Consider the following 142,121-nt stretch of genomic DNA (forward strand, 5'->3'; position numbering starts at 1 on the left):
CATATAATCGATACAAAATGTAGCCGACCACAGCTAAGCTTCTACTAAGTGAGCTCACATTACACGTACTTTATACTCTACACTGGCTCTCAATAGATTTTCAAACTCTTGGACTTAGCTTTAGAGCACTAAATGGGCGACGGCCAGACTATTTATCTTAACTTTTCCTTAAACACACTACTGCTTACACTCTTCAATCACATGCTTAGAATTTGTTAGTTGTTCCTCACACAAGATTAAAGACTCTGGGGGACTGAGACTTCTGTTTGGAATAATCTCCTACTCCATCTACACTTAGCGGACTCTGTGGACTCCTTTAAAAAGCAGTTGATGACTTTTTTGCTTAACAAGGTTTTCTGTTGAAATTATTATTTTTTTGTTCATTTATTTTATTTTATTTTGTTTACTTACTATAATTTTCTATTATATTTTTATCATTATCACCCCTACAGTAGTTTTTATTGAATGTATCTTATTACGTATAGTTTTTTGTATAGAGCATTCAGAATGAGAATGAGAATACTTAATACTGACTACAAATTCAAATTGTGACTACATGTCAGTGAAAACAATTTAGAACTTTAATTTCTTACTTTCTTCATAACATCTGCAGCATTCTCAGATTATTCACATGCTGCATCAAACACCTTGTAACATAATTTCCAAACAATATGTATACAGTAAATAAAATCAAAATTTAAGGTGGGGAGAACACATTTAATGTAGATTTATTTTCCTGACTCTCCATTAAATCAGGGTTTACTTTGAGTACATCTTGCTTAATGCTACTTTAAAAACACAAGGAAAAAAAGTACCATCAAAGTGTTCAAGTCATCATGTGTGCGCTTTGTGTGTTTATGACTCCCTCCCAGTAGTGCTGTTCCTCCAGGCTGTTGCTGTAAATGTGGCTGTGTTCATAGCCAACCTGCCTGGATGAAAAACAGAAACGTGAACGCTGCTTAAACTCTTAAGAATGCACTCTTCTACTTTTAGCTAGTATTGTGTATGTTTAAGGGTCTGCTTTAATTACAATTTGGCCAGTACTATGGGTCAAAAAATGTTCTCCTGTGATGCAGATATAGATGGCATTACATACCATCACATCACTAATGACTTTTTTAAAATTGTTTATTCTGAGCATTTCAATTCAATTCAATTCAATTCAATTTTATTTATATAGCGCCAAATCACAACAAAAGTCGCCTCAAGGCGCTTCATATTTTTCTCCCATACTGCCTTCTCTTCATTGGCTCCCTGTTAAATCAAGAATCAAATTGAAAATCTTTCTAATCACCAGTGTAGGGACTAACGCGTTATCAAGTAACACGTTACAGTAACTACGTTATTATTGTGGTAATGAGCACGGTAACTAATTATTACTGGGATTATTTATTCCTTCATGTGGTGGCTATCACGGAGCTTCCACAGATTCAGTAACATTAGCAAGTGGTGGAGGCCAGCAGGTACCCAGCAAGACTGGCACTCTTGCTGGGTATCCAGTTACGGAAGCAACACATTAACAAGAGAATTTTGAGTAAAACCAAAGTTACTTTCCCTAGTAACTTACTTTGAAAGTAATGCGTAAATTGAAGTAACTGAGTTACTTTTGATAGAAGTAACTAGTAATGTAACTAAGTTACTAATTTAAAGTAACTTACCCAACACTGCTAATCACACGCGAGGTCTTGAATAATCAGACCCCACTTCATAGTACCTTATTACACTTATAACAGAGAACTTGTCTCTCAGGCTGCTGGTTTATTTGTGGTTCCTAGAACAATTAAAGGTAAAATGGGAGGTAGAGCCTTCAGCTTTCAGACCCCGGTTTGGATTGGGGAAACAAAAACCCTCTCTACATTTAAGATTAGGCTTAAAACCTTTCTTTTGTCAAAGCATATAGTTAGGGTTGGATCAGGTGAGCCTGAATCTCATTTAGTTATGCTGCAATAGGCCTAGGATGCTAATATAAAGCACCTTGAGGTGACTGTTGTTGTGATTTGATGCTAAACAAATAACACTGATTTGAAATACTTAATTATTCAAAAGTACATTATAACAACAAAAAGTACAAAGTACATATTCAAGTTGACAGATTTTAGCAGCTTTTTGTGCATTACAAACAATCCTAAAAAAATTGATTAGTGTATTAGTCCCAAAAAGACTAAATAAACTTAACAACTTCTTTTCCTCAAGTTGAGGCAAAACAATCAACACCACCTCAGTGAATTGCCTATGGCCAACACAACACAATATATTGTCAAGCCAGGTACTGATTAGTTTAAAGCGGCATATATTTCAAAACAATGTTAGAGCAACAAAATGCTAATCTGAATTTTCCAACTCATGACTCAAAAACGAATTGAACTTATTAAGACTACACTCAACACTACACAATAGGGCTGGGCCATATCATACCGTTCACGGTACGATATGGGCAACTTATCGTTGCCCATAAGGTTGGGCAATGATAAGAAAATGAAATATCGCGATAGAATATGGTTAAAACACGCATGCGCACTGCCTTTGTTTTCATATGCACATGGCGGAGAATAAGAAGGGCGAAAGCGGTTTGTTGAATGAAACAGATGAACCAGAATTGGTTTATAAGAATGCTGCAACTTCAGTGGCGTGGAACTGGTTTAGCTTTCGTCCGTCAGATACACAACAAAGCACTATTTTTGGTAGAGCATGCTAGCGGGCTGTCGTTATTACCGTGTTTTTTATGGGGTTTTTTTTCTGATTTTAGATCAATTGTATTAATACAGTATGTCAAAATGAAAACATAACTGTAAATTCAGACATGCGAGGTTGTGCTGAAAAGGATGATACCAAACAAGGCAAAGTAAATAGTTTTTAAAGGTAAAATGTGGAGGGAAAATCAAAAGTAGTTAAAAATGGCCAATTATACCCTGGACCCCAGAGGGTTAAACTTTTTTTTTTTTAAAGTAGTGACTTTTCAAGTAATTAATTACTTTTAGAATATTGTAACTCAGTTACTAACTCAGTTACTTTTTTGAAGAAGTAACTAGTAACTATAATTAATTACTTTTTCAAAGTAACTTGCCCAACACTGCCCGTATGCCTTATGTATGAATTCTGGTTGTGTTTACTGACCTCGAAATGATTTTATGTGGTACACGGCGCTCGAAAATCTCTCAAATGTTTCAGTATGACTTTGCTAAGCTACGAACCCGCACCGCTTGAAGGATTGTCGGAGCTTTACGGCTATCGTAGTCAGGAGCCTGGCAGAGTGATACGTACTGTGCTTCAACACAATATTACCGTATTGTGTGTGTATAACCTCTTTAAGTTTTGTGGATATTATACATGGTTACGCTGAGGATATGTCGGCCAATTTCCACTGAAAATGCCTTTTAAACTGTCAGCAAGGAATTTGCATTTGTTAAATTTTTATATCACTGTAATGCACATAAAAAACAGCTGCTTGTTTAAGTGAAAATATATTGATGGGGTTTTTTTGCACTAATAAAGTTGTGGAGTTGTAAAGTATTTTGTCTAGTGTCAATTATATCGTCAGTTATATCGTTATCGCAAATTTTCAAATGTATATCGTGATAAATATTTTTGGTCATATCGCCCTGCTCTACTACACACTACTGTGATTGTACCTACATGAAAAAGTGCATGACCATATGATGTAAAAATGATTCACAGTATCTGATAGCTATTTTTTGATGTTTGTTTATGCTTGTTCACAAACTCAAAATTTTTTTTTATATTTTTTAGAAACTTAAAGCTATCCATACAAATCCCAATTCTGCCAAGTGTCTGTTTTTGAAATTATGGTGGGACAAGGATTGCCCGCATGCTGAAATTATTGCTTAGTAGACATACTGAAAAAATATAAAATATAGATACACGTATTACTTGGTATCAAGGAGAACAGATGGACAAAAAATGTTACAGCATATATGGTCATTTCTGATCAATTCTGGTCAATTCTGAAGTCGTTATCTCACACAGAGTTTCATATAACCCTCCTACATCTACTTTCCAGATAAGGAAAAGTATAACAATGTGTATCTAGGCTATCCATGAAGGCCATTATGGAGCCAAAATAATTATGCTCCAAAGGCTTCCATCAGGGTTGACTTTTTTAATGCCTCCCCCAAATGGTGAAACCATCTATCCATCCATTTTCTTCCACTTATCTAATTCAGGGTCGTGGGGAGGCTGGTGCCTATCCTGGCTGTCAAAGAGGAGGGGTACACCCTGGAGTGAGTCTTTCAGAGGGCAAATACAGAGACAGATAATCATTCACATTCACACCTACACCCAATTTAAAATCACGAATTAATCTAACAAGTATGTCTTTAGACTGTGGGAGGAAGACAGAGTACTCAAAGAGAACCCATGCAGGCACAAGGAAAACATGGAAACTCAGCATAAAGAGGCCCCAGTCATAAAGTGGATGCAACCCCAGGACCTGCTTGCTGCGAAGCTGCAGTGATACCAGTACGAATGCATAAACAATACAGTTTATTGTTTCGGCTATAGCTAGTGACTCCTGAAAACATTACAGAGTGAAAAAGGTCTCTCAAGCAGTACATGTAGCATGCAAGAGTTCATAGAGTATTATTATATATTAACTTTTGCAAGTTGGATGCAATTTTGCCCAACTCACAAGAATGAGATATATAGAAATGTCAACTTGTCAACATCAATCCAATTTCTGAGATTGTAATCACTGCAATTATAATGCTTTTTCTACTCAATTTGAGCTCTCAAAGAACTTTCTTACAACAAGCCATATTCACACAATTACTTTTTTCTATGCCTGAGTGCTTTACCTAACATTGACACTCTCATGGATGCCTCAGGGGCAACTTGGGGTTCAGTATCTTGCTCAAGGATACGGGAGCTAGAAATCGAAAGGCAGACTTTCCATTTCATTTTATCTTTCATGAAATATATTTACCCTGTCAGAATAATCATGCACTCCACTTTTACTCATACTATTCTACAAAACCCATGAAGTCATAGCTGCAGGATCACGTTACAATCAGTCACGAGCTGAAACGACAAACAAGAGTACATATCCCAGCGGATTAAACCACCCGTTCTCCCATTTTCACTCTATTCGTGTTCTGTTTACTGCTTATTTGATTCAGATAAATGGAAATAAACAAAACTAGGAAGCAGATTTCTCCACAGTGCAACAGTGTTTCCCTGGTGTGACACCATCTGTTTGCTAGCTCACTGAAAACGATCACTTCACCTGACTGTCAACAAACTGGGAAGATATCTTGCTTCCTCTGCTGAGATACAGCAAGGCTTAAGGAGACCTTGTTATCTCTGGCAATGTAACTTCAGTCTATTCGAACTGTCTCCTGTGTGTCCCTGCACTTATATATATATATATATATATGTGTGTGTGTGTGTGCGTGTTCATGATATTGTTGCTTAAGAGAGACACAGGCCCATTCTCCCTGGGGATTCTGGTGTCTAGATTTGATCCATGTTGTCGGTGGCGTCAGTGCAGCTCTCATTGTTTATCAAGAGAGTATAAGACAAAGAACAGCATGAGCCAGTGTACCCATTCAAAAGATGGGCAAGAAAGTCCGTACCAACTGTGCAATGAATGCCATTATCTGTGGTGTGCATATTGAGAGGCACCAAGGGCATCAACAAGAACGTGTTGTGTGTTTTGCCATGCTGTGAGCTGCCTTTCAACACATTTCCAAGGGCAGCTTTGGAAATGCACTATAGGGGCACGGAGATAGAACAAAATATTCTCAATAGGCCATGAGCTCATGTTCTTTTCTCAGCCATAAGAGAGAGACAAGGGGAGAGAGTAAAACTGCCACGACCTTTAAAATTCACAGAGGACAGGTGCACCCCTCGGGGCTCTCAAGAGCGCTGCAGCCTGAGGGTAATATCATGCAATTCCAGTGTAGTTTAACTGTGTCAAGGGAGGCCTTGAGTGTGTCATTTCTGGTATTACTTCCAATGAACTTGAACAAAGAGATCTTTTCAGTTACAAACAGACACGTTGAACAGACATTTTGCTCTAATCATACAGCCGTTAAGACTAGCGATGTTAGAGCCGCACCAGGTAGCATGATATGAGCGTAACCATTTTTGGAGGATCTTGGGCTTTTGAAGTATCTCGTTTTTGTGCATGTAAACATCATGCTCCAAGTTCAAAGATGTGTATGAGCATTTATCTTTTTAGGTGGAGCACTAGCTGTTACATGAAACAGTCGTTTCTGAATTCTTCTGGCTAACAACAGAAGCATACTGACATGAAAGAAGTTGCAAAAACACTTGCAACTGTCCTGAGGAAGAAGAGCAACAAGTACAGGTTCACCTATCTCTTTAAAAAATAATGTAATTCTTTTGAAACATAAGACATAAGATGACCCTTTGGTTTGACTACATGACAAACCCAGCGGTCTGAAGCCATGTTTTAGTCAAGTATGCCCTGAAATATTAACTGCATATAATCTTTCATGCATGTCTTGGAGCTTATATAAATTTAAAAAAAAAAAAACACTATACGGGCATGTTATTTATTTTTATTTAGATGAAGTGGGAGTAACCCATGGGGAACATGTTTCCTGTTTTCACAAATACTAATAAAAGAAATGCTAAATGAGAGATTGCATGAAGTTAACGTTGTTTAATATATTTAGTTATGATCCATTTCACCCCTCAGCACAGACTGAGATGACTGAATATGAGCAGACTAACAAAACTTAGAAGGCCACGAGCTTAACAGGTTATTTTTGTCACTTTGGGAATGCAGACACTGATGGATTCATAGCGTTCTTTAGAGCAGTATAGTCACACCTGCAGGTTATACTTCTTAAATCAACAGCATAAAATGCCTGCAATATATTTCTGTTTTGTTGTCATTATATAACTTGAATAAATCTGCAGAGCACCTTTTACTGTGAATGAGCCTGTAATATAGTAATATTATTGGGGTTGGTGGTTCCGGGTTCTGTTGAAGCACTCTGTCTCTTCTACTCAGTTTCAGAAAACATTGGCGTCTTATTGTTTTTACAAGCATTTAATATATGTGACATTTGGCTGACAAAGTGATGGATAGCAATAAAAAGTGAAGCGAGTGCTTTTTTATGTTAGTGCCAATCACTTATATTGTAACTCAGCAGTTGTTTCCTCCTTGCACAAGAGGTTGTTAGCTGCCATTCATTCTAGTACAATATGAGAAGAAGCGTCCATAAAATAAGATGATTCATTGCAGGAAACATTAGGCAGTAATTTCATTTAGACAAAGTTTCTGTTGCGATACTTTTTCAGTGAAAACTGAAAAAAATATGATATATATTGCAAATGCAAGTAAAGAAGAAATTGCAAATTGGAGATCTAAACATTAAGGACTGCTTACCATGATTACAATCAAACGCTGGACATGCAGCACAGGTCACCATGGACAGACATGGACAAGGCTAACACAGAGACATACAACCATCCACGCTCACACCATCAGTTTCGAATCACCAAATAACCTACTCCTAAACAGTGGAAGGAAAACTGAACACCTATGGAAAGCTCACACAGGGACAAGGAGTACATGCAAACCTCACACAGAAGAGGCCCCACTCGCAGAGGTGGGAAGTAACGTTCATTAGTGTACTTAAATAAAATGTTCACGTATCTGTACTTTTCTTGGGGATTTATTTTTCTGACAACTTTTTACTTTTACTACCTGCATTTTTAAAACCTACTTTAGTATTAAGCTAGTGCTACTGAATAGGAGCGAGCATAAAGGAAGTAACATTTAACCGTCAGCTCATTTCAAATGCTATATTTCTATTAGTTCAACAAATAACAGCAAACAACCAAACTGTTTGTGTGTATTTTATTGCAGCTGTTAAATCCAGCTGCTGCATTTCCATGGAGAGAAAAAGTTAGCTGCCATACTGCTGTGAGTTTACAGTTATGCTGTGTTGGACTGGTGCACTGGACAGTTACTGTGGTTCTTATGGTGAGCGTTTGGTTACATTGAATGTAGACTAATTTGCATTTATTTGTGATGATACTTAGATGCTAATTCACTGAATTACCAACTGTATACAGTCTAGTATAAAGGCAATATACAATATACTGTTAGTGTAGGAAATGGAAACCAGCCAAGATAGCTCATGAAACATCTGCTTACATGTTGTTGAATTGAGCTGCATAAATCCACAAACAGCAATGGGTCACCTGATCACAGCCTCTACCAGAGCTCACACATCACAGCTATATATTTCAAATAGCTGCAAAACACCATCACCAGAATGTAATAGTATATTAAAGAACATTAAAGTATGGAAAAACACTAGACTTTTGGATGGTGGCTGGAGTTTCTTTTATTCTCTGTGAAGGTGGTTCCACCTTGGCACTTTTTTTATTTTATTTTATTTTTTTTATTTTTTTTACATCAGGCTTATTAGTAGTAAAGTTTAACTGGGCAACTAGTAGTCGATTGAGAGATGGAGAACCAATAGCAGACAGTAAATCAGTAATGTAAGAAGTCTGTGCTGACAGGGGTAATAAAGTTACCCCAGTAAACAAGTTTGCAGGTGCGACCTATGCACATGTATGTTTGCTTCCTTAGAAGAAAAGAAAGAAGGAGCAATCCAGTGTCTTGACAGCTGTGTTAATTTTCCCTACAAATTCAAATGTAGTTTTAGTCTTAGAGTTTTGACTAAAATTTCAGTTAGTTTTAATCTTAATCTAAGTAATTCTTTCATTCCTAGATTAAAGACGACTAAATCTAAAGACTAAAATAGAATATTTACAAGTTTGTCATGTTTTTACCTGTGAGAGTTGCTCCAGACACTTTACATCAAAAATGTTCAAAAATGACATAAAAAATGTGGCTTCCTCTCAAGCACTGACCTGTTGTTATTATTTTGATGAGAAACAGGGAGCATGGGTGCTGGCTCTACCATTTCCCCCAACAAAGCTGTACCATTTACCAGGGGCAGATCAAATCTAACCCAAAACTTTACTTCTTTGGATCTCGTCTCTCCAGAATATCTTCATCGTCATTTTTGTCATTGTGCGTTAGGTTTTGTTTAGTTATCATCAGAAAAAAAAAGATGTTGACAATAACATGACGAAAATTATTGGTCAGCTCACACGTTGCATTTAGAAATTTGGCACATAGATAAAAAAAAATAATAATAATGCTGTAAATGCAAATTGAGTATGAATGGCATGAACTATCATTCAAAAGGGAAACTATTTGATATAGGTACGTTACTGCTAAAATAACAGTTATTTTTTCTAAGAATTTATTCACTCATCTACATGCCTCATAAAGAGAGCTAACCTACTTGTATGTTGACTGTTATATTACTTTGACAAATGATGTGATTCAAACGTTATTGGAAGTACCTGTAACATGGGCATTATTAATCACTTGCAGTAATGTGAGTTTGCATCTAAATTCATTTTATTTATATCTGAGTGTTCTTCGTTTGTCAGTGAGGTCAACCTGCCTTGTATTTTAGCCAAGCTTTGGATATCTAAAAGCAATTACACTACGCAGCGAAGACAAAGAGAATGTATGGTGATGGTCAACATTTACAGCATTAACACTGCCCCCACATCTCATCATTATCCCAGAACAATCTAAGGCTCAATAAAATGCAAATTAAAATCTCTGCAGTTCTCTCTTTGGAAGATTTATACATTAAAGTGCGGCAATAAAAGGAATCTGCTGAGGTTTAAGGTCATGTTGAAAGAGTGTAGAGTAATGGAATATAGAATGAGTAGGAATGCTGATTAAATTAGCTGGGCACTATACTGTGTGGCATCAGGTGTTTTAATCAGTTTAGAGGGCTATGTGTGACTGTGATTTACACAGTTCATATATGTATGATTTACTGCTGTACCGAGCTCATCTTTGCTCATTAGAGAGAGATTTTCATTCCTTTCTGCTCATTTCTCTAAAAGAAACAACAAGGGAAGTGCTGGCTGCTTTTGGAAAGCAATCACTTTCCAGAGAGCTCGTTTAGCAAGCATAAAAATAGGAAATTGTTTTTTTAATATCACTAATCTCCTCTAGTGAGCCAACTTTTTAAAAACGTATCTTTGATCCACCTTCAAAACCTTTTGCAACTGCACACCTCTCTCCCCCCTACCCTGGCCTTTGAGGAGCAATGCTTTCTTACTCTCGCGTTTAATCCAATTCATTATTGCGGCCCCCCTTGGTACACTCAGCTGTCAGGGGAGACAAAAGCCCCCTGCCAAATATGGATGCGTTTTTGTTCCCTTGGATTTGTGCTGCCCTCCCCTGGGGATATTGCACCCCCATTTCCACACTGCACACATACAAAGATACACTCACAGCCCCCTCCACCATCACCCCTCTTTCAGGACGGGTGAAAAAATACCTGCGGCTGTTCATTGTGTCACCTTTTCCATGGGTGGAAATGGCATTCAGGAAGGATGGAACTGAGCACAGTCACAGTGGAGAGCATATTCTTCTGGGGGTCATGCTAATTGAATGTAGAAAAAAATCCACAATGCTCAATTGAGAGTAGAGATCTACAGGGAAGATATTAACTATTGATCAATGATTATTGGATGCAATTGAGTATGGAGGCTGTCTGTTATGCTGGCAGAATGGGGTTTTTTTTTTCATATCTAATTTTGTAAATGTTTGATTTTGTGTGTGAGACATGCACAGCTTCATACACAGACATTTTGAAACAATACTAATAATAAGTATTACTTAAAATGTCTGGATATCAAAAGCCAATCCCATCTACTGAGAAATATACTTATTTATACTGTTCCGTATTTGCTTTACCCAGTACCTTTTAAAAGAAAAATAATTGCATTGTATTATGTTAACTAGCAACATTCACATCACCTGTATTTATTGTTTTATGCTGTTTAAACATGAACAAAGACTTATCTGGAAACATGTTCAGCAAGTCATTGTTGATTGCTTTTATTTGTTTAAACATGACCCTAACCTTCACCTTAAAATGTCCTCATAGGGCTCATTTGCGGGTACATAGTTTAGCACTTCAGATGCATTAATGTTCAAGAAATATGTTTCTGTAATACTGCAGCCTACATAGCTCTGCCACTCTTTTCACTGTGGAAAGCCCCTTTGCTGCAAATGTTTAGCTGTCCCAGTCAATATAAGGCTAAAACACATACTGTAACAGAGTCTATATAGGCATAGCCCTCTAAGAGCTGCCAGCTAGGAACAAAACCCTGAAGTTCAACTGTATAGGTTGAACCAAAATTGGACTAACAATGTAATCACAATGAAGAGGTACTCCTGCAGATGTAACTATGCTACACAATTAACAATGTTTATGTGTGATCCTACCATTTCTGTAATTTGGTGCATCGTGACCATGTATCGTTGATGTGCATCAGCAGTAAAGACTAAAAAATGGCAACTTACCGATTGCATAATAGTACAAAAGGCATCAATAAAAGACAGTAGGCTAACATTTAAAGCTGTTTTATAGAATTAGACTTAGCAGAAGAAACTTATTAAAAATGGTGGACCGCAAACTGCTGCTCATCCTTTGTTTGAGTGTCTTAACTGCTAAACTTGTTGTTTTACATTTTGAGAAGGAGAAACAAAAAATAAGCTTTACTGTTTAAGTTTTATTACGTAAGATATTCAAAATAAGATATATACAAAATCTAATTTAAAAAAACCCTGCATAAATTACATACTCTACATCAGGACTACATCCATCTGTAATTACAAATTATTTGTTTAAATATTCACATCATTACATAGAATACTACTGTGAGTGTCAATTACTTACAGAGTACTGAATCAGAAAACAAGTTGGGGATTTTGAACAAAGCTCATGAAGCTGTCTCTGATGGAGTTGTTTGTTAGAGAGCTTGTGTTTACCTCTTAGGTTTTGATTAATCTCTTTCCCTGTTACAAAAGAGCAGCATCTGAGACTACGGTTTTTAATTTTCATACACCGTGAGAGTTATGTTGTGCATCGAAATGGAGTACTATTTTCTTTAGTACTTTGTGATTTGATGTTGCCTAGTGAAGTTTATAAACAAATACCTTTTCAAAAATGCATCACAAAAGTAGCACCTGGATCCCTTTCTAGTTTTCTTAATGAAACTCCCTCTAAAAGCAACACATCATTTGTCCACAAGAGTCTCTTCAACAATTTGTTGTCAGTCATGGCCCTTGAGTTAGTTCTCTGCTGCTGCTCTGCTACCAATTACCTAGCATGAGTGATAGGCGGTAGTGTGGAGGGCTTGGGCATACACCAGGGTCACTAAGGCTAGGTCTCAATTAACACACTACATATGGGATCTGCCATGGCCCTTATTTCGTATTTATAGCATAACACAGAGACAAACAGAGAGCACTGTCAAGAAGCAAGACCCACAGGGTCAGCTGGTGTTGCTGCTTTATATTTGCAGCTGCTGCTCAGGGATGAAAAAGAAAAAGGAAACTTGACAGAAAAGTTTAAATTGAAAATGAAGCTTTTACAGCATGCACCTGCAGTCCAGTTTCTTTCTGTGTATAGCAGTCGCACAATAAGGTGACTTTCTTGACACAGAAAATATGTTCTTTCAACATCCTTGTGCATGTGTTTTCATCTTCATCTTTCATCTAATAAAGAACTTCAGCTATATCAGATTATCCTTTTTTCTATACTATACCTAGTTGCATACTATACTGAGTTAAATCTATGTAACTCTGTAGTAAACAGCATGTAGCATGCAGCATTTTGATTTACTTATAGTAAACAGCAGATGTGTAGGCTGATATTAAACTAAATATGGCAATATCTCCCCCGAATAATCTTCCTCCTGCACATGAGCTTCAACGTAATGAACTTCAACATATTAAAAATTGCAATCCGTGTGCTAATGGCCATGGCATTTTTGTCTCGCTTCATTATGGAGATTTAATGCAGACAGCAGAGCTTTCAAATCACTTTTTATGACAACCAAAATGCAATCAAAGCTTGCATTAAGACCTTCATTAGGTGAGTCTTAAGACATTGTGGGATACAATTTGCATCTTAAATATAAGCACTAACAGCTAAAAACACACAGCATGCATGCAGATTTGGTATAATTATAATAGATTCTGTCTTACTGAATGTCCACATATTTTAATGGTCCCTGCATTTGACAAGAAGAGCTACGTATCTACATGGCAATGCGAACAGTATGAAAAACAAGGTCAAGCCCTATATTTTACTATGCAGTGATACACTGATCCTAAATACACTGTGAATCACATAGCTCAAGCACATTTTCACAATTTCCTTTCAAGAATTACCGAAGAACAACACATGACATGTGCTGAATGGCCAGTGTGCATTAGCACATAATGTCAAAAAGCAGTGACATTTACAGAAAGGAAAACAGAGACAACGATTCTCTTTTATATGCTGACAGTCTCCTGCAGCTTGCTGCACTCTTCCTAGACATTTTCACCTCTCTGCAGTCCTTCCTAGCTGAAGGATCATAAAAATATTGCTTCTATACTCATCATCTAAATATTTAACTATTACCTGACAATGATGAGTGGTGGAATTTTTTAGAATTATTCTTTAGTAAAGGTAGCAATAAAACATTATGAAAACACCTCACTACACATAAAATCAAAAGTAAAAGTTCTTTTTCTTCAGAAAGATGTTCACAATTGGTGTTTTATGGATTAATGTTACTGCTGTTGATGTTTAAGGTTAAGCTCATTTACTTCATATTGCTATTCTACAATACATCGTGTTCTATAAAATATGTTTGTAGTGTGACTGTCCTCTGAAGATATGTTATCTCTAAAAGCTGTTAATTAGCCCAGAAGCACAAGCCTACAGCCTCTTTTAAAAATGTATATTAAAAACACATATAAAAATGAAAGTGGTATATTAGCAGAACAGCTGGTTACATTGCCTACCACGCTGGTCTTTCATAGGTTTCTTATCAGACAACAAATTTATCCACAATGCCCATGGACAAACAACCAGAAAAAAGCTCATGGACTCCTAGCTTGACAAAAACAAAATAATTTGGCAAGCTAAAGCCATTGTTAAGGTGATACATACATGCTCACCAACTGCTGGCCCAATACAGTTTCCAGTGCCTCATAGCATCAAGCAGAGTTAATTTTGCTTTCAGAGACAATGGCCAGATGCAGCCATAAGACAACTTTATAACAGCTTTATAACATTAACATTTGAGCTTAAAAGAGAGCAATTCTGTTTACTTTGGTATGAATTAATTGCTATCAATTTTTAGAATTTACTAGCCAAGCACTGTTTGTCTTTCTTGCCTTGACAGAACACCACTCCCAGAAAGCTTACACTTGGGGTGGAAAAAGGATATGTGAAAAGCCCAGTCTCTCTCCCTCTTTGGCATACATGCATCTAGTCAAGACATCATCACATTTTAACACACTATATAGCCTTTAGGGTCTCAGACCAAACATGAAATTTAATGTATTAGTTCATGAGAAATTGTCCCCTTTCTTTTATGACAAATTAAAGCTGTGCATTTCATTGGAGGTATGTTTCATACATGTTTTGAGCCATATATAAAGGTTGCTAGCATTTTCACAGAAAAGGACCTACTGAAACACTTTGTAATCACTGTACTTTAACCTATGATCTTTCCAAAAACAAGTTGTTATTGTATCTATTATAACTAAATGGTGAATGACAACCAAAGTAAAACTCAGGTGTGCAGAGTGACCTTGTGTGAGATTCATATTGTAGTCTAATGATATGGTAAGTTTAACGTACTGTAACTTATGACACTGCCACCACCTCCTGCTTCCACGTGTGGCATTTGCTGGACGGGCTAATTGTAATCTATATCATTTATGTCCATGATCATTAATGAAAGGATGATTTCAATTCTTAGTGCAAAGTTATTGATGCATCTTTTTGTGTTTTCTCATCTCTGGCTTCATGTGCAATGTGAGTCTTCTTTGTCACATTCAGTATGCTTTCTTGTTGCTGTTGTTAAGTGTCTGTATTTCTGTCTGTGTCTGTTTCCTTTAGTTACTTCCTGTATTTTACTTTAAAAAGTTAAAATTTTCTTTCATGTCGGATGTATTTTTACTTCCTGTGCCTGCTCTCCCTGATTTTCTGATTGTTTTCAGCTGTTCTCATTACTCACCTGTTTTCTGTTAGCCCATGCGCCACTATATAAATAGCACCAATCCTCTTTGTTCTTCTTTGTCATGTTGTACTTTTGTAGTCTGCTTACTTGTTTCCTCCTTACTCCCTTAGTGACTTCCTTGTATCCCTAGTGTTCTTAGTAATCCTTGTGATCCTCATTCAGCTTTTTGGTCTGCATTTTTTCACTCTCCAAAATATACCACTGTATCTTTTTCCTATCTTCAATGAATGCATTTTGACAAAAGTTTTCATTGCATTCTTTTTAATATATTACAGCTTTAGGGATCTCAGTTTTCCTTCTACAACAATAATATGATCACCGAGGCCTACACATGTAACACATAAAACTTACATTTTATGTGTTACATGTGTACATTATGAGTACGTTTGCCCACACAATTAGTACTTAATCAGTAACACTGATCTATGCATGCTGAAGACATTCATAACAATTTATATTAATTCTAGTAAATTTACATTTGGTGATTTATTACACACAAGAGCTAGGTCATTTAATTTTTTCGTCAAGATACAGGTACAGAAGAAACAGTCAATATTAAGGTCTTCAATAAAATGTATCTCTCTGTCAGTATCAGTTACTAAGTGTAGCATTGTTCATATGGCCTCAAGGTACAGTATATTACAACTTGTATATATACTATAACATCAGAACAATAAAACAGGTTTCAGATAAGGTAAATGGACTGCAATACTTCCATCCCTGTTAGGTGTACTTTCTTATTTTGACTGGTACATGATCTTGAACATAAAACACTACACTTCCACCACATTTATTTCTAACCTGTCTATAGTATACTATACCCTTGTATTGCAATCTCAGTATCATCAACAGCGCTGTGATTCAAAAAGATAAATATTATGTAAAATAATTTCCAAACAGCACAGATTTAATCATTGGCCTTAAAAAGGGCTGCCAAGGTTTTTCTTTGGTCTTAAAATGAGCTAAATTAGGGCTGTTCGATATAATGATATATATCGGATGTTTCATTTTATGCTATCGTTTGTTTCGTGGTGTCGCAAAATAAACTGTTTACGGCAATATTTTTTTCATGGTTTTGATGGTCGCTGTAGTGGCTAGATTAATTTCTTAAAGTTCTCTCTTTCTCTTATATTTAATATAACCACACTACAGACGGACAAGCCCCTGTTTTTACGCGTTGTGGTTAGCAACAACGACGGTAACAGCATCGGGTGTCCGCTTGTTTATGTTCCACATAAACCTTTCACAATAAAGCTCAAGATCCTGTTGAGACTTTTCAAAATAAACTTCTCAGGTAAAAGCTAAACTCTTTTCTTTCTCAGTTGTCCTTATTTATGTACACAGTGGCATTTTTTAGATGGCCTCTCACCTTTTTCATGAATTTGATTAGTTTGTCATCCTTAATTGGTTGCTTCAGTATGGCTCTTTCTGAGTCTCTTCAAAAATTTCCCAAAGGGCTGATGATACTTTTAAAATGTACGCTATGATATACACAATTGTTACATTGCTTAATTGCCCTTTGGGAAACATGGCGGCACTCCTGTCAAGTTAGAAGTGTGGCTCATCAATAACAGGCTACTGAAAACAAGGTAGGAGTTGGTGTTAGTATAGGTCACAGATGCCCCATAGACCTGCCAAGTTGATCTCTGTAAATAAATGTCTGATAAATAAAAATAACAAAAGCCAGTCTGCACCTGTCTCTGCCTGCAATGATTGTAACCTAACTACTCAATAGTCATTTGTCAGAAACTCACAGATATCTTATTTTTGGTGTATCCTGAAATCTTTAAATCATGTTCAGAGCCCCAAGGACACATTAACCCAAACACCCTGGAGAGGACAGAGGAGAAAACAGGTGAGATTTTGCCAAAGCATAAATCCACTTGTACTAAAATCAGCACCCTTATTCACAATTATTGCACAAATACATTTAACCAAACTTTTTCCCCAACCACATGATATTAAGTTACATTTGTAGCTAACACTGTCTTTTTATCTTACAGCATCTGTCCACCATATACTGCTCACGCAGCCAGAAAACAGAATCGTACAAATTGCTGAAATGCTCAATAAGTGTGCCTTTCTCTTGTTTTGTATATATCCCCCTTGATTGTATATATTTCTCATGTTTGTTATTTATTCCTGCTGTCTTGCTATTTATATTTTATTCCTGCACAGTTGGTGTGGAGCACCTAGAATTTCGTTGTACATGTACAGCGACAATAAAGAGCTATTCTATTCTATTCTGTTCTATTCTGCTACTCTAGTTAGTCAAGCGTACTTATTGAGTTTTGAGTTTAAGATCTGCCAATTTATAGTTTGTAATGTTAAAACAGTTTTTTTCTCAAGTGCAGATTACCAACTAAAGTGTGAATATGCTGAGAAAAGTGTTCACTGTTACTTAAAACAAAATACAATTTACTCTGAACCAGTAATAAACCATTTCTTTGTTGCATTGGAGCGTGATGACCTTCTGTCTACCTGAACACAAAGGAAAGGAAAAAGAGGAGGAAAGGTATTCAGTTTTAAACTGGCTCTGACAGATCTGTCTTTTCAGAAAGAAGAAAAAGCACCTATCTGATGAAATGCTGCAAGAGAGAACAGATCAAAGTGTTTATACGTTTTTATGTTTTAGTTAAAATTGTGTTTTACAAAACATAAAAACTCAGCAAGAGGGAAAAAACGACACTGTTATTTTTCTTAAACAACGCCATAGGAAGTGGAAATAACACGACAGAATCTCCCACTTTCTCTTTATCCTGCCAAAATGCAGCCTAAGAGATTTGATGCATTTAGAGTTGAACATTTTCACAGAATCATAGAAGTGCTATTGAGGATGTTGTACCTCTGAAGTATAATAGCTACGGATAGCTTTAATGGCACAAAATGCACCACTATGCAATTACGCAGCAAGTGATATATAGACCTGTCAGGAAAATATCCCAAATCAGGTCAGTTTTGCACTCAAGGCAAATGGACAGCTCTGGCCTAGACAAATTTAATCAGTGTCTGATTTACAACCTCTAACCACTTAATGTCCCAGCGCCACATTCACATCATATAGCCATTTGTTTTTCTATCAAACATCTACAATAAATCTATTGAGAGAAGAGGATGGGGATGCATTTCATTCTTTTCCTTTCTGCTCCCAGGTCAAAAAGACAAAAAGAGAGACAGCCTGACATACAGCATCATGATGTGCTGGTCTAAGGACTTTTTTTTTTTTTACATTTGATACCTGGCAGTTACCTTGTCTTTGAACATTGGCAGCTAATTTACAGGTAGTGAAATTACAAGCTACAGAATACATTACCAAAAAAACTGAAATGTGAAATGATGGATTCTAGTCTTTGTAGCTTTGTCCAAAGGTAATAATCAATTTATTAGCTTCTCTGGGGGTTTTTTTTACTAACTATTTTACCTTACTGGTTAACTTGTGTGTAGCCAGAGGGGAAGGATGCTGCAGTTTTTAATCACACCCCAGATGGCACTGCTACTTTTGGGATACCCCTGTGAGGAACAGTGTAGAGAGAGCACATTATTTTGGTATGAGATTAACATGATGTGCCTTTCAGGGTCCCAGCCTCTCACCCTATGGTAGCTGGAATCGATTTCACCCCCACACATCACTGATAAACATAAGAAGCAGAAGAGAATGGATTAACTTCATGTGATGAATCATGGTTAAATATCCTTTCAAACTGTTGTTTTCAACCAATAAACATTTAGAAAGCTGAATTTGTGCACACTGTAAGGTTATGTTAATGAATGCGACTATATTTGAGTGCTCTACTGCTTACACCTTCAGAGCTCAAGCAATTTCTGATGTGTGGTGACTCTTCTCCACTGAGTCAAGAAAGCAACCCTTGAATTTGAATTTCATTTGATGGAAAAGACAAAAGTCAAAGGGAGACAAATGTGGTGCAGACCTGCAGAGTAGATAGTGAGCAATGATTGTTAGTGCAACAAAGATACTCCTGCCCTGAATGTATTGAAAGCAAGTGCAGGATAGCATAACTGTATGGTCATCTGTATTGAATTCCTCAAACCCTTCAAAACGTTACAGTATAGAGTTTATTAATGACAGGCATAATCTTTGGATCACATTTATGGAGTAAAAATATGTCATAAATGTGAATGTCCAAAATTGAGACAACCATGCTGCTGGTAATATGATGAGCAGCCTTTAGGCTTGTTTACTCCAGGTTCTTCCACTAAAACTGCTTTAGTCTGGAGACCCAGCTCAGTTTGGCACAAAAGCAGATGTTTGCTCTCTGAGGTTTAAGGTCTGTTGTGAAATGCCAGTGGTTTAGAGCTGGACTTCCAGAGAGTCATCCAAATATAGCTGTAAAAATAAATTTCATTACATAACTTTCAGCAGAACAGCATGCTGTTTTTTAAATTTCACTTTTGCTCTAAAATTTGTATTTTGTAATTCTGAACAGAGCCAGCTTAACCTATTGATGATTTACTGTCATCTAAGCTAATGACAGTGACCAATAACCTGTAGCCTTAAATTAACTGGAAAGAGAATGTCATTTGTTCACTGATCCAACCTTCAGCAGTATCTCTTTAAGCTTTGATTACTACAATCACAAAAGTAATTTTTTTATGTGAGTAGGAATTGTTTGAACAACATGCAAAAACTGGGACTAAATGTTGAAAACATGAAAAGAAGATACAAATTGTGCTCTTGTGAATCCTGCATTATTTGCCAAATCACAGATCACACTGCAGCTTATATTCACAGGCAGGGCCACATCAAGCCAGCATTAACATGTGCACACACACACACACACACACACACACACACACACACATACACACACACACACACACACACACACACACCTGGAATCACATCAGTAAACAAAGACCTGGAGCAGAGCCAGCAGCTCCATTGTTTGAGATTTGATCATCTCTGCTGCTGCCGCTGTGACCCAAACCCATTCCGTGTCCTAATGAAAAGTCCATTTGGATGGCAAGTAATGTTGCCTCCTCCTCTTATGTGGCCTTATAAAATGAGGTTCTGCACAAGGGGATTGAGGAACACTTGTCCTCTATTTTCAAATAAAATGCAAAAGACCAAAGTGATGCATCAGATTAGACATTCACTGCAGCCATTAGCAGCTGTATGCAGGGGAATCTCAACAGAAACTACTGGAGCAAATAGGTTAGACAATATTAAAAAAAAAATCCTGGAAGTGAGTTTATTCCATTAGGGATCCACAGAAATAGCCTCAATTCAGGTGTGCCGATCAGGGAAAATAATAATACAATTTAAATTTGATATTATGGTGTGCCGCTACCAAATATCTTTAAAACATGCCTTAGATCACATGGCGCTCTTTCTGCTTCAAGGCTTAATATATCTATGGCTACTACAACAGTTATAGACTCATGGGAAATAAACTCAGCAGTTCCATAACCGTTTCTGCTTCACCCATGGCAGTTTGTTGGAATTACTCTCCATTTTGAAATAGGGTCATTATAGGCTGGGTTTTTCTGGGGCTTGATGGAACATCTGTGGCTTACGTGAGGTTATTTTTTTTACCATTTGCCAGATTTAAGAATTTAACATTCATTTAATTTGGTGATGGCTCATTCTGACTGAATTGCTATTTTAAGATAAAATAGACATTAAGATTATTGAAACATATACTGATGATCATTTCTGGCAACATTCACAGGTTTTTAGCCAGTAGTGTCACTTTCAGGATGCTAATGGCAAGCAATTTTCTCACATGAACTCTGGACGATGTTAAGAGAATCATTCACTCGCTGTGAATTTGCTGGATAATTGCCTTGGCTATTCTCACATGGGGGTAATCAGACATCACACCGATTCTGAATTAAGGATCTGGCAGGTTAAAAGTAGCTTAATGTCTGATCCAACTGCTGAGTAGTGCCTTTGACAGTTCAAGGCTGCAGTGTGTGCATGAAAGCAGCTTCAGGCTGTCCTTTAATCTGCCCTTTGGGCCCATGCTAAAATACTGGTGACTATAAATAAGAATGCATTTTTTTCATCATATTCCAAGGAAGATTATTCCTAATGAGTTTGTTAATTCCCAGATTTCTGACTAATATCACCATAAGGCTGGAGGTTTTCTCCTTTTTTGAAAGAAGAGACAAAAGAAACAAAACAGCAATTCTGTTTTCAACTGATCTGCTAACAAAGTTGCCACAATACAATTAAACTCACCTTGTTAAGCATTTGAGTGTGAAACAAACATCCAGTTGTAAACTGCACACACTTAAAACAGAGCTTGTAATTCTATCTTTGTGTTTCAACACTAACTGACCTCCAGTGCTACAGCATTGGTTTCTTCAGTTAGCCAAGCCAAATAACACTGAAACAATCATACTAGGTTTCACTAATGCAAACAATGTGTGGTTTTAAAAGTAGATCTACCAGATTTTTTTTTTATTGAATATCAAATCTAATATCAAAACACTGTATTAATTTAAATCATTATTTTAGTCTAAAGAGTTGAGCAGATTTTGCAGTATATCCAAGAAATGACATTACTGTGTTCAACAACAGTTTTGTTTTCTATCACTTTTTACTCATTAACTAATTCTTATCATTTTCTGTGAGTTCTAAGTGATGACTTTTTTGATGTGAACTTTGATGTGTAGGATTTCTCATATCAGCTAATCATGTTTCTGTTTCATGAAGTATTTATTACAGCTTTTTGAAATTTGGATAAATTAAGTGTAATTGCTGAAGCCTTGTGCTATTGTTTCAGGTTTGGTGTGGTTGTTGGCCTCGATCGTTTTGCTTTTCATCACGTCATCATGTTTAGGGTTACTCGTCATGTCTCATTTCCTTTTTTACAGTTAAGATTTGTTTTCTTTTGGCTCTTGTTTTGATTTTACTTCCTGCCTTTGTTCCTTTCATTCCTTCGTGATTGGCCAGCCTCACTAGCCTCACTTCACCTGTGTTGGTTTATTTTCACCTGTTCTTTATTTATAAATGTAACGTTGTTCTAGATGAGGGAAAATCTTTTGGTGTTTCATTCTTTCAGCAAATATCCAGAGATTTGAAGAATCAATCCCAAGGTGCATTGAACCTGTCCTGGAGGCATACAGTGGTCTAATACTCTAAGAGAATTCATCTTTTCCTTTAATTTGTCTTCTACAGAGTATGGAGTATGCACTGTCAGTTTTATATAATCCTCCTTTGAGAACTTTTTAGTGCCTATTCATCTCTCATTTCCCCAGTAACTTATAGATGAATGGATTCACATTTTTCCAGCCCACCTTTTTTGTGTGTATTTTTGTGCTGAAATCAATACACCCTTAGTGAGCTTTAAAAGGTTGATGATGCAGAAACACAATTGATCCATTAATAAAACTGTTGAGCTCAATCCATACTGAGCAAGAGAGTGAACACTGCGGCCTACTACATGCATTCAAGGATGTGTGCACACACAAACACACACACACACACAAACACACACTATAGTCACACAAATGATTTCTTGACCCTGGTGGACCAAGCAAATGCTTGAATAATACATAAAAGGTCAATGATAATAAGATGTCCCGCCAATGTACACTTATTGAACTAATTGCACTTGTTCCCTCTCTTCACCAAGAGTATTTCCAATCTACCTCCCTCATCGACCTTCCCTTAATGTCCCATCTCTTCCTTTCTTTTTCCTTTATGGGCTGAGCCACACAAAAATAACTGGCCAAAAGCTTCTCATGTCTTATTCTGATTATATGCTTTTATAATGGTTCATATTCTATAAATGGCATAACAGCATGAAGATTACCAAAGCAAGCTACTAAACATACACAGAAACAAAGCAGTTTTGTCAATTTAAAATCTCCTAATTCAGGCTTATAATAGTGCCAACCTACAATATATGCAACTATAATGATGAATGAGAGTATCTATTTATACCAATCTGATGATTATCTGTTTTGGTGGTGAACGTAGCTGTGCATCTTTCTGCTATGTCTCTGAGAGGTTTAGTTTTAATATCAGCTTCACAAACATCAACATTGGTAAGCATTGAAATCTTTAATGTATAAAGGCTATAATTAAGTTCATTAAAATGAGGAGGCGTTTTATTGTCTTTGTTTGGCAACTGACAGAAACTGTGGGGGAGGGGAGGGTGTTGACACACAACAAAGGCCCTCAGTGACAAACCAAGGGCATTGTGCTACATTATTCAGTTGCTGCTTAATTAGGCAATTTTCCAAGTAATTAGCAAGGCATTAAACAAGGTAACGTATATAGCTAGCAACCATCAAGGAGATAAGCTTGTTATTTTCAATACTGTGTAAAACATTGATTTTCTCCCATCTTAATGTATAAAATCCAGATTTTCATTAATTGTAGTAACACTAAAAAAAGATAAAATCCCAAGCGTAGGAGGTCTTTCAACAGACAAAGTGCATTCTGAGAGGCTTCAGTCCTCTTAAGACACCACACAGTAGGAGGTCTATTTTCTCTCAATCTTCCCTCTCACCACAGGGAAGGTTGAATTCATATGTGTGTGTGTGCATTGTATGTGTGTAGGTTAAAGTCTGGGCCAAAGGCGGGTGGCAGAGTCACTTCACATTATCAGATCCCTCTACAGATTATAAGAGAGAATTCAAGTGTTTTCATTCTTCAATCGCTGACACTTATCGAAATGATAGGAAGTAAAGGAACAGGTAACACAGAACTCCTCTTATTTTGGCTTCGATGATCCAGGTAAAATATTTATCTCAAAGCAAATCTTTCTTTTATTTATTCAGATGAACTTTAAATAAGCATGTTACCTTCTAAAACATCTCTTTGGATAATAGCACAATTGCCAGAGATATTTTAATATTAATAAGTTGAAAAAAATGTGTAATAATTTAGTTCATTTTCAAAAGTAAAGTAACAAACCCTAAGACTGTTGTATTCTCTTACTGTAAACTCACTCTAATATCTCAAAAGAGCAGGACAGTCTAAATTTAAGCTTGTGTCACAGCACCATTTCACAACCCCAAGGTGAAGAGTGAGCAGGCTGGTTTGTGTGTGATGGTGGTGGCCCGTGAGGCTGGATCACGAGCTATCACAGCGTACCAAATATAGAAGTCACTTGGTCTCAGGAGAGACCATCAAGACACTCACTCTTCTTTTGCTCTGCCCACTCCAGTTGATGAACTAAGCACAGAGGGCAAAGCTTTTTTTCCCCTCACTGCCTGAGAAGAAACATGGCGTGAATTTAAAAAGCACCCATGCTGATGTTAAGATGAAAATAATCCTGTGACCATATTGTAGATGTAGGTTATTTTGGTGCAGGTATAAACCACCTTGGTTGTGAAGTAGATGAGCTAGGCCTAATATTACATATATATATATATATATATATATATAACCTTTGTTTACACTGACAACTCAAATCTTTGTTTTGATATTTTATCTAAAATATCATTTCCATTTTGCACTTTTGCCTTTTGTTGTTCACAGTTAGCTGACAATGACCTGTGTGGCAAGTACGACTCCATCAGAGTAAAACAGTGATCTAATGTAATGATGGGCTTAAATTTGAAGCCCTCGGTTGCTCTATGTCTAAATACTTGAGGCTAATACTTTTAGGATATGCTGTACATCTCCTTAGGTCATGATATAATATGTTGATGTTTGCAGCAACTTGTGAAAATACACTGCACACTACTATTTGGTTTGACTTACAGTGTTGTAATCTACATATCATAATAAACTGTGATGTTTAAGGTGCAATCTTACATTCGGTCATGTTTAATAGTGCCGTATAAAATCATAGATGTCACACAGTAGTAGGCAAGCCAGTGCAAAAGATCAGCATAACATCCTCTGAGTAACTTTGACACTCACAGACACTGAACAAGTTTCTGTTTTGAATTTATCCTGGTAAATAGAAGGGCAGAAGTTCCCATCAGTGCAATGTGAAGTGTTTTGCTATGAAGGCTGGGCCTTTGTGCATAGAGCCTGAGGGCAGCAGAACATGGCTCTTTTAGGGTTTGATTTATAATTGAAAGCTGTGTTTACATCCGCTCTCCAGCCACCACAGCACAGAGTGCAGTTCATAGCCTGGTGACAGAGGAGACCAGAAAATTGAACCCATTAAAAAGAGAATTTTGGGGGGAAGTTGGAGGAAGGGGTGTAAGCTGGAGTGGTCATAGAGCCTGGTGTTTACATCTGGCTGTACATCACTATGTACACTAGTGTTACTCTGTAAGCAAGGCAAGGAAATGTTAAATCACTTCTGACAGCTGAGAAATTGACCGCTTCTTGGCTCTTACACTTGTCTTATGGGAAGTAAGGAGGCTTTCTGTGCTGAGAAGTTGCTGGAAGCTAATAAGTGAGCCTTACACATTGTCTATTTTGTGTAGTTACATGCATAAACATGACATTTGAAAACACACCGATATGTTTGTAAGTGACTCAAAAATCCTTCCTAGTATGAAAAAAACCACTATCTCTTTGTGCATTATGGGCTGTTAAGGGAAAAAGAGCCAATGTGCAAATATCAACTTAAAAGACTAAAATGCAAAATACAAATGTAGGTTTGCAAATCCACCAGTTTGTGACTCTATGGTATCTGCATAAGGCCCAAAAGGGTGTTCATGAATTAGGGGGGGGGGGATGACCATTTCATTTGTTTGTTATTATTTACAGTGGAGAAAATAATTATTTGATCCCAGATATATTTGTCAGTTTGCTCACTTGCACAAGTGCCAAATTGGACTTGATCTTATCAAGAAGATAACTTGTTTTATCTAGCAAAGCCCAAATGGGACCGACATCAGGGCAAAACTTGCAGTCAACATCAGCAGGTCGGAGCATTCATGGACGGAGTTTCATTTCAGAATGTAAAACTCACCCTAAGATTGCTGTCTTCTGGCGTAGAGAGGCTAGAGTTAGCTTGAACTAATGAACAGTACAATATATAGCACAGCAAAACACTCGCTTTAGTGGATAAACAACAGGGTCTGATCTGACGGGCAAGTTAGATTATTGGTTTTATATTACTTCAGCCAATAAAATGTCATTTTTTCAATCCACGGTACTTACAAATCGTTTTCATTTGAGCCGTCAATAAATTATTTACTTGTACAAAGTAAGGGTATATACCACTTTCTACAGCCCTAGCCAAGAGCAATGCAAGGCAAAAGGAAATAACCAGATATGTGTAATTTTTGCAGCATTCATCAAATGTTCACCATTGTTGTCAAGTATTTATACTTAAGGTATAAAACATGCCGGCCTCTCAGTCAGTGTTTTGGCTGATGGTGTGCCCGAAGCAACAGGATGCTAAATAATAACAATAGTTGTACCCATGTTAACCAGAGAACATTAAACTGATAAATAATGCACAATAGTAAAGATGAAGAAACATTTATTAATCTGCAAGCTGTTTCCTGAAAATCTGTGTTTTTCCTTAAAGTCTAAATCCGCAAACGCAATCATGACTTTTCCTGTGGTATAAAGAAAAGTATCATCTATGTATGAGGTTATTAAGTATTAATGAGGCTTGCCCCATTACCTGTTTTGCTCTTTCTCGGTATTAAGAGTGAACAGTTAAACTGGATAGAGCTTAGGGCTTTGGTTTCAACCAGTTAGGGTGAGAGGAACACGGGTAGCATAATAGTAGTTTCATTCACTGCTCTTCCCCTGACTCTCATTTTCTGTCGCTCTTTAACTGCAGTAAGCTCTCTTCTTATAATTTTACATATTGCGACATTCATTATTCTCTTGTGCAACAGTTGCGACCTAGAATCTAGACCCTCCCTGAGGCTGTGGGAAATATTGCATTTAATTAAATTGTTATTGCACAAATATTATTTATTTATATCAGGCACTAAATTGTCTCTAAACCATGTAATGGCTTTCCAGCTGCGTTGAAAGCCTCAGTAACATCATTACAGACAAATTCATTAAAGTCCACCTGAGTTCTGCACAGAAGAAAAAACACTGAATCCCCTCATCTAAGATGTTTGGTGGAACAGTTAATCTTGATAGACGTTAGAGTCACTTAGCAGAAAAGGGAGGAAAAGAACAACTGAGTTCATTTTCTTGTTTGTTTTTCCTTAAATTTTCACAGAAATTCAGCTTATCAACGGAGGAAATATGTGTCAAAACGCATGAAACAAAAAAAAACCCCACTAAAGATAAAGTGGATGTATTAATGCCAGGCTTAAATTTCCAATTTAAAGCAAAATAAATATACATGTATTTACAACAAAATGGGTGGCATTCACCTTTAAACGCTTTCCATAACAAACACAGTTCAGGGTCTAGGTTGTTATCTTTTTAAGGCAGGAGTGCCACCAAGTGGTAAGTCTGTGCAGTACATCAGGTAATGTCTTTTCTTTGTTTCTTTTGTTGAGGCGAGGCGATTGTGTCTCAAGAGTTGGGAGTTAGCCTTGTAATCGGAAGGTTGCCGGTTCGAGCCCCGGCTTGGACAGTCTCGGTCGTTGTGTCCTTGGGCAAGACACTTCACCCGTTGCCTACTGGTGGTGGTCAGAGGGCCCGGTGGCGCCAGTGTCCGGCAGCCTCGCCTCTGTCAGTGCGCCCCAGGGTGGCTGTGGCTACAATGTAGCTTGCCATCACCAGTGTGTGAATGTGTGTGTGAATGGGTGGATGACTGGATATGTAAAGCGCTTTGGGGTCCTTAGGGACTAGTAAAGCGCTATATAAATACAGGCCATTTACCATTTAAGAATTTTTTAGGGATGTGCTAAACAATAGGAGGTAGTCATTTGTCTTTTGGGGGCTATGATGTGGAAAAGAAATAAATGCAGAGAAGTAATAAGCTTAAGTAAAGTAGATCATATTTAAAGTATATAATAAATGCTTCTTATTTCTGCCACAAAGGAAACTGTAATATCTTTGGAGACTTTGAAATACTGAGAACAGACAGACTTATAGGATGATTAATATCACTTTTTTATTTATAATAAAATTTTCTCAAAATTGCAGTTCTTTGCCTTATGAGTCATACTAGAGATTATGAAATATTTAACACCCCCAAAATACACCCACATCTTAGCTAAACTTTGCCATTGCAGACTTCCTTTGTACTTCCCTTCCTGTAAAAAATCTCCATCATAAATGGATGCTCTGTTTTGATGCAGTAGGAATCGACTCTTCCTCTGGTGTGATCCAGGACTCCTCTGAGATCATCGGCTCTTTGATTCCTCTATTCAACAACACAGTGCAGCCAGATGGGCAGAGGAGCTCCTCTCTCTCCAAGGCCAACAGATCTAAAAGGTACTGCTGGGAATCATGGTCCATTAGCACCAGATTTATGCCATCACTGGTACCCTCAGACTCAAGGAAAGAATTTAATGTTGGGATGGCCTCAGCTGAGCTGTGTAAAAACCTGGAACTGAGGAGATTTGGAAAAGTGAGTAATAGAGAGTTATCTTTTAGAGATATTTTAATCATATTCTGGGTTAGAGTCCTCACTGTACCTGGGATTGCTTGAAGCTAGTCACCAGGATGATTTCCTCTCCAAGATCTGCTGTGACTGGGTCCAGCACCACTGTGATCAGTCCGCCTCCATGGGGCAGCAGACGAAGCAGACGGCCAGAGCTGTAGCCACAGTGCATTCTAAGCTCCAGCACCCACAAAGGGCGGACACTTTTCACACTTTTCACTACGTCATCCAGTATCTCACCTGAATCCACAGGAACAACAAACTTTATTTCCTTTGCACACACCAGGGAGTATAGTTGACATTTTGGAACATTTTGACATTGTGGAATGTAGAACATATGCACCCAATAAATAAGTTACATTACAATAACTTAGATTAATGAATATAAAATACAAAAAATGTATTACATAATAAATTAAGGGAATGGTTACTAAACCAAAGGTAGGTACCTGCTGCCATTTCAGCCAAACTTGCTTTTTAGAAAAATATAGTAATTGCAGACTAATAATGTTTAGTAAATGAAAGAAAATAAAATAAATGACATGATTTAAAGCAAGTTCACGATTTACCATTGCATTGCTAAATGCTCAGTGTTCAAAGAAAGGTGTTATATTTCTGACTTTTGTGGAAAAAAGCACAAGCAAGTTGGGTAAAATTGCAAGATGTTGTGGTATGAAATGCTCTGCTGTTACGACCCGGCTCAAAGGCCGCAACATAAAAAAAAGAGATTAATACCAGAGTGTTAGTGAGAAGAGGTTTTATCTGAAAATGGAATACCAGGTTGGCTAAAATGGCTGGTGCCACCAAGGCAAAGACAAGTGAGCTCCTAGGGAACTTGCCTCAGTATGCTTTTATCCACACCTGACTAGGTGTGGCCAATTAGCACCAGCTGAAAACATTGAGATGATTAGGGGCTGCAGAGGGACGTAACATCTGCAAAAGCAACATAGTTTGTAGAAACTGAGCTAATGACTGCTACTTTTTATTGTTTTCCTCTGACAGAAGTGGAAAATATCCAAAAGCATGAAAAAAAAAGAAATATTTTTCAGAAGTCTTAAAAGAAAAAGCAAAAAAAAAAGCAAAAAAAAAAGAAAAGAAAAGGCAATGGGCCCCACAGGGTCTTGATGTCATTATCATGAAGTCAATGTGTGACTATCAGAATCAGAATCAGCATACTTTATTCATCCCTAAGGACATTATGTGGGTTGCAGTTGCTCCAGTATAAATAACAGTAACAGAAACAGACTAGACTATTTAACAATACAACATGTTACAGATTTAAGTAATTTAAGAAATATGCACAATATATACGAATCACTCAATAATAAATATCACTGATTGAAAGAGGTGATTATAAATAAATACCAAGAATGTTGACAAGACTATTACAGAGTCGAAAAGAATCTGTGCAAAAGAGCAAAAGAGTGTAACTATTAAAGTGTTTACAGTGTGTAAGATGGCAGAGTTGTCCAGGGAGATGGCCACAGGCAGGAATGATTTCCTGTGTCGTTCAGTGGTGCTTTTTGGTAATCTCAGTCTCTCACTGAATGTGCTCCTGTGGCTAACAAGCATGTCACGGAGTGGGTGGGAGGTATTGTCCAACATTGTGTTAATCTTGAACAACATCCTCCTTTCAGACACCACCTTAAGGGAGTCCAGCTCCATCCCCACAACACTACTGGCTTTATGGATTAGTTTATTGAGTCTGTTGGCGTCTGCAACCCTCAACCTGCTCCCCCAGCATGCAATAGCATAGAGAATAGCACTGGCCACAACAGATTCATGGAAAATCCTGAGCATTACACAATGAGACTGAAAACACAGATAACCTAAATCCACAAAAGGCCTGTCACCAGAAACTTCCAGAAAAAGGGGAACTGTAGCAAAGAGAAAAGTTGCTGCTTTAAAGGGAAATAGTGGCCACACTAAATCTTGATTTGGTTCTTTTCTGTTGAATATATGTAATTATTCAGAATTTTGTACAATCCACACTTGATTATGTCTCTTCATAATTAATTAATAAAGGTTAATAAAGCTTTACCACTTCTATTACAGCACCATGCCCACAACAGATATGTCATGCATTATGTATCCCATGTGCACTAACTGTACAAGTGAGACACTTTCTAATTTAATGCACTATCAAGGTAACTGTTTCTAATGCTTACATACCAATCTGTGGACCAATGCAGAGAGACTGATGTGTCTCAGCATAAAGGTCAAAGGTCTCTAAGACGCTGTCACCTTTGCCATGGGTGCAATTAGAGAACACAAAGACGTGTGTGCTCTTGACACATGCCCCCCCTCCCACCAACCTCAGAGCCCAGGCCAATGCTTGATGGCACAGGATAGAAACTTTACCACAATAAAGGCTGGACACCATGAAGATGGTGGGAAGCAGTGGCACCAAAAGAGCAATCAACCACATGTGGTCAGCTGTTGTAAAAAGCCTTCAAATCTGTGGGTCAAAAAGCTGGGGGTTTTTTCCAAAATGACCTTTGCTTTCAGTTTCGTTGAGTGTAGTTTTGGTAACAATTTTTATTATTATTATTATTATTATTATTATTATTATTATTATCCTCCTTATTAAATCACAGCTCTTACTCCTGCCATATTACTTTATGGGGAAAACAACAACAACTTTTGTCTTGCATTGCTCCTGGCTAGTGATCTAGAAAGCAATCATATACTTTTACATTCTTTCGGCACAGAGTTCTTGTAAATAAATTACACAACCTTTATTATTTTACCATCAAGTCGCAAATGTAATTTTATATCTAAATAAAAGAGACTGCATCTTATTTATTAACGTGAGCATTCACAAACTTTTTTGCAAAAATATCATCTTTATTAGAGGCCTTATTCTCTAATTGTAGCCTACTGCATCATTGCATAAAAATAAACAAATAAATGAGTACAGCCTACATTCTTTATCCATTATATTTAATGATAACCATTATCACATCCATAAACATGTGTTCTTTTTTTTAGTTCAGTTTTTAAAGTCCTTGAAACTATTAACGCAGCTAATTAAAATTGGTTTTGCATTTAATGAAATAAAATCCATTTGTTCATCCAAAATGAGTAAAAAATAGTATTAAATGGTAGACCTATGTCCGTACACTCACCTTGACCGTTCCACTTCAAACCTGCCCACAGGTTGCTTGCATTAAAGCAGGCCGTGAGGATAAGCAGCAGAAATGAGGTTCTTCTGCTGCTGGGTGTCTGGTTGTATGATCTTAGGTAAGGAGCTCATTCAACTCGGAGTAAATAAGTCAGTTGAGATGCTTCGGCTACCTGTATAGGATACCTTGTGGACGCCTCCCAATCCCTGGTCAGGTTTTTCAGGCTTGGGACACAAACAGAGACACGCTGCTGGATACAGTATGTACGTTTGTATTTATATGTATGTATTATACACGCTCCCTGGTTTGTAAAGCCATTCGGGGATAATACCCCCAGGGAAAGCCGAAGACAGGAAGGTCTTGGCACCCCTGCTTACCCTCCTGGATAACGGATAGAAAACTGATGAATGGATGGATGGATAAAGCAGTACTCGCCAAATTTCAATATTGCTCGTCCAGGATCAGAGTCCATCCTGTCAAACACAGGTCATCTTGCCTCTTGTGGAAGTCAAGCAGGTGGTCAGCATAAACGGATCACTTTTTTTTTTTTTTATCTCTTACAGACTCTCTGTATGACTAAAGTCCGAAAGACAACACTGTTTGGTGGCATCCATGAAGCAGGCGTGGTGAGTGCACCTAAACTACAAAAAGAACATACAATCGATGGTGCTGTCTGGGAAACTCCTCCTCCTCTCTGTCTGCACCACTGCTTTTTTCCACAAGAGGTCAGCAGAGATGAAGGTTAAGAATGCCAGCCATCATTTGGAAAAAGAGTCTGTGGGGCTTTGAAAAGTTTCAAGGGTCGTCGTCGAACTTACAAGTCTCAAAGTATACAAGGCATGGGATGCGACTCCAAATGTTTTTGTGCGGAATCTGCCATTTGACGAATAAATAATTTCACGATGGGTATTTCACTCATTGCTGGTTGTTTTGGCTCCAGGTGGACAGCTGGTACTGAGCAGTTACAACTTCCATTTCAAACACTGATATGGCAGAAGTAGAACTGCCTTAAGGAAAACTCTGACAAACAGATAAAATAGGTGAAAAGAGAATACCCCAACAGTTGCAAAAGCGTGGAAACATTGCTGAACTTTCGTTTGCTTATATTTACAAAACTGTTCTTTTTTTTTTTTTTAAAGACTAACACAATTCTCAGAAGTCTGTAACAGAATTAAACTGATAACTATGAATACATTATATCATAGAGCCTGTAGAGTTTTGTTAATGGATGAGCATCTGGAGTTTAATGTTGGCCCTCAGTTTCAGGCGCCTTTGCTCGAAATCTGTGCACTTCCTCTTTTCTAAGTTGCCCCATATAATGAAAGTGGGTGTGAGCTCCCCAGCGGGCTGCTGCCCTCGTTGGCTGCCGGTGAAGCGGCGCTGCTCTGTGTATTTTTGGCCGTTGGAGCTAATCATACTGCAGTGTGCAAGTCCATCAGTCCAGCGGAATCAAGCTGACCTAGAACTGCTGGATTATAACCGGAAGCAAAGCACGGTGCCATCAAAATAAGAGCAAACACAACATATCAGCGTGGATGGAAGCCTGTAACCATGGAGATGACCAGCTCTAGAAAGAAATGAAACATACTTGGCAACATATTGTTGAACCATTAATGCTATCAAAATGAAACATCGTATCATATGATCACATGCATCATATGTATGATGTGTAAATCATACATAAGTAAATAAATATGCACTTTTTGTGTTTGCATTGCCAAAATAATGATAATGAAATAATGTTTACTTCTGATAGTCATTATGTTTCTTAAGAAAGAGGACTGCGACTTTTTTTTTAACTTAATTTAATTTCAAAAGCCGGGTTAGTGTATGGTGAATCAATCTATGTAACTGGATATTTATCTTTGAGAAACACATGCTACCTTACCCTGAATGACTGTAGTGTAGCACTGAACTCTGTCAGCCAAAGGTGGGATGTAGAAATTGTGACTGAACAGTTACAGGACAGGCATAAACAGAGTTCTCCCTTTAAGCCTGGTTAAAAGTGAGATATTTTTCAATCATATCAGTTTGTGATTACTCTCAGAAACAATGTTCATTTTCTTGCAGCATTGAAAAGAAGTAGGCTGGAGTATAAATACATAATTCTAATAGCGATAAATAATGCAATTTGATGGTGGGTTTATACTCAATTTACTGGACTGTATTATTATTTTTGATAAATTTGAATTTCCTGGTCCTCCACTAAAGCTTTTATTCTGAGATCTCCCACCGGAATTCCTGTGTTTGACGACTCTCTCTGGCTTGGAAGCTGGTTGTTTGCCCACATACTCTCAACAGGAGCGATACGGGAGCAGCAACTGGTTCGTCCGTCTTACCGGTGCTGCTGCTGCTACAGCACCTTCTACAATCAGGGGAAAACAGACTGGCCGACGCATTTGACGACCAATTTCGGTGGAATAACGCTGCACCAAGCTGCTTTCATACATATCTGCAGGACACAGCTTCTTCGCCAATGGCAAGTCCGGTTGCAGACATAGGACAGTCTCATCAGCATCACCCCGTGAACGAGTCGGCCGCACAGTCCGCGTTTCTGGAGGCGCAGAAATGGATAGAGGTGAGTCACGGAGTACCAGCAGCGAGCCCAAACGCTGTGTCACCTCTCCACCACTTTCCTTCCCTTTCGCGCAGGTGTTTCGTTGTCATCGCATGGCCCTAGTTACTGGTTTGTACCTGCAGCGTCTGCCCCTTTAAAAGGCAGTTTATTTTATTGCTTCGTCACCTGTTGAAAGGTGACAGTAATTTGACTCAGATCCTAAAAACACATCGTCACTGTGTTCCTGTGAAGTCCCCGGGATGGGTTAGAGTTCCCTTGCAGGTGTGCATATTATGTCAGTATGAGCTGTTTAAATTATTATTTTGTTAACAATTATCAGTACATATGAGTTAAAATAACTGTCCTCAAAATAAAATGAAAAAGATAATTCATTCCTATCTGCAATAATACAGAATTCTTCCAAGTGACACTGGCTATTTATTTTGTGCGCATTTTCACCAGACCTTCCTAAATGTTGAAGAAGGCTTTCTGTTGTTTTTTTGGTGAGGGCCTGTGTACAGTAGCTTTGGTCGCTATGAGGCCTGGTGCGTGTTTGGCTGCAAACAATGAATGCATCATGTGGAATGGATTTTTGCCTCATTGCGAGCCCGGTGAACAATAATCACACAAACGAGGTTTTGTTCTGAGAGCATTTCAATCACGACACTTGCCTGCCCCCATTGCATTTGACTTTGTCATCATGCAGTGAGCTGTCCTCCTGTCAGGCTTCAAAACACTGATGACTGGGTGGTTATAATTTGCATGTTGGTCGAGTGCAGGCGTGACTTTGTGTGTTTCCATAAAGGGATAACAGTTCGGAGTGGCACAGCTCTTTTTCTAAAGTTTGTGATTCAGGGTAGCAGGGGTGTAGACTGGGATTATGGGGCCTCTATACAACATTTTTGTCAGTGCTGATGATATGATTTGTGATTTTTCTTTTCTTTTTTTAAACATTTTTTCTGAAGGGCATCAATGTTTTTGTTGTTTGTTTTTTGGAATGATCACATCAGTTTCTTAAAGCACCTTTGTGTTGGTCCTTAAGGCCAATAATACCAGATTTAAATTTCAGATTAACATTTGAATTAAACAACGAAAAACTACCTGAAACACACAAAACAGCACAAAAGTTAGTGGTAATGTTTCTCATAGTTAATAGGAAGTAATATGAAGTGAAACTTCCTTTTTTACTACTTCTGTGCCCGTTGGTATTTTAATACACTGACTAACCTGCGTATGTCATTGACTTCATTAAAAGTGACAGATCCTCTTTAAGCGTGTCAGGCGCCATTACAGGCCTATTTAGTAGTTCCAAAGTCCTCAGAGGCTCATATCACATCTTTAAAAAGCCACTATTGACCTAGAATTTCCAAGGTGGATTAGGGGCAAAAGCTGAAAAGGTGAGAGTGAAGTGACACCACTCCTGCATTTTCCCTCTTTCACCCTTTCCCCATGGGGACTGATTATCCACATACACCTGTGACAGTCCTTAAGTAACCTCAAGGAACAAGAGACCACTCACTAGATCCAGAGTGAAAACAGCAACACAAAACCTCAGTCCAGATTCTAATAACTGCTCATATTCAACTGCTGTGCCCTATATAATATCGGGGCCTGAGGCTAGAGGTTGTAAAAAAGGTTTTCTGTTTGACATGAATTGTCAGATAGAAATTTAAAAAAAAAAAAAAAAAAGCAAAGGGACTGTTAAGACCTGTGGTTTTTGTTTTGTGCACCTTTGCAACCACTCACCTCTGTTTGGAAACTAAGCATTTGCTTTTGTTATAATTTTTGTATATATGCACTACCAGTCAAAAGGTTGGACAGATCTTTTCATTTAATGGTTTTTATTTATTTTCATGACTATTTACATTGTAGATTCTCACTGAAGGCATCGGAACTATGAATGAACACATATGGAATTATGTAGTAAACAAAAAGTGTGAAATATCTCAAAACATGTTTTATATTTTAGATTCTTCAAAATAGCCACCATTTGCTTTGATTACTGCTTTGTACACTCTTAGCATCCTCTCGATGAGCTTCAAGAGGTAGTCACCTGAAATGGTTTTCTAACAGTCTTGAAGGAGTTACCAGAGATCACAAGTACTTGTTCTGCGATTCCATCTCATCCCAAACCATCTCGCTTAGGTTTAAGTCAGGTGACTGTGGAGGCTAGGCCATCTGGCGTAGTACTTCATCACTTTCCTTGTTGGTCAAATAGCCCTTACACAGCCTGGAGGTGTTTTTGGGGTCACTGTCCTGTTTAAAAAATAAATGCCCGATTCCCACAGTCTCCTCTGAACAGTTGATGTAGACATGTGTCTGCTACTGGAACTCTGTGTGGCATTTATCTGGGCTCTGATCTGAGGTTAACTTGGGGTTTCTGAGGCTGGTGACTCGGATGAATTTGTCTTGGTCTTCCGTTTCTGGGGCTGTCCTCATGTTAGCCAGTTTCGTCATAGCGCTTGATGGCATTCAAAGTTTTTGGAGTTTTCCAGACTGACTGACCTTCAGTTCTTAAAGTAATGATGGACTGTCATTTCTCTTTACTTAGCTGATTGGTTCTTGCAATAATATTAATTCTAACAGGTGTCAAATAGGGACGTCAGCTGTGTCCCAACCTGACCTCTGCACAACACAACCGATAGTCCCATTAAGAAGGCATGAAATTCCACCAGTAAACCCTGTTTAACAATGCCATTCATTGTTAGATCAGATGATAGACTTGTCTTGCAGAGCTCTTAATATCCTCCTTGTACTATTTTAGGTCCAAATATATAGAGAATGATATACTTTTATTTATTTTCTTATGTTGTAGAGCAGCTGTATTCAAGTGTGGTTTGTTTTAGCCAGTGAGATTATTTTAAAATTTTTGCACTAGATAAGCATACAGAGGTCCTTGAAACTGCTGTTGAATTCCAGATTTATGCCTCTGTGTCAGCCTGTTCTGCTGGTCCCACCAAAAATGCATTAACAGTAAACTGATTTATAGCTCAGTGTTGGGTTTAACTCTGTTGATTGCTGATGCAAGCACCATAACCATGTTGTGCATTTATTGTATACTTAAATTAATGTTTCCTGCATGTTGTGACATGGGAGGGCTTGCACTGACAATTACTTTGCTAGATAGAAAACAAAACAGTCTTTTGTAGCAAAAGAAAATGAATCAATTGTGATACATGTAAATATTTAATGAACACATTTGTGTGAGAAAATGTTTTAAGGGAAGATTAATGAATCCTCATGTTGTCACATGTTTTCTTGAGTTCACGCTCAACAATCTCGAACAGCAGTGGCGACATGCCTGAAAAAACACGAGCAGACTCGGCTGAACAATCATATTTGAAGTGTTTTTCACATAGTTTATATATATATATATATAGTGTTAACACATTTTTGAGGATGTGAATTTTAAAATTCAATGTACTGAAGTATATTTTTCAATCACAGTTATGCTCAAAGGCAATGTTTAACTGGGAGGGAGGCATAATTTAGATTTTTTTTCTTTTTTTTTTTTTCAAAGCAGCAAATCTGTATTGTTCAATTTTAGCGCGTCTTCAATGAAGTCCTATCAGATGGCATCCAAGAGTAAAAATCCAACATCTTAAAGAAGCATTCACACCTGCACTTATTGTTTCCTTGAAAGTGGCAGCCTCTCACCATCTGTCAGTAACACCGTTGCCAATAATGGTGTTTAAGCTTCTCTGAACTTCAGAAGACTGACGAGCCCTTTGATGAGGGCGAAAGCTTTCAGTTGGTTAAGTTGATTGATTTCTGTCATGTAGCCACAGGCTGTTTGTGTGAATGGAGCCCCGATGATATTATCTGACTGGGTCTTTTTCTCAGAGGCCTCTTTTTAGTTTGATTAATTTGCTTCCTTGTTAACAGTGTTTGAGGAGTACTTTGCTGCTGGCAAATTCAAAACAAAGTGTAACTATGAGTGAATACCAGAGTTGCGTAATTCCATCACTCTCCCTATGTTTGAAGACAAACATTCAGCTGATAAATGAACATGAAGAGTGTCCACTGGAACAATTTGAGGAAAAAAAAGTTTAAATTATACAGCCAAAAAGTTGCCAAGAAAAGAAAGCTTACTTTGGCAGATTGAGTGTAATAATCCAAGTGCTTTAGATTATCTCACTGATTCTTTTTTGTGGTGGTGGATGGTTTTTCTTGAGGTGTTAGACACAGTAAAAAATTCGTAGTAATCTATGTAAACTGGCAATTACCCCTCATCACCTGAGAGCTTGTCTTGTACTGTTTAGCACAAAACCTGCATAAACTGGAAAGACAGCTGGGTCCACATATTTGCAAAACTTGGAAGGCCAACATGGACTTTACATTGACATTTACTGGGTTGGTATCTCATTTGATTTCAGAACTGCTTTAATTCGGGGCGATCGTGGCTCAAGAGTTGGGAGTTCGCCTTGTAATCGGAAGGTTGCCGGTTCGAGCCCCAGCTTGGACAGTCTCGGTCGTTGTGTCCTTGGGCAAGACACTTCACCCGTTGCCTACTAGTGGTGGTCAGAGGGCCCGGTGGCGCCAGTGTTCGGCAGCCTCGCCTCTGTCAGTGCGCCCCAGGGTGGCTGTGGCTACAATGTAGCTTGCCATCACCAGTGTGTGAATGGGTGGATGACTGGATATGTAAAGCGCTTTGGGGTCCTTAGGGACTAGTAAAGCGCTATATAAATACAGGCCATTTACCATTTAATTCTTCATGGCATAGATTCAACACAGTGCTGGAAACATTCCTGAGAGTTTGTGATCATATTGACATGGTAAAATCATGCATTTTGGATGATTTAAAACTGGTTTCCAATCATCACACCACATAATCCTGGACTCTGGATACACCTATCAGAACATATGTACATTCTCAGGTAGACTGTAGTTTTTAATAAGTGCTCATTGGATAACAGTGGGCGCAAAGTCTGCCAAGAAAATATCTCCCATATATTGATTCAAGGCTGGATGGTTCTATGGTTCCATATTGTTTACACCGAATTCTGAACCTGCCATCCAAATGTCACAGCAGAAATTGAGATTCAACAGACGGGCAACATTTTTCCAATCATTTATTATCCCGTTTTCAGGAGTCCTTATGAATTGTGGCCTCAGTTTTGTATCCACAGTTGACAGGAATGGCCCCTGGTGCTTTCACCCATCTGCTACAGCAGTAGATTTGACATGTTGTTGCTTCACAGATGATCTTCTGCATACCTTAGTTGTAACAAGTGGTTATTTGATTAATGTTGCCTTCCTATTAGCTCAAACAGCTAGGATTTTTCACCCAGAGAACTGCTACTCACTGGATATTTTTCAGCAGGCTGTCTTGACCATGTCTACTTGCCTAAATTCACTAAGTAACTGCCATGTCATTGGCTGATTAGATACATGCATGTGGTGTTACTAATGAAGTGCTTGTTGGGTATTTTTCCAAGCACTTGTCTCAACTTGTTTAGAGTCTCTTCTCTCTTGTCTACTGCCTAAGTCATAACATGTTTAAGCAGTTGAGAATAATAAAATTCCATTGTGAAATGGAATTGGAAAAATGCTTCTGGGTCAGACAAATCAGCAGTCTAATCAATGTCCTCAGAACATCTTTACAGTATAGATATTACACCAGTGGAGATTTAATCCTAACCAACTAGCTGCAGTATGTATCTGCAGTGGTATTTTACCTTGGAACTTGGATGAAAGTGGGGTTTTTTTTTTTTGTTTTTTTTTGTTTTTTAATGCATTCATTGTTATGCTATTCAACAAACCTGCACAAAATTGCAAAATATCATTCAGCTAGAACAAGTATCTATGGTGGTGTTCTTTGAAATGATAACAAAAGATTTTGCAAAGGCATGATAAGTCCTGTGCAAAGGTTCAATGGAAGACATCCAATACAGACTAGACTGCAAACATGTTTACATAGTGACTGATTGACAACGAGAGCCAAACTAATCCTACTGGAATGGGATGCCGTATATCAAGTTAAAATGCCAAACGGGACCAGACTTGATGACAGCTCTTGGTGTTTGCTACGGAAAAGTTGAGTTAAACAGCAAGGAAAACATGAAACAAGACAGCGGAGGGGAAAAAGAACGTTATAATTGTTAAAGAGTTTTAAATACTGATGATCGTGCCCTCTGAGAACAGTCTCTACACACTTCTTAAGATGCCTAACTTGCTATGAGGATCATTCAAATTTGCAGAAGATTATTTTTTAGACTATGATGGTAGTGTTGAATAAAAAAACATTTAGCTTGTAAGACTGTGAACGATTTGAATGAAATTCTGAGTACTCTGTGGAACAAAACAGCCAAAAGGTGTTTTTAAAGTGAACCAAATTAATATTTATCCCATCCAATAAAATGAAAGAGCCTATGGTGTGATAGCATGATATAAGAATGTTTACCAGGGCAGCATAACTTTTTTGTAGACCCAACGAAATGGCTTCTGTTGAGTTATACAATATGTTGATAAAGTAATCAATGGAACATCTTAAATTTGGGAACAGTGTTGCTGCATCTCTTACACCTTTTCCATTGATGCAGTGCTGCTGCAAGTGTCCTGTCTGGAAGTAGTTCAATATATTGCCACCAAAGAAATCTGGTACTGGTGCCAAAGGTGACACCACAAAATTGCTCAGCCCGAAGTTGGAATTTAACCCTTTTTTGCAGATACAGCCAGCCATGATTATTTTGCCACTGAACATCAACATGTGCTTGTAACACTACATAATCAACAGGTTTTAGGACTGATTATTAAATGTGGGCCTGATCTCAAAAGGAACCAAGGCAGAAGCTTAGTTGCAGTGCCAGCACAGGCTGATAGAAGAGAGGCAGTTGAGAGCTATTTAAGACTGATGCATATCGAAGTTCCAGTTGTTATTCATCATTATTTGGATTTCTTTGTAGTTGTCTTTGCAGTCTGGATTAGCCACTTCAGAGTGTTTTGTTTTTTTGCTGCACAAACACTATTGATAGGTACACATGGAGAAGCCATCATTGTCTTTCATAGTGACAAAAAGCTCTTATTAAGTCCCGCTCTCTCTTCTTCTGTCTGAACTATAAGATGGAAATCCTTTGAATCTGGCCTCCCAGAGGCTGTTGGCATTTTTAGGCATTTTGATCCAAGTATCTTCTTTCTGTGGCCCCAGGCTGTTTTGAAAGGCTGCCTGACAAAGGTCTGTACTCTCCTGTATCATTCCATGATGTCATTCCCAGTTTGTGGTCATTGTCATTCTTTCCTGCAAAACAGACTGAGATATGTTTAGTTTTCTTGTCACTTTTTTTGCAGTACCTGCCATGCATTACTATGACTACAAGCTATGCAGGAATGTAATTTTGGAAGGAAGTATTCTGTTAGAGAAGGATTCAGGCTATATTGAGGAAGTACCTTTCATCACTTACCTTAAGGATATGACAGTCTACCACATGACCTGCTAACTGTAAAGCTTAAATGATGAGGTGTTATTTCAGGAGGATAATAAAATTAAAGCAACGGTTTAACTTCTGTCTTATCTATGATTACTGATTATGATTTTCTTAGTACATTTTATCAAATTGGAAAAAACAAACTTTGAGTTATGGCCTTTCAATTAAATGTAAGGAAATTAAAGGCCATTATAGGCCAGCTGTTTTCAAGTGCAAGTATTATTACAGACAGATTCCCAAGTGGAAAGAGTCAAAGCTTATATCCTTTTGACATGGAGTAAAAGGTCCAAGTGAAGCATGCACAAGGCATGCATACATACAGCCTTTTCAAGATGCTAGTTGCTGTCATCACACAGAAGTTTTTACATTTAAAAAAATGTGCTGTTTTGAACAATTTTCATGAAACTATCAGGGCAGAAGAAAACTCAACCAAGTCTTTGTTACATGAAGTAGTTGCATGAACATTTTCAGAATTCTTGTTAAGGAGGTTTTAATAATCATTTAGGGGCATTACCGCTTATGGTTCAATCTCCAGGTCTTCCAGTGCATTTGTTGAAGTGTTGTTGGGCAGAAGAAAATGCTGTACAAATGGGTGAATACTGCTTGTAGTATACAGTGTTTTAAACGGTCAAAGAGACACTGCCTACACTGCTTACAGAGAAGCATTAGAAATGCCACTGATTAAGCTAGTCACAACATAATTAACATGCAGCACTGAGCTATGGCTGTTACTACTCCCATACAAGATTGGATTCTGTAGTGTTGACAGTTTAATGCAGTCGCTTCGGTCACTGACACAAATGAGAAATCCCTGACGGTAAGATGCTAATCGATCTCTAATCCTGTGGTTATGATCTTCTTAACCACAGCCAAAGCCTTCTGAGAACTGGTGTGTTGACATGGTGACATTAGTGAAAGAGGAAGTAGCAGGAATTACACATTTGAAAGCGGTTGACTGATGGCTTTTCCATTCACACTTATGAATGGAAAGGTGTATCTTTTGACTATAGTGTTTTTAGATATAATCACTAGCTTTCATGTGGATTTGTGCAGTATATATCCGTAAGTATGGACTGTTAGCAAAAACATGTATACCTTTTAAACAAAAATCCAGATGGTAATGAAATTATAATGTTCTCAGCAAATGCCTGTCAGTCTGGGTACAGATGGGTCTTTATAAACACATGCACGTTTAGAGTGGGAGGTGATCACATGATGGTTTACTCAACTAGATGACAGATTAACCCCCTTTCCATTTCAGTGTGTCTGAATCCCTGTATATTTGTTCTCATATTGTTGTAAAAGTGGCTACGCATGCTGAGGTTTCAGGTTAGCTGAAAACCAGACACTGCCATATTAATCAAATAAACTTGGGTAGGACATCAAGAATATGTAGGCTGTTTGATATCTACTGAATCAGGGCCAAGATAACTGTTATTCCTCTGCTGTTGGACTCCATGCCACCCCCCCTTGGCTTAGTCATGATAACAGCTGGAGGACACATCATAAAAACATGCTTCTGCAGCCACAACTCAACGAGTTTTTCTTTTTTGTTGGTATAACAATCATTTTCTCTCGCATGTATTATTTCTGTCAATTCAATTTTGTGTGTTCTGTTTTTGTTCTTTTGTTTTTTCCCCCCACAAGTAGATACTACTTTTTTTTTATCATTATTTTAACATTATGGATAATTTTCCATTCTCACATGGACTTCCATAAATTTCCATAGTGGATATTTAAGGCCGTATTTCCCAGAGCAGACTTACACAAGAAACGTGCTGATGTGATGCAGAGAGGTTCAGCTTATCTATTAAAATCTGCAGGTACTTCATTTGCACAGCCAAATATATTCAAATAATGTCAGTCGTTGCACTTGGTGAAAGCAGCATTATCCAGTTTGACCAATAGCAGCTTATATTTACTCAGTGTCTTTATAGGTTCTCAGGCATCAAAGTTATAACGACTGAATGACTTTCTGGTTTGTGAAGATGTTTCACAGGTAAATCTGTGTGTGTTAATGGTAAGAGTGTAATTCTGTTTAATGATGGTTTTTCATGGTGGACACAGACATGTATCGCTCCTCTGTCAAGCCAGCTGTTCCTGTCCCCCTGTTCAAAATTTTAACAGGAGTGTCCTTGAAAGAGGGTATTTTAGGTGCAGATTTACAGCTTAGCATCGCCTTGTTGAGCTGGCTCTGCTCTGTTCAATTCAATTCAGTTCAATTCAATTTTATTTATACAGCGCCAAATCACAACAACAGTCGCCTCAAGGTGCTATTGTTCCATGTATCCATGTAGTGTTTGTTATTTTTTGATATTTTACTTGGTGTACCCTTTGGGAGTTAGTTTAGTCTTTTTTTTTTTTTTTCTTTTTCAAGCGTTAATAGCTAGTGGGTCATCTGAGAAATGACAAGTTAGGTTTAGGAATCAGCTTCTTGGCTCTTAATGGGGGGAAAAAACTAAGGTTGTTTTAGTTCTTAGAATATTTTAATATGCCAAAGTGTTTCAAGGCCTCTTTAACCTTTGTTACATTCACATTTGATGAGACTGTCTTATGACCTGCTCACGTGTCCAACTTAATGCCGGAATTATGTAATGCACTGTCCATCTATCCAGGGTGTGCTCATCTCCTCACTAGATACTGTATACGCTAGCAGAGACATTAGTCCACTGCAACCTATAATGAAGTGCATATTAATTAAAATTGGTTAGAATTATTAAACAGCCATCTAGAATCCAGCAATGAGAATATCTGCTGCTACCTTGGGATGTCTTTGGCTTTCTGTGTATGTTTATTTTGCCTGATGGGGCATGTCTGCCTATGACAAGGTGAACATACTCATCTTGTTCAGCTGTCAGTGCTGTGTGTTCATGCACTGAAAGAGAAAGGAGGAGAGATCAAGGCAGCCTGGCACTTAAACTGCAGTGTGACACACACATACACATTCACAGACAATAAGGACCACTGTGAAGAAGTGACAGCCGGCTGTGTGCCAGGGCTGAACAGCCACCCTCTGCAGGGAAGCTGTTGGTAACTGTTGTTACTTACCACACTCACTCTGACAAGAAACATAACTGACATAATAACAGCATCTTACTGTGAACATCAAGCACTTTAGAGTATACTTAAAGTATCTAGAGTGCCCTAATAGAGACTGACATTAGAAAGCCAGTAATCATAGCTTTCACCATCCCTATAATACGATCATTTCCAGTGTCTTCTTGCATAAGTCCCCATTTTCACTCACATTTCTATTCTATTTTGCAGCATCTGCTGTTGCGTGACCTACCAAGAAAGTTGGCTTGTGGCAAGTACAAAGTCAGACACTCAGCACCCTGATGAAGTGTTAAGTCTGAACTCTCTAAAAACACTTAATGTTCATTGTAGAAGGATTGTGAGTTTTCAGGAGTAACATAAAAGCCAAGCAGGCAGAGAAACTTTCCTTTTTGTTCTTTTCTCTAGTTTCCAGGAGACAGATAGCTGAATGTAAGGATAGACAGCTGCTCGTTCCAAAAAAATGTTCAGTTATCTTTGATAACCAACTCCACAGCCTGGGCGGGCGTGCTTTAATATTCCACATCAGCCTTGCCAATTTTGTTGTTTGGACTGATGAGTCACAGCCCTTTTTTTTTTTTTAAACTTTCTTTTTTCTCTAAGAAAGGCCAAATTCAAAATGAAACTACAAAAGAACATTTTGATCGTTGTTCAGCTCAGTACTTGTGCACGGCTGACATTTAGCATCAACATCAAGTACAGGAACTGTAAAACATTTTTATTAATATTTTTAAAGGAAAAGGAAAACCACTCGAAGGCACTCTTGAAGTAGATACTGTTATGCAGTTGTCTTGTAATTTGCTGTGCTACTTCCTCATGAAACCCACAGCTAGAGTTAATAATTTTCTTTGTAATACCCCATAAAATGAAAACATTTAAAGTTTACTTGAAGGTTTTGCTTTTCTTCTCATTAAATGTGAGATGAAGTTCAAAAATGACAGGGATCTGTGCAGCCGTGCAAAAGTATAGTCTGTCAAATTATTCAGGTTAATTTAAAATATTCAGCACTTGCTTTGTGTAGAAGATAAAGGGAGAACAAAGTTACATGTGAAGTATGGCCTGTACAGACAGTACTGCCATCACTACTGCTCTGAAAGGATCTGCAATATATTGGGAATATTATGAGATATTATCAAAGCTCTCACAGATCAAAGCGTCACAAGCGTGTCCTCTAATCGTTATCTATAATTACAGGCCATACCTCTTTCATGCAATCTCCCATTGCTCTATTGATTGCCCTTATTCAAAGGCAAAGTGGGTCACTTTGCATGCATCCGTTTAACTCGAATTTATTTACTGCTCTGTTGATTTTTGACGTGGCCTTAGACTGGCAAACATTTGCAAATGTTCAACGCTCTCCAAGAGATACTTGTAAAGATCTCTCTTTGGGTCATGTGCTGACCTCTCTCAACATCTTCTGGAACCTACTGAGTGATGTACAAAATGCAGATTTGTTGTGCAATAGGCAGCTTTCAAGGCTATAATTAAACTACAATAAAACATGTTAATTAATATTAAGGCTTTACAAGAATTGTTACCAGGATTTCTTTCTGTATGCAGTAATTGGAACTATTTGATAGATCAGGCAGAATGATGTTTCTGCACTGTCCAGGGATGTTTCTAATTGGGTCATGAGCTGGTTTCCTAGTTTTCTTAGTTGAGGCGCTGGGGAGCTGGACTCTTTCTGACTATCAAGGGAGCAAGTATGACCTGTGCTGCATGGCTGACTGACAGTCACAGTCACATAGCAACAGTTTCAGGCTGCTTTATATAAAAAGACTATGCTCAAGTTCCCTTCCTTTTGCTTTAGGCTTGCTATGTTTTGATGTACATGATTGGCTGAAGATCATGCCTTGGCTCTTGTCACAGCAGTGTTGGTTGGGCATCGGAGTGTTTATCGCAGAGCTGGTGGTTTGATTCCCGGCCTTGTTTTTTTTTCTCTCTTTTTTTTTTCCCTTTTTTTTTTCCCCCTTTTTTTTTTTTTTTTAACCAACCTGCTGGAGCCTAATTCAGGTGACATGGTGAGCGATAAGACGCACTCATAGACTCTGTATGAGGATGATGGCCAAGCGCTTTGAAGCTGCATTCTTTTTTTTGTTGCCGTTTATTGCAGTAAGACATCCACAGGTAACACTCAGCTTGTGGTTTCACAGTTGGACGCCACTAACCAATTGGTTATGGTGGCTGCTTTTGCCTGTGGGCAGACTACAAGTTCATCATCACAGGGCTTACACAGAGAGACAATTTCAAATATAGACATAATTAGCAGTAACCTTACTAGCATGGTGGCTCCAGAGTACAGTGGTTTACGCATTTGCCTGACAAGCGAAAGATTTTTATTCTGGGAGGGGGGGCTTGTGTCAGGAAGGGCACCCAGCATAAAAGTCCCACTGTGGCAATGTCTCATGAATAAGGGACGCTGCTACCTTATACCACAGTGTAAAACAAATAGATACTTAAAATCCTCTCAGTTATTAAGTCACCTAACTTTGACTGGCGACATTTGGATACATTTTCTTTCTATGATTGTTTAATTTAACACATGTTCTTGCTTTTCTATTTATTGATTCATTGATTTTATTTATTTATTTTTGTATAATAATAAGTCTATATTTGCTGATCGGTGCCTTGGCACACAACACTGATTGTGATTAGTGTTTAAGGACCGTAGTTTGAGTTTCACTCTGTGAATAGGTTTTATAGGTTCACTGCAAACAAATCTACTTTATGGGATTAATAAAGTTATCTGGATCTGAAAAAGTTTAAAGTAGTTTTTAATTAACGTTGCTTGCGTGTATTTGGACTACGGGAGGAAACCACAGCACCCAGATGAAACCCACTGAAAGCAACATGGTTGAGAACGTTTTTCATGTTTTAATGACTAAACATCAACATGCTTGCATTGCCCCTTTGTACAACTTACAGCTAAAACCACTAAATGTTAGACAGAGTTGACATTTAAATTTTAACTAGAGTTAATATTTAGTTGTTGTAGGTAGTTGCTGATGGTATTCAGTTTTAATTCAGCATAAATGTTCTGGAATTCTTGAATCAACTAGAATCATCCGCTTCAGTCTCTTATAAAACATCTTTCTGTTGTTTAAAGTGAAAGGTAAAACTGTTAGTCTTGTTTCACTGCAGGGATCAAGATGACTCAGGTTCACCATGAATGGAGGCTTTTAATACTGAGTGGGATGGTTTTCATTGTCTCGCACACAGCGTTGTACACATGACTCCGTTCCCACTCACCCCAACATTCCTAACCCCCTCAGTCCCCATCCCATTCAGACACCAGCACACACACACACACACACACACACACACACACACACACACACACACACACACACACACACTGTTACACACATATTGGTAACCCCCCAACAACAATGCATGCTGTCACCAAACTCTGGAAAGTGACACAATTGTGCCTCAGCTGACTGGCATTTGTCTGAACTAGCCTGCATGATACAGCATGTCAGTGTTTTTCTGCTATATCAGTGAATGTTTGTTTAGTCTATAAAAGATCTTTCCGTGTAGTTACAGTCTACATAAGTTGATTTCGATTTCTCACTTGAAGGGTTAAATGCCTGGTTAGAAATTCTTGCAGCTACATCTGCTAACAACTAATTGCGGAAATTTCTCTTTGCTCAGAGAAACTCACTATTAAATGACTCCTAAACAATATTCCTTTTGTAGTGGGATTTTTTTTTTTCAGTTGTTCTTGTTTTCCCATACTTTCAGGTCCAAGAAGCTGTATGGGAGAGGCAAAACCTTCAGTTTATAACAGAAGAACATAATGCTTGCTAGATAACATCTGTTTGTATCCCTCAGTGCAAACATTAAGTTTATTTGATTGATTATTATTATTTGGTTGATTATTTCATTTTCAGTTCAACCTATTAACTCATATTTGCTTTAGAATAAGTTTCAGAGTCTCTCTTTCTCTTTTTTTATATTTGCTTTTCTTTTGGATTTGAATGAAAAGCTGTGTTTGTCAGCTCCTGAGACAGCAAGAGGGGTCCTGGTGGTGAATTTGAAACATCTATTGATTCACACGTAGTCTTAGAGAAATAAATACAACTGTGGAATATTTGGCTGGCTGTCTGTGTAAATATAGATCCTCACTTCTCAGTTTGTGTTAAGAAATCGGAATTTATTGGAAGATTGAAAACTCTAGGTGGTCCAGCTAATAGTGGCATATTGTGGTGATTTCCTTTCACCCATTTGGATCTCATCACAGAGCATGAAGTTTAATTGGCAAGATGAGAACCAGGGCCACACAAATATACTGTCAGCAGATGTTACTGTAACTAGCTGTAACAAATTATTCTAATAGCATATCTTGCACCTACATTAATAGATGCATAGTCATTCTTCTCTTAAGCAGGGAAGATGAAACTGTGAGCTACTGTGCTATGACTAAGTGCTGTTGAAGTAAACAAATCTTGAAATTAATTATCACATTTTCTAAATTCAAACAATGTTTTACACAAACATGGCAAAACCTATATGCTGATCATGAATTCGTGTACATCTGCTTAATTACAGCAGTTGACTACAAAAAAAAAGAAAACCAATCCTAAACTCTGTCAGTTGCCTGTTGTTAGTATCTTATTGGTGCTGCTACTAGCAGGGTAAAAAGTTCAGATTTCCCCTGGGCCCAGCCATGCTGAAAATACAAGCAGTCACTGTAGTGAAGGGGATAAAAGTTTGCGCTAGATGGCATATGTTTAGCTTGTACAGTAGGAGCCCTGTTTTCTGTGACTGCAGCAGGTCAGCCTCTGTGTAACGACAGCAGCAGGCAGAGGAGCTGGACCAAAGCCAGCCCTTCAATTCAGGGAGCCTGTTTGTTACAAGTTGGCAACAATTTAATTTTGGCAGGGTATTTACTGTACCCAAGATTGGCAAAGGCAAGCTCTGCTAGAAATATTGTATATGAAGCCCTCAATTGACCAGATACTGTATCTCCCTCTATATTGGCCTCCAATCTACCCTTTACTGCAGACTGCAGCTTGTTCAAAATGAGAGGCACACCTCTTAACTGGAATTGGCAGGTTTGACTCTATCACCCCTATCGTCGCTGACCTGCATTGGCTTCCCATCAAATACCGTATTGATTTTAAAATTCTATTGCTTACCTATAAAATTATAAATAACATTGCTCCCAGCTATCTTGTTGAACCTCTCAGCTTGTACACTCCTGGGAGAGCACTGAGATCAACAAGCCAACTGCTCTTTGTGCAACCTAGGTCACGGCTGAAGAGCAGAGGTGATTGCGCTTTTGCCATAGCTGCACCCAAACTCTGGAATAATCTTCCTACTGCTATTCGCATATCTGAATCGGTTCAATCTTTTAAATCGCAGTTGAAAACCCATTTATTCAATCTAGCCTTCCCTAGTTAGTGTCTGTATCCTGCAAATGTTTTTTTATGTAGTTTTAATAATTTTATTCTATTTTATTGCTGAATAATCTCTTAGTCGAGTTGTGTTTGTATTTTCTTTTGCATATTTTCACTGCGCTGCGGCTAATTAGTGCTCTCCACCTGTTGGTGTATTTATACCCTGTTAATGTTTCTTTCTCTAAATTATTGCATTACTGTAAAGCACTTTGGTGTACCGCTGGTTTTAAATGTGCTATACAAATAAAGTTGTATTGTATTGTATTCACATACACACTGATATTAATTAAACTGACTAAATTACTACCAGACTGCTAAAACCTCTCTTGTATAGACTGATGGACTTGTGCGTTCACTGTTGTTCTAAATTGGCATTGTGACATTTAAAAAACAAAATATATTATTCAAAGCCAAATAGCACCCTTACAATAGGTGATACTTTTATACAACTGGTATAAATACTGTTTGTTACTTAAAATCTGCAATATTTTAGAGACCAACATTCAAGAATATGACTGAGTGTATATATATTTTGAATGAGCTACATTAGGAACTAACAGTGATTGTAGGCTGGGGTGTTTTGCTACTCTTTCATGTCATGTCACCTTTTAGAAACCAACTAACACACTGCTCATTTAGTTTGATAGTGCAACAATCATTATGCAGTATCTCTAGTTTTCTTGCTCAGAACAATACTGGCTCCCACCCCGAGTCCGTCTTGGTAACAATGTCAACTTAATACCTGCAGTGGAGTAGCTTAGCTTACAGTACCGGTCTTGAGTGATGTTATCCCCATCAGCTTGCTTGTAACAGAAGATAAACTCTAATCTTGACTAATCTAGCCAGCTGCACCTCCCTTCTTTGGGGGCTAGCTTGACAGCTCCCCCCACTTGGCTTTAGACCAACTTTGACACCATCGTTATATGAAAACAAGAAGCTTATCTGCATGTGGTGCAGTGTGATGTTGTGAACTGAGTTATTAAATGAAATTTTTATCCTGGATTTGTTTTTCTCTGATAGATCTATAGCTCTGAGTACAGGGAATATTGACTCATGATACTCTATGATATAAGCGAACTGTCAAGATCATATGTTACTTGCCTTTGAAACTATTTCCCCCGGGGCAGCACAGGGCAGAGATGCTTTAAACTTAATATTCATTTTCACAGCATGTACTTCAGAGCTCAGTTCCATGTTAATCCTACTGCAGCAGGAGTAGAAACAACCAGATCTGTCACCAGTCCATACAGTATCAGATTGCTGACAGTATGCAGGCTTGTGTATAAACAGTAAGTAATACAAACTCTATGTAATAGAGTGTGGGCTGTCAGTTTACATGATCCTTTCATGGAAAATTCCTTTAAAGAAGTTTTTACTTGTAGGTTATTTGAGCATTTTAAGAGTTTACCTCCTAATTACAAATTAGTTTACAATATGCCACCAGAGTGCTATCGTAGAAATGTCTTTTTCTTTATTTTATTTTTATTGACATTTCACCATGTAGAAGATGTTTGCCCACACAGAATGATAGGTAGGTTCGTAGTTTTCTGCTTAGGGACTCTCGGTTCTTGGTTTGCAATTGTTACACCAGCTTTTGAACAGTTCAAACCTTTGACATTGAAATGATGGCTCCTCTAACTGTTTTCAGCATTTCCACTGGTAGATTGCTCCATTACATCACAACAATTACCTGAAGAGAGCAGCATTTCTACTCCACATTGTGCCCATCAGTTCTGGGAATCTGTCAATGAGTCACACAGCTTCTTCTTTTCTCCAAGCATAATATTTGTCTCTGATCTGGCACAAACATCTACATTTTCTTAAAACAGATGATTTCCATATCTTGTAATATTACAGATACAGTTATAGTCTTTTGTTTTTGTTTGCTACTTTTTTCTTTTTCTTTTGAGGGACTGACCCACCCGCAGCTCAACATGATTAACTTTAGTAATTTACTCAAATGTGGCTGAGCTAGTCATCCAATTCATGGAATGACTATAGTGCCAAAAAGATAAATCTGAGATGTGTTATCTCCAACATTTTGTCTGTCTGTGTTATATCAACAGCAGAATTGACCCATATAAGACTTTTCTTTTTTTTGCTATTTCTTGTTATTTTTGATATTTAAGAGAACATTACAGCCACAATGCTTTCAGCCCTACTGCTTTGAAAAAATAATTTTGGAAGTATAGTCCATTATTTTGCTCTTTGAACGCTACAGTATTGGTCCAGGGATTCTTTCTTAAAAACACCCTGAACCCCTGGGGAGAGGTACAATGGCAGGATTTCTGTGCATTTTGGGAAAGGAAAGCTTGGCTTCAGTGTTTCATTTTCCTAGTGGAAGCTCACTGCTAACTTGGAATGACAAACATCCATGGTTCCCTAGGGTGAAAAAAAGCATTTAGCTTTGGGAATCTGTCAGGGAACAGGGATTCCATTACCTTCCAGTTACCTATTGAAAATTTGATTCCTTGACATGGGAGAGTGGGTGGCATCTGTGAATTTTGTAGTCTTTGATGCTTTGTGTTAAGTGCTCATCTGTGTTTGGGTAGTCTTAGGGGGTGTAGGCATATATTTAGCTGGATATATTTTTTTAAAAGTGTAGTTCAACATTCAAAATGAATTTAAGTTGTATTAAAGGGGCCCTGTTAAAATCATATCATCATATAGATCTGTATTTTTAGATCTGCTAAAAATGGCATTGCACGATTCACAGTTTAAATTCTTATTTGTACAGCCTTTCAGTTAAGACTGTCTGAAACAGCCAGTTTTTAGCTCCCTTCCTTGTAAGACTACTTTCTTTTATTTGGTTGCCCATTATAAACAGAAGGTTTGAACAGCAGATGGGTGGGACTTCAGAGCAGGTGGAAAAAAACCAACTGTCTCAAACAAGTGTGTAGCCTGTGGTTGTGGCTTAGAGCAATTTCTTAACCATATGTTTACATTAATTTTGTAAGCTTTTGGTCATGTTTAACTCAAACATTGTAATGCTTCATCATAATTACACTGTTGAACAAAGCGCGTCTCAAACGTCCAACAGCAGAAGTCACAGTAAACAGGCTGATTATCTCCGACTGTGATCTCGTGTTGATACAGTGTTTCAGTAAAGCTCCCAATTTGTTCAGTCCTTCTGAGGACAGAGCTTAACAATGAGACTAAAGAAGCGCATGTTGAGACACGCAAACAACTTAAACCAGAATCTAGTTCTAAAATAGAAATTTAGAAGTGTTTTGGTTTGCCTTGGCTGTGATACAGGCCCCCTTCTCTTAATATTAAAGCATGAAGATGAATGTAATCATTATCTTCTTACTTGTTTCTAGCAGTAAGATCTGTTGCCTGGATACTGTCTGAAGGATGGTGCTTTTTTTTTAGTTTGACATTTTCTGTCATAATGTCTTTACTTAAAGCTTAAGACCTTTTTTTCATAGGGTTATTATTAGCTTGGACATTAGGTTGTTTAAGATCAGTACAGAATTAAAACTGTACAAGCTCTAAATCATACTCCCAGTAACAAGGTTTTTGTGTTATCTTGTTGTGGTTTCTGTACTTGCTAATAAAAATATAGAGAAAACACAACTAGGAGTTAACTTATAAAACTTGCTAATATAATGAAGGAACTCATTATGTTTGGACTAGTAATGCATCTAAACTATTTTAAAGTGTTTAATCCTTTACCACGCTGTCTTTGTACATTTAACCACTGAGTCAAGTCTTTCAGTAGCTATTGGAGATGTGTTTACTTGGTAGCTTAAATGGCCCTCTGTTTCAATAAAAGCACCTATTTAAACCTGTTCGATCTAACACTGGCGTCAAGATGTCCATCCAGCTAGACCAAGACCGAAGTGGCTGTCTATTTTACTACAGCTTCCAGTGTGGCTACTGGATAGATGTTTCCGTCATTCACAGGAAAACTGTAGCAGGCAGGATATTGGAGACTAGGAGAGGCCCCTGTAAAAACCTGCGCGCTTGCAAAGCTTAGGTCAGACGGCCAGTATAGACACGGAGGTTCTTTGTTTCTGATCCTACAGAGCTGTGGGGAGCAGTCAGTTAAATTCAGCTAGGTATGGTATGCATGGTATGGTAAGGCATGGCTCTGCATGAGATGGTTAATGTTTAACCTCAGTAACCATCATTATTGGGTTGTTTTTTATCTGTATTGTATCCAGAGTACTTGGCCCTAAAAAGGCTAGACTATAGCTCAAAGGTCATATCACTCTTGTCATTCATTGTGAGCAACTTTGTGGGGTCTGTGTCAAACTGGAACGCCATTTCTTCATAATTTTTTTTCCCCTTTACAAAGTTGTCTTTTATAAATGAATTCACCCTTTCGCTTGCTGTGTCTAACTTCACTCAACATGTGTGTAACATGATCTGGGTTAGTAGAATGGGGATTTGTAGCAGCTAAATTGAAGAGCCAGAATCTGTGCCACTGAGAGGAATTCAAAAGCCCCTAGAGTATTTCCTGAGTAGAGGGGGGTTTGAAGGTTTATTCTCACTCATGTTCATCCCATAAAGCCAGTTTGGGGGTGACAGTTAAGGGCTTGTATGCCCCTGTCCTACCCAAAAGGCTAAATGTAAATATAGAAATATATTAAATTCTCAATTGTACTTATAAAAAAAATCAAAAGCAGGTTTCACATTCATAATTTTGTACCTAACAAAGATACATTGTTTTAAGACAAAAAAAGACATATAACCCCCTCTTATCTTAAAAATTTCCATGCGAACAGCCTTGCAAAAGTAGCAAATAGGCCTCTACTGCTGTCAGTGTTTTTTGTTCTCCCAAGCACTTTAACAGCACAGTTGAACAAATATTTGTGAGTCAATATACAGATATCAAATGTCAGTTATAGCACCCACACCTGTGTTGTCCTCTAAGGACCTCGTTTGTGGGACCAGTATTTTGCTGTCATGTGCTATCTCTTTAATAAGTGCATTAAAGTGAGTCTGCTTGCCCTCAGTTGGGACATTTCTCTTTGCAGCAACACTGTAAACTTGTAGGATTGATATTAGAGTTTTACTTTCGCTTAATGGATGTATTGGTAAAGAATTTTGACTGATTTCTTTACAATTCAGCATTAAATTTGGTCTCACATCATTCAGTTGTGTGTGAGGCCTTTAGACAAATCATCCATAAGTGTATACTATATGTTCGTTAAGTGTCAGCTCAAATGGATCACCATAACGTCTTTCATTCAAAAGTGTTGTTGCATTAGTCTGCCTATTGCCCACTAGACTACCGTGAACACAATTAAATATTGATTTAGGAAGTGTCACACAACTGTTTCATCCCTGTTCCTGTGTAAACACACTCGCCACATGCACCTTTCTGAAGCTGGCAACCAACCCAAAAATATAAGCATCACCTTGAAGCTAAAACAGGACATTTTAATCAACTTAAACCTGCCTGTCATCTCATAATATACCTCACCTTGGACTGTACTCCATCGTCCATTTTAGTCCCCTCTTCTTTTTTGTCTTTTACCCTGACAATTGCCAAGTCATTCCCAGGACAAAAATATCTTCCCCTCATGTCGACTCAAAGACCCACCAAGCATAGAAGAGTATTGGAGGAGAAAACACTGGAGGGAGTTGGGGTGGAAGTGAGCATCTTTGGGGGCCAGGACTTCAGTTAATCCACAACCCAAACATTGTTCCATCATCTAATCTGGGTGGAAATGGGATGGACTGGCTGGAATACTAACATTTAGCTCACAGCGCTGCCATTTTACTTGCAGGAAATTTGGCATGTTTAATCAGAGGGGGCTTATCCAGAGTTGAGGCAAAAGGGAGGCATAAAGAAGAGAACTGGGCATTGGAATTCAGACAGTTAAAGCTCTTAGGAAAACATGTTTGGAAGAGAGCTGTCTCCTCTGCTCTGATTCAAGGTGTATAGTTTGAATGTATGTTATACTGCTATAGTCTAAAGGGTTAGCAGAGTAACAAGCTAAATAGAATTTTAGGTATTTTAAACACTGTAGCACTTTGAAAAGCCCCCTTGTTGTTATTCACAGCTAAATATACAATAGCACTGGGCATGCCTGAGTAGAAAAGGAACTGTATTGTGTGTGAATGGTGTGTGGGAGTGTGTGGCACACTTGGTAAGCTGTTTTTTTTCCTCATTGAGTAATAATCACAATGAGAGAGATTAATTTGTAAAAAGAAACCTTTTGATGGTGTAGGTTAGAGTTCAATGAAACAGTTTTTACAAACCTAATTAATACAGGTTGTCCCCCTTGTGGGACAATCAAAGGATTATTCTATTCTATTCTATTCTATTCTATTCTATTCTATAGCATAATTGTTTTCTGCTCTCTTGGTTAGAAATCTTTTCCCAATCCAAATTTCTCCCACTGCGCTCACATGCAGCTTTACAATTTGCTACACAAACAATTTATTCTGCAGTTTCTCCAGTGTTGTGTAATACTTCCGCCCTTACTTTAACATAATACGGTATCTGCAGTTCTTTTTTTCTTTCCTTCCTTCTTTCTTTCTTTGTTTTTTTTTTCATATTAAATGCCAATACTTTATTCTTGAGATGTTTGAAATTTGACCTTCTTGTTTAGTGTCAAGCTTCATCAAAAGATATGTTTATGTGAATGCTGAGCCATCTTTTCATCCAGCATTTCATCTTTGATGTGAAAGGAAATGACAAAGAACGGCTTTTACGGCCAAATTTAAAGAACTAACAAAAACAAAACGGCGAGTTTTCTCCTTGCTCGTGTCCTAATGGGATTAATGGGTTAAAATGCTTAGTTTTATATAATAATGGCTGTTGAATTTAAAAAGATCCATATAAAAAATAGTATAATACTTTTTAATGTCATTGGTTATTAAATGAATAAACCTGTGCTGTTATACACAGTTGTTTACACCATTATGGGGTATTAAATGAACAGCTGCATTGGCATTGCCCACATTTCTATCATGATCCATGGAAAATATTCAAAATTTAAAGGGAAAATCCTACTTAATGTACCTGTTTAAAATGTGATGACAACGTGTTTACTTTGCAAGAGGCCACAGCTTGCATGGTTTCCAGTTGACATTATGAGTTTAACTCCCAATGATATCTATTGACACCATATATTTAAAGATTTATGGATGCAGGAAAGGCTAAGACTGCATCTTTTGCAAGCACCCTTTGAAAAGTAAACTAACTTGGATGACATGTGCAACTAGTAAATTAAAAGTAGTTTTTGAATACTCCCTTAACAAGGTAGTGGCAACAGATTAAATGTTAGTTTAAACTGTTAACTTAACTTTGTTAATATTGTACCATATGTGTCACCTCTCTCATGAGTGGGAGTTGATTCATTGCTCTGTTGAAGAGAGATGCAAAAGTTGAGCCAAGTGTGGAAAACTTGCTACACTCAAAGTTCACCTACTAGTCTTTGGGAATTACTGTCACAGGGTGTTTAGCTGAATGTAACAGATTTGGTGTGTGTGACTATGTTTGTCTGTCTTTTTCCTGCTAATTGAAACCAGGTGACAAGCGGTTGGGCACTTGCACGCTTGTATGCAAGGGTGAAAAGGAGAAGTGGTTACTATTAAAACTGACAGTCGTGTTGACCAGTGTCTCAAGAGTAGAAAATTATTTGTATTACCAGTAACATGTAGCAGCATCACCACCAACATGGGGCACTCAGCACTCAGGTACAGTTAAAAAGAAAAAAGAAAAACATGAAGGTCATAACACGAGAAAACCTTTCAACTTAAAAGCTATTTTACCTTTGAGTGAGAGAGTCACCTTCTACTCACTGAAAACCAAAGAAAAAAATCAGCAAGACAGAAAAAAGCCTGGTTGCATTTGGAAAGAACCAAACAGGACATGTGTTTTATATTCTGACATTTCAATTATGATATCTTAAAACTAGGGCCTCCAGTTAACTGACTTCTGTGTGTCCAGCACTAACGTATCTCCATAAAAATCAGAATAACTGCAGTCTTTAAAGAGCTGCAGTGTTTTTACAGTGATGACTAACAAATGTTAATATCAAAAACCTCTGTCATAATGTAATCAGGATTATAAACCCTTTTTACAATATTACAATTCATAACAATAAGACTTATCAATTACCTTTAAATGAGTCAGCACTTTGCATGTGCAGTTTTAGGAAAGTTATTTAAGGATTCTAAGCAATCCTGTGAAAAACTAAGACACCCTATGATTCAGTAGCAGCAATATTGTGAATTACTTACTTTATCGGTATCTCACATTGTTGGCCCACTTTTCCTTATATCATCACTTATCTTCAGTGAGGTTTGCCAGCAATAATGTATGCACAGCTGTCTTAAGGGCCCACCACAGCTTTTCAGTTAGGTTGAGGTCTGGACTTTGACTGGGCTTTGCGACCCTTTGGCTAACAAAAGGAATGAATCATACTATTTTAGATTTGGTGTTTGTGGTAGGATCGTGCTGTATGACACAGTCTCAGACAAGCTTTAGTTATCAGACATATGGCCTTAAATTTAACTCTAGAGTTCTTATACATAGACGGTCAACTTGGTAACTTCAAGCTGCCCTGGTCCTGTGGCTGAAAAATAAGCCAAAATTATCGCCCCTTCACCACTGTACTTGAAAAGTACAGTATGAGTTGTTTGTGCTAATATGCTGTGTTGGAACTTTCACCAAAGATTGTCCTTTGCATTATGTCCAAGTTCTCCTTTGTCCAAAGGACAGAGAAAGGTTTTATTCAGCTCAGACTACTTTGCAAGCTTAAGCCATGCTGCCATCTTCTTTTTAGAGAGAAGAGGCTTGTTCCACACTTGTTCAGTCTTTTTGTAATTGTACTTATTGTACTCAAGAAATTCAAAATTAAACATGCTAACTGAGATGTGGCTCTTGGGTTTTCTTCAGTACATTTTTGTCAATCCTTGATCTCTATATATTTTTGGTTTCATGTGCAGTTTCAGTCTTTGGTAGTTCATTTTTATTGTTTTGTTTGTCCATTTGTGTTAAAACATAAAAATGCTCCTCATTCATGAATTAAACTTTATTATAACTGTAGCTATAGCTCCACCACAAGAAAATGTCTTTCTCGGATTCAGTGTGACCTTTCATTTTACTGTTTCCGATTTAGCATGAGATTGACCACATTTTTATTTTTATTTTTAACCAACTAGATTTGTAGTTAAATATTTATCTGGACCACGATTGCTCTTCGAGTGTCAGTTGACAGCTCCAGTCTAACATGTTAATGTGATGAAACTTCTTCTCAAAGAAAACCAGTGTGTCTTGCTGAGTAGGAGCAGTACATGACTAAGCATTGGTTTTGTAGGTTTCCCACGCCAGATGACTCTCACAGGATCCACCATGTGCCTGGAAACATTTGTGCTCTTTGGACTGAAATGTGACAGTACTGCTGAGAGTGTTTGTGTTTTAAAAGGAAATCTATTGCATACTGGGGGTGGGGTGGGGGGGTGGTGGAAAAAATGTATCCATACAGGGACACCAAATATTTAATATTTCCACCCATCCATCCGTCCATCCATCCTCTTCCACTTATCCAATTCAGGGTATTGATATTTAGATAAATAAATCTGAAATTGAACTGACTCAACTGAAAAAAACATCCAACAGTGTACACACTTAGCTTGACAAAGCTATCTTCCAATTCAGACCAATCTAAAGGCACATTCGCATTGAGTAAAAATAGGACCGCAACCTCTTTGCGTTTATAAACTCTATCTTATAACAATATTTATGACAAGTTTTAGTGCCAGTGTTGGTATTCTTAACAATATAATTTTGCAGCAAAAAATAAATAAATAACTGAAGTGATATGACTTTCTTATTGGATACAAACAATACTGACAAAGTTTAACTTTTAAGGACAGAATTTGAAAAAAGGTGATAACTCAGCAAATTGTTTTTATGTCATATTATGGATGAAGTATTGTGATATTATCATATTGTGGTGTGTCTGGTGATTCCTACCACTTTTGAAACTATTCTGTTTAACTAGTCTGTTTCAGTGTTTTTTTCCTTTCCTTCTCTTGAACTGCACACTTTATTTATTCCTTCCTTTCCCTCTTTATTGTGCTCTGCATGACTATAAATCAACATAATTCATTGCTGCTGCCTACGGCGTGTGGTACAAAGGTCTTGCATAACATGCTGTCCCACACATATTTTTTTCTATTTTATCTTTGAGATTGAAAATTAAATGATGTTTTGTACCTAAATGCTTTCCTTCTGACAGCAGTCTTTATTGCATTTTTTCAGTTCAGCCTTTCACAAGTTTTACTCTATAAAACTCACTCATCTATCAGATAAACTGAGCATTCCTGCTCTGTGATTGGACTATTGCACTCCAGTGCTGATTCTACTATTTCCTATAATAACATGCCAATTAGTTTCTATTAACTGTCATTGCTTGCTTAATACCTGTTTCATAATACTCTTTTGTTCATTGTCTCCAGGCTGGGCAACAGCACTACTGCCGTTCCAACTTTGCTCAATTGACTTAAAAACTTTAGCCACTTCCTCAAAGCCATTTGTCTTAACTCCTGCCAAAAAGAAGGAAAAAGAACTTTGGTGTTTGCATCCTGTAAACACATGCTGACATCAAATACATATACTGATGGGTTTGTAGAAGCCTGGGTCACTGAATGCTTTTTGATGTGTTGTCCAATAGGGGTCTCTGTGTTTGTGTCGGTTGATAAACTGTTGTTAGTCACTGGCATTTAGGGCTAGATTGTGCGAACATGCTTGTTTGATCATCCCTCTGGCTGTTTTTGCTCTGCAAACTGGATCTGGTGATGCTGTCTCCAGATCAGTCTAACATGAAGAAAGGCTGGATGTGCTGATGATTGTTGTGATTTAATGGGGAGCTGCCATGTCAACTTCAGAGGCAAGATCCAATATTATCCCAAATCTTATAAAACCTCTGCCAACTCATAGAAACCTCATGATGTATGCTAAAGATTAGGCATGGGGCTCAAAGATGGACACGGTATTCCGTTTTCCAGATTCACATGGGCCCCAAATACCTTAAGTACCTCAGTTTGCTAACTGGAAATTACTTTGTTACAGGATTTGGAGCTCATTCTTACACTGAAAAATGGTGGTTTCTAGCAAATCCCTAATGATATGTTGATAAATAGATTTTCTTTCCATACTTCGTCACATAAAACTTGAACTTCATTCTCTTAAATACAACAGATGGTTTTTCTAGATAATACTTTATGTAGTTATAATCTCTTGTCTTAGAAGCTAGTCCAAAATGTCTTTTATGTGGGATAAAATATGTTCCAACTGTCAGCTAACTGTTGGCTCAATGCTAAAGACATGTTTTGTTTTTTGTTTGAAAGTATGAAGTTCAGAGTTCATTCAACATAATTTTCACAATTTAAAAAAACTCACATATTGTGCTCCATTGGATAAACAGTGCACAAAAATATACACAAATGCTGACTCATCTCATTTGACATAAGTAAAAGTGCTTATTGAGAAATTAACCTAGCTTGCTCAGATCAACCCGACCCCAGATCAACTTCCCAGTTCCTTTTCTTTCCCATTTATACAAACGCCAACACACTGTGCACAGAGCGAAGGCTCTGTAGTCACAATGAAGGATCCCTGTGATGGTGGCAGTGGCGGCAGGCACTGAAAAGGTCTGGATGACTAATCATAGTTAGATACCACTCCTTATATTTGGGTGAACTTCTTGAGGCTCCATAAGACTGGGTACCTCCGGCCAGAGAGTCTCCTCTTATGAACAGTCATTTGTTCGTAATTTCACTCCTTTTTAATGTATTTATTTATTTATTGTCTTTGGAAATCTCCCTTTTTATCAAGTCCTTTATTTTCAAAAAAGCCAAAGGCAAGATTTTATCTTTTTATGATACTAAAAACTTGGCAGTTTACGCTCCATTTCTGTGCCAAGATGGTGTTTTGTCTTGAACTGGAAAGTTGATTTACTGTAGATTCTCCAGTACTGAACACATTGAGTGGTTTTATTGTGTCGCTTGCTTTGAAAAGACACTCGACTTCACAAATCACGCAGCAGCATTATTGTTTATTTCTGTTCCTCCTGCACTTCTTAGTGAATTGCTAGGTTACATACTCTTGCCTTTGTTCTGTTAATCAGAAGCATTTACAGATTAGGATAGATTCCTGCCCAGTTGAATTAACAAGATTACCGGCCCTAGGCCAGAAGACGTATTTACATGTGTTCTTGGACCTGAACACACAATGTTGGATTCCACCAGGATTATGCAACACACTTAAGGCAACATCCTGTGAAGCAGAATGTGTTTGACTACAAAGGAGGCATGTGGTTATAAAGCAGTCTGTGGGTTGGAAGCACGTCTCTGTTTATGTTCACCAGCCCCTGAGCTAGCAGCTTTCAGCTCTTTAACAGGCCAATAACACTTTGCCCAAGGGTCCTGATGTAAGTAATGTTTTACTTTTACAAGTCACAAAAAACAGCTTCTCTGTAAATCTTGAGCTATTACTTGATAATTTGGGACAGGTAGTGGTCCAAAGCAAGGCCTCTGAGATTACTGCAATGGCTTTGTTTTCATTGGATGTCAGTCACAGTGGAAGGATTGCAGTTATCTGGTTCAGACAGGGAGCCAACACTGATAGTCTTAGACTCAATGGTTTGATGGAAGGCTCTTTGATATAGCTGTTGTTATGACTGCCGTTCCTAGTTTTTCATTTTTCTTGGCGATATTTTTTTAGTAAATTGTTTTGAAATTGTGGTCCACCGTCAGATATGATTTAACTGTGGAGGAGACTCCTAACTTCACATGTTTTATCTCTCAGAACATGAAAGCAAAGTCTCTTTGGAGTTTCCATGCTAGCCTTTTATTGGGTATTCGTTTTCAGAAATCGTTTCATTAAAGTAAAAAATAGATTCACACACACCAATGCTCCCTCAGGGATACTTGATTTGGCAAAAGTTTGACTCTGCAAGCTTCATTCATGCATTTCCAAACCAACGGGGACTTCTTTTATTTGTTGATGTAAGAATAATAGTAATGGCTGCTCTAGACATGAATCCATGAGAATTAGTTTGGTCTGGACACATGAAGGGCTTCTGAAGGAAAAGGAAGCGAAAAGAAGGAAAGTAAAGCCAATCAACAACGTTCAATTGTGTGTGAAACAATGTGGGCAACATTCCACTGAAAACAACAAAGGCAACAAATTCCTCTTTTTAATTGAATACCCTCACATGACCCTGAAGGGGTTAGAAAACACATTCATATCCAGAAGCTTCCAGGTCTTTACAGCTTTATCTTTGCGTTGACAGCTTTTAAATTTGAAATGTTCTCATCGGAATATTTGTTTTTGTGATCAGGAAATAGTTTTTGTGGTATTAGTCTTTCCATTATAGCTGCTGTAAGTAATGTTTTTGTTGAAATCTTTATTGCCCACTTGAAATTTTCTTTTGTAGATTTCTGTGTCTTTATATTTAACCTGCAGGTAATAACATTTTAATAGCTGATGCAACAGAGATGCAAGGCCACGCAGGTAGCTAGCCTCTTATTATAAATAATGATTCTTATTTTTAATGTCACCACTGGTATGCCCATTATCAACAAGTATTTTACCTAATATGTCCATTTGATTTTGTATTTTGCTCAAATGGTATAGTCAAACTAAGAATTCCCTTGGGTCACAGAGGAGTTAGGAGTGTCTTCTAACAGATGTGCCACAGATGTGCATGAATCAAAGTCCTTGGCTTGTGTGCAGACACTGCCAAACTGAAAAGCAGGATAATGAGGATACCAAACCCTTTACATTTTCTACAGTTCGGAACTTTCTGTAGTAAGAAGTCAAACATGTAATTGATATTAATGTGCATGAACCCCAAAAGGCAATATATTAATTGATTTACCCTTGGAGACACTGGTTTCCACCGAGGATTTTTGACCTACTGAAGGCCAATAAAATGAAATATGGGATTTATTGGATTTGGCAAAAAAGCTTAATATTCACGTACAGTTCTAAACATTTTTTTCATTGTTTCTTTTTTCATGAAATTATGATAGTTTATGTGTATTCCACTGAAATCATAAAATACCACCTGTAAGGACATTATAAGTCGGCATAGAAAGTTTTTTTTAAAATTTTATTTTAAAGAATAATGGCCTGTGTTGTTTTTGTCTGTCTAGTCCACTGACCATAAAATGTTGCTGTCTTGAAACAAACCAGGGAATGCTATTTTTAATGTGCTGAAACCTGGGATTGCTATTCAGTAACGCTAATCCCCTGGGAAGGATAATCTCTCATGCACAACACTACAGTATGTTACAAAGTATTGTAAGACCTGGAAATTTCATTCTCAACTGTAAAAAGGATGAAAATGCCATTAGCTAATAGTGGGATCATTTAGCTGTCCTCTAGTTGTAAAATCTCTCACAAAAGAATCTTTTGTGTTATAAAATATTTATTTGGTGTGGTTTTGGAATAGATTTAATCTTACTGTTTAAGTTAAGCATGAGCACGAAGAGCCAAGACAATTTTCTGGCAAGGTAACTTTACCCTGAATCAAAGTGACTCCAACTACTACTGGCAGTCAATGAAGAAAATGTACATCGATAGTCGTCTGCTTGACTAAACCAATTAACATTTGGGGAATTATTTGATTTATTCCTGAGTTAGATGTGACCATTCTAAACACTCTAATTTCTGTAAATTTTATAACAGATGATAATAAATATTGGAAACAGGGAGGGTTCCCTCTATATACAGCCTGGCTGTATATAGAGGGAACAAAATGCATGTAGGAGGATCACAGAACCTCATTCTATAACATGTTGTATCTTGTTTCCAACTGCAAGACCATTTATGGGATTGTTATCGCAGTGTGCGTGTGTGCGGGCATGTCATTATGACACAGTGTGGTCCTAGACACATCTATGCACACTGGTGCATAAACACACAGGTGCACACTGGCTGCTCTTTTTGTCTGTATGTCCATAAACTATACAGCAGTGCAAATTAAGTTTAAAGATAATGACATCCAACCCATGAACACTATTGTGGGGTGCCATTTTCCCACAATTTTTTTTATTTGTTAGGTATTTGTAAGAAAAATAATGCAAATACAAGTCTGCATAGTGCACATCAGCTATTGTGCAGGTTAATCAAATAAAATATAACAAACTGGCTCTATTCCCTGCTTGCAGATTAAGTTTAAGATTGAGTTTCCCTGTGTCTCACTTACACAACTTGCACAAGAGGAATTACGCTTTTAAAGGAACATGTTGTCATTTTTTTCTAAACCTTACCAAGTAGATGTTAGTGACTAATCCTAACCTGCGAGTAAAAACGACATCAAACAGTGAGTGGGGGAGAAAAAGTAAAACCAAGGTCCAAATTTTGGTCTCCTGGCACATAATCCTGCATTTTATGCATCCCTGCATTGTATGTCTGTAAAGAGGGTCTAGGCACAACACATGTTTTAGAAAAAAACTTTTAACTCTTAGAATAGACCTTTGTCCGATTCATGTTTAATTCAAGAAATATTAGTTCTTTGTGCAGAGCAGGTCCGTTGCAGTGTGGGTTTGTGAACCATCTGTTTGCACTGTAAGGCAGACTTTTAGGCCTCACACTCAGGCTTCACTCATTGCTTTTGTGCTGTCAACACCAGACACACAATGGCCTGTTCATAAGTGCTGCTGCAGTATGGAATAGTGGCAGTGAATAGCTAAATGTCAGCAAAGTGATAAATTCTCTGCCACTTTCCTTTCACTGCTTATCTCTTTATCTGCCTCTCCTGAACACCAAACATCACGCCTCTCGTAGAAATGAGGCCTACTGTCGGCCCACTCATTGACACACAGCAGTCCATTTCTTTTGTAAGAGGTCCAGGTTCCCAAACTAGCCAAGAAGCTGACAGAAAGATCCAGCCAGGCCAGATACTCTACATCTCCACGCTTTTTCTTTTCCCCACAGCTGTGCAAACAAATGTGAAAGAAATTCTCAGGAAATTTAATCTTGTAATTGTTTTGGCTTTTAAAAGAGCATTCTAAAGAGGTCTCCTCATTTTACACCAACTGTCTGCCAGCGTTTGTGGGAATAAATAGATTTTAAGTAGGCTTGGTCCTAAAAGTCTCGCAACAGCAGATTTTTGGAGGTAATTATTTCAACACTGGAGTTGCACTAAAGATTGCTTGTATTTTATCTATCTGTCTATTTGTCTGTCTGTGCAAAATGCACGCATGTGTTTGTCATTGACCAGTTTTACACATAAAAGTAGCTCAAAAAGCTTAAGAGCTTTAAAATAGAATCCAGAATCTCTTGCAGTAAGGAACAACCATCACTTCTCACAGTAACTGAAACTAAATGTCACATCTGAGATTCATACATATCTGGTGCAATATTTGTCCAAGTAAATGCATGTTTTATGATGTACAGTAGTTGTTCACATGCAAGCTGGCAGCTTTTTTTTCCTCAGAGGGTCTGACCAACTATTACCCGATAAATCCCCTGTCCCACCACATTAGCCTGCCAGAGCCACTTGGCTGGGATGACTGCAGCTTATGTCAAGCTTGTTAGCATTTAGCGTTGTTGACTTGAGAGGGACTTGATATATATCCGAGAAGTCTTTGTGCACCTCTCCACACAATCTATCCAGTTCAAAGAAAGATTTAAAAGGTGTGCTGATAAATGTTGCTTTTTGGTTTTCAGCAGTGAATGCCACTAAACACAATTTTTGGTGCACTTTTTTTTTTCATTCTTAATTTTTCTTTTAACCTGAAGCCCTCTTTACATGTTATATGTTGCTAACTCAATCCTTTTACTCCCATCTGCAGGCTGTGACAGGAAGATGTTTTGGTGAGAAGGATTTCCGAGGAGGTTTGGAGAATGGAATACTACTGTGCGAGTAAGTTGTGACTATATTTGTTATTGTTGTTGTTGTTTTGTTTTTTTCTTGTAATCTAGTAGCAGAATGTTACACATCTCTGGTTTGTACGTTTATTATTCTTGAATAGTTTTCAATGATTAGTCATCTTACCAATTCATTGTAATGTTTTTGTAATTTAATTGTACATATGCTGTTTGGTTTAATACTTATAGTGGTACTGTATTTGTTTCAGTATCATAATGCTCTGGTTGGTAAACGTAAAATAATCACACACTATTTAAAGTGAATAGAAAGAACTTTAGCAGTCAAGCAGGTTTTTGTTTCAAGTACTTTGAAGTGTGGTCCAGTGATCAAAACGACTGGCGTCCGGTTCAATTGTCGTCTAGTTTGACTCTTGAACTGGTATACCCACTCATATTGAGTCGAGGTGCTGAAACGAGACTGAAAACACTCACATGCACTTGCGCTTTCCTCTTCCACGTTCCAGTTGCTGCCGGTGTTGCACAAACCCAGCGTTTGTGCTGTCTTTATTGTGAATACAGATATCAGAGCCAATTTACCAGTGTGCCCACTGGTTTGGGGATTTCTGGGAAATCATGGAATATTTAGACGTGCAGTAGTACTGTAAGTCTCAAAAATAAAAGCCTGACATTGCTTTCTAAGTGACTGACAAAAGGGGGGAAAATTACAACCAAGTAAATAAAGACTAATTTAGCCATTTGTGCTGGATTAAAAGTGGCAATGCAAGTATTGCTATGGCATCATAAGATTTCCCTATTAAGTCCTGAGATAAAGTGACAGATGCTGTCGGAGAAATGGAAAGTCGTGCAATGTCCGGGATAATCTTGAGAGTAAATGGCTACAGATTGACTGTAGCCACTGTAGCAGATTGATTACAGACTGGGGATCATTGAAACAGTGCATTTATAGAGGTCATTGGCAAGAGCTGTGATCAAAATTGTGAGTCCTTGGTTACTGGATCACATGACATCCTCTTGGCCCCAAAACTGCACAACCAGTCAAGTAATTCATTTACATATAATTCAGGTAGAGAAGAGACCTGATTGAATCAGTTTAAATGCTCTCCAACCTCTTCCTCATGTTCCTGATATTCAAAGAATTAGGAAATGTCCCTGTACACACTCATAAGATTATTTGTTTATGCGTCTAGATTTCTTTTGACTGTGCCTTTGTTTTGATAATAAATGACATGTCTCTCACAGTTCAACCATGTTAATGGCTGAAAGTGAAATTTTCAGGAGACACTAGTGGGCCTCTTTTCCCAGCATATAAGTTTGTTTATAAACATGTTTTGGGGGAAATGGTTTTCAAATCCCACTGTGGCTTTGATGGAATTATTCAAAGTCTTACATTTTAAAAAAGCAGACAAACATTCACATTCCAGGCAATTTTCAGAGTGAAAATATTGTCTTCTCTGATGCCATTACTCATTCTCCCCACCTACACATCTTAATATATTGGCATGTAGGTAGGATTAAGAACTGCCTTCTCCTGGGGTTGTTCAGAATTATTCTTGGAAATATACAGTGTAGCAGGAAATCTTCAACTTAACGTAGGAGTACATGAGGCATGCTGAGGGAAAGAGAGTTCACTGAAAAGGTAAATTACAGCACTTCATCTCAAAATACCTGCTGAAATACTATGAACACCATAAGACTGTTGATATCTAATACCTCGTATCCAAGGGCGGATTTTTCCTTTTTAGAGGAGAATCATTACAGCGCTTCCTCTGATGAAAACACGCACAAAAGATGAAACTGGAGACAGAGAGGAAGGGAGAGAGAGGCGGGAATGCTGAAACTGCTTGTTCATGGCTGATAAGCGGGCAGAGTTTGAGGAATGCAATGTACTGTATACTTCCCGCCAAAAAGTTTTTGCATCGCCGTGGGTCTGATGAGAGATGACAGCACCAAGACAAACCTACTCATGTGTGCTTCCCTGTGATATAACATTTACTGGAACTAGTTAACAGGTCCCAGTGGGTGAAAGGAGCACAAACGATTCTCCACTGTGATTTAGGATGCGTCGTCGTTATAGATGTTCCAGACGCCACAGGGGAGTTTTAGAAATGTTTCTTTATCCCTTTAGATTCCCCTTTCTTTTCTCTGTAGAGACACCCACAGTTTAAACCTATTCATGTATTTTGCCTGCAGTTATTTCATTCTTCTCTAGCAACGTTTCAACTTTGAAATGCATGCTTTGAAGTATTGAAGTCAACTTGTCATTAAAAGAAGTTTTAAAGCCACAACTCTTCTTTTTTATGCGTCTTTTGTCAGGTTGCTGAGCTCAATTAGACCTGGACTGGTGAAGAAAATCAATAGACTTCCAACACCGATTGCTGGCCTAGTAAGTGTTTTGGAATCATTCTTTAGACTGCTTTGCAGCATTTTAACCAAAACTGAAGATGAGAAGATGTTATTCTTGAATATTTTAACCATTTTATAGTTTGCTCCTTTTTCTTTCATTGTCACACTGTCATACTATGATTCAAAGCTGTCTAATATCAAAACTTGCTGTCATATTCAAAGTCTTTAGACTACAGGCCACATTTAATTATACATTCATACATCACTTTTTTCCATATGTTTCAAGAGGAAGCTGGGGTAGGCCACAGTTACCACTAAACACTCTGCCACCCACTTTGCTGATTAAAGTAAAGATATGAAACACATTTTCCGTAAAATAACAGCTTGTAAGAAAATGGCTTTTCTTCCATTCATCACCCCAAGTACTGTTGTGTCATTGTGGAATTTGGGTGAGCTGATACAATCTCTCAGGGAAAAACGTGTTGTTAAGTCTGCTTTTCAAAAGTTGCTGAGTAGCAGTAGTAGTAGAATTCAGTATCCTAAAGTTATGGATGTGAATTAGATGAAGTTTATGTTACATTAAGTTGTTTCTTTGGTTTGTATTAAGATGGTGATTATGTTTGTTGCTGTGGTGCACAACAGGCAAAGTGTGCATTAGCAGTCGCGTGTAACACTCAGCACTTAAAAGCTTACTTATTGTACAGTTCTGCAGTGAACCAGATAATCTTGAGAGCCCTTGGCTATGAAATATACTGGATCACTGCAGGAACACAAAAAATCCACTTGAGGATTTTATATGTCCCAAAGTCATTTACTGCCTCAACATTATTATTGGTGAGGTGCATCAAAACCAAAAGGATTTTTCAAAGATGTAGATGATAGAAACCTATTCCTGCTCCCAAAACCTCACATGGAAGTTCATCATTGTTGTCTGTGGGTTTACTGAAGAATCCCAAGTTTGGGTCTTGCTTTGAATGAGATTCTGTGAATTGAAGTTGATCCGGACACTGATACTTTCCAGCTGAGTACAGTGCAATACAGTAGAGTTCTTTCATAACGACCTTAGACCTTAATCTGGATGAAGTGGCCTTTCAGGACCAGCACTCACATGTAAACATAGTCACAGTGAAAGTTGATAGCATGTACTTCCATCTCTCTTCCCTTCATGAATAGCTTGTCAGTGTATAACCTCAGGCTGTCTTTGTAATTTTTTTCATATTCACGTTTAATTTAACACCTTTTTTTGTAAACATAGAACACCAAGAAGTAAAAGTTTTAAAAAAGTGACAATTAAAACTATATTTTATTAGTCAGTCTGAAAATGCATATGACTTATTTTGATCCTTTGGCAAATATCACTGTATTTAAGAAATAGGCAGTCTATTCTTGTATTGATAAGAAAACAACTGATGCTTTGCCCTGTTTTGTGTCATTGTGAAAGCTTTGCATCATCAGTTATTTAACTGTACTTTACACTGATGTGTTTTAGCAAAGAAAACTACTCTGGCAGAACGTTTCCTTAATAAAATGGAATTTCTGAATTAAATGTAATGATTGTCTATGATAGCAGTTTAGAGCAGAAGTTCTGGTACTTCAGCAACAAAAAATATGTAATTATTTAGATCACAACATCACAGATGAGGCATGGAGGCCGTGGTTGGGGCAGAATGGCTGCTCTTGTCTCACTGTGCCACTAATAGCCGCCATTGAGTGCTCTGACTTTTAAAGAGCGTTGGATAATTACGCTGTCTTCACTATATGTTTTCTACCATAAAGTAATAGACTTTTCAAACCTTTGTACTTGGATCATTGTTGCATTACTTCAGCAGAGTAGATATATTTTATCCACTCAGCTCATGGTTGTTTTTTTCAGGGTCCAAAGATGCATTTCTGCTGAGCATCAAACCAACAGTATCTGATGATGGAGTTTTTACTTTTCATTTCCTGTCTTATTTTTCTCAACAGTGAACAGGAAAAAAAGCTGTAACACAAGGGATATTATAAATGAGCATTTTTAAGCTTATTTGACGCCTTTTGATGATATAAACCACAATCTGTAATCTGAAGATTTTTTGGTTATTAATCTATTTATGACCGTTTACACGGTTCATTATAAATACCAGGACACTCACATAAAACACCCGCAGAAGCTGCTCACTTCATGGCTGAGTTTCTGTGGTTCCTAAAACACTTCCACTTTGCAATAACAGAACTCGTAGTTTATTGTGGAATACTTAGAAGAAGGAGTTTCAATAGCAGGCTCTAATTGAGACTGTTGTACAAACAGCTAAAGAGGTGTTGCCCATTACTTTTGTCCACATAGTGTATCTCTGGTGGCATGGTGATGCTATAGCTAGAACTGTTGCATCACTGTGTCCACTAGTGGCTACTCCATGTCCCAAAGTTATAAATAAAAAGAAATCTAATTAGCCTCAGGTGTAGACACTTAAAGGTCAAAAAACACAGCACAACCATTACTAATTAGCTCAAAGGGACAATCAGTAACCCATTGACTGCCTGTTTCTAAACTAGTAGCTAGAGGATAATATATAATAAAAGTTGAAACAAGAAAACAAAAACAGCGGCTGGATGTTCTGAATAAAGTGACTCGTTATACTTACAAAGTTTCATAGCTTTTAAGTTTCTGTGGCCTTGCAGGGATTTTTCTTCCTCTTGGCTTTGATTAGTGAGGTGAGAAATACATAAACAAGGGGTCTGCTGTTATCTGGACCATCGTAATAAAACATAGCCTACTCCCCCTTCCTCTTCCTGTTTGGAGGCTAATGCGAAAACGAGTCTCTGTGGCGTTTAGGCTGTTTTATAATCACAGCAGCTACCTCAGTGTTTTGGCAGGTCGAGCTGTATAGGTCAGTGTTCGCTGGTTGTGGCAGATTCTTATCCCAGGCATCTCTGGGTTGACTGGCATGCTCATGTCTTATAGTGTGTTAATAGACATGCAACGGTGATCTCCTGGCAAGACGAGTAGTGGTAATTAATTAATATGAATAGTAGTAATTAATCTGCTTGAATAGGTGTTTCATTAGACATGACATTTATTAGATCAAGTGTTTTATATTATTTTTAATAATAAACACTGGTATGTTACATAAATGCCTTCCAATTTGAACTTTACATATTTTGCATATCAATTTTAAAAATTCTATGACTCATTTTTGAAAAAAATATAAAAGTGTTTGCTGTCAACTCAAAATTTCATCTTGATCAAGTTGAAGACTTTCTTTTTTCAGTTTGAAGCAAAATTAATTATCCTGTTGTCATTAGAATATCTGTAAACCTGATTCACCACTGCAGTAAAAATTGAGCCATATTAAACTTTGCACCGTTAGAATAATTTATAGGACTGATAGCTCTGAAAAATCCATTTCATATTTGGATATCTGAGGTGATCTGTGGGTGGCTTACCAAGTCTTTTGCAGTGTTTTTCTTGAAAGGGACAAAAACAATTGTCCAACATCAGGCCTTAAACTCTGACCTGCTTCCCTGAGAAAGTTGTTGTTCTAATTAGGACATTAATCAAATTCCAGTGAAGGTTAAGTCTGAAGAAATCCAAACATATAAAACTAATTTGACCTTTACATCTCGGAATATGTGACCAATGTGTTAGCTAAAGAACATATGTTCTGATGTTTGTAAAATTTATTTACATTCCATTCTAATTCATGCTAATTTCACCACAATGCTGAGATTTTGAGAATGGACAGAGTGGACAGGGGCTTTATTTCTGAGTCTACCTCCAGACATCAAGTCCTCCTCCAAACACATTCAGCTGTCAGTCATTTCTTTGTGGTAGACACCCAGTTTCCTGTGGCAAGGACCTGCATATCAGAACAAAGTTATACTCCCTTCCTTAAAAACGCGCACACACACACACTCTTTCCAAATACCCACTAAATTACCCCTTTATCTATCATGTTAGTTGCTAACAAATGAGCCAGATAAATCCCCTTTTGTTATTGTTATTTATTCTGGTTCCAGACTACATGATATTAGAACTAAAAAGAGAAAATGTGGGATGAAACTGCTTAATTGGAAACAAGATTAAGTTCCTCTTTCACACTACCATATCCCCTGCCGCCCCTGACTATAGATGGATGGACTATAGATAGATAGATTATTGACAAGATGAGACACTGTTTATAGAAATACTGTGTATGTATGTGTCTGTATTTACCAACCAAGTTAAATCATTAATTACATTATTCTGTAACCAAAACATTTCACCTGCAGCAGAAATGTGTGTTACTTTGTGTTATGCACAACATTGAAGTCACAAATCTACAGTTTACTTGCCAAGTGGGAGTACCATAAGCAGTGCTTGCAGCAGCCATTATCTTTGCTTATAGGTTAACACACACCTGTGAAAAATGTGATTATGCATTCCTCTAGTCAAAGGGTCATTCAGCAGGTTAGGGTGATACAGCCTACAAAAATAATGCATAACTGCTGTGATTTTTCTGAGCTGTCTTTTTTCCATCTTGTTTGTGAGCAAGTGAGCTCTCTGCTATGGCTGCAGCTCTATGAAAACATTGCAGAACCAACTGTCAACCTGAAAGTACATGGGTAAAATGTTGATAATTATTTTAGCCAGTTACTTTCTATGCTGCCAACTTGCAAGCACAGCAACATCTAGTCAAGTAGTTGTACACTTCCTTTGTTTGCAATGCTTTTTGTGTCTATGCAACAGTTTATCTTGTGATTTACTTGAGTTGGATAATGCAATCATTGTTTATTCAGCTCAGCTTATCATATCTAAATCTAGCAAAGGATATTACAATGTTTGTCATTGTTAATTATTGTAAAGGTGATAATTAATCATATCTACGTATGCTTCTTGGTTCTTTTTTTTTTTTTTTTAAGATCTGTATTGTATTTGGTCTCATATTCAACTTTCTGCAATTTCAGGCAACAGCTCAAAGTAGACTCATTATGTCTGCTTAAAGATATTATTTGATCCAAGTTTTTGTGTGGGAAAAATAAACCATGTTGCCTTCCCTGTGTTACATCAGTATGATGATCATATTCTTAGAGTATGCTTCACAAAAATTCTAATCCTCCTCCTTTGTGAGTTGGATGATTCCTTGTTCCAAGTGTTAACTCATTTCTACTATCTGGAAAATAAATACTAGTATTAATCGAATGCAGCTGATGTGAAAACCCTTTGTTTTGAAGTTTAATATGACCATGATCGGCTTAATCCTGCGGCAGGTGTGTCATTTCAGAAGTAAAATTTCTCAAAAAGACCTTGCTGGTCCTGTTAGAGAGATATCCTAGCATAAGTGTGTATATCTTTGGGTGGGGTTGCCTCACCAGGAGAGCAGAGATGGCACTGTCCCAAAAACACAGGAAGCTGCAGGGTGGATTTGGAGGGGTAGTTTGCTACAGTTGGAAAAGGATCGTGAGAACAAGTGTGCATGTTTGTCATTGTACCCATGCATGTTTTTTTTTGTTTTGTTTTTTATACTTGGAGTGTTATTTATATGTACACACTACCAAGTTTTATGTGTCTGAATATGCCAAAAAGAGTTTATTTAAAGCAGCATTTTGTGCAAGCGCATGTATACAAGCACAGTGTGTTTGTGTTTGGCATGTGAGAGGGAGAGAGTGTGTTTGGGACAATTGGGGTGGAGAGGAAATGGTGACACCCTGAGAGAGAAAGGGAGAAAAGGGTTTAGGTTGTGGCCCTCTGAAAGACTGAGAGACATAGAAACAAAGAGAGCGGGAGAACCTGGGAACTGGAGAGGAGAGCCTGGCTCAGGTTGCGTCCAACAAAGAGTTTGTCAGAGAGCAAAGGAGAGCGAGGGAGAAGGACTAAGACGATGGGCAGAGTAAAACATTGAGGAGAGAAGGAAGGAAGGATTCGAGAAGAAGCCGATAAACAAGAAGCAGGAAATATTTGAACAGAGGAACCCGTCAAGAGCGAAAGCTGGAGTAATCTGAGAGATGAGATGTACGAAAGCTGGGCACAAAACCTGATGGTGTCACATTTCTGTTGAGCAGGTATCCTGATTTTTATGGCGAGACTCCTTGTTTGTGTGTGTTTCTGTGCAGGAAAGAAAGTATCTGGTCATTTCAGTTTGTTTGGCTGACAGAGACCTTGGAAATGTTTGTGGGACATGGTTCATGTGGGATAATTTAAGAGAATGTTGACATTTTCTCTCTTTAGCTGTTAGTGTGCAAAGATGTTTCTACCAGGAGTTCAGTCTATTTAATCGAAAAGAAAATATAAAATTGGGGTGGGGGGGAAGATTACTACGCCAATGAAAATAAATGAAGTAGACATACTCAGAAGGGCTAGATTTGTGTCAACAGAATCACTTTTAGCAGTTAATATTGGTTTGTATATTCATTCCCTTTATTTTTTTAGATGAACTTTGATTTGATGAAATAATGAGCCAGGCAACATGTTGATTTAAATGTTTAAGTCAATAAGTGATGTGTCTCATCTGTGTGACTCGCATGTTTCGAGTAGTTCAGTGTATAGTCATGTTAAATGATATGGTCCTTCTTGCAGAGTTTGCATTTAGAATAGAATAATAGAATAATAAAATTCTGTAATTATAATAGAAAGTGTATATTAGTTGAGGTCTTGCATGGTTTATCTGATGTAGCTTTTCTTTCTGTCTCCTAGTATTTATCCCAATGAAATTGTGCTTTCGCTCTACAGGACAACCTCAGTGTGTTTTTGCGTGGCTGTGAGGAGTTAGGACTGAAGGGCTCCCAGCTCTTTGACCCTGGAGACCTGCAGGACACATCAACACGCCCCACGGCCAAGTAAGACTCGACCACTTGAGTTATGTTCCACAGATAATATCTACCATTTGAACAAGTTGAGTCCTGCAGAGTTGACTGTGTAGATTTGACCATATATACTGTATGTAGAAAAGTCTAATGTGATGCTTTCCAGTTGGTAAAACATAGATACATGGATGACAAAAAAGAGCCTAAAAGTTAGTTGATGAATTTTAATCAGTTTGCTTAGTTTGTGAATGTCTTAGAATTTACTGTTTTTTGCACTCTGTTTGTTGACACTGTTACTGTGGCACTAACTAAAGGTGACAGTTTTAAAATAAAACTTACTAATGTGAGCTTTAAATTATTTATAGCTTTGACATTTATTTACACAAGACTCTAACTTTTATCTCTCTACAAAACAGTGAGGGTGCTGTTCTTTCATAGTAAAGTGAAGCTTTGGTGAATGGAATTTTCCTAAATGTTTCTCTGCTTCAAAAAGTAAATATCTCCACATTTACCTTTGGAGATATTTTTCTCTGTTGTTATAGGACAGTTGTTTAAACTTTTTTTTTAATTATTCTTATCACATTTAAATTGAGGTTTAAATTTTCAAACAAAAGAGACAAAAAAAACTGTATTTCCTAAAATTCTTTGTGGGAAATGCTCTATATCACTAGATGGTGATGGTGAACACTTTTAGCCTGCTTGTCTCAAACACTGGTTGTGCATTTCTTTGTCTCACTTTGTCAGTAACCCGTCTGTCATTCTCTGCATCAGACAATCAAGCAGTTCACTGAAACACAAATAAGTAGACGGGAGTCAATGGAAGTTTGCATGAGCCTGTGCCAGTGAAGCAACAATGACATATCTGTGAGACACAATTGGTCTCTGTCCAAATAAAACACAAGGGTGTGCATCACACACTGAACCATGACTCCTACTTTGTTGCTTGGTAACAAAGCCAACTGCATCTAGCTTTTCATACTGTATATGTGTTTGTGTGAATATGTGGGTGTTTCACTGTCTTTGGCATGCACTGTCTGCTGGCTGTGTATTACCAAGGTTTCATTCACAGAAGGGTTTTAAAGGTGCTTTTGGAGATGGGGCAATGCATCTCTATTTTGTTTGCGTCTCTGTTTATTTATTCTTGATTCAGCATGTGCACATATCTACAAGTATAATAATTTAGTTAATGTAAGAAAGGTCTAATATTGCCAATCAAGATTGTTAGATGAAGAGGGACATATAATTGTGTCATTTTCATAACACTGTTTACAACTGGTTTTGAGTGATGTGGTAAAAAAGAAAAATGTAGGTATATATCGAAACAAAGAACAGGGGCCCAGGATAGAGCCTTGGGTAACAACACAATTAAGTTGGGCGACTCATTAGCATTCATAGTGAGCCTGTACCTAATATGCCACAGGGTGATTTTTTTTCTCTTTCTGTCATTGATTGTTTAATAGCATCTCCAAAAACATGCAGGCAGTAGTATATTAAAAATGATGCAATCTGGATTCATATTTACTCAATACACCATTGCTTCTATTGACATGTTAAAATTGAACTTTGCTTTCATTGTTCAAGTAGCCCTGCACTTCATCTGGTGCTTATGTAACTCTCTCACATATAGAAGGTTATTTCCTACACCTTTACTCTTCTAGAAAACTTTGGACAGCTAGGGCTCAGACAAACAGATTGTAGTGCACTGTGAGCTGAGGAATAGAATATCTACTGTTCCTGTTGATGGTCATGGCTCATTTTCCAGGATAAGCAATGGTTTGCCAGGTAGTGGAGATGAGAGGAGATGACACCTGTGTTTCTGTTCAGCAGTCTAGTGGATTTCACAGAAAATTTTGAAATGCTGTAAAATATAAAACACAGGTTAAATCTTTACCTCAGTTGCATTATCCGTAAATATACTGATTATGGCTAAGTTAATGCCACTGGCAGTATTATGGAAACCATTTAATGCTTTCATCAAAAATAAATAAACATTAACTCATAAGCAGAAAGAATAATGTTACTATCATCACATAACAGAGCTAATAGAGGGAAATGTCTTGGTAGTTATGTTTAACAAAAAAATATAGTGTAAATAATAAATTATGACTTTCAAAGCCAGATTATAAAATCTAATCACGTGAGAGAATTTTTTCAGAAATAACTAGCTAGCTAATTTGTAAAGGCGTTTTCAAATGTGTTTGTTTTTTCAGCCATAAGTTACTTTATATCAGTTTTTACAAATTTGATATTAAACTACTGTATATACCCATGCTTAATATACATTTGACATATGTAAGAGAAAAGAATAAGCAGCAATATCATTACTAGTTTATCTGTTTTTAGCCTTTATATTAAATACATTTTATCATTTAAACGATAAAGACAAACATGCAGGAAAAAAATGTAAGAATATGAGAGCTGTTTACATTAGCTTGGGCCTCTTAATATGATCTAATACCTTGTGGAATGTGTATTTGTCCTTTGATTGTGAACTTACTAGCTAACAGCAGAGAAAAGGTACTTGGTCTCCATGTTTATTTAGTCAACTGACAGAATGAGAGGATGATGAGGGAGGGGTTGCTGTTCATGCTCTCAAGCTCATTTCACCTTCTCCACCTTTATTTGTTTCTCATGTGCCTGCTGCCATTCAAAGCCCAACTTTGAGTGTCACTTGCATGTTGAATGAGTTGGCCTAAGTTACGTTTTTTTTTTGTTTTGTTTTGTTTTGTTTTTTTGGCCATTCATCAGGCTTCACGTGTCTTTCACAGCTTAAGAAAAGGCAGATTGTGGATTTTATGTGATTGAGACTATTTAAGAAAACAAAGTCTCACACTTCCTGTATGTGTCTGTGTTTTAGCCTTTGTTTTCTCTGTCTTTGTTTTTCACCTCTCAGCCTAGAAATTTGTATTTCTACAACATGAGTGCATTTTAGTCAGGTTTACAATTGCTTCATTCCACTTCCCATTTATAGCTCACATGGTAATCCGCAAGATTCACATCATTTCATTTTGGCAGCGTCTGTGGTGCTAAGTGGCCTCCGCTGTGGTGTTCTCTTAGAGACGCTCCACCTCCCAGAGATCAGTTGGCAGTCAACTCACTAGGCTACCACTATAGCACGTGTCTCTTCTATCTACTACAAAAGTATTTCTCTTTGTGAATTCTGGACTTACCATTTTAAATTTCAGTGTTTCTTTCCTTTCTATTTCAGCAGTTATTCAGTTGCTAAGACTGTTAACGAAAGGTTTTGCCAAAATGTTAGCTTTCTGTGCGTGGGCTACAGTCACTGCAGATTCTTATATTTCACAAAGTTTAGTTTTTTCTGCTGTTTCACATAGATATGTGGGAGATGGCACATCTTGAAGTTGTCTGCTGTTATCTTTATGTAAGGCACTTCACTGAATAGAACCAGAAGTCTCACTACCTCCTCTGTCTGTCTCTCTCTGTGTTTCATTCTCCAGGGGAAGTGACGGCAGTCGAAAGCTCAAGAATGTAAGTGATACTGTCAGGTTACAGTGGGATAATTTGTTTGTGTGCTAAATACATGTTTGGAAAGAAAGTGTTATTCTGGTGCTGTGTTTCTCTTTTTGCTTTCACTATCCATGATTTCAATGGCTCTTACTAATCCGTGATCCACCTCTGTGTTTTCCTGTTAAAAAGTTGTTCCTCTTTTCTACGTTCTTGTCCCTGGGCCTGGATCACTGGGGTTCTTTCTCTATATTGTGGGGCATTTACCTTTACATAAAGTACCTTGACACAACTCTTACTATGAAATGGTGTTAAATATCTAGTTTCTATTCTGTCTGTATTATCCTTTATTACCTTTCCACTTTACCCTATTTATGTGCATCTGTTCATGCATCTTACTTTGTTTGTTTTAGATGGTATGTTGGTTTTTCATATTTTTTGCTTAGTGTTTTCTTGCACCTTCGAAGTCAACTATTTCTACATATTCTGTGAGTCTAGATTGATTTCAGGCGTCTTTATTCTTGCCTCTCTTACAGCCTTTTAATTATTTAGAAGCCCGTTATAGTCACTGTCTGCTCAAATCAGCACCTTCCTATCCTTTTTCTAATAATGCCGCTTTAAGAAGTAGAACACACAATGCTGGCCCTGCCTACTCTGCAGTCAAAGCAGTTCTACTCGCGCTCTCTCTCTCTCTCGCTATGTCTCTGTCCTCCCCTCCTCTCTCTGTGATGCTGCTGTGCACTGTACAAGTTAATGTGTCGAACTGCAGCACTGGTCAGGCCTGTTAGCTCATTTAGCTGACTAAACATGGGGGACTCCAGCATTTGCAGCGGTGGCAAATGGCTAACATATTCCCAGCAGCCAACACTTTTGCAAGGAACCTTCTGCTGTGATGTTCTGTAGATTCAGGACTAAGGACTAGGATTTGACAGCAGCTGTCTCTGCAACACATCAAATATTGAGTGGTGACGAAACTGCATCGAGAGGAATTTGCTGATGTGATGACAAAGGTGATGTTTAGCAAACAGCAGATGGGACGTTACCATTTTTAAAAGAGGTATGCCTGGATAAGATACTGCTGAATCTGCTGTGTTCATGAGACTGTTATTTAGCAGGTAAAGGTGTGAAGAAGAAGGCCTGATTATGCATAGTGATGACTGTGAGGTAACAAAACAAAATCTGTATCTGTATGCATGTCTGCATGCACTGGATAGTGCTGAGGTCCTGACATAATAGGTGGAATTTTGGCTTCGTTCATGACCCTGCAGTGTGTGACTTTAAGTGTGTTTGCACATGAACCAAAAAGGTGAATGTTGTTTTCCAGTGGAACTTCCTTGACAGGTCTGTCCACGTGTGCACTGACAGGCAGCTGCTGAAATTGACAAGGCAAAGCATGTGTGACGCTATGCATTATTCTGCTGTCACGTCGTTTATTTTCATTCCTGACTGTCGAAACTCCGCTGACATGTACTTAAAGTTTGCCTTTGAAATTCTTTAAAAATGCTCTTCGTTAAGTATTGGTTGGTTTAGTGCTGCATGTGTAAATCATACAGACAGAGTTTTGGAATGTGATTGTGGAGTTTGGGATTGATAAGGGTGTGTTTACAGCACAATAGTAAGCAAGTGAAACACATTTGGTGCTGACCCAGTTCCAGTGGGAGTTGGCATGAATCTGCTATTGTGGTGACACAGAAACTCCATATTCTGCTGCTGAGAGAGCTGCAGTATGCAGCTAATGAAGCTAAACCTCAGCAGCTGTGTTGTCACAGCTTCACCTCTGTAGTGTCAGGATATTAGATAAAAAATCTCATGTGGTTCTGAAAATATGGCTTATGAAACTAAAATTGTATAATAGTTAGAGTCAATGATTGATCGATGGAACTGTCCCCAGTTGCAGCTCAATGATGTTTCACCCTTTAATAAGGCTAAAAGTTTAACTTATCTTCATCGTGCAACACAGCTTCACATAAAAGGTCTCATTTAGCTTTGTGCTTATTCTGATCAGCAGACTGGTTCTTTTGCACTCCCTCCAACTGCGCTTGAATGGCAGAAGTTGTTTACACTGACAGTATGACTGAAATAAACACATTAAGCCTTGCTGAGCTTTCTTATCAAAGCGCTCCCTGTGGACAGCTCGTTGACATGGACACAGTAAATATAGCTGGGAGCTCTTTGCCAACAGTGTTAAAGGTGCAGCTCTGTGTGATTTCCCTTTGGCCGGAGTCGGTGTGTAAATTTTACATTTTAGACATTTAGCTGACAAAAGAACTTCAGTTCGTTGGTTCCTCAACCACAGTCAGTTACGTTGGGGCATTTGTTACAACCAGTGGTGCCAAAACAAAAGTAGAGGCTCTTTCAGCTGCTCATTCAGCTGCTGTTAATGTGTTTCAGAGAGTTAAGAATGACCGGGTAACTGATATACTCAGCACTAAGCTAGCTAACAGGCAATTATAAATCACTGTGACCACAGAAAGGTGGCTATATGTCAGCAAGAGAAGTGCCTGTGACCAGTTTCGGTGTCTGAACAGTGCCTCAGTGTTGTTGTGTTTCTTCCAGCTGCGTTTGCTAACTTATCACTTCTTTGGAAGAGGCTGGGCTGCAATTACCAGGAAACTAGCTGGCACTGTTTTACAAAAAAGGGAAAAGTGAAAGCAAGAGAGTGGGTGTTTTGTTGTAGTTTTTTCTTTTTCCTTCAATGCATCCAATATTATTTATAGCTATATGACTGCTTTGCTGCATGAACATACCAGAGATACACCCGTGTAGCATATTTTGAGTTGACAGGCTAATGAACAGTGTGAATCCAAGTTATCATTTTGAAGACTTGGGATGCCAGTGGCCTGTGAGGCTACTGCCCAGACTGCTTTTTCTCTGCTAGTGACGATTAGGATTTGAAAACTAATTTTTAATGTTATTTTTCTAAATTAATAAGTTTAATATTGTTGGACTGTACAATTTGTTTAAGGTGATGTAAGGCTGACTGGAATTAAGACAGAGTGCTTTGAGTTGGTATTGAAATGTGATCAAGTAGCTCTTTAGTTTTAAAAGGTTAATTTGTTTCATGCTTTTCTTTTATTGGAAAGATCAGCTGATATTTTTTCATGATTTTTGTCTGCATTTCTTCTTTTCTTCAGGTTTTAATTACTATCTACTGGTTGGGTCGTGCTGCCAATAGCTGTACATCCTACAACGGGCCCACGTTGGACCTGAAAGAGTTTGAGGGCCTGCTGTCACAGATGCGAAAGGTTGGATAGCTCATGTTTATGCCAGCGATAAAAATATAATGGAAATCTCAAGTACATGGATAATATAGTCAGCACTTGCTTTTTCCCCCCCATTATGTCTCTCTTAGTAACCAGAGCTATCAAGTGTAATAGGTAGGGAGACCATATGCTATATTAAATATTTGATCCCTGCAGTAATTCATTTCTACAGCCAAAGTGACCTGAGGCATGACACACAGCTTCTGCAGAATCACTTATTTTGGAACTGAGATTCAGAAAATGTGTGTTTGTTCGCTGTACTAACATTTCTGAGAAAACACCTTTCACCCGAGTTCCAGTCAAGAAAATTGAATTTAACCTACCTTTTACCTTTTTAATGACCCAAGAAAAAGGAGAAAAGTTAGAAATGGCAAACCCTCAAGACACATACATGCATACACCCTCTGTGACCATCATTCGTAGCCATGATGTCAGTTCTGTGCAATTTATTCCACTATGTGACGTCCTTTTGCTATTCTGTAAAACTGGGAAATTGCTGCCAATTCAGCAAAAATACTTTCCCAGATGTTCACACGTTGCAGACGGACAACACAAAGCCATAATTCCACAAAGCAAAAAAAACTTTGATAAAATGAAGGAAAGCTCATCATGTGCAGGTGCATGAAATTCCAGAGTGACTATTCACTTCCCGCCACACTTCCAAAAGTTACTAAATGGAAGCTGGACCTTACCAAAACTGATGATTGAAAAGCACTAAGCAGGTAAATGTGAGCTCAGCTGCACTCTTATTTACTTTTTGTAAAAAGCTTAGTTTAAGTGCTTGTGTTAAAGGGTGAGTTACGAGGGAGATGCATATTTTCTTACTTAACTGGTATAGTGGTATATAAGTTATAATATATTGGTTTAAATTGTGTAAAAGTGAAAGAAACAAATCACACATGACTTCTGCTGCTGTAGAGCCTGTTTTATAAGCATAACAAAGACATTTAGGAGAGTTTGGGAGTTGCATAACAGATGGTAGAGGGGTCATGGGCAGGAAGTCTTTTGGTAGACAGGAAAGGCCTTTCCCCACCTTCCATTAGCTGCAACAACACATTAAAGCTGTGGACAGAGAAAGGGAGGGGTCACTAAGGTGAAGAGAAAATGATGAAGAGTGATGTAGGTAGAAGAAGAGAGAGGTTATTGGAAAAATAGATGTGGGCAGAGTGGAGACTTGCAGCATGACAGCTGTAGCGGACACAAAGGCCAAACAACACAAGTTTGGGGGACTTCAGTGACGACTTATGGAATATGCAGCGAAAATTCCTAATTCATTTTAGGGTGTTTGATTACTTTCATTACTCTCCACCATTTGTTATCACTCTTTTTTTTGTGCTCATGCATTTTGTAAAATGTGTGTATGCATTCTCAGGAGACAGAAGAGGCAGAGAGCCCTAAACGCAGCATCCGGGACAGTGGCTACATTGACTGCTGGGACTCTGAGCGCAGCGACTCTCTCTCTCCGCCACGCCACGGGCGCGAGGATTCATTCGACAGCCTGGACTCCTTCGGATCACGCTCAAGACAAACCCCGTCACCAGACGTCCTGGTCGCCCGCGGCAGCAGTGATGGTAGGAAAAAAATTGAGTCTATAGACTCTTCGATTCACACTGAACTGCTAGTTTTAGTTGACTGTGAAAGACTGGTTACAATGGCCACCAAATCACAATTTGCAGGTTAAATATGTTCAGTAGCCATTGTGTTGTTTTAGCAATAGCTGTTTTTCCTGCTAGTGAGAAGTAAGTCTTTGTGCAGGTTGGGCAAGGTGCACAGATGCAACATATAGATAAATGAGGTTTATTGTGCTTTGAATGCTACTGTATGAAGGCTTGTTGTTCTGGCTGTGTTTTTGCAGGACAACGCCCAGTTCAAGTCAAAGGCTGTTTGAGAGAATAACATGAATAATCTCTGTACTGTTTTGAAGTCAATTTATGGCTCTTGTTATATTTAAGCCACGGTAATGTACATTGTAAAAGGAATTCAGTAGTGGCTGGGCTCAGTTCCAGTGTCTGTTACCTCTCTTAGACCAAGGGCTACAATCGCACCGCATTAAAGCTCTCTGTATTCTTCACCTTATCTGACGTCAATCTGCAGTGTCAGAAAACATCCTAGAGTCTAGTTTCAATAACAAATCTGTCCACATTTGTTTTTGTTTCAAACACATTTCAGTGATGTAATATTAGCATATGCTCCAACAAGCAGGTGATGTAACACCAAAGGCATTTCATTTATTCATCTTTTTGGAAGGGAAAATTCAAAATTTATGAAAAGATGAAGTTGGCAAGGCAGCAACAGCCACACAGCTTCTGTTTTGTCCTTTCTTTTTGTTTAGAAATTTTGAAAAGTACTTCTTCTTACAGTACAAATTAGAGCCTGTCCTTATGAAGAAGGAAGCAGGGAGACTTTAAGCTGTAGTTTAAACAGTGAAACACTTAAACCCTGCTTATTCAGGGAAAGCTCTATGAAATCTTAGTCCTTAATTCCCCTAAAAATGCACAATGCAGTAGATTTATTTTATAACTCTATTTCTTTATTAACTCTGTTGCTTATCTAGTTAAATCTAGTATGAATGAAAATAGTCTCAGCTATCATACTTGTCCCAGCTCGCAGTCTTAAGGTGTTTGTACCATTCCTCATACCATTGCCATCTGCACAAAAGTATCTCTGTGCTTGATGTTTGAACCTTTTGTCCTTAGTTACGGCTTTTTGATGCGTTTCTTTAAGTGTGCACTCAGATGAGTGACAGCACCAAAGATTAAGGAAGGTATGACATATCTCTATACAGTATGTGAGACAAAGAAGAGGAAGAGTTGTGGTTTCATGAAGGAACTTTCAGTGGTTTTGATCTGACACTTGACTGGTATGTCAAGGATTATGAAACTAACAGCTCTTGGTTTTGAGAACAGAAGATATTGTTACATATAATGTATGTATATATGTAAAAATATGGTCTTTGTAATTATTTGGAAGGCATCAAATAGAGATTAAATATGTATACTTTTAAATTTGTCACATTAATTTCTGTCTTTGTCTCTAGATTTCCCTCAACATGTTTACATCGCTTTGTTGTTTATTACGAAAAATGCTTACTACTGTATATGTGCAGTTTAAGACATCCGACATGGTAGCATGGCACTTGCAAGACCAGCATAAGCTGCAAAACCTTTGAAGTGGCTTTGTGCTGATGTCAGAAATTGAGTTAAAAATACATTTTGGTCTCACATGAGTATTTTATAATGCCAAACTGGCCACATGCTTTCATTGAAAGCTGCTAATTGCTAGACTGTTTGTGGATTTGAAGGTATAAAATTTTAATGGTAGACTATAAAAAAAGATTACTGCGTTCGTCACACAGTGTAATGTACTTCTCATTGCTGAGCTGAATGTGGGAAAAACTGAGGAAAAGCATCCTGTCTGATTATGTTTTTGTTTTGAGGGAAGTGCAAAAGGAAACTGTTGTCCCTTGTTGTCATCAACAGTCAAACTATAGTGCTTTAGGGAAAAATCCGCAATGTATCCTGTGTTTTGTTTTTTTTAAGTGTTTACTTTATTGTTGTAGATAAGTAGCTTTCATTTTTGGTTGTAGAAGCAATATTCGCTATTTTAAAAAAAAACAGTGCTAGGATGATGGTATCCAAAACATCCTAAATATGGGCCAATAAACAAGTTTTAGCCAGTCTACTGAAAGTTGACCCCTTACCATGTTTCTCTTTATTTTTTTAAACCTTTTTTCAAGTTTAACGTAGGTTGTACTGCCTGCTGTCATTTTGTCTATTAAAAAATATGGACTGTGTAGGCTTGGTGGGGTGCCAGGCGGGTGGAAAACCTTTTATTAGCAATCTTGTTAACCACATGCACACACATGCCCCTTGCAGCTTGAAAGAGTTAAGAGAACCAGGCAAATGTTTATTGTTGTTGTCTGTCTACTCATGTTTGCTAATAAAGGTAGGCAAGATATCGCTATACAGGGTGTCCCACAAGTCACTATATACTTTTAATAGATCCCTAAAAGTTCCACAAGAAACTGCTACGTTCTCTTCAAGCTTGAAGTGGGAATTAAACATACAATAAGCAACACCAGCCTGACGACCCCCAAATCTGACAATAACTCAAGTTTTTCCGGCAGTGACCCAAAATTAGCTTTTCAAGGGTATTCCACTATTACGCAAAAAGAAACTTGATGGAATAAATGGGCTCTGTTTTCTTAAAAATAGCCTCGAAAAAAGCTGCCACAAACATTCTTTCAACCTCTCTTGTTTATACTACAGAAGCATTACCTAATCAATTTTTCCACCGACACATGTAACTCACAGCTGATTAGTCACACTGTCAAACTGCTGACACCTACATATCATCCAAAGATTGAAAAGAACGAAGAGAGTTGATAGCTGATGAACTGAGGAGGCAGATTGGAGTTTAGCATACCACTACCTGTGGTGGAATTTCCTTTTAAGTTTTGATAAGTTTATTTTATTTCAGATGCACTTTGTGATTCATACATGCTTTCAAAAGCTACATATTTAACATCACAATCTTGTGATATTTATTATTCCTGGTTATCTAAATATCAGTGATCAAATGAGACCCACAGGTACAAACTAGATATTTTTAACCCAGGGGGCTTTGAGTACATCTAGCCCCCTGGGTTAAAAAAGAATCCTTTTGTTAACATCCATACAAACTTGACTCCAGCAGGTTTTCCCTGCCCTGACCTTTAGACAAAGCCCTTTCTCTGTTCAGCACTGAAAACTGACTTCACCCTGACAGAAATTAGGAAGTTTGGTTCAATCGAGAAATTCAATATTGGCAATGCCCTTTTGTTTGGGCTATGTGTGGAGATGGATACGGTTTGGATAAATGAGGCACTTTTGTGGGCTTCTATAGTAAAATTGTCCTTCTCACTTTCTCTGTTTACAGGGCAGCGCCCACTGCCAGTCAAAAGCCGTTTGAAAGAATGATTGAATGATGTAATTGAGATAGTTTTAAAGGTCTTGTAGAAAATATCTCTCCAAAGTGTCTGAAAACTATGTTTTCAGACTCCTGGCTTCATACATAATCAATGAAAAATCATCAGAAACTGAAAGCATAGCTTTTTTCTCGTACTGCCACATAAACAGTTTACGATTGTAAGAATGATATTGTCTGTATTCAAACTTGGAATCTTTTTTTAATTTGTTTTAATTTTAGTTTGCATAGAAGTGAAAATGGACATCTTATATAAAGGCAACAACTGTTAATTTTGTAAACTAAAATGTAGAGTGTAACTAACGCTTGTACGGACACGTATAGCTGGGGACCCGGCAGCTCAGTAGTCATTCCTGTTGTTCTTCTTTGAAGTTCCCTTGAAGGCTTGTGCCTCGGATGTCTGGATAGTTGGTGCATTATAATGTAAAGTCTCAGCAGTGTACGGTGTATGTGGTCAGTGTTTCTGATCACATTCGAGTGGTCAGAAAAACAAGCACGTGCACAGACACCCACATGGACACTCGCACTCACCATCTGATGATAAAAATCACTCAGACAATAGCGGACTCACAGATGAATATAACAAAGCTGACGTTTGTTCACATTCATTGGATGTCTTTGTATGGACCAGAAGTTCTTCAGAACCTGTAATAATGATGCACTTTCATCAGCAACTGATGTGCTTCCATGCACTGGAAATAATACATACTACGTATTAGTTACTTATTTACTACTATTGGTATTAATAGTAGTACATTTGTGTTATTTCTTCTAGTTTTTCTTTTTGCATTGTACAGTTATAATAAATGCTACGTATTTCTAGTTAGCAACACATTGTTGAATTAATTATTTCTCACATTGTTCTTACATTTTGTCTTTTCATACTTGGTGTTTTGGACATTCGTTACAACTTTTCAGTTACTGCGATCGTTATTGAACTAGACTTTGTAACTTTTTCTTTCGTAATGCAGTATAACTAGATGATGATGATGATGATGATGATGATGATGACTATTGATGTCACTGTATTTTTCTAAAATCTTGGTACACTATGGACCTGACCCATGATACATTTTCTCTCAAGCTTCACTATTACCATATGTGCAGAGGGAGCACATCATCCTGTAAAAAACATATGTTGTTCCTTAAAGATGGATCGACTTGGATGGCAGAGTCCCTCATGTTTCCATTGCATGGGTTAAGAGCCATAATTGAACCCTTCGTTGTTAGAAGTGCAGATTTCTCGAAGTCTTTTTTTGGACCTTGATCTGTCAATCTTTGAAACCACATAAAAAGCCTTTTGAAAGAAAAAGAAGCTTTTCACAAGTTCAAATGTGACAGCTGCTTCCATGTGTATGTCCACAAAACTAAGGGAAGATTTTATGACTTAGATCTGGTTAAAATTCTGGGTTTGTACTCTGAATATATACATTGAGTCATAAATTTATAGGTCATAGTCTGAGTACACATGCACTCAAAGGGAGGGGACAGTAGCACATGTGCTGAACATCTTTGAGAGGAATTTTTAGCGACCTTGAATAAAGCAAGGCTGCAGTTATCTGTTTGCTGCGGGTTTTAACATATCTAGGCTATGGTTTGCAAAAAATTGCCAAGTAATCGTGGATGTGACTGGTATATCTTCAGTAAATCACTGGAACTGTAAACATGTGACCTGCTGAATGAGACGGAGTTTCATTTCTTTCTTCTTCTTAGAGGATCACAGTGGGCCATCGCACAGAGGAATTTAGGACCCCAAGTAGGGAAAGTCCTTAAGCAATGAACTTCTGCAAAGCCAGGTGTTACCACTGATATTACAAAGCTAACATTATGTTTAAAACCTGATTCACACAGGAAGAATTTACTCCGTGTCTAACTGCGTGCTAATATTTAGTCAGCACAAGCTGCACAATGCAAATTTAGTGATGATTTATGTCACCTGCTTTGTTTCATAAAAACAGGCTTGCATCTGATTTATGCTCTGTGGCAAAAATGCACTGCATATAATAACACTATTAGACCACTGTAATTTTGTTATGCGTATATGAAGGTTTAAAGAAATAAATCTGGGCTTTCTGCCACAAGACTCCTCAATCAACAGTTTTTCCTCTGATCTTATTTTTGGGTTTAATCTCTTATGTCTCCCTCTTGTTCTCCCTCTGTCTCTCTTTTGCAATGACTCAGCCAGATACAGTTTTCTTGCTGTGTAGGATACTTAAAATGAAGTCGTTTTTTATCGTTTTTTGAACACATTGCGATTGAAAAGGGGCTTTAATATAACACATACTTGTGTTTACATGATTTGTCACAAGTGTAAATGGGCTGAGAACTGGGTGCTTTGTAGAGTATATCTGAGTCTCTGATTACTTCTACCACACTTTGAGTTTTGTTGTTTTTAGCTTATTTTTTCTTAGCATTAAGGTAAAGGAAATCAGTGTGAGCAGGTAGCATTGTTCCTGCCATTTTGCTTAATTTCAGAACTTTTAATCAGCGTTTCTGTCATATCATATCAAGATGTACAGCATCATACCATGACCAATGCAAAAAAAGTGGTTATGTTTTTCTCATGCAAAATACTTTTTGAGAGACATCGCTGTGTAGTCTCTAAAGACACACAGTGCATGTATATATATAACATGTAGTATGGTCTGTTTCTTCCATATAGGTTAAAAAATACCATTTTGATGAAAAATGTGTCCTCTGGTGCCAGTGAACACTTCTTCTGTTCGTCTTTGTTCGTCTCATTAGGCCGTGGCAGCGACTCGGAGTCTGACGGCGCTCCTCACCGGAAGATGCCAGATGTTCGTAAGGATGACATGTTGGCACGACGGACGTCTGTCAGCGAGCCACGAACCGCCGTACCCTTTAACCAGTACCTGCCCAACAAGAGCAACCAGAGTGGATATCTGCCAACGCCACTACGCAAAAAGAGCAACGACAAAGAGGAGGGAGGACGCAAGAGCTGGAGTACCGCCACTTCACCTGTAGGGGGTGACAGACCTCTTAGGTAGGTGTAACACTAGAGAGTGCTTTTGTGACTTGGCTATCAAAAAGACATTTAGTTTAGCCTAACTGAAAATATCATATAATATTATATGTATGGAATACTAAAAGGTGTCTGTTCTTTGTGTGTCGATATATACAATTGTTGTTAAGTTGGGCACAATCCAAAATAAGAAACAAAGAAGTTTAATAGCTTAATGAACAGATTATCAGGGGTACATGTTACACCACTGTGGCTTGACACTGATTGGTGCAGATAAACCCTTTTAAAGCTTGTTTAAAAAGTTCTGGCTGAAAGCGTACAGTTCAGGGTGCGGATGGAAGAAATCCTGTTAAAACAGTTGTTTTTTTTTTTTTAAATAAGCCTGAAGATGATGGCTGAGATTAGTAGATATGGATGTAGACCATGAAATAATTTAAAGTAATTACTTTAATACAGAACTGATAAAACTGACCAGTGTGAAAGACAGATATTAAAACAAATCAGCTGTTGGAGATTTTTCACTGTTTTAAAATGTTTTGTGTGTGAGTGATGTTTAGGGGGGGTTTGTTTGTTTGGTTGTTTTTGGGTTTTTTTGTTTTTTTGTTTTTTTTTTACAGTAACTGGCAAGATTAGGTGTTATGTGAAATTGCATATGTCTGTAATAAAACCTCTCAGCTTTTGATTATTTTTCTAGTATTGTACAGATGTGAGTGGCTAATAGAGGCCAGATGTGGGTTTTCATTGGCTCTAATTCTGACTGAAGCAAATGTCTGAAGCAGATTTAAAACAAAAGGTCTTTTTGAAATAGTCTGGCATGACACCATGCAAATTTCATCACAAGTTTCAGATTTCCGCTTGCTCAGCGGATTCCTTGATGTGCTTTGATTGTCTCTTGTAGCATCGGACGTTGCTTGTTTGCTATTGACTAGATTGAGTTTGGTGTTTAGGGACGTATACCAGGGGTGCAACAATACACAAAATTCACGGTTCGGTTCGATACTTTGGTGTCACAGTTCGATATTTTTTTCGATACAAAAAAAATGTTCATGCCTTTTTAATTTGTCATTTATTAAAATTATAAATATATATTTTAACTCAAAAGTACAGTTTTTAAATATAATGTTGCTGAAAAACAAAATAATTTAAAAAAAAATCTATCTGCTCGAGAAATCACTCATCTTTGGAAAAGAGAGTTTATTTTTTTATTTATTTGTATTTATTTATTTTTTCAGTTGTTGGAAAAGAGAGTTTATTACAGGGGTATATTCTCAGCAGCATATTAAACATATCAGGTCCCCATAAGGAGAATCATGTGCTAACAGCTGTCTAAATGACTCGGGTAAAGTTTGTAGCATGTGTGCTTGTTGTTTTTGTCTGCTTCCACTTGTCTTTGCACTAGGATGATGTCGGCGTAAATGTGCAGTCATATTCGTTGTGTTCCCACTAGTGCTGTCAGCGTTAATATCGTTAAAATGACGTTAACGCCACAACACGGCAAATCTCCGTTAACGGGTTACCGCGGATCGCCCCGTTTATGGGGCTGGATGGCGTCAACACATTAACGAGCTAACTGCGCTAACGCACTAGTTCCCACCAATGAAATTGAGCATTGCGTGGCACATCCGACATACTGTTTTACTTTTGTCCATGACTCGCTTACCATCAGGGTCATACTTCACATGAAAACCAAATTAGTTCCAAACGCCAAATCTGAATGAGGGTGGGGGAGGCTCAATTTCGGGTAGCGTTGAGGCAGTTGCCATGTTGCAACGAGCTTAGCTTCTTTTTCGCTAGCTTGTGCTGCGCTCAGTGGATCTGCGCTCGACAGTGCAGCCTAGGCGGAGTAGTCGAACGCAGATCCACTGAGCTCTCAACACAGACAGCATAGTCAGAAGAAAAGTTGATGAAATAAATTACAAATTTTGTATTGTTCGATACATATGCGTACCGAACCGAAAGCACTGTATCGAACGGTTCAATATCGATACGAATGTTGTTGCACCCCTAACGTATACTTGTGGCAAAAATAACAATCGCAATTATTTTGGTCAGTATTTGGATTACTTAACATGATAATGACTTCGTAGAAGAAAAATAATCTTTTTTTGTTGTTCCTTGTTGGACTCCTGGAAAGTACATTTCTTCCAAACAGCTGAATTGGTTTAATTTTTCTCGCAAATCAAAGTTTTCGTTTCTGTTATCTTGGCTCAACTGAAATGAACCTGCCACAGCTTGCTTGGATTCAGAGAAGGACCCAAATGTGCTGCTGCAAAGGAAAGAGGATTTATAGCAATGTATAAGAGTGTTTCATATATTTCTATATTTAATTTGGCTTCAATGACAGGAATCTCCAGGAGATTATACGTTTTTAATTAACATTTTGCCCAACAATGTTTGCATTTTTACAGCAGCTCCTTCACTTGTTAGATATACTCTTGGGAAGTGTTTTGAGCTTGTGTGTATCACCCAATTGGTTATTTCCCTAAATTTCATCCATCAAAGCTCACATATTGATTTTGCATTTATTCTTTTCCTCTTTCCCTCCTTCTCCATCTCTTTACTTCACCTCTTATTATTTTATGTCATGGTGTGTCCTTCACTCTTTCTTTCCCCAACCCTCCCTACATCTGTTTGTGCTTCATGTCTTATGACCATCATGTTGTGATTATCCTCATGTGACTAATTTTACTCCCAATGTGATTACGTATTCCTCTCCTGTGTGTGTGTTGCATGAATGGGTGATGCCTCAGTCTAAATGAGGTCTGTAGCTTAGAAATCCCTCCTGGAGAATCCCCTAGTCCATCCCCCGCCCTGCCCCTTAAACCCTGTGCACAGATTCAAAAGGAGAACCACATTAAAAAGGACAAGCACGAAGGGAGGCAGTCTGCATCTCCGCCTTGCATTGAGATCCATACAGCAGGCAAAAGAAGGAGAAGTGAGCCTCTGCCCAGTAGTCTCCCCCAGCCCCAAGCAGAGCCCCCAAGAGAGACTGTAATTCATCTGATGGTCACCTCTGAGCAAAGGTCTTAACCTTCACTCATATTTTCTCAATACCAGATATCAACATCCCCATTCCTTTTTGTAATTACTATTTTTTTATGTTTGTTTTTTTAAAATTTAACCCGTCAAGTTTATTTTTGTGCTTTTACACATTGTTTCTCTGATTTTTAAGCAAAAATTTATTTTATATGTGTAAAGTTTTTAGGTGGCTGCAGAGAGCTCTGTGCAGTGTCACAGCTAAGGTGGGGGGGAGGTCAGAAAAGTAAATAAAGTAAAATTACCACACCACTATCCATATCTGCTTTAAGCTAACAGCTCCAAGGTAAATGAAAAACTAATAGCATGTTGTTATTCTACACTCCAGTTTGATAATAATATATAAACAGTATTTGGAGTTGTTTGGGGTTAGAATAGGCATTTTGGGTGGTAGTGCAATAACGTTATGGATGGTATGGATTTTCTGACAGATTTGATAGAAATGTATACGTTTTCTGTAAAAATCTGACCATTTGATTGACAGTTATTCCTGCTATGTTTGGAAAATCAATCACCAAATGAGCAAAATTGAAATTGTTTTTTCAATACTGATGATTTTTCTTTTGGCTCTGCCTAAAACCTCCTGGTGAATGCCAACAATTGGTTTTTGCAGGAAGAAACTTTGCAAGTCCATGATAGAAGAGTTTAGTGCTCAATGTGTAGAGATCTTTATTATTGTTGGTCATGAGTAGAGTCAGCAGTAATATTTCAGCTGAACTTTTGTTTTTTAAAAGGTTAACTTATTCTACATCAAGTGGTATTTTGCCGTGTTTCATGTGCAAGTTTTGATATATTTGACTCTAATCCTCTTGAATGCCACAGAAAACACTGAACAATTGATCTTGCTTATTTCAGCTGTAGCGTACCTGTCCAAAACCAATGTTTGTGATAGTCACGATACTCAACAAACATCTCTAAGAACTGTTTTCTTCAAGACAGTTTCCATGGTAGAAAACTTTTCCAGCTGGTGTTTAATTTTGCTTTTTGGCATTGCTTTTATCAGATCATCTTTTCCACTGCTCCTTTTATCCAGTCTTGGGTAACAGTAAGTTAGCAAGAGGGTCACATCTTATTTAAACCAGTTTCAGACACACTGTAATGCACTTGCAGCCTTTTGCTTATATATTTCAGAAAGTCTGTACGCAGCAGGACAACCCAAAGTCTCAAATTATACATTTGGTGTCAGGAAACAAGGTGAGGATTATGAGCTGTCAAAGAACAATGCCATTGTATATTTTACAGCTCACACAAATCCAATGTGATTGCAGTGCTCCTTGAAAAATGTCAGTTTAGGTCTCTTATGTAATTTCGCAGTCCGGCCTTATCCGGTGTTATTTCCTAGTCAAACCGACGTTTCGTTCACAGTGCTGTTGGAGAGTCATGCCTCCAGTTTCCAGCATTGTCTTCTGGCACAGATGTTGTGACATTGATTGAATATTGAGAATGTTAAGGGAGTGAATCCTCAATAGAAATCGGATGGTTGTCCGAGACAAAGGGGATTTGTAGGATATTTTATATGGAGTTCCCCATCTTGCATATTTCCTGAATAAAGCCAAGGCTAGAATTTTTTTTCAATTTCAGCTAATTGGTTTTTGCAATGTTGACACATCCTTTTTAAGAGCTTTTGCTGTTTAACTCAATTAGTTGAGTAGAGCAGATACCCAGTGCCATGTTTTTTTAGCTGTTTTTGTAGTTGCAATAATGATCAAATCGGTTTGACATCTAAAGTATCAGAAATCTGTTGTTCTCTAGATTTTTTTCAATCAAACATAAATTTTGATCAAGTGAAAGGGAGAACAAAAGAACCAAGTGGTTGCTTTGCAGTTATATCACAATATATTTCCATCAAATCTGCAATCATATGCTAGGAGCAAAGCTGCATGCACAACTGAAACATGGACACACATAAATATACATATATATGTATATATAATATGGATGCACACAAGAATGTACTGTATGTGTCCACACACAAACAAACATTCACAGAGAACATGAACATTCGACCCACCCTCAGGATGTAAGGAAATGAGGCCTTCTTCCTTCCCTGACCCTGAGCAGGCTGGGACTGAAGCCTGGCCTTTTCACTGCCGGCAGCTGGCCAGTCTCTCCCTCCCTACCATGTATTCTGGGAATTTACAGTCCAATAATAAGCCTCCCAGAAAGTAGCTGTTCATCACAGGATAACAAACAGCAGACTGTTTTGTGAATTTTGGTTTGACTTTGTCTGCTCTGAAGGAATTTGTGACCATGCGCTATTTTCATAGATTTATGTCTTTTAAAAAAAACTAGGCTTCTCCAGAGGAATGCTGTCTTATGATGTAGGATAATAACCAGGCAGCAAAACGGTTTAGTTTGCTTTGCTTTCTGCAGTACTCCAGCTCGCTCGTGCTCAGAGGAATTCTTCCACCATTCGTCGACCCTAGCAGCAAATGCCACGGCCGCCTCCGTGTTTCAAACGAGCCCCATCAACACAGCTGGGAAGCATTCACCTGTGACACACCAGGAGGATGTCGCAATAAGGAAAGGAGTTCCTGGTTCTCTGGTAGCTGCAGATGCAAAAGGAGATGATAAACAGGCTTGTCAAATACCGACCTCACCCAAATGTATCGTCACCCTGAGTCCGTCTAGCTTCCTTCCTGTGCCCACTGCCATGGCAACCGCATCAACAGAAACGACTGATACGTGCCGGCAGAAGGGAAAGCCACAGACTGAAATGGATGAAGGCACGTCTTGGGTGGACAGCAGTCTTCCAGCAAAGTGAGCTCACTCCAACAGCTACACTGTTATTTAATGAAACTTTGCTGCATTAAGCTAAAACGGCTTAATTCACTTCAAAGTGAAGGGATCTTCTATTTCCATGATCCCTTTGAATTTTCTATATCAGCATGTGATCTTGACGTGAGACTGCAGTGCTTCTCTGTGGATGATGAATGTCACTATCTGAAGACTGCATGACCTTTTTTACCTGTTTTACATGAAGGCAAATTGATAGTGCCAGCTAAAATCTGTTGTTGAAAAGGGCTGCATGGAAAGTCTGAAAAGTTGACTTTTTCTCTTATCCTTGCTTTTTTGTTACTGATTAATTTGGGAAAGTAGAAACATTTGAGAATGTGCTTTTTGATTAACTGTGCATGACTTTAGTTGGCAGCTTTTGAGCTGTTCAGGGATTTCAAATTAGGAAACAACTTCAGTGCATTCTGAAGTAAATTTGATCCAGTTTGAACCAAAATCGATGAGTAATTCTTCAGTCTATATCTTTGAATCCAAATCTAGATTGGCAATCACACAGTGATAGTTCAAAGTGTGCCAATGAAATTCTATAGTAAAGCTGGCTTTAAAGCATATTCCCAGCCACACATCTATCTACCCCAAAACATATGGCAAATAGATGTTTTACTAGGACATACCATATGACAAATACCATTTTTAGCAAACAATCTGTCTGGTCTTGATTTAGTCTTTTTTTTTCCCTATCTTGTGAGATTCAAACCACAGGCCACACTGTCTCTCACACCCCTCCAACATCACAGAGACAGCTCTGTATGAAGACCTTTGTGGTTAAGGCCAAACCTACAAGTGGTGGTCACAGACACAAAGACAGCTGCATCCTTGATGTTACCCTTGTGCTGTCTAATAAAACATGCATTTCCTTTTTTTTTCTTTCTTTTTTCAATAGTTTAGTGTCAACTGCATTCTAAGATCATGGCCATATAATGTGTGTTTTGTTTTTTTTTTTAATTATTTTTATTTTATGCCAGCAGTGCTTTTAGTGCTGCAGTAAATTTGTGTTCTGGATAAGACTGCCCCCTTGTGTCTGGCTTGAGGGTTGTCATTTAACCTAGGAGCTAACACAACCAAAGATCACCACACATATTTGTTTCAAGCATTAGTAATTAAATTAAGCTGGTGCGTAGTCACAAACTAACTCATTATCAGCTGCAAACATGGCTTTTTAATATTTGCACGCGTGAATGAGATGTTTCTCTCTTCAGAGTGTTGTGTTCATTTGTGATTGTGTTTTCCCTCCATGCTTTCTGACTTCTGTAGATTCAGCCACACAGATTGTGTGTCAGATGATCCGCAGTAAGTTGTCTTTTTACCCCTCACAGGCTCAGCTGCCTGGCATTGCTCTGCAGTACAAAATACAGCTGGCTCAATAAGTCATTAAATCATTTGTTCATTATTGGAAATAGGTCAGGGAAGTGGGGAAATCTGCCAGAAATTGAAGGAATTTAGAAAAATGTCGCCACTGACAGCAATTTATATTAATAAAAGTTCTATTTTTTCCCTTATTAATTTCATATTGACAATCTTGTGTTAAAAAAATGCTGCATTATGCTGTCATTTAACCATAATATGCTCTTACCAGGGTACGGATCATGTGAAGTGGCCCATAGAACCTCAAACTTTACTGGAATCGATACCCTAATGTCATAAATCATTCCTTTAATTCATCTTTTGGGGCAATTTTGACATGACATGCTAAACACCACATAGTCTAAACAAATGCGGAATGGAACCAAAATGTTTTCTGCAATGACAGTAATTTATCTGATTTCTGTTTTCGTAGAGGTATTAGTGGGAATCAGTGCAGCCAGTCGGTGCTGATGTATGACAGCATTTGTTACAAGGCGACCTTATGTGACGACTTTTTTCTGCATGGAAAACATAAATGTCTCACAAATAAGCAGATTTTCCTGCTTGCAGTTAAATGATTTGTGGTGGACATTTTTGGCTGTGTGCTTCAACAGTGTCAAACAGTGTCCCTGGCTCTTAGGCTTATCATGGAAAATATGGCTTCAATAAACTTAGTGCTTTTTTGCCTTTGCCTGGCAACAATCCATTTCTCTCAAATTTATTCAACGTGCCTGCTGCCAAGGATGTGGAGAGGACTTGCTAAACTCATCCTCAGTGCTTCTGCGAGCCAGCTGCATGTGTCATGTAAAGCAGCCATTTCTACCAGCCTGCCAACAACCAGTCCCTTTAATCCCATACACAACAGCTAAAAGTGCAGCATGATGACAGGGGATTGCTTAAGTGCAGTTGCCCCTTGGTGTGAAAATACTCTACTGCTGCAATGTTCTTTAATGCACACACTGCTCAGTGAGAACCAAAAAGCATTTGTGAGTGAGTACCATCTAAGTGCCACTCTTTTGTAACTTATGACTGTAAGCCAAGCGATACCTTTGAAAATTACCTGTTGCCAGCACATAAAAGTACTAAAAATAGACAGGTGCTATATTCGCATAGTTAAGACAGTTGTCATTGCTCTTAGGCTTTCTAATTCTGTGATCAACATGCATTGTTGCTGCATGCCTCTAACAATAAAGCTGTACTTTCTGTCTCATCTGTAATGTAAAACTGTTTCGCCATTGCAGAACAAATGTAAAGAGAAATGTAAACTGCCTTTGATGAGTCAATGATTGTATGAAGATCATACTGATTGTTGCATCTGATAAACGCAGATTGAAACTGATATTAAATGTATTTAAATGTGTTTTGAAACATATCGAATCCATCAAAAGAGCAAAGACGCAGAAATCTTTGTTTGATCTTCCGAAGGAACAATGGGCTGGATAAAATCTTAGTTGTGCTTACTAAGCGAGCATGAAGTTTCCTTTAAAAACATGTTTCCATGGAACAATGATTTTATTTTTGGTATCTCTCTGAGACACTGGGACCAGTTTATTTACCTTTTCCTCATTATGATAAATTTTAAGTTTTTGAACGATGTGGTTTGTTTGATACATTTGTTTGGACTGTTCCATGGTATACATGGTAAAGCTAATTTGCTGTGTTTATTTGACATTAACCATTTCAGTGGCTCCGGTAGTATAGTGGATTACACACTCGCCTTATAAGCAAAGAAAAATCCCAGTTTTACGGGAAGAGAGAGAAATCCCTTTTGGGTTGCTTCAGGAAGGGCATCTGGTGTAAAAAGAAATCTGCCAGATCAAACATGTAGGCCTACTTGCTATGGTGACCTCTTATGATTAAGTGAGCAGTCAAAAGTAGCTTTTATTCAACATTAAACATGTTACTTCTTCAAAGTTGCATTGAAAGTATAGAATATGTTAAAGCAGTTTTTTTTATATTGTGTTCCAGTGACAAAATGAAAACACCATTACAGTAGTAGTACATCATGTACTATAGAATCACTAGTAGTATAGCTAATAAGCCCAGTTTGATTTAAATAATTACTGCTTGTTTTTTCCCCTTGCCTGCAGGAGTGTGAGTATGATCGACATGCGTGGTGAGGAAGAAGCCACGTTACAGCCGCACAGTCAGGTGCGTCATGAGCGGATGCATAACCAGTACAACAAAATGAAGGAAGAGGAGGACCACTGGCAGGATGTGAGTTTCTCAGACATTAGGTCGCTCACTCTGTATCTTTCGGTCTTTGTTTTATGGGACTGACATTTATTTGTATGCAGTTTGTTACATCTTTGCATTACTTTCATTATTCCTTTTTAACTGCTATGGTTTTACTGCCTGTGGCCTGTTATACAAGCGTCTTCTAAAGTCATTTTAGCTGTGCCCCAGTAAAATAACAGGGAGCTCAAAGTGCTGCTGAACCAGGACATACTTTGAATCTGTCTGTATGGGTGTCAGGACCTGGCCCGATGGAAAAGTCGGAGGAGGAGTATTTCCCAGGATCTGATCAAAAAGGAGGAGGAAAGGAAGATGATGGAGCGCCTGATGTCAGGAGACACCTATACCTCTCAGAGGAGAAGAAGCATCAAGACCTATAGGGAGATAGTAGAGGACAAGTAAGTTACATCCACGACAACCTACTGAGAACTGCTTTAATGAGTATACCACAGGAAAGCCAATAGCTCTTTGCTCAGTATGATATCAGAAGTAAAGAAAAACTGGGTCATTCTCAGAGACGAGAATTATATGTCCCCTGTCATTGCTGTCAGCGGGCACAAAGGTGAATGCAGCTCCTCCTGGAGTTCACTTTAAATAGGTCTCCTTCAGAAATTAAAAGGAAGAGCAGATTGTGTGAGTGATTGTGAAATGACTAGAAGAAACTGATCTTTTGCAGTGAAGAAAAAAAAAAGGTCTCTCGAGTTTGACAGCAGCCAATCAGCCTTTGGTAGCAATTACAACTGATTTCTGTATCTGTCTTTTTAGACAAAGCTTGGCTAAAGCAAGAGTAGGTTCAAATAATTGTTATATCAACTGCTTTACCTCTGCTATGCTTTCTCTTCTTTCTAAGGGAGCGTCGTGAGGAGGATCTACGGCAGGCATACAAGAAAGCCAAAACTCCTGAGGAGGCGACTGCCATTCTCCAACGTTACGCCCAGCGTTTCTCCATAAGCGAAACAGTCCTCGAACGCCTGCAGCTGCCAAAGTTGTTGGACCGCAGCATATCCGCTGACCCCTCCTTCCCCACCTCACCTTTCCCACTCTCCCTCTCCCTGTCAGCCTCTCCCACGACACCAGACCCTTTCGATTCTGACTTCAATGGGCCCATGAGGTATCTGCGCCAGCAGTCTGCCCCGACTCCAAAGTTTACTTCTACATTTGAGGCGCGAATTGAGGAGTTTCCCAAAGAACCGTCCTCACACCAGCGGTCTCAGATACGCTCTCGCTCCTCTGAACCGCCATCAACCCGAGCCCTGTCACCCAAACCGGTGCCTTTGCTGATGCCCAAGCCTTATTTCCAGGTCCGACCTGCAGGAGGTGAAACTTGGAACAACAAGGTATGATTGACTCAGGCGAAGGAGGTCAGATATTGACTTACCTAGATATATCTGAATGTGAGAACACAGATGTCAGTATATTTTTGTCATTGCACTACAATTCACACGTGGAAACATTTAAGATTAAGGTGACAACAATTAAAATGTTCATAGTTGTCTACTCCAAATACTGAGTCCTGTTTTTAGCTGTTTTTGCACATGAACAATATCAGGAGGATCAGTCCAAAACATTGGCAGATGTTACCCTCTCTCACACGTGGGACACAGCAGGAAATAATCCCATTCATGTGTGATCTGTTCTCACTATTAGATATACCCAGTTTGGTTTAGGCTAGGATGCTGCCTGGGTATAGAAGGAAGTGCATGTGACTCCCACTTTCTTAGTGTCTGTTCATCGAACATCTACATGAACATATTGGACTATGCACTAAGCAGCTGACAATCCAGCTGCTTTCAACATTTGCACTGCCTACAGGTATTGTCACAGGAAGCTTCAGGGCTGCTGTGGATATACAGTATGGTGCTTCTTGTTCAGGTTGTGTACACAGTGATTCTAAAGCTTTATTCCTATATACAAAAAAGAAGATAAGATCTTGTTAGTCTAACGGTGATTAAGGCCTTGACCATTTCAAATGTGGTTACTTGCAAGTGTCGGTTTCCCTCCTTGTGGGTAAATTCCTCTCCGGGTCTCTTGGCATTTACATTAGAATACCACAGAACTGCCATGGTGATGAGCCGGCTGGTTTGTAGGAAAATGTAAGACATCCCCTCCCTGAAGAAGCATGTAATGTTTCAATTTAGCTCGAAGTACTCTCAACGGGATCCATTTCCTTTTCTTCTAGAAAAAAAATTACAAAATGGGAATTTTCATGATGAGATCTTATGTTTTGGTGTGGAAAAGAGGGAGGGTAAGATTATTATCAGACCAAATGGAACAAAGCACTCTTCTGGAATTCCTTGTCAGGAGTCTGAGCAAAGCCTGGGTTTCAATGGAGCCCTCTGTTCCCTATTGACTTAAGAAGTTGACAAGTAGGACCCTCTCAATGTGAAGTGGGCTCCCGATGGACAAAGAGAGCCCACACAGGCTGCAAGGAGAGGGATGAGAAGGTGGAGGCAGAGAGGGGGAGACTGAGCCTGCATTCACCCATCTTTACCACCGTGTCTTGAGTTACCGCTCACTAGGAGCTCTTCGCACATATATTAGTGCCTCTTGTTCATAGAGGGCAGTGTGGTCTTGTGAGCTGGATGAATAGCTAATTACTAACTGAGAAGAGAGGTTCATAATGACCACAAATGAGGCCACTGGGTTTTTTGGCGTGGTTTATTTTACATTTTTATTCGCAGTCAGTGTTGTTCAGGATTTCTATATTTATCCATGTAATGAATGAAGAATAAATTGGACAATAAGCGCCTTCTTATCTAGAAATGAGTGGTTCAATACTGTAATCTTACCTTGAAATTGCATATGTTATGATTTAGAGCAAATTAAATAAAATTGAATGGTATAGCCATATCGTTCAGCTTGCTTTCTTAACATTAATGCATGTTGAAGCCATTTATTGAAAAGCGAAGGGTATAAACACTACACACAGAAAATTAAACATTAAACTTTTTCTCTTTTTACCTAGGTGGATGGTTTGCTGCGAGTAAATGGTAACGTTGGAAGTGACGATGTTCCCACCACACCTGAGAGTCAAGGGAGGGACTCGCCTCCCCATTTTCAGGCATCCCCTTCCCAAAGCAAAAACAGCACTGTAGATGGTGCTGTAGATGTTCCCTTGTCAGAAACCTCACTCCCTCACAGTACCCACACCTCTTCTAGGGAAGGAAGTCCAGTGTCAACAAAGGCAAAGGAGACACAAGATGTTACAGAGATAGCTTCTGAGGACACTCAGGAGGTCCAGGAGGAGAAAGTCACTGAGTCAACACCACCCAGCCGGCCCACCTCACTCCCATCAGTGAGAATTCCGATGTTTTATAGTTATTTACATTTTTTTGTCTTTTAAAGAAGCATGGTTAGTGGGTATTTTACTTCAAGCCCAGTTTTCTGGGTGCAGAGTATTTTGCCTCTCTCAATAATGCCGTATATTGAATACTTGCCCTGTAATCTGTTCCTTGCCATGCATTATATCATGCATCTTGCAATGATTTTGCCCAAATTTAGTTGAGATTGAACTCTTCAAGTCTGAAATATCATGTTTCGTTTGTACTTCTTACACAACATAGGCCCTTTGATCTGCAGAATTTAGTTTAGCATTCAGAAAGAAATCCATATGTGACCCCTACAGGAGCTGCAGAAGCCACAGGAAAGCTTTGGAAAGACTGGAAACCAGACAGCAGCTGCTTCAGAGGAAGAAAAGCCAAATGCTGTAGCTCATCAAAACCCACCTGCAGGTAGTAGTATGCTGACACCTTGTGGTTACTTTTAGAACAAACACGTGTTACTGAAGTTCATGCAACGCTGTGCAACTATATTAGTAGATTTTAAACTTCTTGTATGTCTTTTTTCAGAAGCCAAACAAGAACAAGAAATGTCCAAACCATCTAGTGAAGACCTCTCTAATCTTGTCCAGTCTGGGGTTGATATACAGTCATATCAGCCAGTAGGTGATATCAAAACTCAAATTATGAGCCATCTGTCTAGTAGATGTCTAGTGGATAACATGCACTCATAACACAGTTCCACCCCCCAATCCAAGGACTTCCCTCTATACACAGACTACACAACTACCATCACCACGGTGCAATCCTTAATTTGTAAATTTATAACAATATTTATTTATTTATTTTTCCCGATTTGTATATTTGTACATTTTAAATTTTGAATACTGTTCGTATGTATATAGTGCTGCAGACCTGTGCACCTCACCCCCCTTTCTTTTCCTACATATCTGCACTGTGTAGGAGATGCTCTGTATCTCATTGTACATGTCTATACCGACAATAAAAGGCGTTCTATTCTATAATCTTAAATCTACCTGCAGGCCAATGATCCCTGCTCCCAGGAGCTCTTACAGAGGTCAGAGATGTCATCAAGCTCGGCTCCACCAGGATCATCTGGTTATCACCAGCAATGGGGAACAAAAGCAGGTATGTACATGTTTAACACCCAGACATCTGGCTTATTTACCATACTTATTGTTTCCGATGCTTGATCAGCAAATCCCTCCCTATTAGTGCCTGTTTTTCTTTTTGCCTTTCAATATGTCACTTTGCTTTGCTGCTATGATTAAAGGGGCATTCAAAGGTTTGCGATCATGATGAGACTTGTTTTAGCAAAGCCTCGACTCACTTATCATATCGCTGTAGTACATCCCATTTTATTTCATAAGGGAGATGGACATGCAATCCAACAAAACATCAATCAAAAAATCTGCCTTGCTTTATTGTTTTTTTTTTCTTATTTGTTTTTATTCATAAATTGTATAGCCAAACTGGAATTAATTTTTATGTGGGGAAAAAGTGTTGCTCTTTAAGGGTTTTTTTTATTTATTTTTATTTTAATTTTAGTTTTTTTTTTTTTTATACCAGTTTTCCAGTTTCCACTTACAGTATCACAGGAGGAATGCTGCAATCTGCACCCTCTCCACCTCCTGGTTTTGACATCTATCCCTTATTCTTTCCTCCTTTCTTTCCCTTTCTCCCCTAATTCCCTCTTTTCCTTCCACCTGCACATTTTTATTTTATTTCGCTATAGAGCTTGCAAACAGTGTCAGGTCTTCGTTGGCAACCAGCAGCCCTAAATTACGCTGGGAGTTCTTCGCTCCTCAAGGTAAACTCCCTCCACTCGTGGCAATCACATTTCCGCCCTTGAGTGCTGGTGCACAGGGCTTCCCTGCCGTTTCTCCAAGGGCTAGACCCCAGACCCATCTCTTGTTTATTCCTTCATTTCCAATGTTTTTGTGAACGAACAGTGACGTTTTCTGTGTTTTAAATGTGCTTTGAAGTTTCTCATTCTTAGTATTACTGGCTCATCAGTGTCTTGTTGTTGTAAAAGATGTTCTCATCATGTTTACAGAAGCTCTTAATGAGAAGAAGTGCCCTTTGACAATGTATTAAAAGAAGATTATACACATTTTTGACCTGCTTAACTTTTACTTTCATGCTTGCCTCAGTGTGCTTCACATTATGGGGGCTTTTCCACCAAAAGCTCTAACATCTGGTGTGTATTAGAGCTCTATTAAAGTTGTGATCAGCATTAATCAGTACCCACTGCAGTGGGAAAGCCAGATGTTGGGTAGGGGAGAAATATATTCTCACAGAACTGTAGTTACAGCCGTAACTAACAGAAATTTATTTAATTGTGTAAGGTTTATCTGTTGTTTGGATCATTCGAACATTTGACTGTTATTTATAAGTTGTTGTGGACTCCTTTTGCGTAGCAGTCTTTCTGCATGCAAGTGTGAATTTCAAAAAAATAATCTCCAAAAGTTGATTCTGTTCATCTGGACGTAGCGTTTTGTGGGAGAAACGTTTCGTCACTCATCCAAGTGACGTCTTCAGTCTCAGCTGACTGTAGGTTTCCCCAAATCTTATAAACAGTATATTTGCATAATGACTGAAACCAGCCCACTATAGGAACAAAGGGCTGGGAGGTCAGTTCCTTCATCATAATTATGCAAATTCTCATGACCATTGATCAAAGACCACCGATCAATGGCCATGAGTTCCATTCACAAAGAGTTGGGGAATGACTGCAATCACAGCATTGTAAGATGCTGAAAGATGTACCCTTAGGCCCCCTCCTCGATTCAGAGGTTGTTCCCTTTTCACGTAAATGGTCTCCTTGACTCCGCACTCAAACCAGCGTTCCTCCCTGTCCAGGATGTGTACATCCTCATCCTTGAAAGAGTGTCCACTGGCCTGTAGGTGTAAATAGACTGCAGAGTCCTGGCCAGACGAAGTCAAAAAAGATAATGTTCAGCTGTTTTCCACACACTGGTTAAACCTACAAAACCTGACCTAGTAAGAGGCAAAGTTTCAATTTATATCAACATTTTTCTAACTAGAAAGACAAAATAAAACCTTTGAACCTTTGACAAATTATTAATTTACTGACTATGATTGTTGCTCTTGGTGGACTCAGCTCTGTCTTTGTTTTCTTTCATCCCCATTTTACTCCTCAGGAAATCAGCACTTGGCGTGTTGTCTTTTTCCTCAATATCCGAGTGACTTAGTTTGATCCCCTGTGTCCAAATATCTCATTTGCTTTAACCGCTGTTTCCTTTCTCTGTAGAAGAGGCGGAAAAGGATCACCGTGGAAATGTGAGTAAATTCACAAAAACCCTTTTTACTGCTTATCCCCTCCTGCAGTACCATGGGTACACCAGTAGTTTAGCTTAATGTTGTAAAAGTAAAATTATGCGGAAGGGAGGGAATACACAAAATACAACAGGTAAGAGTGAAAAAGGTGTTTTAGACTTTAACAGAAACGCAAAGCAAGAAAACCATTAATATGACTGCATGTGAATCTTTCAGTATTATTATTCAGTGCTCACATACTGTCATATTTTAGGCGCCTCAGCTAATTATTATAGGACACACAAAGCTGTTTATGTAGCATGCCAGATGAGGATGCTGTAGTCGATGGCTGAGACTGCTTTTATTTTATTTTCATTTAAGCTCATCTCTCTCTTTCTCTGTCTCTTCTCTCCTTAGTAGGAGTCCTTTGGCTAGCATTGGAGTAGTGCTGTTGTGGTAGACCAACTATTTCTGTCTCCTCCCTTCTCTTCTTCTACTTTTTTTTTTGTGGTGGATGTGTGTGCACTTTGGTGTTGATCTGTGCGTGAATGGGTTGTGGTTGGATGTGAATGTGTGCATGGATATTTGTATATGGTAATATGTGTGTGTGGGTGTGTGTGTTGGGGTCTATCAGGTGTCAGTTCCGGTGTTACCCCAGGCCAAGCGGGGAGACCGCTGGTCTTGGGACCCGGATGAGGAGCGAAAGCGTCAGGAAAGGTGGCAGCAAGAGCAGGAGCGCATGCTGCAGGTACACAGTATACCTAAAAGAGTCAAGCATGGTGCATGAGGCTGCAAAGTTAGGGGTTAGCTTTCTTATAGAGAACAACATACCTACAGTGTGCTATAATGATATATTGTGTTTTAGCAGCACAAACCAGTTTTGTGGAAAGACATGACAGGTTGTGGTCAGTCTCGGCCCCTGAGGTTTTAATGACATTTAATTGTGAGACCTCAGACTCATTTCTACAAATGAGGTGATTTAACAAAAATAATAATAAATTGCAGCCGGTGTGGAAAGCAGGTGTTGTTACTGAATTTTGCTGTTAAAGATTATTTCTAACATGAATCCAGACCACACTGCTGCACAGCTGCACAGTCACTGACTTGCTCCGCTTACAGTCAGATGTATTAACCACATTTCATTGCTGCTCTCAAAGCTTGCCTCCATATTTGTTTTGTATTGAACACATCCTCCTGTAAAGGCAAACTCACCCCCATCCCCCCCAAGCTGCGTCTGTGCACACTTTAACCATTAGGTGGCGATTTTGTGCAGTGGAAGAACCTCTGTTTTGGTTTTATTCCCTCACTGTCTCCATCTCAAGCCACAGACAGAGGCAAGGACTCTGTCCAAAGCTGCTGCTGTTGCTGCTGCCCAAGTCACCCTCTCTCTCCTCGATTTATAACAGGTGCATCTCAAGTCCACACACTTGTCAACATTTAATTAAGTTGCAGTGTCCATTATTTATCAAGCTCATCTACAGTGTTATCTTGAAAAAAGAAGAAGCAGTGATGAAAGCCGATTTCCCTTCTTTCCAGTTGTTGCAGGATGGTTTGAGATGAGATGCGCTGAAATGGATGAATGTCTGGTGCATCAGTGTACTCATTACTTCCTTTTAGCCTCCCTGCGTCTGTGTTGTCTATGTGTTGTCTGTAAATGGCGCCTTCTTTTTGGGGTTCTTACACAAGTCTAAAAGGTTAAAAAGGTAATCTGAGAAAATATGTTTGTGTTTTTTCTGCTTTTATTGGATATAGGCAGTTATAAACCATAAACCATACTCCAAACCAAAGAACATTTAAATGGAGGTTTGAAAATTGTGTAGGAACCCACTGTTTGAGAGCTTCTGCATGATACGCTTTCTGCTTTTGTCTGCACTGCCTGCTTTTGGTCTCCTTTGTTTGCTTTTTGTTCCTAACAAGCAGACATAAAATCTGTTTTTAGGCATAGCAGTGGATAGGAAGCTAAATTTGCCTTCACATATGTCTGTACATCAAGTTTCACATAGTTAAAGTGCATAATGAGGGTATTCTGCATGGAAATGTTGTAGCGTGTGCCTGTTATTGCAGCTCTCTGTCTTCTTGGACCAAGTTAAAACATTATCACAAGCAGAGAATTTTTAGCATTTGGTTGGCCTTTTGAAAAGTCTCTCAGTACTCTGTTGATGTCGGATATGTCTGCGCATTGCCTTTGTTTTCCAACTGCAGACAGTTTAGTTTTCCTCTCTGCTGTGCTGCATGTCATGTGTTGTGTTACCATGGTAACAGGAGAAGTACCAGCGTGAGCAGGAGAAACTGAAGGAGGAGTGGGAGAAAGCACAGAAGGAGGTGGCAGAGGAGGAGAGGAAGTACCACGAGGAGGTGTGTGGGTGTGTTTTTTGCTTGACAGCACCTGTGATGGGTTTTTCTGCTTAACAATATCAACTGAATTACATGTAATATGTGTGTGTGAATTTGAAGTTTAAACGTAGTATTTCAGCTAACCTTCGCCCAGCTGACCACTAAATTATGGTTTAAAATTCATCTATGTTCATATTAAAACAGGAGCGTCGGATACTGGAGGAAACCGTGACGCCTCTGACGCCCCGCTCCTCCGCCCTGCCCTCCCCCAGTCGAGGTGAACTCTCCTCCATCCCAACTGATCCTCAGGACACTATCGTTCGTTCTCTTGCTGACTGGGAACGTAAACAGGAACTGCTGGAGAGGCAGTCGGTGAATAGCGCATTGATCATAATATGAGCTGTGTACCGTCACAATGTATAAATTCACCCTCATATGAACAGTGGCCAGAACACCTGCATGTGACATGTTTTTTGTTTTGTTTTGTTAATAAAGTATTTTCGTTTGCTACCTCGTTTAGCTGAGTTCAAGTTAAAAAAAAAAAAAAAACAGGTGCAATTTACAATTTACAATATAGTGTATACATGAATATGTTTATGATGCTCCTTGATGCATGCACAAAATTACATTATTTAATTTGGTCTTGACAATATGTGGCTGTAAACAAGCCACAACCACATATAGAGCACTTCATTGGATTTTAATAGCATATTTGATAAGTATGATAAGTATAAGTTATTGCTAAATTCATTACTTTTTAACTGGCTCAAGTTACTTTTGAAAGTCACTTAAGAGGACATCGAGGCTGGTCAGCTAACAGTTTGCTGTTTCTTACCTGCTGCCACAGAGGGAGAGCACAGAGAGCGTGGATCTGAAACGGAGAGAAAATGACCGGACTAGTGACATCAGCACCGCTGATGACAGCATGAAAACAGCCAGAAGGTTAGTTAAGGTGTCTCCATTAAGTAAATGTTCCGATGTTTTTTCAAATAATAAGTTCTTAATCCACAGTAGCACTTAATGAGGCTTAAATGTTAGAATACTGCTCTATATTTGGTCATAAATAGGAGGGCTTTCTTTGTTTTGTTTTTTTGCAAATGAGTTAAAAGGTTCAGTTTTAAATTGAGAGCCACTTTTGATTTTGATACTTTAGGTAAAGGTAAATCAGCTTAGAAGAGAACTGCTCTCAGGTTAAAATGATGAACTACTAAATGATAAAATGAGATCAGTGAGACTGATCCGCCTGTTTCTGTGTGATGAAACAAATCCTGCAGGCTATGGCCATGACAGTATTTTGTTTTGTGTCTTTGTCTGAATTCTGTGTATTTTTGACAGTTGACCGATCATTTCAGCACATTTCTCTCTCTGCTGTCATCAGCTCAATGAGTCAGAGCAGCAGTCAGGTGGAGAAATTTGGTCACAGCCTACAGAATGGCCAAAAGGTTCCTCCGGTGCTGGCCAAGTCTTCAACTCCAGTCAAGAAACAACAAGAACTCCCAGCAGACGGCAGCAAACCTCCAGGAGGACGAAGGTGTGTGAGAGAGAACAAGGCTTCAGTGTAGCTTCTGCCACAGTTCCTGAATATTATTCTCTAATAGCTTCCATTTGTTTTCCTCTTCTAAATAGAGGTGGGTTAAAAGCATGCACATTAATGCAGTTTCTTGTCCTGACACATATAATCTCCAAATATTCCATGTGTTCATGTTGCAGTGTGATTCTTTAACATTATTTTATCCTCTCATGTCCATTGTCTTTAGTTTTAAAAAAAATTCTGCTTTTTAAAAATATATATATATTTTATCTGTGTTATAAATGCATATTTTAAATAATCACACCAGAAACCAGCAGGTTTCTATTGTGTTGGAGTAAAAGCTCCTGTTATGCTGTTTGGCCACCAGGTGGCATCTTATACCTGCATTTTGCTTCATAGTCTTCCAGTACTTAAAGCAGCATTATTGTTTGCCATGACCGAAGTGTTATAAACCTTATCAGGAGAATCATATACTATAGTAACACATAACAATACATTTTAATGGATGAAGTAATGCTGGATCTATCCAAACATCACTGAGCAGATTTGACTGTTGTTCTGTCTTGGATTGGCTCGTGTCTGACTCTGACAGCCAATAGTGTCGCTGTAACTGCGAGTCATCGTCATGTTGCATGTTGCTGTCCATTTCCAGGAGTGGCCCTATTGATAATAACATGGGCCGCAGCTCATCAAAAACCCCTGCAGCATGCCCACCACCCTCTGACGCACTGCCTCCAGCACCCAACAGGTATTGCATCACAAATGGCCCACATGGAGGAAAGGGAGCTTGTGATTCACTTCTGCATTGTCATTTTCTGCTTTGCTGCTTCCATTTCTCCACCCAGCTCATAACATGTACCAGCAGCATTTACCGTCTAACCTGTATGGTATTTGAATAGAACCAAAGAATGGTGGAGTCGAGAAGTAGCAGTGTATTCATTCATTTTATGTAGTTTTGTTTTTTATGTTTCATCGTCGTACAATGAGCACATTCACATAAACTGCTCCAAATGATCCATTATCCAGCTTTAAGAAATTTTATGTTTTCTTTCAGTTAACATGTTTTTAAAATGCAGTTAACAGCACGCAGAGGAGACCAAAAACATACATGTACACCATGATGTCAGCAAACAGCCTCTGCTGAACATCAGTGAAAGCACAAGACAGCACGTACATGAATCTCTGCCACAGATAACTGCCTGCAGAATCTATAGGGAATGAATAAGACTTCTGGCTTTCTGGTTTCTGTTTGCAGTTTTATTGGCAAATCGTGTTTGAGCAGGCTTAAGTTACACACAGGTGAGCAGTCCTTGTAGAGATCAAAAGAGGGGATGCATTTGCTGAAAACACATCTACTGTCTGATGATAATGTTGTTTTTTCAAATGTGTTTCCATTCAAAGACAGTGACTGATAGAAGGAACAGAGAGTCTGGATCTCTTGGCTACACCAAAAACCCCTGAAATATTAGCTTTTCCCCAGGAGCTAAGTCAGCATACTAGTCAATGAATTTTCAATATTTTAAATATACAGACTCACAAGTTAGCAGGGGTCAAAAAGAGCACCACAAAACATAAGAGTGGAAAACCAGATTCTATCTTAATATTGGTGATTTTCCTTCTATGTGTCTTCCTACTTCTCTCTCTCTCTCTTCTATAGGTCTGTCAGTGGGAAGAAGCTGTGTTCCAGCTGTGGTCAGCCATTAGGGAAAGGGGCTGCCATGATCATAGAGACCCTCAGCCTCTATTTCCACATCCACTGCTTTAAGGTTGATGAAAGAGAGAGTGCTCATCTTTGTCATTCTCTGTTTTGTGTATTATCCAGATTAGATTAGATAAAATGAGTAGCAGTGTTAAAAGATAAGAGTGGTTAAATTATTGTTGTTTTTCTTCATTTTTTACTTCAGACAATAGTCTACAAATATTTCAGGTCAAGTCAAGTGCAAACAATTTTTAAATCATCAAACACGTGTAAGAGTATCAGTTGAATCGATGAGGCTCTACAAGGCTTTGCTTCAAAGACTGCCTGGTTACCTCTGCTCTTTGATTAAATTTATGTACAGCACTTACAATAACAGGTCACAGGACATTTTAAAATTAGCTGTGTTCCGTATTCTTCCTGAACTTGGAAAAGGACAGCCTGTATAAATAAAGGATTTAATAATAATCAGTCACCCATCTGTATGTGATCTGTCTTTAAAAATGTCCACCTTTTAGTAGAAATAATTGGTTTGAGTCTCAGTACCACAGAAAGTGAAGGTTTGAAAGCCAAAAAGATTTAATGAAGTCTTTCATTGGATTTGTTGACACTTAGAAACACTTAGGGGAACACCAGGCTTCTCCTTTAGGATACAACAGTTGGTAACAACATTTGCAATTTCCCTCTGTCCCTCTCTCTTCAGTGTGGCGTGTGTAAAGGACAGTTAGGCGATACAACCACAGGGACGGATGTCCGAATAAAAAACGGCCTCCTCAACTGCCACCAGTGCTACATCCGCTCCCGCTGTGAGTCCTCCTGAACCCTCTCCTATGTCTTCCTCCTCTGTCTCCCCCTACATTATATCTATGTCTCCCAGGGAGAATGGAACGTTCCCTAGGAATGTTTATATCTGTGGTCAGGGTGTACGGAATTAAAAAAAAAACACCACCATAAATAACTAAAAATAACCAGAAATAAATAACTATCTTTTTACATCATCCTCACAAAACAAAAAGTTTAATCTTTGTATAAAATTAGAAAAAAAAAGGAAAGGTATTCTTCTCCCTTATTGTTTGCTAATGTTGGCCATATGTCTTATTTTCAATGATGAATAAATGCAGATTTTAATAATGTGAGCAGCAGCAGTAAATACGGCTCTCATGAACCAGGTAGAAAAACAAACCAAATTTATTTTGATTTATTGTTTTCAAAGTAAACTTGACACTATTTTATGCTAAAACTTTTCAGTGTGTTTCAAAACTTAGACTCTTTATTGCAGCGTAACTGTGAGGCTGATAGGACAAGTGTATTTTAATATGAAAATCCTCGCCAGCGCAGCTTAATACAGGTGCACCAGATGCAGTGAAGCTGAAACGGGCAGAAGGAGGAAATGGGGGTGTTGCACTCAGAAGAGGAAGACAGTAACTTTCTGTCCCTTTCACCTTTACTGCACAACAGCAAAACTTTTTCAAACAACACAGCTCGTGTTTCAGTAACCTCTCAACAGCCGTTATCATTCGGGGATCAGTAAACCGCAAAATCAAATCAGGGCCTCTATCAGAAAACTCCTGAGTCTTTATCTCACATTAAGAAGGTCTTCTTTCATTAAAGCTCCATGTCCTTGAACATGAAGTCCCAGAAAAACAATTGTGGTTTATAAAAATTGCCAATTTGATTCTCTTTCCCCTCTTTTCCTTTCCTGTCAAGCTGCCGGACAGCCAACCACATTGTGACGCTCGACTGACAAGCACAAGGTTCAAAGGAAGAACCCCCCCATCCCTGTTTTAACCTGATTATCTGCAAATCACGTCCTTCGCAGCGTGTCAGAATCTTTGCATCTTCTGCAGTTCGATAACCATTCAAGATTCATTATGTGGCCCAAATGTGGGGGAAAAAAAAAATCTTCATATGTGTGTCATCTGATGCATGAGTGAAATCTGGATTTGATTGGTCCTCATGCCACCACAGACTGTGTTTCATCACGCAGCAGCGAGAAAAAGACTGCTCTGAGGCGGCAGCCATGTTGAAAAGAAAACACATCTGCAGATGCTTCAAACACAGGTAGACTATGTTGATGCCCTGTACTGTCTGAATGAACACACAAAAACAAACAAGGTGTTCAAAAATGTGAATTATTGCCAGTATATTACATCACTTTTTATCGTTTAAGAGAGATTTTCTTAATTTGGAGGGATAAGCATCCAAAAACTGGAAAGAATATAGATTATGTGGTAAGGCAGCTAGGCAGACAGAGAGCCTAAACAGGTTTAATCCAAAACACATTAATAAATGTATCCTCCTTCAGTTAAGTGATAAATTACAGCAAACAGATATAGAAAGTGCAATAAAGGTGACTATTTAGACTCAAATACAATATAGAGCAAGCCACTATTTTTATCCTTTGGCCCTTGCAGTGACCTCCAGTGTCTCTTTTTCTTTACAGAATAAAATTAGCTTCGAGTATAAAGACATAGTATGGATGTAGGTTCATCATTAGGGCAATAACAGAACTTAAAAGCTGGTTTTGTGCTTTTGGGTCACAGCAGGTTGTTCCTCTTCCAATCTATCAGCTTGGAAAGTCAAGACTTCAATGTGCCTTAGGAAAGCAAGGTGATGCAGGAAAAAACACCAGCTGTATGATGGTGTTTTATTTCTCCTTTATTTTATGTTGTTTTATTTTATTTTGTTGGAGGGATCTGGCCAAATTTTAAACTGCAGACAAGAAGGCTGCAGCTCTCCCTCACATCACGCTTTATTTTAGTTGATAAGTACTGTTTATTTTCACTCAAATTTGATTTCATAATTCCCCCGCCTCCCTTCCTCTGTGGTTTGCAGTGCTATAAAAAATGCAAAGACTGGAATAAAATGAAATAAAGCGTGTGATGTCTACTTGGTAAAAGACAGATTATGTATACTGCAGGGGGAAATTTCATTTAATTTGGATGTTTTATTCTAGAGTGATATAGACTTCTCTATGCTTTTAATTGAGGTAATTTTGATAATGGCTCAATGATAGAATTCATTTATACCTTGAAAATTAAAAAAAAAAAAATCACTAATACACGTTATTACTAGGTAAAGAGCAAAAATACTATAAACATATACCAGCAGCAGCTGCACCTGTGCAATATTTGGTTGGATGAAAACTAAAGATTTGTGGCGCTGGCTGCACATTTTCAGTCACTTGCTTCTTTTTTAAGGTGTATGAGAAGAGCTCTTCCTGTTATGTGTTGTGGATGTAATGAAAAAAAGTGCACGTTTAAGCCTAAAACCAAATGATTTGCTGTATGAAAGCAAACTAGCAAACAGCCTCCTTTTTCTCCTCCTGAACTGTGTCCTATAGCCAAGCTTCCCCTCTGGGGTCATCTCTTGATCTACAGTATTTTTAAACTTCTGTTATGATTGTGTATTTTTTTTTCTCAATTTAGTTAACGAATAATTGTCAAGCCCAGTCTCTTATAGCGGGATCTTTGAGACGGAGCTCTATATTCAGACGGTCATCTTATCGCAGGATAGTTGGGGAATGAAACCTTTTACGTCTGTTCTGTATTTATTGTAATATTCACCTGAGCACTATGCGAAATATAGATTAATTTGATGTTTAAATGCATTTGCATTTATAGCATACTGTATGTTTATAAATAAAATGTTATACATTAACGCCCTGCTTCTGTCTGGTCATTTTGCAATAAAATTACAGAAGAAAAGTAAATAAATGCTTTAAAATGTACATTTAGTAAGATGCCTGTTTGTTAAAAGTGTCACAAAGCGAAACTCTTCAGGTCTGGAATCATGAGTAAACGGACAAATATTATGCTCAGTCATTTCACCTGTAATCACAGCGTATTTGTTTTTGTCCTTTTTATGTGTCATGTGACTCCAAGAACAAAAAGGCTGACCGTAACCAATTTTCGAGTGTTATTTAAAGATTTACATAGAAATTGTTTAAAATGTGTCTTCCTATTGATAAACTATCAAATAATATAATAGCTCATTCTAACCCAGTGAGAATAGAAACCTCTTTTTTTTTTCCATGTGCGTTTTTATGACAGCACCATAAATTTCTAATGATAAAACACAAAAAACCCGTCTGTAGCCTAATGATGTTTTCAGGTGATACTAAAATAATACTCAAGTTGGGTCAGAATAAACCGAGAATAACGACTCCGAACATTTATTTGGCCTTAAATTCAAAGAGGTGCCTATTAAGGTCCTGAGTTTTTTATTAGAGTGCCTTTTTAAAATGTGACTTCATAAAATTAAAAACTTTACCTCGATGGACTCTCTGGCTTATACATGAAACGAATTCTGTGTTCAACTAACGGATTTCCCTATTTTTGATCTCACCTAAAATCTGGTAGCGATTATTCCCAAATTGTGCCTTGAGTCAAAAAACTGGATTCCACGGATGTTTTTTAATAAAAGAAAAAGTGTCAGCCAGTTTGTTTAACTCCTTATTTACCATTTTAAAAATAAACCTGATTGAGTTTCATTTCTTGAAAAATAATTAATTTGTGTATTTTAGTGTAGTTTAATTTCAAGTTCGTATACAATATTTCCCCCGAATTTAAACATTGCCTTTTAATAAGAGTTAGTTTCTTGAAGAAAGATTGACTGACTGTTTGTTTGTTTGTCTGTTTGTTTGTTTTTAAAGAAACATCCTAGTTTCATAAATTAAACTAAAGGCCGGATTACCTTCTCCCATTCTTTTTCTTTTTCCCAAAAGTCAATCGGAAAGAACGAATTGTGAAACGTCGCGGTGCTGTCCGAGGTGCTGAAATCTTCGCCCTTTTCAAACCACCGTGACAAAATTTGTTTTTTCAAAATTGTTCAAGAATCGTATACTACAAAAAGAATAATAACCGATCATTTCCACGATTTCTTTCCCAAAGAAAAACATGACAAAACAATATGGACTATTATTTTTTTTTTATCATCAACAATCATTTCAATGGTACACCTGGAAAACTATGTGCACATGTAGAAATATTTCCTTCTTAAATATAAGCATTCATTACCTACATATAAATAACTTTCAGATCCTGGACAAAACATGTTACATAATGCTCACAAAATGGGAGGGAAATCATTGTAAAATCAGACAAAGAGACAACATGCAAATTATATAGAAATAAATACAATGTTTGCATCCATTCCCCTTTTTTACCCAAAATAAATTCTTCCGAGGGAATTTTGTAAAACATCAAAAAGACTTGTATGATCGATCTACGAGGGAGTATGGCCTATGGTTCAACTATAGGAGACAATAATACGTATTAACACTATACAATTTTGAGCCACAAAAACATTGCCGTAGAAAGACACACAAAACATACAGATTTCCTGTCAGAGGTGAACATTGCAGTAAGTTTGTGCCTTTTTTCTTGAGGAAATAATTGTGTTTATATCGATAATTTAAAGAAACTAAACTCTCAGCAGCCTTAGAAACCAAAACACAGCTGTAAGAGGCCACTTCCACACAGCAGGTTGTGTCTGCAGAGAACAAAACAGCAAAATGCGTCAGCGTCTTGTTGGATATTGGTTGTTTCATACCATGTTTGTGGAAAGCATCCTCAGTCGTGGAAATTCAACGTCTCTGAACGAAACAAAGCATCTGATGAACACTGACATTTAATGTGACTAAACGAGGCTCCTTTGCTCACTGATGGCACTACGCCTTTCCAGCGCGGCGACGTTTGTTTATGCTCCAAATCTGAACAAAATATATTCATCTTAACAAGTCAATTGATCCGATTTTAAGTATTTATTTCAAGCTTAATGTGTTTTTAATTAATGCATGAATAATGGCTGTTTATTGGTGCACGTAGAAAAAGACCTTTTCTGTCTTATTTCTCAGTGTATTTCGTCCCGAGACATGCTTGAAAAGATTTTACACAACTTGCACTTGTTTGTAGAAAATAACTTTTTTTTTTTATTATTATTATTATTATAAGACGATCTGACTTGTCAAGATGGATATGTTTGCCGCAAACTGCCAACTGGCCACAAGAAACGACGCAAGGCGTAAAAATAAAAGATAACAGTAGTAATCTTTTTTTCCTAACTGCTTTTTGTTGTCCTTAAGTCAGTCTTGGGCGATTGCTTTTCAGTCTCCAGAGAAGGAGGAAACGTATCTCTCTTCCCCTGCTCTGCTTCTCTTTCCCCGATGTGAAGCTTCATTAGAACATGCTGGTCTTTACTAACGTAGCTTTGGCTCCGTTCTGTCTTTGCAAAGACGACAGTACGCTGGCGAAGGGCCCGCCCAATGAGTCCGGGATAGAGGTGATGGTCCCCGGTGCGGTGGCCCAGCCTTGGCTTGGTGCTGTCACTCCCATGCCGGTGGACACGGAGGTCTTCACTTGGTCCGCTTGTCCGTTCCCGGTGGTGTTGACTTGGCCTGCAGTAGGGCTCGGCCCGCCGCAGTTGGAGGTGGGCACGGGGTTCGGGCCCGGTCCTCCTGTGCTGTCAGGGTCGGTGGTTTTGGTCTCTTTGCTGTCTTCATCTCTCGAATCGGACTTTTTTCCAGAACTGGACTTGGCTGCAGCAGCGGCTGCAGCTGCAGCCCGCTCCTGCTTGCGGAATTTGGCACGTCGGTTTTGGAACCATACCTGTTTAGTTGTGAAAAGGTGGAAGTAGAAACGTTTAACGACCGTGACTTAAATTTCTAGAAGACTGACAAAGCAAAGGGCGACAGAAAAGTTGAGTTCTCTAAATAATTTAGTCATATAAAGACGTTTTAATATCTGAAAGCCTCAGAAGAAAGACGTTGTCTATTTTGCCAATGTGTACTCAGCCCTTCACATTGTGAAAGCAGTTCAACTTTTGCTTAAAATCTAGTGATAATGATTGATTAGACCCAGTATTTTGAAATAGTTCTCATTTGCATCCACCAGTGCGTAACTGTGAGTAAAAGGAGTCGGTAGTTATGTACCTGCACTCTGGCTTCAGTCAGATCGATTTTGAGTGCCAGCTCCTCTCTAGTGTAGATGTCCGGGTAGTGTGTTTCAGCAAAAACCCGCTCCAGCTCCTTCAGCTGTGCGCTGGTGAAAGTGGTCCGGATGCGCCTCTGCTTTCTCTTCTCGTTCAGTCCCCCGTGATCCGTGAAGAGTTTGTATGGAACTGTAAATGAAATGTCATGGTTACACGTGCAGTGGTCTTATCGGTGCAGTAATGGGGAGATATGAGGGTGTGTAAATGTGATGTTGTCAAATGGAAGTAAATTCAATATTTTGTTTAAAATCCGGTTAAGGACGCTGGGCTAAAGCTTCCAATTGTATTATGCCTTTGATTACCTTTGAATTAGTTCAGAACTGATAACGTTGCAGACCTGTGATGGGGTTAATTGTAATGTTAAACTAATTGTTCTTCTCAGATTGAGGCTCAAGTTTGAAAACTTGTCATAATGTTCCCATCCGCCCCGCTTGTTGCTACTGTAACTCCAATTCGGTGTCAATAATGAGCTTTAGTCTTTGGTTATCTAATTATTTTCGAAGCTTTATGTCTCATCGCAAAGTAAATAAATTATGCCTATCATTTTGGCAGCTTAAGATAATTCTGTTGGCGGTTTTGGGTGTGACTGGGATAGTATAACCCCGTAACCGAATTACCGCTTGCCTGCAATCGCTTCTAACGTGATAAATTCTTTCATTTGTGTAAGCAAATTTCGTTTCGTAAATACTAAACACATTTCCATTTTCAAATGCAATCAAGGCGTCCTATAATACACCGGGTTGAGGCTCTGGAGCCGCTGCTTACCTGCGGCGTACGGGCTGCTCTGGTGGTCCCGCAGGGTCCCCAGACTGCAGGACCCCGGCGTGAGAGACGGACAGCCGGAGGTGGCCCCAAAAGTGGTCCTGATGGGATTGTACTGAAACCCACTGGCTTGACTGCACGAACTGAAGTCCGCATAGGCCGATGCCAAGCTCGAAGTGTCCATCCCGGCCATACATGACTCGTAGGCAGAGGAATTTAGGTAAGAATACTCCATTTTATACATTTGAGAAGGCTCGGTAGAGTTAGAAAGCTGCACTTCCCTGGAAAAAATGGCAAACAAAACACCCAAAAAATGGGTTTGAAAGAAAAAAATAATAAAAACAAAAATGAGGAGGACGCGCGGTCTGAGTTTGGGGGGAAAGATTACTTGTTTGGTTTGAACTGATTGGAAAAAAAAAGGCTGGACGGTGGGTAGATGTTCACTGCTCAGCGCCTGCTCCAAAACTGGCCTCCTTTATAGGAACCTAGCCCTGTTTTATGAAAAGCCCCCTAAGAGCCGCCTAGCCCGAGGTCTCTAGAGCATATAGTCCTCATAATAAACTTGGCTCTTTCCGCTTGGACAATAGCAAAGCGTTTGGTCTTATTGCTAGCGCTTTTTTACATGACAATAACTCATCAGTCTATTGGGCTGGCACTGGGGGCCCGGGCTGTCCAACCTCCCTATCATTGATCCCCTGCATCTCTAATTAGAATTTAATACCTCGCCATTACGCACCCCTCCACCACCACCGCCGCCGCCGCCCACCCCTCTACCCATCCACCCCACTCCTCTCCAACCACCATCTTGCCCTTTAATTCAATCACACCACTTGGAAATAATGAAAGTTGGGTGACGATTCTCCCTGATCCAATTTTCTCCAAGCTTTTAAGCCTTTTAAGCGACCGTATACCTTGGGCAGGATTTCACATAGTATTCCCCCTCTACCTCTTCTTTCTGCCCGTCTGCTCCGACTATTTTCACTGATCCTGACTCTGGTCTTCTGCAGTGAAGCCAAACGTGTCGGCTTTTATCTCTTATAACCATCTATATTTTTATTGGGGGTAAACAATTTGTTACAAAAGCACCTGGTTTAATTTTTTTTAATTACCTGTTTGTATCAACTTTAGAGAAAAAGAAACGAGATATGCATTCACGTATATGATTTTTAAACTGAATGTGTGCTACCTTCACGCAGTATCGCCTGTCTGGATTTCTTCGGGTTTTATTTAACACGAAACTCTTAGACACAGCTCGATTTTAAATCCGGACAGTATCATTTGTGGTTCACGACTTTGTTGCTGTTATTAAGGGGGAGGTAGAAAGAAAGGTAGAAATTGTCTTCATGGGCTCAAAGCCCAACGTGTTGGAATTTATGCGCGGTAATAAACGTATTTTCCGGCTTCGATTTCATACTAAATTTAGCCTTTTCTGCCAACATTTTTCCAAATCTTTTCCTGCTCAGCTGCAGTATAATCTCCCCGAAACTTCCGGGTGTATTTTTATGATTCAAATGAGTTTGTAATTGTCTTTATTACTTTCATTATTCCGTTTATTTGGCAAATAACATCTTTCTAATGAAAGTAACGAACTGGCGAGGCAGTCATCGGACCTCTTAGGCTCACAATATTGGCTGAGTGGTTAATTTGGTTTGCGTAATAAGGTGAACCATTTTGTATGGCGCTTACACTCTCGATGCGTTTCTTCTTCCTCTTTTTTTCCACTGGACCGAGTTCAAGTCCTCTGTTGAAGCAGCGAGTTTTCCCTTTCAAATGATCGAAACACAAAAAGAAGAAAAAGCAATTACGGTGCATTTATTAAATTTAGCACATAAGTGTTTGATTATTGAATTTATTATTCTGTTCATGTTTGGGTGATTGATATGAGTAGTGGCCCTACATCGAAGTGTTACAACAATATTCTTATAATAATCTGAGGATAAAATGATGAATAGAGTATGTTAGTATTTTCTATTATTATTATTATTATTATTATTATATTGAGGCTATCAGCTTGGACATTACATATTACAAAATTTTGTCTTAAAACCTATAAAACGTCATCATAAGATTTTTATGGATCTTTGTTTCTTGTAACTGTAGTACCTCGGAGATATTTGATTTTGTCATAATATTGAGTTTTATATACAATATTTTTTATAGGCTGATATAAAAACAATGTAGACGTTTACTGGAAAAATGCTAGCAGACATAAAGATTTCATATTCTAAATAGCGGCACTAAATAAAATAAGATATATTACCTATATATTCTATAGCTATATATAGACTGTGCACCATTTATACTCCCATGACATAAAATATACGATTTTGTTTTTTTAATTGTTGCCTTTTAGTAAAAATATTGACTTGCTTTGTTATTTAAACTGAAACAGGGGAGAATATGAGGCTGAATGTGGCACCGAACACAACAAGGTGCAGCTCCCGCTAAATAAAAAAAAAATAAATAGGAAACCTGCTTGCATTCTGCCATCAATTATTTTTCTCCACAATTGCTGACGTGTTGCAGTGTGTTTCTCCCTTTTCTTCCTTGTGTACATTGTCTTCCCAGGGATCAATGAGAACAGAAAAAAGTTAATTCTTTCTTGACACAACCGTCCCTATTATGTAAATGTTTTCTTTTTTTATTTTCTCTTTCTACACACGAGCTGGGACCCAAAAGTTGTACCAAATGGTTAATTTGATTATTGAAACCAAAGAGCCAAATGGTTCACCGTCCTCCCTCCACGCGTCTGGCAGCGAGAAAAGAAACCATCTCTGGGAATTAATCTAATAACGCTCAAAGGAACGAGAAGTCTTTTCTGATATTTCGCCGAGGCAAATACAATTATAGCTTTTAGCCATCGGTTTCTTTCACTGAAGCTGCTCTTTATTCTTGTGGTCTATAGTCCCTCCGCCATAGACCAGCTATTGAAACGCCTCCTTTTTTATAGTTTCAACATCTTTTAATTCTTTCAGCTGGTTCGGCTGGCACCCAAAGCCGCAGTTTGATTTTGTTTTGATGTGAGAATATAAAATCTGAAAGGAGAAAATCTGCAATGTGAGTTGACTTCAATGACTTTTGAAAAGATTTTGCACGATGCAAGACGTGCAGTCAGCTTTTATGTGGATGCACAGGGTCTGTTGGCTGCAGGTTGAAACACTCTCCATACAAAGCACCTTTTCCAAACACCATGAGTGAGGAAGAAACAGTGATTTACACTAACATAATTGTCCTTTAATTCGTAATTGCGGTGCAAATAAAGGGCCTCAACCATATGTATTCACTTAAATAAATCAGGAAAACGCGATGTGTGCAAGACCTTAAATTCCCTTGGCAAGTGCCGGACAATAGAAGGGATATGGGAGGAACTCCTCTCCATTTAGTGCACACTATCGTTGCTCAGCAATATAGGAATGCGGGTCGACAGGAGGGACAAAAAGTGGAACAAAATGCCATTGTCTCTGGATGGATTGGATGGATCCACTCCCCTGAAAAGGCAAAGTAACAGAGGAGGATAAAGAGAGAGAGAGAGAGAAAGATGGGAGGATCCCGCTGTCACATTTCACCTACAATGTCTCACTCCTCCGCCCGAGGAAATCCTACGCTTATCAAAACGGTTATTAATAAGGCCGCGTGTTGCAGGGGAGGGGCTCTGGAGCAGATAAAAAATTCATTTTGGGGACGATTTCTCATGGCAATTTAGTCTGATGTCTCAATTTGACGGGATGGATAGAAGGTCTCCCTCTAGTTGCAAAATGCGTGAAAAATATCTGAGAAAAACGATTACAAGATGAGAAAGGAGGCTTTGCTACATCTTTACACTAATAATTCGGGTTATTATTAATGGGCGGCAATTATTCTGTAATAAATCACATTCGTGTTGGATATTTTGTCTAGGTGTACTTTCTTTTCACCATGTAAAACTGAACATCGCAAAATATGTTAACTCAAAAGGATGGGTTGGGGTGGGGGGAGTGGGGGGATCAAACATCAGACTTTAAGGTGTTCCAGGCTGGTGCGTAAAAGGCGCATCGCGTTTCCAAGCGCACAGATGGAAAGTGACATCTGGGAAAGAGGCAAAATTCAATTAGAAGCTGGTGTCTTTCTCCATGTCTGCAGAAAAAAACGTTCAGCCAGCACAAAAGACGCCAGGGATACAGCCTGCTGCGAGCAGGCTCAGTCTCGTGTTGTTGTTTGTGTATTTTGTATTTTTATGGAGAAAATATTATGTGCATTTACAGCTTGTTAAAATCTATGAAATAAAATCACCAGAGGTCACGGTGATCGTCAGATACAGTAAAGGAGAAGAAGGGAGGGGGAAAAATCAACTTAGCGCCATTTCATCTCGCCTTTATGGGTTTATAATGATCACGTAATAAATTGTGAATGTAACTGTTTTGAATTCGTGGACTACAGGTTGTGTTGTGTGTAATTTTTCCCTCTTATCTTACGTTAACTGTCTTCCAGATGCTGCAGCCAGCTCCAGCAGAGCACAGCTCGTCTCCTCTGGCCTCTCTGGCCCCTCTGAGCCTTTATCTGCTCTTCCCAAGTGACCAAGAGACCAGCCAGTGGATTAACATAAAAATCTTATTCCAGTGGATAAGATTAGGAAACATATTACCCTCAAACGCGGCCTTGGCACGGGCGAGAGCCAGGCAAGGAATCAATTACTAAATTACTCCAACCTCTAAGTCGACATTAACGCAGAGAAATGCCATCGACCGGTCCTGAAATAAGATTTCGCAAAGATGTGATCATTAAATCTCTTGCCAGTGTTCAAGAATTTGATTCATAAAATCGTCTGAAATGAGATGGAATTAAATTCTTATCGGAGCTCTTGTCATCGTTTCATCCCGCGCTGTTTAACGTTGGTCAATGGCCTTCATGAGATTTTCCCTGTAAATAAACTTGGTAATTGAATCCGCCTCTCCACGACACATTGTTTGGTTGTTATTAATTTATTGCAGCCATGCAGGCGGACGGATGGGGTATGCAGGCCGGAGTCAGGCTTAGAGTCAGAGTCAGGTCCCAGATAAATGTTTTAAGTCACAGACGCCGAACCACGTTGTGATTTAGACTCAGTTAAATTGCAACAAGCTTTTTTGGGGAGGGGGGCAATCTGAAAAATCATCTGTCATTTTTTTTTCTGGCCTCCTGCTTTTCCCCCCAGTGGGGTCAAAGCATATTTTATTTAGCATAGTCTACTGGCATTAACCCCCTTCCAACCCCCGCATTAGCAATTGACAATTATTAGCCTGAGCCTCATAAATCAGCTGCGTGACCCGTTATTATTGTTGAATTGAATAGCTGTTGGGGAAGTGAGGGTCAGTGTCATTAACTTGCCTCCCCTCTCACCCTCCGCACCCACCCCTCCTCTATCCTACACCACCCTCGGGCCCCCTGAAGGCATTTGGCTCTCTATACAAGGACCTGCTTGCTAATAATGCCGTGTGGTCGGCCTAAAAGCTTAATCACACATGCATTAAGCAGCAGACAGGGGCCTTTTGTGCGCACGTAGGTTTACTGGAATTAAGCGATTAATGGTCATCTGAGCGGCAGGCGACAAGGCGGCGCATCGAGGATGATGGAGCGGTTTTTAATGTCAAAAAAGGGAAGAGAGAAGGAGCGGAGGCGGCAGGGTGAAAGGAAGGAAAGAGGGAGGGAGGGCTGGGCAGCAATTACAGTAGGCCGTGTCTCCCAATCCATCATAAAACGTCAAGGTCATTGTGAGTTATATTGATTATTAGACTATACAACGCTTTGTAATGTTTATTACACACCCCTGCTTCGACATTACAATATGCAAAAATGCCGCATGTAAACACCTGCTATCAATTTCTAAAGCTGCTCATTTGTTTAGCCTCGTGCCCCGTTCTCAATTTCATATTCTTTTGATGCGCTCAGACTAAACACGTGGCCCCAGTTGTACATTAGACTCTTTATTTTGCCCCCAGACTCCATCTGCATAAATCACCAGGCAGCTCATATGAATTATTATTTCCATATAGTCAAAAGAGTCCCAACAAGAGACAATAACCCTGCATGCACAAAAACAGGTCTTCTCAAATCTATTGTTTCTTGTACATCTGGTATAAATGGTACAAATGGTAATGAACTTATCAATATCACAAGCTGTCAGGGTGCTATATTGTTACTGCTGTAACAAAACTGCTGTAACAAAACTTCAAACAGTGTCTCTCACAAACATTTTGTAAGACAGATTAATAAATAACCATTTATTTAAGCTGATGTACAGCAGTGTTGGTCAAGTTACTTGAAAAAAGTAATCAGTAACTAATTACTGATTACTTCCCCAAAAAGTAATCCCGTTACTTTACTGATTACTTATTTTCAAAAGTAATTAATTACTTAGTTACTTAGTTACTTTTTAAAAACACGATTTACAACCTGAATAGGTGATAAAGCGATAGATCTTTCAGCCCAATTCTACTTTTTCTGCATAATCCATCATACAAAATGTAATCAAATGGAAAAGTATCTTTTTTTAAACTTGTTTTATCAGTTTTAATCTTTTAACTTTATGCATCAAGCAAAAATTTAATTATATTCAACATTCTCTGACTTGAATAAATTAGTTTAACATTTAAACCTATTTTCTGCACATTCCAGCTCATAAAATAAAATATTTTTTGTGTTTACACTCACTCTTTCAAATAGATGCAAGTAAAACACAGCAGAAAATAAAGAAAGTCAAAGACACTGGGTCCTTTTGCTCTATTTTCACCTGTAAAGCAGGACTGAGGTAGGCGGAGGTTTACCCTGGTGCAGGTGTGCCGCGGTCAGTTGAAGAATCCGCGAGTGCACTCGGTGCTTGTTTAGGGGTTTTTTTCGCTGTAAAAAGAAGTTTTCTTCCCACGCACAACGGACACTAATGTTTTTGGCACTTTTTATGGAATCAAACTCAAAGTAAGGTCAGTACTTCCACGCTTTAAACGCTGCACGCTCATACTCTCTCCCACAATCGATATATGATCCATTGTTGATCTGCACACAGCTGATGTCACGAACAGCACACTAGCTTACGTCACTGACATGAGACACTCTACCAAAAAAATCACGGTTTTAGTGACGCAGTAACGCAGAGTTCCTACGGGAAAGTAACGGTAATCTAATTACCGTTTTTGCAATAGTAATCCCTTACTTTCTTTACTTTTTTCCAAGTAACGAGTAATCAGATTACAATAACGCATTACAAGTAACGCATTACTGCCCATCTCTGATGTACAGCCATCACCTGATCATGCAGATGATTTGAGGTAGTTTATTGTGCAGGTGTGTTTGACTGAAATCTGAACAGCTTCAGTCAACCCTTATTAACAACTAATGGACACCATACTTATAAACCCCCACAGTCATGTAGGTTAAATTATAATGGCTACTTTAAAATTCATTCATACACAAATAGTGTTTGAAGTTTATTACTGCAAAGTAAAAAGTCTAAATCTACCATGGCTGGTGTTTTTAAGCAAGTTTCTCTCCACTTTTTCCACTGAGATGAGGTACTATATAGTTTTAATTTTACAAAGTCCTTTTTTTCAGTTTTAAAACAAAAGCTTTGAAATAACAATAAAACAAATAGATCTAAACTTATATGCAAAGAAAGCTAAACATAACAGCAGAAATATTGAAGAAGCTGTGCTCAATGGTTTGTTTCCACATTTTTTTATAATTACTCAGTTGAAGAAGTTTACCACATGGGGTGGACATTACAGTAGCTCCCATTAGTATCACCCACAATAAAGATGGTATCACGATATAGCAGTTTTATAATTCTCAATACATGAAAATCTATTATGATAAATAAGGAGTAGGATCATATCACTTTAGTTAATTAGCGCTCTAATTTATTTTCCATTGTCATGCCCACCATCATTCCTCCTGTGAGCTACTTCTTCACTAGAAGTTACTTAACTTCAGTTCACTTTAGATTTAGATTAGATAACCACACTATCTATTTTCCACTAAAGCAGTTCCAGAGCCCAATCTAAAACTGGTTCCATGCTTTTCCATTGACACGCAGTGGCGAAAAGCTTGCACTGGCATGGCTAGCACAAAATTGCCAGGCCCAAAATTGAAGTCACTGTTTTCAGTGGCTTTAGAAGCTGAAACAACAAGAAACTCACCAATGGAGATGCATTCTGCAGCACATAGTATACCGCTTGTGCTTCATAATGCTAGGTAGTAGAACAGTACAGTACAGTCGTGACTGATAAGTTAAACTGCCTCTGTTTAGAGCTTTTGGCTACAGCTTATTGATAAGATATTTAGAGAAGTGAATAAAATCTATTTTAATTGACCATGCCACCATTTTAACTGATTTGCTTGTTCATTTTTTGTTGATTTGACATGTTTCAGTCTAGCACTTACTACTCCAACTGCTGTTTGTGCATTACTTTGAATATTTTAGTGGTATTGAGTCCCACATCCAATTTGTGAAGCTCTATTTGGCAATGTTTCCTCATTAAAAAAAAAAGTTGTTAGTGAATTAATTGTTGAATACCAGATGGATGCTAAATTGAACAAACCTTGGTTTCTTCCCAAACAAAATGTATAGCTGTGTTTCTTGTACGTGTATCTTGGTAAGTGCATAGTATTTGAAATTTTATAATCAGTTAATAAGTAATGATTAGCGCACTCATTTGCATGCTAGAAAATCATTTTATAAGATAACTGTGATGAGTTTTTCATGCGTAAATCCAGAGTTCATGTTGAATCACATCCATCTTTGAACAGCAAGATCCTGATACCATCATCTCTCTTCTCCCCAGCAGCAACCTCAAATTTACTAAACTGTACAAGAGGAAGTCAACTTCCTCGAAATTCATGCACACTTTGTCACCACTGCTCATCTTCAATGAAGCCATCCGTATTGATGGGAGAGGGTGATTTATATTGCCATGACTACCATCCAATGGCAGCACTTGTTGATCAATCAAAGCTAATTTGATTGGATGGAATCCTTAAAGAACAGCCAGATGGGAGCCATCAGAGTCAGTCTGTCCACTGCAGACTCTGATTCACTTCCTGTTCCCAGAAGGCCACTGTCTGGGCTCTGAAGGATGATGCTGCACTACAGAACTGGAAGACAAAGATTCGGCATTCTGGCTGAAATCAATAGATGCGGATGGCAAATTGGTCGGTAAACAAAAAGGGTGCTTTGATTTATAATGTTTTCTAATGTTTTCACAGAGGCTCTTGTTAGTGGGCTTCATCATTAGAGCCCATATCAAGTCACTAGAAGATACAGGCATAATTTCTTATGTATTTTTCATAATATGAACAAATCAAAAGAACACAACGATTTGATCATTATGATATGTTCTCTGTAGCCAAAATCTTGTTCATTTGTTTTGTCAAATTAAAAATATTGCAAAGCCACCCTGTTGCTTCATTAGGATGGATAGATACGGTGTTTAGAGTCCATCCAACATTCCCGCTTCTGGAAATAGTAAAGCACAAAATGTGTATTGATCAGCATTTGAAAATAGTCCATAGCAAATGCACTATTTACTCCAGCTTGACTAATAATGATGCCTGATCATTTTAAGAAATGCTTCAGCCTTTTTAAAAACACATTTTTCACCCATTTACTGTTGATGCTTTTGCAATTTTCATGAAATTTTCTCAGAGAAAAAACAAAACAAAACACATAACACCAGCTTTATTTTTTAAATGACTTTTCAGCAGCAGTTTTGTTGTAGTTTGTTTGTTTGTTGGTAAAGAACTTTAAAAAAAAACACATGCACACCAAACTAATCACTACATGAAGCGGGTAAGAAAAATATAAAGGGGCCTCATGAAAAAATGATCAAATATATGACTTTGTATGGAACAACAAGTCTGCCAAATAAGCCTGCCTGAGACAATCCATAGATTGTCCAGAAATAACATGCTATAATACACTCAACAGCCACTTTGTGAGTTTGGCTACACCTGTTCAATAAGCCATGGCATTATCTTAGACAAATAACCTACTGAAGTTCAGAGCATCAGAATGGGGATAATTTTAGTGGCTTTGAATGTTGTTGTCAGATAAGTTTGTCTGAGTCTTTCAGAAACTGCTGACCTACTGGGGCTGTCCTATACAACCATCTCCAGGGTTTACAGAGAATGATTAAAAGATAAGAACAGGAAACTAAGGCTAATTCACATGTGCTCATCACAATTGGACAACAGAAGACTGGAAAAAACCTTGCCTGGTCTGATGAGTGATGCTGTAACATCTGAATAGTGGAGTCCAAATTTGGTGTAAACAACATGAAACAGTTCAGGCTGAGGGTGGTGTAATGGCATTGGGGAAAATCTTTGCGGCAGATTTTGGACTCCTTAGTACCAACTGAGCATGCACTAACCCTTTAACACAAACTGTATTATATATGATACATATTCTTGTGGATTTATAAGAACATGTGCATCATCACTGTGATTTGTTTTTAATTTTATTTACCCAAAGCTTTAAAAAATGGCACAATGCATTTTACGCAATCAACTGCACAAAAATGCCAGATATAGTAAAATTTACACAAATGAAAACTGCTAATTGATCATATTCTTTCTTTTTCCTTCTTTTTTTGTAATTTAAGGCACCATATTATGATGGTTTCATAGAGATAGAGAAGTCTAGGCTCTCTGTGAGACTACTGCAGCACTGCTTTTGGAAAATGATTACATTGTCATGTTTAGCAAAAACTGGGACCTCAATGTTCATAGTGCCTGTATTTAGCAGTAGGAGTCATGTCAAAGCCCACTATAGGATAAGTGAGAGTTATTCTGAATGGGTAATGATGCAAAGCTGCACCAGTTCAAGAATAAACACAGGGAGCTAGAAGTGAGCTGGAAATCATCCACTTTACTCTTAGAGTGACAAAGTTCATGTTAAGAGGCAGGTAGCATGTCAGAATTTGACCAGATGGCTGGAATTTGAATATTTTGTTACTGTCGTTAGCTTTTCTTTCATTTGCATTTTGATTTAAGGCACCAAAACCCAAACATTACTGGTTTGAAAGAGACACCTTGCAACACAAGACACATCTCAGAAAGCTCATTTTTAACATTAGGGTGATGACAACAGCTCTCATTTTACATGAACTTAGTAACACAGCCCCCTGCTGTTTGCTTTACTTTAATGCATAACCAGACTGTAATAATAGCTTTCCCAGGTGATCTTTGGGGCCATATTATGAAGGTATGATAGAGATAGAGAAGTCTAGGCTCTCTGTGAGACTACTGCAGCACTGCTTTTGGAAAATGATTACATTGTCATGTTTAGCAAAAACTGGGACCTCAATGTTCATAATGCCTGCTAAATACAGGTACTGTGATTTTACTTTTTTTTTTATATAACCAAGTACTGAAAAAATAAATCATATAGTCAAATGTCAATGTTACTTATTTAAAAGCATGCTGAGAATGTGTGAATATATTTGTACCCAATTTCATATCAAATATTCAATAGATGCAAAGAAATCCCTACCCCAGTCACAGACAATCTAGTGACATATGAGTATACATTACAAAATGATAATAATTTGTAGGGAATATCCATTATTTTTGGAGCCAGTTGTGAGTAAAGACCTCCTGTGATGTGCAAGAGAGGGAACACAGTTTCCAAAATGAAATCTTGAAACCACTGGCTATTGTCATACGGTGATGTATTATTATTATTATTATTATTATTAGATTTAAAAATGTATCTACATTTGTAAACAATGCCCAACACAGACGAGAATGTTTTGAATGAGGTATCCTGTATAATAAGTAATTTGACCTATAGTCTCAACTATAGTTGAAAGGCATCATGTAAAGGGATCACTAATGTCAGTAGGCATGTAAAACATTTCAGACAATCTACCGTTTTTATTTTAGACTAAAGTGTTAGATCAGCCCAAACTACAAGGCTAAAAATGCATATGTTAGCTGAGTATAAACAGAGTGCCGTGATACACCTTTGAGCTTCCTTTCCTTCTGCAGTATATTATTTCTGTGCAGTGCATCTTCCCTCCTCTGCCTCCCCTTTGGTAGCTTGACGTGACAAATAGCTGGATCTGCACTTTTCTGCAGCAAAACCAACATGCCCCTCATCATCGCTGGGTGCAAATTTGATCAGAACACACCCAGAATCCCCTGGCTGCCTGATGATGAATTGGCATATTAGGAACGATGTTTATGCATCAGCCCAGCGCTCTCTGGCAAATGACAGTAAATTGCCTCTCAGACAAATCTCTGGTCTGGGATTCCACTGACTGGCGATGAATTGAGCCTTCTTCCTGGATCCCATGGGTTCCTGGAAACCTTGTCAAAGAGAGCAAATGATGACTCCTCTTTAATCAGCTGGGGTTTGTAGATAGTTTACAGAGAAATTAGAGCTTTTCAGCTCATTTGGTAAAAACAAAGGTGAGATTAGACACAAATAAACTGCACAGTAGCTCTGAGATAAATAAAGATCGATGCAGAGCATCACTGAAAACAACCATCTTTTTTCTACATGGTATTGTGATCAGATTTTTTGTATGTTTTGGCATTTTATAGAAATGAATATGACATCAAGCAAACCTTAATATAAAAAAGTACCAGAGGAAGAACATCAATTTACCCTTATTGCTTTGAGGGATTTGAGAAAAGCTACATTCATCAACAAATTACTATTACTGTATATTTACCTTTTAATGTACTCTGTCAGTTGTAATGCCCCATTGATGGAGTGAGCTTGGGAAGTCAGGAGTTGAACTTGGCTGTTCATATAGCTTTTATATGAATTAACGTCACTGTAAGCTGGTCTAGCTTGGCCTGGTCCAGGTCCAGATTGAAGCCACAGAATGAAAACCAATAGCCCTGGGCTGATATAGAGTAGCAGTGAGAAGACAGAGGGAACCATAAGAAGAGCAATAAAGCTAATGTGATCAAAGAAAATGGCTCTCTGAATAGAGGTGGAATGAAAGCCATACCCCTGAAATCTGGGTTTGCAGGCCCTGGTAGAGGTGACAGCATGATGAAGTTTCTATTGGATTTTCTGAGAGCAGAAGCAAAGTAGCCCTAAACCACTACTACTCATGTGTTGGATATGAAATTGATAGGCAATATGTGTTCATGAGGTAAATTGCATTGGCAGACTTGCTGAGATAGGTTTATATATGAATAACATCCCAGACACTAGCAAAGTTGACACAAACTTTAACTGAATTTCTTAATGGTTGGTTGACGCATTTGAAGTGAATTCAGTTAAAAAGCAGGTTTCACTAGTTTCAGCTGAGGGTTGTTAATGTTGTTTTTCATGCTCTGTTATAAACGTTGAAAGAAAATCTGTGGACATGTTCTCCGTGGTTCTCAGAGGAGAATAACCAGGCTGCTGTGAGCTGATAGGAAGGTAATAAGAACAAAAATAGCCACTTGTTTTAACCAAAGTATGCAAAAGAGCATCTCTGATTGCGCAACCTTGAAGCAGAAGAGCTACAGCATCAGAAGACCACTCTGGGTCCCACTCCTGTGGGGTAATAACAGGAAATTTAGGCCACAAATTGGATGGGCTCTACAAAATTTGACAATAGAGGACTGGAAAAATGTTCCTTATTCTTTTTAGGTTCAATCCAGTGCTAGCAAGGACTAACTAATCAAGTTCAGATGGATTTTAACTTTCTCCCTTTAATTCCAGTCTTTACTTTAAGCTAATCTTAATATTCTGCATGAATTCTCAGGTAGAATTCAGAAAACAGCTGTAAATCTTAACAAGTAAAACAATCCTGGTTGGGGTTTTATGGAGGTTTAAGTTTACGTCTTGCATCAATAAAAATAACTTTTTTAGGAAAGCTATGGAGTCTATTCATTCTTTTTTGGCAGTTATATATTAGGTGGGGTGGAAAAGGTTCGAACTTGTGATTAAAAACGTATCATGGTGGATTTTAGCCACAACCTACACTGTCTTTTTCTAAACCTAACCAAGCAGTTTAAATGTAAAAACCTACACTTTAAATATAATGGTCACCCACTGGATACAAACGTCAGTCTCCTAGATGAAAGTTCTCTTCGGACTGTATCGGTCCCTCAACACTTTTGCTTGCTTTAAACGAGGACTTAGCTGCTTCTTATTCTACCTCAACTGACTGTCCATCCTAATGAGGCATGAGCAAATCTGCAAACTAATATTAGCTGTTCTGGGCACCACTGGCAATCAACCAACTCTGCTGTGTAGGTGAAAGGACTTCCTGATTCCAATTCCAAATTCTCATGAAAATATCTGGCCCTATTTGCTCAGTACTGTCAACATTATAGCCATAAATGTGTTTACCATGTCTTCAGCAAAGCCAATCAGTCAGCAAACCAAGGCCACTCCTACAGGCATTTATTAGCATGACTGAAGTGTCTTTGCTGGTTGTGTTTGCATTGATGTACAATTTGATGGGGAATTAAATCAAGTAACCAAGTTGATGCATGTTGTGATTTGGTTAGGGTAACTCCGCTAATCTCATATTCTTATTATGACACACCCAGTTCATACAGCTGGTTTATTATGGTAACACACTTTATTTTCAGAGTAAAACAAGACTCAATTATATGAAAGAAGTGACAGACAGAAGCATTTAAAGTACCAGCCTCAATTTATTTTGCTACAAATGAAATGCTGCTCAGTTAAAGACAGAAATATATCGCTTTATTATATTTAACAAACTATTTTAGATGGTATATATTGTAATTGAATAAAGTCTCTTGTTAAGTGGTTTACTGCAGAGGTATGTCCATATAAGCAAATTAACCTGAATATTACATTTATCTGAATCGTTGACACCTTTTGATTACTGCTTTTAATACTTTATGATTAAGAGAGCTAATTGGTATTTCCTATCCAATCCTATCCTGTCAGCCAGAGAGTTTTGAGGTCTGTTTAAAAGCAATCACAAAATGCCCACCCGTTTGATACCAGCGTTTGTCCGCCCTCTCCTTCCCTTGCCTGCGTTTGCAGGTTTGCATTTGAATCAGTGGGCTGGTGGGGGCCCGAGCGCTCGGCCACGTGGACCAGATTGATGTCATTGTCTCGGCACACTGACCTTTGCTGTAATACCCACGGCAGACATCACAAACTCTCACATCAATTTAGCCCAATTGGATGTGGCATGTCTTGGCTAACTCAATTTGTGGAGAAATGCACCTGTCTCTGCCTTCCCTCCCTATAGATTTCCTCAAGGGGAGGGGGTGGTATTGCAGGGAAGAGAAAGGGAGAGTGAGGGGAGGGTTTTGGAGTGGAGTTGGCCGCTGATCCGCTGCACCCCTCCACCCTCATCCGACCCTCACCCTCCAAAACATTCACCCACATGCATATAAACACCATACACCAACTTCTCCCTTCTTCTCTTTCTCTCAGCTCTTTTCCCTCTGCCATACTTTGCAGATGTAGTGCCTCTGCACACACCCTGAACAGTTTGTGTGTGTGGTTGTGTGTGTGTGTGTTTGTGTGTGTGTGTATTTTCCAAGGTCTGGGCAGAGTGTCTGGGAGGAGCAGAAGGAGAGCCATTAGCCCAGTGGTAATCAGATTAGAACGATGTTAAAGGGGGATGTGAATTTAAACAGCCAGCAGAGAGAAGAAGAGGAAAAGTTGGAGGTGTTATTAAGGTTGTTCATTACTCATATGCTCTCAGTGTGTGTGTGTGTGTGTGTGTGTGTGTGTGTGTGGCATACGTTTACGTTTGGTCTGCAAGGTCACTTTTATATGCATATGTGGATTTGAGCAGCTGTGCATTATGTCTGTGTTCAGCAAAGCATGCTAGTTTTTCTTTCGTGTGTGTTTAAGAGGACACGTTTTTTTGAGTTAATGATGCCTTTAGAGTAAAATTTTGGGAAATGCACATCCTATAAAACTGTTTCAAGGTCAAAACTTCAGAATCAGGTTTAAGTTATGGTTAGGATAGTGGTTAGGAATTTATTTGGGATGGGTACGGTTAGAGCGAGGGGCTCAGAAAGGCATTCTAATCGGTGAGGGTCCTCAGAAAGATAGATGTACAAACATGTGTGTATCTGTGTGATTATGAGTGTGTGTTTGTTTTATGCAAAGTGCGCAAGCTGTCAGCGATGAATAATACGTGTTGGGATCTGAGCATTAGGTAATGAGCTCCATGCTGTGAGGTGAGGCATGAACCCTCCATCTGCACTGATAGTGCTTACTTGTAAACATGTAACAACACACGTTTGTTTTACTATTCTTGTAAGGACATGTAGTCTTGTACTTTCCGTGATCCTCAGCAAAACTGAAGTCCTAAGTAATATTTTACTTTCCTTAAAAAATAAACAGATTGTGCATGGAAAGATACAGACTAGTGGAAAGACACAGAGCAGCAGACAGCTTCTGCTGTCATTTGTTTGAGTTTGAGGCTATTATTCAAGTAGACTTTGGGATTATGTTGGTAAAAATGTGAAGAGCAAAAAAAGGGTACAAATTAGATTAAACCTCAAAAATACCAGCTATCATCTGATGAGGATTTAGCAAGTTAGCATTTTATTTTCCAAACAATATTTAGTCCAGTCAGTCCAGTTTTTAGGCTCTTGATGTGGTTACATAACAAATTTTACTATATAACTGAGCCTCTTATTAAACCCATTTTCATAAACAGCAAAAAGAACCCCCAAAAAACCAAATGGTTATTTCTTATTATTATAACAAGAAGAAGAAGAAATAACCATTTGCTCAACGTATCCTGCAGTTTATTCTTTGGTGTCCAATGTTCCAGTCAAGAAAGCTCTGCTATTTGATGATGTACAAAGTGAACGACTTTAGATCAGGGTGATGGATGTGTATCATTTTAGACTTTCATTCATAAGACTGAGACCTGCACCACAGTCTGCATTTTTATTTACTGTGACCACAATTTTTCTTCAAACTTTATCAAACTGTAATTCGCATTTTAGATACTGCCGTTACCAATATTTGTAAAATTTTTGTCCCTTAACAGTTTTCATTATATTGCACAATCCTCCACTATCGCTTTTCATGCCTAGTTATAAGTTTATGAGAGCTGCACGACTGTCACCTTGTTTTAAAAATCTAATGTCACCAAAGGGCAAAGTTTAATTCTTACAGTTTTATGAAAGGTCTTGTTGTTTTGTTAAAATCTATACATATTTCTGCTCTCATGGAAACATTCTTCCCATCATTCAATGACAAAGTACATTTACACCGTACACTAACAACATTTCTCCAAAACAGTCAATTTAAAGCACATTCTGCTAAAATATTTTGCAACACCATTAAACCCCAGCATGCATGAGTGAACCAACACACCCACAAATGGATGTTGAGATAACATTCTTAGGCTTTATAGATTTTCCCTGCAGTGGCATTGACAGGTGAGTCAATAAGCCAGCAGGGTAAAGACGAGCCTAACCTTACTATTCACTTAACATTGACTTACGTGGAATCTCCTGGAAAACACAGCGAAAAGAGCACTGAGTTTCACAATAGCAAAATACCCCAGCATATTATACTGTTAGTGGTTTTCAAGTGATGAGTGTCAAAGTATTTACCGTTTCACCATGATTAATAGTGCTCCTATTACATCAATAGTTAATTTGTATAAAGGGTTTGCATACATGTGTTGGAATAAATGGATCCACGCCAAAAAATGTAAATCTTTCATAATAAGTGGTAACAAACTATACAGAAAACCGATGTTGAAAATGATGGCGGATATAGAGTCACTATGCAGTTTATACTTAGTTATCCTTCATGTTTTCTATAATGCTCTTTAGTACTTTGGCTGGTAATTAAATGATAAAACAAAACTGTGTCCCGGTAATTAAAGACTTTATGAGGGAACTGCTTCTTTCATAAGTTAAAATGCACAGTCAAGTCTTTTTTAGTATTTCTTTTTTGTCTAATAGAGTATCGTGATTATGGTGTTAACTCTTTAAAACCCGAACCATGAAATAACTGCCAGAAATCTTTAATTTTTTGATAATGGAGTGTTCCTATTTTCTTTAGACAAAAAATATAAAAATATATAAAATTTTAATCTGCGTATATGAGTTTTAATTTGTTTCACATTTGCCACATTAGCCGTATTTTAGCAATTTACTAATTGCAAATGTGTCATGCAATTTATATCATTTCTTGATGGTAAAAAAGTCATGCCGATGATGTAGAAGTCTCACAACTCACAAAACTCACAAAAACACATGTATCAAATATGATACACTTAGCTTTAAAATGTTAAGTGTGACTCCCACCAATTTCACACAGTGATTGTCCTAGAACCCATTTGACGTAATAATACATTAACCAGCCAAAAAGGTCCTTTAGCTGCTCAATTAATTAGGGATCAAGACCATTTATCAATTTATTACTAATTAAAATTACAAATCTTGCAAAATGCAAATCTCTATAAATTTATAATACGTTTATTGCATTTACTGCATTATTACTGAGTATTATTAAATTCTTTTATATAAACAGACTACAATTACTGACATAATTGTAGCTTTCATCAAAAAAGAATAAGGAAACTTCATGCTTTGTAATAAAATAAACACATTTGAAAGCAGCAACATCATTTACTATATTAATTTCTTTATGACATTAAAGTGACAGTGGTTAAGATGACCACTTTAGTTGTAATACAGTTGGTGGGACTGTCCAAAAATGGTGTTGTGCTGGATGGCATCACTTCTGTTTTCCTCATAACCTATCAACTGCACTCAAGACAGCACATGGAGAAAGAAAACAAGAAATAACCTTCTTCACTGAAGAGGTAAAGTAAAATTATCATGTGGGTTTTATGTATAATTACAGTTTCTAAAATTTTGTTTCCTCCAAACAAGTGGTTACAGCTACTACCATATCACAGTGGAAAGGGGAAAATGTACATAAAGAAAGCACACATTCCTGTAGTCTTAAAGGAAGACATTGCATCAGAATTATTTAGTATGTGAGGAAATGTCTGTCTAAATGATTGTATTACTAAAATCTAATATATTCCAATAGTGTTCATATATCCGCCATGCCAGCTAAGGATAACCACTGATATCAATCAAGATAAATCACTAGCGCTATCCACTAGGCTGGTGGCAGGAATAAAAGAAACATTAATAGGTCATCGATCTAAGCTGTTAAATGCAAATAAAATTTCTTCAAAAATTTGAGAAATACAAACAAAACTCAGTTGCTAACTGCAGGTTTACCAGACACATCCTAGCCAATCAGAAACTGATATTTTTGTGTTATGTTTTATTTCTCAGATGTGAGCTCAAAGAGGCTTTGAATTGCCGGTCATTACAGAGCAGGTGAAATTACAATATAAATCCTGTGTAACACTTGTTCACTCATGTCCTGTGTTGAAGTGGAAACTATTGCAACATGTGCACTTAAATTGAAGCACATTTTTAAAGTAAGTAAAATAAAATGTCAGAAGAAACTTACATCACTTACACAATTCCTGAGTGATCTGTTTCCTTTTCTTTGAAACTTTGATCTGATGAGTAGATGTGCATATTTTTGTGTAGGCAATGAGTAAGAGTTTCCTCTCACTTCACATAAGCTGTCCTTGAAATTTTTTTACATTTTTTTCTTGCCGCAACACAAACAGTTTCATGCTGTGGTGCAAAAAAAGAATCACTCTCCAACACAATAACGGGACAAAAAAGGACTAATAATCTGATTCTGTTGACTAAAACTTCTTACAGCTGTTTCAAGCCTGCAGGGGAGGTGTTTAATGCTTGAATCCATCACTTAATGCAGCAGGTTTATCCTTCGTCCAACATTCTTTAAAGGATGACAAGAAAGGCATTCTGGGAAATGTAGGAAATTGCTACCTAAAGCAGAATGACCCAAAACAGGGCATGAAAAAGTAAATTATAAAAATTTTTAAAAATGCCTGAACGTGACAGATTTATAACATCTTATAAACAGTCTCAGCACACCTTAGTTTTGTTTTTGTTTTTTTATTTGTTGAAGCACATGATTAGTTAACTTTCACACAAAGTCACCTAATCACAAAACAAACATGTCTTTTCCCTCCTGTTCCCAGCCAAAGGTCCAGTCAGTGACCTACTCCAGCCAGGCTGCACAGAGTGACCCCCACTGCCCCCTCACACCAACACCACGACCTGTCCCTTTGCCCTGCTCCCCACCCAAATGCTGAGGCATCACTGCTCCTGAACACACAGTCCTGTAGCACCCCCTGACCCCGCGCTGTCCCCCATTATAGAGCAGTCAGAAAGCTTTTAGGGGCTCCGGTAACGCTGAAAGATTGATGGCGTAAAATGAGGTGGAGGAGGGGGGAAGAGCAGGTGGTTAAGAAGAGAATGTCCTGCTTAATGGGTTGCCAGGAATGTAATTCAATAATTATGAAAAGTGACTCAGGAGAGCTGGCTAGATGGATGGATGGCTGGATGGCTACTGAGGGAAACAGGGAGGCCGCCAGCCCTCTGCACATGCCTCAGCATCCTCAGCCTCCTGGTCCAGCGTAAAACAGGTGAGGTTTATTTGTCGGCCACATAGCTTTGACTTAAAGGAAACACAAATTCACCCAGTGCAGCCCCCATTATCCCAAAGACATGTTGTATTTTGTGAATATCAATTAAACTATTCCACTTGGATCATCAGAGAGAAAGACAAACACCTGCATTTAAAATATCAGGCTTAATTTGAAAAAACAGAGCTATGTATATTGAGTATGAATTAATTACAACTTTGAAGTTACATTTCACCCAGAAGCATCCAGTAATGGATGCTACAAAGGGTGGGTACAATCTAAATATTATGCTAGCTGATGATACAGCCTGCAGACTAGAGGATTTTGCCTTTTGTGTGTTCAAAATTAGATTTAAATACATCAAAATATGTGTAGGTAAATTCCCTCATTCTGAAAACAATTCATTTTCCAAATATTTTCCAAATATTTTACTATATTATTTGATCATATTAATTGATACTAATGTATAAAATTGCTTCAGTTAGTAAAGCATGCTTTTGTTACCCTTTAATAAAAAGCACTTTTTTTGTTTATTATATTTTTAATTAACTTTAATTTGCATTTTACCCAAAACCAAGAAAGAAATCAATGGAGTCAAAACATAAGGACAACATTCAAAGGTATTCAGGTAAGCTCCATTAAACCCCCAAACTGCAGCCATGGTACTGCAGTTTGTTTCTTTACCCTAGTGCAATTCAGTTTTAGATTATCCATCTGTTTAATGTGTTTTATTGTTCCCATTTTCAAATATTATGTTTCTGTTTGCTTTTACTTTGCATATAACTACTTGAAAAGCATTTTCTAATTGCAGAATACAAACTAAAACCATTAGCTGATGATATACTAACTGAGTGATTGTCCAAGTGAAGTCTGGAGACCTCCAGTGGTCTATAACTATAGCCAAAAGGTTCACAAAATAATTTGCTATAATTCAAGAAAATGTTCCGAATCATTAAAAAGTGATTATATGTCAGTGAGGACTATTTGTGCCACCAAAACAAGCAAATTGTATCCATTAACCCCTCTCCTGTTGTGTCTGTGCCATTACAAACACTGATATGACTGTAACACATCATCATGCCTGTCTGTCCTTACACTTTTTTCAGGATGCAACAAACTGTCCCTGCTACTATGTGACTTAACTTAAACAGTTAGCTAGCTCGTGAGCATGTAGAAATATTTGGGTCATATCACATGATATCATCAAGCGATACTGTGACCAGTCTAGATAAATGGGTGTTAGAACTGTGAGAGTATCCTTATAAAATTGTTCCCTAGTCTAAGGAGTCCCATTGAAAAATTTCATGGTAACATTGCATCATCACACTCATATTTTGCAAACTAGTCCACCTGATTTGCAAGCTTGTGGTATAGCAGAGGAGCACGACGCCACAATGAGTCACTGTTGAAGTGTTGCTCTAATGCCAGTTAACATCTCCCTGGGCTTGCATGGCTCTGTAAACATGGAAGCATTTGATTGGCTGGCGATTCACCACATCATTTGATTTGTCACTGGCTGTCACTTTGGAGCTTCATATCACTGCCTTTCACTGAAAATGACAGCAGCAGTGCCTCACAGCAGAAATGTCCGGGGTCAGAGTCAGTGTGAGGTTCTTGTAATGGCATTGGCTTGCATTTATAAACGGCTTTACTCGTC

The 142,121-nt window shown here is 38.3% G+C and overlaps 3 protein-coding genes across 13 annotated transcripts; 1 reads left to right on the forward strand and 2 right to left on the reverse strand.

Annotated features, from left to right (window-relative positions):
- Positions 1–27,813: 27,813 nt before the first annotated feature.
- On the reverse strand, positions 27,814–33,816 carry LOC121814689 (catechol O-methyltransferase-like). Of its 2 annotated transcripts, none has more exons than XR_006054511.1 (3): positions 31,670–33,816; positions 28,576–28,781; positions 27,814–28,490 (listed from the first exon to the last, which is right to left on the reverse strand). XR_006054511.1 is itself a non-coding variant. In XM_042221757.1 (3 exons), exons 1-3 carry the CDS (start codon positions 30,967–30,969, stop codon positions 28,208–28,210), a joined length of 744 nt encoding a protein of 247 aa, XP_042077691.1. In that variant the 5' UTR covers positions 30,970–31,063; the 3' UTR covers positions 27,814–28,207. The 2 variants fall into 2 exon arrangements, 1 of the variants encoding a protein (XP_042077691.1); XM_042221757.1 differs by lacking the exon at positions 31,670–33,816 and adding an exon at positions 30,714–31,063 and having other exon boundaries at positions 27,814–28,484; positions 28,571–28,781.
- A 135-nt stretch (positions 33,817–33,951) lies between these two features.
- LOC102311877 (LIM and calponin homology domains-containing protein 1) lies at positions 33,952–115,901 on the forward strand. 10 transcript variants are annotated; one of them, XM_042221749.1, is made up of 27 exons: positions 33,952–34,244; positions 66,877–66,947; positions 69,227–69,296; positions 75,942–76,048; positions 79,474–79,504; positions 82,615–82,725; positions 84,116–84,314; positions 90,454–90,712; positions 93,442–93,714; positions 99,958–100,084; positions 100,343–100,500; positions 100,953–101,439; positions 103,068–103,397; positions 103,728–103,836; positions 103,951–104,042; positions 104,424–104,529; positions 105,137–105,211; positions 106,676–106,704; positions 107,315–107,428; positions 108,943–109,035; positions 109,219–109,386; positions 109,862–109,956; positions 110,393–110,545; positions 111,198–111,293; positions 112,203–112,311; positions 112,945–113,047; positions 113,949–115,901. In XM_042221749.1, exons 1-27 carry the CDS (start codon positions 34,143–34,145, stop codon positions 113,972–113,974), a joined length of 3,693 nt encoding a protein of 1,230 aa, XP_042077683.1. In that variant the 5' UTR covers positions 33,952–34,142; the 3' UTR covers positions 113,975–115,901. The 10 variants fall into 10 exon arrangements, with proteins under 10 accessions (XP_042077683.1, XP_042077679.1, XP_042077680.1 ...); XM_042221745.1 differs by lacking the exon at positions 93,442–93,714 and adding an exon at positions 96,101–96,487; XM_042221746.1 differs by lacking the exon at positions 93,442–93,714 and adding an exon at positions 96,101–96,487 and having other exon boundaries at positions 103,728–103,833.
- A 2,255-nt stretch (positions 115,902–118,156) lies between these two features.
- phox2bb (paired like homeobox 2Bb) lies at positions 118,157–120,651 on the reverse strand. Its single transcript, XM_005924096.3, has 3 exons — positions 119,997–120,651; positions 119,173–119,360; positions 118,157–118,849 (listed from the first exon to the last, which is right to left on the reverse strand). The coding sequence occupies exons 1-3, from the start codon at positions 120,235–120,237 to the stop codon at positions 118,421–118,423; spliced, it is 858 nt and encodes a 285-aa protein (XP_005924158.1). The 5' UTR covers positions 120,238–120,651; the 3' UTR covers positions 118,157–118,420.
- Between the last annotated feature and the right edge of the window lie 21,470 nt (positions 120,652–142,121).

This window comes from Haplochromis burtoni, unplaced genomic scaffold, assembly GCF_018398535.1.
Source record: "Haplochromis burtoni strain Fernald_Lab_line unplaced genomic scaffold, NCSU_Asbu1 Contig_73, whole genome shotgun sequence".
NCBI lineage: Eukaryota > Metazoa > Chordata > Actinopteri > Cichliformes > Cichlidae > Haplochromis > Haplochromis burtoni.

Bases quoted from the DNA above. Each gene is read 5' to 3' on its own strand.
- LOC121814689 (XM_042221757.1), bottom strand. From the start codon at position 30,969: ATGTGGTTGATTGCTCTTTTGGTGCCACTGCTTCCCACCATCTTCATG. The intron at 28,782-30,713 runs GTATGTAAGCAT...CTGTGGATTCAG, and splicing joins CTGCATTGGTCCACAGATTG to GTGAGATACTGGATGACGTA. The intron at 28,485-28,570 runs GTGAGGACTCTA...CCTCAGTTCCAG, and splicing joins TTCAAGCAATCCCAGGTACA to GTTTTTACACAGCTCAGCTG.
- LOC102311877 (XM_042221745.1), top strand. From the start codon at position 34,143: ATGGCAAGTCCGGTTGCAGACATAGGACAGTCTCATCAGCATCACCCC. The intron at 66,948-69,226 runs GTAAGTTGTGAC...GTCTTTTGTCAG, and splicing joins AATGGAATACTACTGTGCGA to GTTGCTGAGCTCAATTAGAC. The intron at 103,398-103,727 runs GTGAGAATTCCG...TGACCCCTACAG, and splicing joins GGCCCACCTCACTCCCATCA to GAGCTGCAGAAGCCACAGGA.
- phox2bb (XM_005924096.3), bottom strand. From the start codon at position 120,237: ATGTATAAAATGGAGTATTCTTACCTAAATTCCTCTGCCTACGAGTCA. The intron at 119,361-119,996 runs GTAAGCAGCGGC...TTTCATTTACAG, and splicing joins GAGCAGCCCGTACGCCGCAG to TTCCATACAAACTCTTCACG. The intron at 118,850-119,172 runs GTACATAACTAC...ACAACTAAACAG, and splicing joins TGACTGAAGCCAGAGTGCAG to GTATGGTTCCAAAACCGACG.